Raw genomic sequence first — 140,799 nt, forward strand, 5'->3', positions numbered from 1 at the left:
TTCAGCAGTTAATAACATCATAACACAGTTCATTTTGCATATCATGCTGGCCAGGAAGAACTTGGGCTAAGAAACATTTCACAACAAAATTCTTTTGCCAAATAAAGGAATTATGTTCAATAGGGAAGGTAATCTCTCTTTCACCAGAAACTGTGTGAATGCTTTTTCTTTTACGTGGCAACATTTTTGTGTGACTGAAACTGTTAAAGGCTCAACTGAGGTATGTAACCTAAACAAACAATTTTTTATTTTAGTTATTTATAGTAGGTTCATATTTCTACAAGTTTAGCTTGTGTACACTGTAAAAATGTTTAACCTATTTCAACTTAAAAACGTATGTTTAGTTGCTGCCTTAAATTTTTAAGTTTAAGCGACTTAAAAGTACAAGTAATTTTCAATTTAGATTACATTAAACTAACTTACAATTTTGAGTTGAATCTTGTATAACTTCAGTTAAAAAGTTGAAATTGCTTAACTTGCTTAAATTAGTTTAATTAACTTAAAACATGTTGTCATAACTTATTGATCCTAGTGTAAACTGTAAAAAAAAAAGCGAAAACTTAAAAGTTTAAGGCAACCAGCTGCAGAACATTTTTGAGTTTTCTCAACTTAGGGTCAATTATACAAACTTTTCCATGTTAAATAGTTGAATAAACTTTAAAAGCTGAATTTGTCATATAAAACATAAGTTGGATTTTTTACAGTGTAGTTTTAATTTATACAACATGTATATAAGCGAACTTGACAGTCTACATTTTAGTCCTTTTTTAAATGTTGTGTATACACAGTTCTGAGAGAAATTTTAAGTAATGTTCATGCTGATTGTTCTTATTATTTTGAGAGAAGAAAAAGAGAAGAATGTGTGGATACGTGTTCTTCATTTTCCTTTGGACATCCATCCTCCTCTCTTTACCCTGTGGCTATAATGGCGACAAGATCCTGGTTTTCCCCATTGATGGCAGTCACTGGGTGAACATGGAGGTACTGATTTGAATAAGCAGGAGGTTTAAATGAGTGTCGAGTTCAAGCAACGTTCACTGTTCTTTGGTATGACTTTGTGTAAGTTGCTGTTTTCCTGTGTTCCCCTAAAAAACACAATTTAAAATAAATAAAGTTATTTAAAGAAGTGAAGAAGTGCATTATGAAATATAAGTTGCAAAATGTTGTAACTATTGAGATGTTATATCACAATTACCTTTATTTTTTCAATAAGAAACACACACACACACACACACACACACACACACACACACACACACACACACACACACACACACACACACACACACACACACACACACACACACACACACACACACACACACACACACACACACGTTTGTTTTTGTGAAATGTGAGGACATTCCATAGGCGTAATGGTTTTTATACCGTACAAACCGTATTTTCTATCCCCTTACACTGCCCCTGTCCCTAAACCTAGCCCTCACAGGAGACTGTGCAGTTCACTTTCTGTGAAAAAAAACTTGTTCTGTATGATTTATAAGCATTTTGAAAAGTGAGGACATGGGGAACGTCCTCATATTTTACCCTCTTTTTGTAATACCTGTGTCATACCCATGTCATTATACACATTTGTGTCCTGATATTTCACAAAAACATGCCCACACACACACACACACACACACACACACACACACACACACACACACACACACACACACACACAAATTTAAGGTGGAAACTGGCTTCCATACACTCTAAAAAAAAAGTCTCGTAATCATAAGGGAACCTTTTTTAGTGCTATATAGCACCAATTTTGGTGCTTCAGTGGTTCTTCAGAGGTGCTATATAGCACCTTAGTCAAAGAACCGGTGAAGAACCTCTGAAGAACCGCTGAAGAACCTCTGAAGAACCGCTGAAGAACCACTGAAGCACCAAAAATGGTGCTATATAGCACTAAAAAAGGTTCCCCTATGATTACGAGCCAAGAACTATTTTTGGTGCCATATAGAACCTTTTTTTTTTTAGAGTGTATGCTTGGAAGATATAAAATTATAAATACAAAAAAGAAAATACTTGCACAACAGAAAAGAAAGCAATATAACCTGTTTGCTATGATTAAAACCTGAGTGCACTCTTTTACTGCCCCCTAGGTGCTGGTGAAGAAGCTACAGTCTCGTGGACACCAGCTGAGTGTGATTCGCATGGAGGACAGCTGGTTCATCCAAGAGAATTCACCTTCTTACACCTCCATTACAGTGAAGCTTAAAAAGAAACAAATAGGCCTGGACCTGTTTGAGACTGCAGCACAAAGGATTCTTGAGGCCCGCAGGAAGGGCCCAATGATTGGAGCACTGGTCCAGATGTCTGAATTTATTGGGATCATGAATGTGGCTCACACCGCAACCTGTGCCATGCTGACCACCATGCTGGAGAACAAAGCTCTGATGCAACAAATAAAGATGGCGAACTATGACTTGATGCTCACTGACCCTGCTACGCCAGGTGGGATCATCCTGGCACATTACCTCCACCTTCCGATGGTCTATAACGTCCGCTGGATGAGTTTCGGAGAGGGACACTTCTCCATCGCACCTTCTCCAATCTCCTACGTGCCTGTGCCCGGCTCAGGTCTGACGGACCGAATGGGCCTGTTAGAAAGATCCCTCAACCTTCTACATTATGGGTTGAACCTCGTTCAAGAGCGCTGGCTGGTGATTCCCATGTATACCAGCTTATTGCTCAACTACTTCCCTCCGGACGCTGACCTCCTCGCCATGCAACTTTCAGCAGAGCTGTGGCTGATGCGGGTTGACTTTGTATTCGAGTTCCCACGACCCTCCATGCCAAACCTTGTCTACATCGGTGGCTTCCAGTGTCGTCCAGCCATGCCTCTTCCTGTCGAGCTTGAGGAGTTCATGCAGAGCTCAGGAGACCATGGGGTGGTTGTGATGTCTCTGGGAACGCTGATCGCAGGATTGCCCAGAGAGGTCATGGAGGCCATTGCCTCAGCTTTCGCCCGCATGCCGCAGAAGGTGGTCTGGAGGTTTATTGGCGAGAGACCTTCATCGTTAGGCAATAACACCCTACTCCTTCAATGGATACCTCAGAACGACTTGCTGGGTCATCCGAAGACCCGTGCTTTCGTGGCTCACGGTGGCACCAATGGTCTGTATGAAGCCATCTATCACGGGGTGCCAGTTCTGGGACTTCCTTTGCTATTTGACCAGCTAGATAACATTGTACGTCTTCAGGCAAGGGGTGCGGCACGGATGCTGGACGCAGCTACTTGTACACCAGAAGAATTCCTTGAGGCTTTGAGCGATATCTTAGAGAACCCAACATATCGTCAGAACATGCAGAAGCTCTCCAGTTTACACCGAGACCGACCCCTGCATCCTCTCGACAAAGCAGTGTACTGGATCGAGTTTGTCCTGCGCAATAAAGGTGCACGCCATCTGCATGCTGAGGCCTACAACATGTCCATGTACTCCTACTACTGCCTAGATGTGGCGGCATTGCTTCTCCTCATGCTTGTGGTGACTCTGGGAGGTGTCTATACAATATGGATACGAAGATGGAAAAGAGAGACAAAAAAGGCTGCTAGAGATGGCAACAAAAAAGCTGTAAAGGAAGGCAGTAAGAGGCTGAAAGAGACCATTAATGCTCCAAAGGACAGCAATAATATTTCTATTCCAAAACTAAGAGCAAGCAAAACAAGAATTTAGTGAAAATCCAGAGAGCTACTTCATTTTTCTTCATTATATTTTTTCTCACTTTCATCGTCTCCAGTGGTCTTTCATACTTTTTTTCTTTCTTTTTTCCCCCTTTAATTCCCTCCCCCCATTTCTTTCCTTGCGCTCCTGCAATTCCCTGCCAAGACTAAACTGTATGCTGGTGATTAGGTGCAGATCCCTTCCTGGAATCCTTCACATTTGTTGTAATCCCCCTGTTTGCACACAACGCATTTAAGGCCATTTGCAAAAGAAAAGAGAATGTGAGTCACCAGTGACCAAAAGCTATTGGTCAATATTCTGGCATGATGCAACTCAGATGTGATCGAATGGTAAAGCCAGCTGCTCAGCCTGTTCAGGATATGACAAAGTGTACAAAACATCTAATCATTTGTAGCTCCATGAAACAATTTGATTGTAACCATTCACTTTTTCATTGTGTTAACGACTATGCATAGTAATGCATAACAAATGGTCAAAATAAACGCTCTTATCCGAGTCCAAAACAGCAGGTTTCATTTTAACAAGCGTTTCAATCTTGCAGCAGATCACCAGCAGGTGGCGCTATGGATATATTCAAAGTATTCCTCGAAGCAGAATCATTTCTGCAATCCAAAATCAGATTATATACTATTTTACATGAGCCTAATTCTTTATATATACCATACATCAAAATGCCATGTTTTCATTAAAGCAAAAATGATTTAAAGTTAGATGATCACAAACCTGACCAAAACGGTGCGTGTCACAGCACTTTCTCTTTACCACAGGAGGAGGCCATTCTTTTCTCCAGATATGAGACAGGAGATGGCTGGAAGCACATGCAGGGACAGAATGATAAAAAGAAGACAGGCTAGGATGAGAGAGCTCTAACTGATTGAGGGGACATTAGCCTGGGCTGTACTCGCTAATGTATGCTTCTAATGACTCGTTATCTCATTATCAATCTTATTCTCGCTCATCTTTTCTTTTCCTCACTCTCTCCCCTTCCTCTATCTCTCTATCTCCTCCCAATCGACCAGCAATGATGGGAATAGCAATTAGGACGCTAGGCTGCCAAATGGCTATTTTAATTAGCCTTTCTTAGCGAAAGAGAGAGAGAGAGAGGTGGGACTAGAGAGCGAGTGAAAGAGAGAGAGAGAGAGAGAGAGAGAGAGAGAGAGAGAGAGAGAGAGAGAGAGAGAGAGAGAGAGAGAGAGGGAAAGAGACTAATGTTCTTCATAAGTGCTACAGATTAGAAGGTCATTAGGCTTTTGCTTGAATTAATGATTAGGAATTCCTGCAGGTCATAGAAACTTATTACACAAGCCTACTTAACATTAATAGAACCATCCTATTTGTGTTAAACACAAAGAAATTAAAACTAAAAACCAATTACAGAGTGATGGCATTGTCTTTCGCCCTCCCCCTGGTCACCCATAACGGAGACGCCATGTAAAACTCTCTGGACAGACTCTATAGTCACACAAGGATAAACGCTATCCCGTTTCATTCTTTCCCTTGGCTCCATGGTCATTGCATGGTTTTTCTCTCTGCTTTCAATATCTTCTGCTTTTCCACTATATGTTCCGTCATTCTCAGTAAACCGCGGTGTTGCTCCGCCGCTCCCCTCTCATTGTGGTACGTAATTTTCTTCGAGAACACAATGCAACATTCTTGTGTGTTATTTGTTCATTTGTGGCTTGTTTGGGACACGGGCTGGTCGGACGGAAATCTCTTCAGAGGCACTTTCCATCCCAAAAGAGATAGACTACTTATTTCAGCCCTCTCTTAGATCCATCCCCCTGACGCATAAAAACAAGGCAAAACACACACACATAAGGCCTACTTTTATGTGCACATAGTATACATACAGAACAAATAGGCATGGATCATATAGAAAGATAATGTAGATTATACATACCAAAATCATGATTAAAAATATCTTCTGAGTGATTTGTGCGAAGAACAAACTGAAATTCACTGAAAATCTTCCCCTCCAGTGAGCTGTTAACTGCTGCATTGAATCAGTGAGTCGAGAACCGAATAAATTTGATTCATTAACAGACCATTCAGTCTGTGTTTGTGAAAGGAATCTGAATTGATTCAATGAAAAGATCTGGCTCAAAGGAACAATATTATGAAGAATGGTACAAAGACTTTATAGACAGTGCACTTGTCTATGAATGGGAGAATGTGCAACGCACAATTTGGCGGACAATTTGCTGCATTCCAGACAGATCGAAATTAGAATTTTTCCCACCTCCTTCTAGGAAAAACCATCTGGAACGGCAAAGTCGGACATTCGCCATGTGATCAACCCCGACCTCAGCGAGACGTGTCATTTGACGTCACTTTCAAGATGTCAGCAAGTCCTGTTTCCAGTAGAGTGGTGCAGGTTTGACGTCACTTTGTAAGCCAATCGGCAGTTAGCATCACACTGGTTCCCTCGATTAAAACCCAATAGGATTTTCCCATAGTCTTTTGAATTATCACAAAAAACAAGCTCTGTGATCAACAAAAGTTTATGATACTTACACGTTTTGTCCATCAAGAAAATGATCACAGATGAACACAACTTATATTAATTTTAAAACCTAAATGCAGTCGGCAGAAGTAAAAAGCTAAAGGTAAGATATAAACGAACTACACCATGCATGGCCCCCCGATTTCAACGTCACCATCACTAAGCTTCCAACAACTCTTTCAGTTTTTATCTCGAAACATTTCCCCAAACGTTTGAGACTAGTTTATAGCTAGACTGGGTAAATCCAGCCTGATCTGCCAGCGATTTGATTTCGCCCGGCAACTCAGTCTGGAAACCCGTACAGTCATTTCTACTGCTTCTGTTACACTTTTGCGGGAACCAATCACAGACTAGCTTATCCACCTGGCCCGCTATTGGAGGGATTATCACGATGACGGATAGAGAAGCGATGGGTCGTTGCCCGTTGATCACGCCTCTTGTGGTCTGATTGGTTGAAGGACTATCCAATTGCGTACAGAGTCATTTGAATTATGCTTGTTTATCACGCCTCTTGTGGTCTGATTGGTTGAAGGACTATCCAATTGCGTACAGAGTAATTTAATTTATGCGCGTTTATGCTCGCGTGTGCAGTAGAAAATACAGAGCAGACTCCCCAGACCAATGTTCAATCTTAAATTGAGCTTGGTCTGGTGATAGCCAGACAAGTTTATAGCACAATTATAAGCATAATGCGGCTGTAAAAGCAGACTGAGTTTACCTTTTCGCTGTGATGACGTTTAATCTCCTCGACAGCCTCTGTAGTCCCATTTAGCTACTTGTTAGCAACCGCCTTTTTCAAGACACGTTTTTCAAAAATCGCAAGTGGGGTAAACAGATGTATTTAAAGGACAACTCCGGTGAAAAATGAACCTAGGGGTAATTAACACATGGTTACCGAAAGATCGTTCTCTGGGATGCGTTTTCATGAAAATCGAATGTAAAGAGTTTTATCTCTAAAAACAGATTAGCTTATAATGCTAGTCTATGGGAATTATCGCAGCTTAGCACAGCGTTCGTGGCCCGACTCGTCGAGACTGTTTTCCAAGATGGCTCCTGTCTGTATACGCGTAATGTACTGTCTTTATAAAGTATCTTCTTATTAAACTGCTTATTAAAATGTTTTACTTATTCTATGCCCCATAGATTAGCTTTATAAACTAATCTGTTTTTAGAGATAAAACTCTTTACATTCGATTTTCATGAAAACGCATCTCAGAGAGCGATCTACTCGGTAACCATGTGTTAATTACCCCTAGGTTCATTTTTCACCGGAGTTGTCCTTTAATGTCGTAGAATAAACCGTGAAAGTGTCTTGAGCTTGTGTTCACCACAGACCTTAATTTCAGCCATTTAAATAAAATCCCATTCAAAAAACTCTTCGGGACTTCAGGACTTCGGGACGTTGGAACCAGAAGTGCTAAAATGCTAACTCGTTTCCACGTTTTGGCCTACAAAGTGATGTCATACCTGCACCACTCAATGAGCATAAAAACGTAAAAACAAACTTTAACATTTGACATTAAGTTGTATGTATATGCCTTCGTTTTTGCTGTTTTCAAAGCGATTTTATGTTGTTTTTATTCTATTTTTGCCATAGTTGACACAAAAACACGATACACTCTCGTTGTGATGAAAGGTTGCGATACACAGTGTGGACATCAATCATTTTAGAACAGATTCCAAATGGATATGTAAATAATCGGATTGAGACGGACAGTGTGGAAAGTCTGGAACACATCATAAGTCCCGCCTTCTAAAGAAAAGAGCCAATCGCTGATTGGTAAAGTCACTACAGCTGCCTTTAGGAAGCTCCGGTTCCTATAGAAACAGTCAGTGTTCTGAGACGCTGGTTTAGGACTGCACATGGGCATTAGCTTGGTCAAGCCTGAAAAATGCTGTTTTTTTGTCATGATTTGAGCGTTTAGAAACAAAATTTATGAGACAGTTGTAGAAAGATTTAATTGGTTATATCAAATATGAAATTTAATCGTAAGCTTGGCGAACAGTTTTGGAGAATTTGATGTTTCCACATTCAAAGAGAGCTGAACTTGCATGCCTGAGAGACATTTCAAAGATGGCCGCCGAGTGAAATGACTATAGGGACCGGATTAAAAAAGTAATGTCATGACAGGGAGCATATGTTTATACATAAACTAAATAGTAATTGAAAACTTTAACAATATAGATAATACATATATCTGTCACTTACATGCTTTGTGGAGAATAGGAGAAAAGTATCCTCAACTGAACAGAGCTGGACACGCATGTTCTGTTAAAAAAACAAAAACATTAAAAAGGACAGTATGATTGGTAGGAAACCAATTACTATTTTAAAGTTAAAATGTATAAACATTTTAAGAAGGACATCAAGTACCTGTTGAGAGTGTGTTGACAGTCTGTGTTGTTGGATGTTGATGTTTGAGCTTGCGAAAAACAAAAAGGATGTGGCTTTGAAAGAGTTCTAGATAAAAAATAAAAAATGTAAAAAAGGGCGGGAATAAGATTCAGCATCCTTCAGGATGATATGCTTCTAAATGTGCAAAGAACATTTTAAGAACCATCTTTATGTAGAGTGAATGATTCATTTATGAATTTCTCTCATTAACTCTAATGTGGATGTAAAGATTTTTAGTGAATAATGAATTTTTTTCTCATGGCGTCGTATGATTTCAAAAGATTTATAGCACATAAATCATATGGACTATTTTTTTATATATTTTTTTGTCTTTTGCATCCTTTTTGAAACTTGATTGCTCTAGCCCTGAGTTTTATTTGCATGAAAAAAACAAAAACAAATTATTTAATTACATTTTAATCACATTTGTGCCTCTACAATTCATATGTAATGTAAGCCACCTTCAACAATTAAACATCACAACGATTCCTGTATTTGTATAGTGTCCCTCACTTTTCTTTCTTCCGCTCTCTCTGTCTCTTTCCTTCTCTTCTTTATCATGACGTGCCCTGAGGTTATGATTGTTATGATTTATATCGGACTGTTTTGAGATCTCTCTCTTTCTCTGCCCTCTGTCTTCATCTCTCTTTAGCTTTCTCATTCCTCCTTTCTCCTTTCTAATCAGTTCTCCTTGCATCCCCCCAGGTCGATTTGGGGAGTAATAATGAAAGAGATTTAACCCTTTAATGTTCAACCGCTTTGACCCTAAACACCTTCCCTCCGTTGCGTTTCACACACACACACACACAAATGAAGACCCTATTATAAATAAATACAAACATATTTGGGTGCGGATGACAATAAATGTAGACACGGATTGCAATGGAAAACATACAATTATATATTTGTTCTTCTGTCCAAAAGTGTGACAGACAAATCGGAAAGCTTTAAGAATCCACAAATTTTTCTCCCACACACCGTTCCTCGGATATGGAGTGATTTTCACCTGTTTATAGCATTGCGGTCTGTTTTGTACGACCATCTGCGATTCCGTCTACCTGCCCATCTGTCTGTCAGACTCTCAGCCTGTGCATTTAAACCCCTGATGACGTCACGCATAAACAGGATATCTTCCCACCTAATTATGCGCTGTTAATTACAAATTTGGACTAATGTGCTTAATTAGACGAACATCATTTGCTCTCAGATACAGGACATCTTTTTTTGATTTAGAAAATTATCTCTTTAACAAACAATATGACTTAATTGCAGACATTTGCATAAACAAATGAGCTAATTAATTACAACCAAGCACTTCCTGATGAGTCGAAGGACAATGAGACTCCAAATGTTTTCCTCAGGGATATACGAAAGGAAGGAGGGAGGAAGCGGGAGAGAGAGAGAGAGAGAGAGAGAGAGAGAGAGTTTAAATGAAAGTTTATGAGCTTGTGAGCATGCTAATATGACTCTCTGAGCATGAGGAATTATGTATGTGTGAGAATTTGCTATAAATGTCCAGATAAATAAGTTTAAGTAGCTTACTTATCGGCTGTGGTGGTTCGGCTCTGGCAATATATCTCCGGATGGTATCGGTGTAACACTTAAAATCCCTTATTCCCTCTCTACATTCATCTCTCTCGTTTTCCCCTCTATCTCTTTTTCTGGAGGGTTTGTAGATAGAAGGGCCTCTCCCCTCCTTTTCTGTGTTGGAATTTAATATGCAACTTTTTATTGGAAAACAATCGTGCGTGCCTGCGTGAATCCTGACCGCAATATATCTGTTAGTGCAACTAATCCGATCAGGCCAGAGAGGGCTATTTATCACTGCAAATCCAGGGCATTTCAGCCCACATTTTATTATTTTAATATATTTCTCAGCTATTAAATCACCAAAATGATGAATTAGAACTGTCTGCCACGCTTTCAGCTGCATGACAGAAAATGATGCACTACCCAATTTGAGTGGTCATTTGGACTTTTTAAAGACAAAAAATGATACAGGAAAAAGTCCAATATTTTTGTGTTGTTACGTCTCTGCCACCCCATCCCTCTGCCTCCCCCCTCTCGCTGGCTGTTTTTAATAAAACACTCTAAGTGAGCTTTATTGCTGTGTTAGAGAGGGCAGGATCACAACTATCTTTAATATACAGCCAATTACCAAACACACACAAACATACGCGCTCACACACATTCTTATGCGCACACAAAGACAGGTACGCCGGCACACAACTTTGTCTCTTAATCATAGCGGGCAAACATTAACAAATATTCAATCTGTATACACCCACACTTCAAACGATTGAAGATGAGAATTTATGTTAGGTTGCCGGTTACCTGAGAGAGGTGAAAATATGAATGGAAACATATTTTCACTTTCTTTGGATACAACAATATATATACTTATTCATCTCTTTATATGCGGTTTATATTCCTTTCTTTTCCTTCTTGTTTTTTGTTCTTTGCAAATGATGGGTTTATGCAAAATCGACCAGAATACACCTCATATATTAGACAAAAACATTTTTGATTCAGTGGTTTATCTAATATATTACTCCTGGGTTGAAAATCATAATTAGTGCTGATTAAAGCAGCAGGGTGGAAGAAGAATATACAATTGGGGATCTGAATTCATAGCAACTCTGGTAAGGAGGGGAAAATATGATTAAAATATTTAAGCAGATCTTTATTTATCTTGTAAGTGTGGTACTAATGTAAACTGTTTTTTTTTGTTTTTGCATTTATAAATTAATTCAAAAATTGGATATAAATTGAAGTGTATGTTGGGTTCTTAAATTGCTGAAAGTAAAAAAAAAATGCATAAAAAAAATGCATAAAAAAAAAAAATAATAATATATATATATATACCATGGTCTGTCTGAATAATCCCTTATGATTGGCTGGAAGGTGTGCAATAAAACTGTTTAATGTTCAAAGTCAGTTTAATCACATTCTATATTAAAGCTGCAGTAACTTTTTTTGGATAAAAATTATCCAAAATCAATTTTTGAGCAAGTACATAACCAGCCAGTGTTCAAAACTATCTCTTTACCTTAGCCCGATTCACAACGGTAAACTTGTAATAATGTGTTATAATTTGAATAGTAGTTACTTGTGGATTTTTGTGGGAAATTCAAGCATGATTTACGTCTATAAAGAAGGAGTCCAGCTAGTAGTAGGCCTATCGCATGTGAGGATGCTGCAGGTGGCGGATCATTTATAGCCTTTTCCCGCAGCAGCTGGAATAATTAAACGTATGTGATGGCGGAGTGTAATCCAGAAAGGTCCAAACGACATCATAAGTGACAACTGTAGTCAAAAGCAAAAGATTAGACTGTACAGAAATGGTAATAGAAATGGAAATCTACAGGTAAGTACTCCGCTTCGCGTCGTGACCGCATCACCACCTCGGGTGTGCATTATTATTCTAATAATTGAACGGCCCGTCGTCAATTATTCCGCTTATACTACGGTTACCACACCTCAAGACATCGATCCGAAGATATATTTAAAGGGATTCGTCCGGTTTTTGTACTTAAATCGCTTTTGTGAGTACGACTATTTCTTCCGCGTCTCATCCAACGTCTCTTTTGCTAGTTCCGAAACGTCATTTTAAATGTATTAACGAAGGCTTGAGCCGTTGATAACATTCTACTGCAGTTATTAATAAAGTTATTAGAAAGAGAGCGAGAGAGAGAGAGAGAGCGAGAGCTTGTGTGAATTAGGCTACCTCTGTGCGTCTCTAAACAGCACTGTTATTACCTAGTGAAAAATGTCACGTGTAGCCTTTAAGTTGCTCCACTATATGGGCTAACTGATCAAATCGTCAGGGCAGCGCTGACAGCTTTTTGTGCAAACTGTAGTGCGTGTGCGAGCACGTGTGATTTCAGTAATGAGACAGAAAAGCTTGCCTTTGATGTCCGCTTCCGTTTGTTGGTTTTCATCTGGGCTGTCTAATACTGCTGCTGCCCAGTTGTTGTCGAACGTTTTATATTCACCATAAATATTAAGATTTACTTTAGGAAAATCGTCTGTCATGTTGTTGTTTTTTTAGTCCTGTAATTTCCGTTATTACAGTTAACTATGCAAAGTGATATGGAACTGTAATGCGGTCAAGAGAGCTGCCTGGAAGTACGTTCGCTGTGCGTTTCCCAGAAAATAATTGCACACCTCAGAACGTTCATCAGCCAATCAGATTCAAGCATTCAACGGCCCCGTAGTATAAGTAATGCTAATACACACTAAATACACGTAGTCACGCAATACTGATGTTGTTAACATTAACAATTTGAGAACAAAGTATAACAATATTAATCATTTGCATGGTTTGATGTGATTTAAGCTAAGCGATCGTTAGATTTAATCAAGATAGCCTTCTCCTTCTCTTTAGTGCAGTTTATTGTAATGCTTGCTTTCTCAGTTGGTCAGAACAAAAGTGGCAAACATGTTACTTGCTTGTTCAGATGACATTTTCCGGTGAAAATTCTTATTTTGGCCATATAGGCTACTCCAAGACACAGAATCGCTGAGGAGCTGTGATGATGCACAACCCAAGTAAAAATAATACTTCCGCCATTAACTGCAATTGCAAGTTTCAAACAGAGATGGCGACAAAGAGGCTAAATTAGTGGACTGCAGCTGTAATGCTCTGCTTTCACTGAAGCAACACGTCACTCACAAAGAGAGCAGAGATCGTACAGAGATCAGAAACTTGTTATTAACGCTGCCCCGCCACTTTTAGTAATAAAATAACTAAGTTACTGTATCAATACATTATATTTCTCAGTAACGAGGGGGATATATCGATTTTTTGAAGTAAAATACTCACAAATTTGTTGTTAATTGAGAGACACGCTGCTGAACAGACGCAGGTATGCATCTCTCTCTCTCTCTCTCTCTCTCTCTCTCTCTCTCTCTCTCTCTCTCTCTCTCTCTCTCTCTCGATAATTAATTCAAATAAATGCTATAATTCATTCAAATAAAATTAATCTTAAGCATCTCTAAATCGTTTAATGCAGAGCTAGCCATGGATTAGCTATTCCTTACAATACACACGTTTCAGCAGCGTTTTTTTAGAAACAGTTAGTTTAAGTGCGCTAAAAGGAGTGCCATACAGGGGACAGTACAAGGATGATGTATTTTTGTAGGCCAACCCAGAAGTTAGCATCACTCTGGTTCCCTTGACAAAAATCCAACAGGATTTTCCATTGACTTTTGGTTTATTGTAGAAAATAAGGTCTGTGACTAACAGAAGCTTATGATTATTGCAGATTTAGTTCATTGTTATATATTCTTCACAAGTGAACACAACTTTTATGCATTTTGAAGCGTAAATACAAGGGGCAGAATTCAAAAGCAAAATATAGGTTAGAAACTAACTACACCGCAGTCGCATCACTTCAACGTCACCATCAATAAGCTTCCGACAACCCTTTGATTATTTGTTTAAAAACATTTTCCCTGAAAGTTTGAGTTATAATAGTTTGCAAGAGCGTGACTAGCAAGTAGATGAGTTAACCTGTTCGGCTGATGACGTTTAAAGGGTTACTTCAGCGATTTAGCATTTGCAGCGCTTTGTATCAGTTGAAACCCAGTAGTAGCCTATATTCGAATGATCGTGCCCCCCCCCCCCCCCCCCCCCCCCCCCCCTCATATCGCCCTGAGACGAGATATTTATGTATTTTATGTCTGGAAAAAAGCCACCGATGACCCAATATAATAAACATAAATGACCCAATTTAAAATACACATTCATCTTTCCAGCGCTGAAGTACCCCTTTAATGACAACCTAGTCCCATTTAGCCACTTGTTAGCAACCACTTTTTATAAGACAAGTAAAAGCTTTTTTTAAAAATCACAAGAGGGTATTACTGATGTTTTTCATATTGTAGAAAAAAAAACATGAAAATATCTTGTGCTTGTGTTTACCACAGACCTTAAGCAATTATTCAAAACCCCATTAAAAAAAAAACATTTCGGCGTGTCTGAAATTGCGTACTGTCTGAGTAGGTACTGAACTTTGCAGTATGAATATATAGTATGTTATAGTTATATATTATGAATGTAATCCGGTCGTACTACAAACCATGAATGTACATTTCAGAATCTCACCAGCAGTAGTAGGACATCCGGGTACTTTTCGCCTACTTTTTTTTTTTTTAAATGCTATATATTCGGACCAACTACTCTGATGGCGTACTATTTTTCACATGCTATATAATAGTAGCCTGGATGGCAGCCGAACTTAGCCCCGCCCACAACATTTGAGGTCGGGAAGTTCGGTCTTGACTTGATCCGTTGTGGAGCAACTATGCTCGAACCAGAGCTGTTCGGACCAATCAAATTGTCAGGGCGGGCTTTATACGATGATGGACAGATGATCAGTACCGTAATCATGCACGTCACCAAAGAACTCTTGGGTTGAATTCATTCTAATCCTAAACAGAGAACTTGTTCGTATATGCATTCACCTTTACTATTTCTCTCAAAAATGATGATCGTGTCGGTGAGTACTCCGTGTATCCTTAAATTCTTTTTACAACACCGGCAAAGATCGTTTACACTCATCTTCTTCTACTTCTTCCAGCGTGCGTGCAGTTGAGCTCTGTTGACAACTATGCGTCGTTCAACACGTCATTTACTCCGTTGCTCTGATTGGTTGGTCTGTCCAATAGAATGCAGAGGCATTTTCTTCCCTGGTTCGGTTGAAACGCCCATAATCACAGCCCAATGAAGCAGTATCAGACTCATATTCTGAATAGAATCTAATATAATAGGGAAGTATTCAATTTTGGATGTAGCGTTTGACTTCAGGGCGATTGAACCGGAAGTGCTAAATGCTCATTTCTGGGTTTCGTTATCATCCCATCGTGTTCGGGAGCAAAAATAGGCTGCTTGAGTGCTTTCCATTACAACGGTACATCGACAAAACATTCGTATTGCAATTATTTATCCCTTCACATTTTACAAGTAGGCTATGTCACAGAGATTTGTTTAAGCACTGTTCATCCAAAAGACTGCAAGGCAGAATTATTCGGACAATTCCCTGTTAAATGTCGTTCCCCTTTGAAACCCGGTGACGGAAAACCACACTGTGTTGCTACTGACTACGGTCTGTTCGGCACGGATATCTTTTGACTACAGGATGTGTAGATATGGAGCTTCACCACCGAGACTCATCACATCAGCACATCGCAGCTTCAAGCACTTAATCTGCCAAGTACACAATAATTACTAATTACCTATTAACTAATTACTCTGCATCCAGCATCTGAAGGCAATCAAAATTACATTAAGAGTGTTGTATCGCTTGTCCACTCCCTGCCCGCCTCTCCTCTTTATACTGCGATAGTACACTGCCGCTCCAATAGGGGGCGTCAGTGCCGCAGGTGGGTGGTGGGGTACACACTGCTCTGGGACAGCTGGCTTAAGCCTTCAGACCCCATGAGTCCTCACACTAATCAGCTCAGAGCAGCCAGAATCAATTAGCACCAGGAGGGGGGGTGGGGGGGAGACCCACAGAGGACGACTGGCCCCACACCTGGCCTGTCTCTCTCTCTCTCGTCTAACGCACTGCTCTTGTCCATTCATCCATCTATCCATCCATCCATCCATGCGGATCCTCTTCTTTTTGTCCATCTTCCTGACTCTCTCTTTGGCTCTACGTTTTAAATATGTGTGCTAATAACTTTTAAATAGTCTGGCAGCATAGGGCCGCAGGGCTGGTTACTCACCTTATTGCTCTCCTCTTCTCTCTCCTGCGTTCATAAAGTAGCTCTATCTCTCCCTCCTGTTCTCATTCACCTGTACACTCCTTCCCCCTGCCCACATCCATGTCCTTTTCTCGCTCTCTCCGTACAACAATAATATGTTTTTTAAAAGCATTATGGGATTTGAGAATCTCCCTCTTTCAGCTAAACTATTCCTCAGTGCTGCTCAGAGAGTGTAAATGATATTTTAGCATGTTCATAAAATACCGTGATATATCCACAGTACAGCACGCATTCCGCTTTATGGTTCACGCTGCCATCGTCTCTAACTCAAATAGAAACATCACATTGAAACAAATTATTGCGCTGGAATAACACACGTTCACGCGGCAATGGGAATTTATTTTCCTCTCGCGCAGACTCTACCCATCAAGCGAGGTACAGTGTGATACAGTGTGTATTATAAAAGCACATGTATCATCTCCTGCACTCTTGTTTGAACACACACATACACAAGCAAAGTGCAGTCGGCCCGAGAAGTGCTTTATAAACACATACAGTGTAATGATAAATCAATAACGTCTGTGCCCTCAGAGTCGACAGAGACGCTGACCAGCAGGTGTCAGTCTGCGTTCCAACTACCGACCGCATGGAGCAGATGGACTGAGAGGGCAACTTCTCAACTCCGAACGGCGCGGACCGCGCAACCTCTCGCTCTCTCGGCTATGAGAGGGGGGAATAGCGAAGCGGGAAAAGTTGAAGGAACAGAGGGATGGAGAAAGGGATGAATCGAGGAGAGGGAGTTGAAGATAGCCTTCTCCTACTCTCACACTAATTGCGTTTTCCCTGAGCAGAATTGAGTTCCAGAGAAAGAGAGAAAGGCCAGAGGCTTTTCATAATTGTATCGACAGGAAAATGAATATGATGAATGGCGTTCATTCAGCGCGGCCAGGATTTATTGTCTTATCCTCCGGGCGTTAATCGCTCTGAAAAGTGGGGAGGAGGGAGAGAGAGAGAGAGAGAGACAGGAGGAGAGGGAGAAAGAGAGAGAATAACTAAATTCCAAACCCCTTGTCCTGACAGTCCTCTCCCAAACTTATGTCAACTTGCAGAGCACCTTCATTACAAACTCTGCTGGCCACATGGAGACCCGCCCACAAGCTTTGATTGACACCTGAGGCTCGCCGGTCACCTGTGGGAAAATCTTCTAAATCGAATTAGGGGTTTATGTGCGTGTGTGTGTGTGTGTTTCATTTAAGATTCGCAATAATTCTGAATGAAATTTATATCTGAGATTTCAGACAAAAAAGACTGCAGAATGGGAAGCACCCTATGCCATTTCCCTCCCGCACCTCACTCTGTTTCTCTGTCGCTACCCAATTTTTTTTTTTCTTTCTCACATTCGGTTCACACATGCGCGTGCATACACACACACACTAACACACACATTCATACACGTCCCAGATAAATCTGGTTGTGGATGCTGTGAATCCAGATGAATGCTCAGCTCATAAAGTGTGTGTTTGAAAGCCATCCATCATGGAGATGTCAGAAAGAAAAGAGCAGAAAGAACCCTCTCCGAGTGTATGTGTGTGTGTGTGTATGTGTGTGTCCATTGGTTTGGCTCACGAGTGCTGCTGGTTTGCATGAGCGTTTGTGGACATTGCTAAAACTTAGTATATAGCATACATTTTCAATTTGGTTGAAATATGTTGACGCTATTAAGGTAATGAAAAAATAACGTAATCAATTCCTGTATTATAGCCTACTTCAGCTCACCGTATGTAGCCTTGGCTACATGTTGACTTGTTAATAATAACAAAAATAATAGGCTAATAATCATAAAAAATAAAAAATCTCACTGTTTTTTGTCCACATTAACATCAGAGTGGTCCAATTGTTTTGGACCCCACTGGCTTTTTTGTATGAGTAATATCAGTTTGTGTGTGTGTGTGTGTGTGTGTGTGTGTGTGTGTGTGTGTGTGTGTGTGTGTGTGTGTGTGTGTGTGTGTGTGTGTGTGTATGTGTGTGTGTGTGTCTGTGAAACCCAGGTAAACCCTACATTATGAAGACAAAATGTCACCACAAAGACGGCAATATCCTTAATCCTTGTCCATGTGGGGACATTTGTTGGTCCCCATGAGGAAAACAGCTTATAAATCATACAGAATTATGTTTTTTGGAAAATGTACAAATGCAGAAAGTTTTCTGTGATGGGTAGGTTTAGGGTTAGGGTCAGTGTAAGGGGATAGAATATACAGTTTGTACAGTATAAAAATCATAAATGTCTATGGAAAATCCCCATGTGTGTGTGTGTGTGTTCCACAGAAGAAAGAAAGTCATATACAGTTTTGGAAGGACATGATGGTGAGTAAATGTATTTTTATTTTTGGGTAAACTATTGATATCATGGACTAACAATGAACAATACTTTTATAGCATGTATCAGAATAGATTAATGCAAATTTGTACATATTCTAATGTATTTTGTACCATTTCAAGTTGTGTAGGCTAATGTAGTATGAACAAACATGAATAAACAATGATAAATAACATTAATCTAGATGAATAAATGCTGTAAAACATGTGTTTTCACGGTTAGCCCATGATTGCTAATGCTAATGCTACCTAATCGAGCCTCACTGCAAAATGTTTCCATTGTTTTTCAATGTCCATAACTAGCACTGTTATCTCTTAAATCCCCCAGTAGCCTGTCAGCGTACACTTACTCGAGACGGCAAACAACATTAATAGAAAATCCTATAAACACCCTCAAAGCAGTAGAAGAGTCTATAAACTGCGCTACAAGTATGTCACCACCTAATGTAACTTAAAACTGACAGTTAACTCTGTAAACAGACGAAAACAGCTTGGAGGGAAAAACAACTATTGCTACTAAAAGAAAATAGCACTAAAACGAAACCACCAAAAAAAGTGACTAAACATGAAATGAACGGACTGGAAGTGAGCGGAGATGGATGAGACATAGGAGGAGACAGCGAAGCCTCGGGCAATGCTGAGAGACGGTGTGTGTGTATGTATAAATGTGTGTAGGGCAGGTGGGACAGCAGGGAGACTGGTGGCTCAACAGCTTGCTCCACCCTGAGGGCCCAGCGTGCTGGGAGGAGCAGGGGCTGTAGCGGAGGCCTCTGCCAACGAGAGGGGCAGTAAGACTGGTGGCAGCTGGTCCACGCTCCCTCCCCTCCCGCCGGCAGGCAGCAGGCAGGGTGAGAAGGTCAAAAGCCAGTCGTTAGGAAGACAAAGAGAGGCACAGCGACACACTGCATAATCGCCTTTTATTGAGTGCCTCTGACACGATTCACGGCGAGGCTGACACCGACTCCACACACGCGCAAAACACACACACGCATGAGCATGTACACACAGATACAGACGCATGTAAAGAGGAAAACACAATGCACATGTAGGAAGAAGCAATGTAAACACACTGAAGGGTGAATTCAGAGGCTATAGTGTACCCATCAAGTGTCCCAACAAAAGTTGTTCTCCAGGCCAAAGAAGTCAAACTAACTCTTGCAATGGTTCCTGCAGCTGCCCCCCTCAAACATGCCCCCCCTCCCCTCGTCTGCCCCGTCTCCTTTTCCATTAAAGCAAAACAGAGCCTCGCACTCAACCATCAGAGCAGCGGTTCTGCTCTCCACATGCCACAGATCCAGCATCCCCTCCGGCACACACAATGTTAATCTGCTTTCCATGTAGCGATCACTTCTGCCCCGTTTGGAGGATGACTTTACCTGCAATCCTGTTAGATCAACGCTTTCTGTGTGATTTGCTAATATTTTAGATGACATTCTATGATCCTCAGATGACTGTCATTAATGTTTACTTTATTGATCCAGACGTGAGCATTATGTAATTTAAATGTAGGGTGAATTCAGGTTGATTGGGACACTTTTTCCATAACATCTCAATGGCAAAAGTGTCCCAATCACCCTGAATTCTCCCTAAAATAATTGTATAATAACCAAATATATTAAAATGATATAAAAATATGACATATTATTAAGCATATTAATCTTAAAAATGTGTTATTTTATAAGGTTTACTTTTAAAATAACATGTTATAATAATTACAACAATAATACAATTATAAAAATGTATTTTAATATTAGAATAATATTAAAACATTAAATGTTATGAAATATATAAATTTAAAAGCTGTCAAATTGATTCATTGCGATTAGTCGCATCCAGAATAAAAGTTTGTGTTTACATAATATGTGTATGTACACAGGAAGAACCAAAAAGGGGTTTTCACTGCGATGCCATAGAAGAACCATTTTTGGTTCCCTGAAGAACCGTTTTGTGAAAGGTTTTTCGAACCATTTTATAGTCTAAAGAACCTTTCTGCGCTACAAAGAACCTTTTGTGTAATGGAAAGGTTCTTTGGATATTAAAGGTTCTTCATGGAACCATACACCCCACCAAAGAACCTTTATTTTTAAGAGTGTACTGTGTATAATTATTATGTATATATAAATACACACCCATTTATGTATATATTTAAGAAATATTTGCATGTAAATACATTTGTATAATTTATATAGGAGTAAATACACACTCATTTATCTATATATTTAAGAAATATTTGCATGTATATTTATATAATTAATATATAATATAATAAAAATCTTAAATATATACATGCATGTGTGTGTGTTTATATATACACATTTATGTAAACACAAATCTTTATTTTGGATGTGATTAATTGCGATTAATCGATTTGACAGCACTAATATATATATATATATATATATATATATAAATCAATGTAAATAATAATAACAATAATAATACAGTATTTGATTATAATACTAAAACAAACACATTAAAAAAGGTCAGTTGGATTAGTTTTATTCTATGGATACGTTTGGATTAGATGAGCAGTGCTGTTTTATGTTACCCATAAAGCTCATCAAGACAGACAGAATGTGGAAACACTAAATGGCCATAGTGAAGCATTTACAAAACCACAGTCTTTGCATCACATCAAACAGGGTCCAGTCAAACACACACATCGAGAGGAGCACTTCCGATTGCGGCTCATTTCTACACAGCGTGGCGTGTTAAACTCTCTCCATCTCTTCACTCAATGGAGCGTGGCTCATCTGAACACTGAGCAATAATGAGGCACAGAGATGCACTTGTGTGTCTGTGTGAACCAAAGCGAGTGAGCGAGAGAGCTCTGGAAGAGGAGGGGGAGAGAGAGAGGCTATCCATTTCCTCCCTGGGGCAACTCCTCTTTGGCTCTTTGTTGCTGAAATGCTCCCAGTGAGCAGGTTACACTAAAGCCTGCTCTATTGTCTTAAACAGCTGTGCGTTGCACACTCCCTCTCTCTCTCTTGCTCATTTTTTTTTTTCAGGTTCCTCAATCAGGAGCAGTTTCTGAGATCTCTAAAAGCAAAAGCCTGTGGCAGTGCCCCCCCCCCCCAAACACACACACAGAGATCTGCTTCTGTTTACAGTGTCCCACGGTAGGGGGTCTTTCCTGATTCAGCTGCTTGGTACTCCATATACAGAAAGGTTCATATTACCATACATTGCAGATTAGTAATAAAAGCAACAACAACAACAAGTCGAGAAAGACAAAGAATAATAATTAGCCGATTGAAAGCTGAATAAGAACAATAGAAAAAAGATGAAACTCTGGCATCTTAAATAATCTGTCTTGCATATTTCAACATACAGACAGCCACAATTATTCAGAAGAATTGATGTGTATCACAATAAATGGTCTTAATTGATCAAGCAGTGCATCTTAGTTTGGCAGAATCTGCTTATTTAATTGTGTTGAGAAACTTGGAGAGCTGTAAATCTGTCAGCTGGATATTCATAGGGACAAAATAGAGTAAAAATGTGTGTATCTGCATTCAGTAATAATATGAAGACTCAATGATGTGAATCGATTTGGGGATACAGGAAAGCGTTACAGTCAAACTCTGTCAGTGTTTTTTTTTTGGGCTATGTGTGTCTCAAACTTGTATAATATCCCCATATTTATCTGCTGCATATTGTAGTTTAGAAAATGTTGTGTCTAAACAGTGTAAATTAATGCCAGGTACAACAAGTGCTGTTGTTACCAGTGGATTGTATATTTATTTAGTGTGGATTCATTTATAATTTATTGTGGTGATCATATTCATTTGTTAAAATAATCACAATGCCATTCCCATCATCACAACCCACCACACTCATTTAATTTCAAGCAGTTTATGTCAGAAAAGAAAATTATTTAATTCAGAACAGCAATTAAAATAACACTATACAAATACATCAAATACTGAATAACTCACTCTCAGAATCGTGCTAGACATCATCTTAAGCAGCAGGTTCTCTTGTTTCATTTAATTTAGCTAACCTCCACACAAGCTTACGTTTAATTGTTGTAGAAATATAAGCAGACGAGATGGGTTAAAAAAAACTTTCCAATGTGTTGATACACAATAACTGCAGAAAATGGGTCAGTGTATTCATTCATCAACTTGACTGTAAAAATCCACAATTTTACCACACATTTTACACAGAAACTTACACGTTTTGTTGTCATTTCAGGGGGGTGAGGTACATGAGAAAGAAAGAAAGAAAGAAAGAAAGAAAGAAAGAAAGAAAGAAAGAAAGAAAGAAAGAAAGAAAGAAAGAAAGAAAGAAAGAAAGAAAGAAAGAAAGAAAGAAAGAAAGAAAGGCGCAGATGACGCAGCGTGTAAACTAAATTAAAAGGAGTTCTATTACAGCCCAAGAATAATAAGCAAGAACAACAAGCAGAAAAACAAAGAAAAGCCATAAAGGACATTAGGCGCTGAGCTTTATATAACATTTGAGTGAATATTTCATGGGCAGAGAGATAGAGAGAGACTCTAAACTTTCATTAAGCAGGGTATTTCGCTGGGAGGGAATTTCGGCGCCTTTCACTTTTTCTTGGCTTTTATTGCAATAATACAGATATCTCTCTGGCTCCCAGCCCCTCCTCATTCAGCCCATTTCCTTCCCGCCGTCTCTCTCACTCTATGCTTTTTAAAATATAGTAATAAAAACATACTAGATCCTTTTTAAATGCACTATTACTTATCATGGTCTTTTCATATCGTAGCATCACAGGTGTTTTAAAGCCGCTATAAAAGTGCGTCATTTATTATTCAAAAGCAGCGTCGTCTTTTTGCATATTATCTGAGCGCTTTTATACTGCGGGCTGCCAGACTCCCATTTAAAATGTTCGGCAGAATTGATAACGGCAGACACGCGCAATAAAAACAGCGCCGGGGGCAGGGTGGCACGCGCGCCCGCTCATATATGCAGATCCCGGTAATTACTCCAACAATTCGCCAACCATTCCTTTATTTGCTCTTTGAGCGAGGGATTTCACGCTTTTAATTCAGTTTTCATCAATCTATTGATTCCCGGCTGCTAAATTGTTTGCACGGGTCAAAGATAAGAAGTGGGTCCGAGTTCTCCTCCAGCGCTCTGCCAGGTGAAACCGTTTGTGTCCCTCTTATAGTTATGAATGGATTTTATACCCACACACCCACCAAGAAAAGAACAAGGAAAGGTTATGTTTTTAAAGTTGGATTTAGACCATGCAAAACATTTAAATGCAACTTTTGAAACAAAATAAAGGCCCGTTGTTTTTATTTGCAGACCACATAACAATAATAATAATAATAACAACAATAAGAATAGGCTACCTAATAATAGGAAAGTACAATATCTATTCTATTTATGAGAGTTTTTATGAGCGTTATTTTTATGTGACTGAATTGTGATCTACACTCTAAACAAATGCTGGGTTAAAAACAACCCAAATTGGGTTGAAAATGGACAAACCCAGAGGTTGGGTTAAATGTATGGCTGCCTTAAAATGAACCCTAAATAGATTGGGAATTAAAAATCAGACACATAATTACTAGAGGCAACAATAATAATCAAAAGGTGCACATTTATTAATAAGCAATTTAATACATGTTTATTGTTTAATTATTATTCATTAAACTTATTAATAATGTTCATTTATTAAACATATTCATAAATGTTAATTTCCAACATACTTTGGGTTCATTTTAATCAAGGAATACAGTCATTTTTAAACAATAGTTGACTTAAATAAAACTACCCAGCAGGTTGGGCAAACATTTAAGCCAACCGGGTTAAAAAAAAATCTATCTATCTATCTATCTATCTATCTATCTATCTATCTATCTATCTATCTATCTATCTATCTATCTATCTATCTATCTATCTATCTATCTATCTATCTATCTATCTATCTATCTATCTATCTATCTATCTATCTATCTATCTATCTATCTATCTATCTATCTATCTATCTATCTATCTATCTATCTATCTATCTATCTATCTATCTATCTATCTATCTATCTATCTACACTCTAAAAAATAAAGGTTCTTTGGCGGGGTGTATGGTTCCATGAAGAACCTTTAATATCCAAATAACCTTTCCATTACACAAAAGGTTCTTTGTTGTGCAGAAAGGCTCTTTAGACTATAAAATTGTTATAAAAAAATTGTTCTTTAAAGAACCTTTCACAAAACGGTTCTTCAGGGAACCAAAAATGGTTATTCTAAGGCATCGTCGTGAAAACCCCTTTTTGGTTCTTCCTGGCACCTTTATTTTTAAGAATGTATCTATCTATCTATCCATCTATCCATCCATGCATCCATTCCATAAAAATGCTGGGTTAAAAACAACCCAAATTGGGTTGAAAATGGACAAACCCAGCGATTGGGTTAAATGTTTGCCCACACTCTAAAAAATGCTTGGTTAAAAACAACCCAAGTTGGGTTGAATTTGGACTAACCCAGCAATTGGGTTGTTTTAACCCAGCGAATGGGTTGTTTTAACCCAGCGGTTGGGTTGAATGTTTGCTTAAAACAACCCAATCACTGGGTTAAAACAACCCAATCGCTTGGTTAAAACAACCTAACCGCTAGGTTAAAACAACCCAATTGCTGGGTTAGTCCATATTAAACCCAACTTGGGTTGTTTTTAAACCCAGCATTTTTTAGAGCGCAACTATTGTTTAAAAAGTACTCTATGGCTGCCTTAAAATTAACCCAAAATAGATTGGAAATTAAAAACCAGACACATAATTACTAGAGGCAACAATAATAATCAAAAGGTGCACATTTATTAATCAATAATATAACCCAAATTGGGTTGAAAATGGACAAACCCAGCAATTGGGATGTTTTAACCCAGCGGTTGGGTTAAATGTTTTATTTAACCCAACTATTGTTTAAAAATGATTGTAGAGCTTGCTTAAAATGAACCCAAAGTTGGAAATTAACATTTATAAATATGTTTAATACATTAAATGTATTGATATGTTTAATGAATAATAATTAAACAATAATAAATAACTTATTAAATGTTCACCTTTTGATTATTATTGTTGCCTCTAGTAATTATGTGTGTGATTGTTTAAAAATCTCTGGGTTTGTCCATTTTCAACCCAACTTGGGTTGTTTTTAACCCGGATCTTTTAGAAGCATATCTATCTATCTATCTATCTATCTATCTATCTATCTATCTATCTATCTATCTATCTATCTATCTATCTATCTATCTATCTATCTATCTATCTATCTATCTATCTATCTATCTATCTATCTATCTATCTATCTATCTATCTATCTATCTATCTATCTATCTATCTATCTATCTATCTATCTATCTGAAATGTGACATGATAAAAGCATATAGGCTCAGAGCGAAACAGTGAGCATGGGTCAACGACAAGCATCATGACGTAAGCGTCTTCAGCCACTGGACGAGGGCCGAGCTCCCGGGGGAACGAGGCTTTTTAGCGTCAGCACTCACTAATGGTCTATTAAAATATCAACTACTTCAAAGTAAACGGATTTGCTCCACACCAGCTCCCACCCCCTGAAGCTAATCAAACGCGGCGGCCAGGCCAAAGGAGCATAATCATTTTTACGTGGCGGATTACAAGGAACCACTTAGATCCGCTGTCAGAAGATCGGGTGTCCCAACACTCTCGATTAAATAAGCGCATGGGAGTGCAGCTCTCCAAGCGCCGACACCGGCTCCTTTGGGCGCACAGCTGTGAAACGGGTTCCGGATGCAACAACCGAAGAGCATCTCAAAAGTCATTCGAACGACTTGATACGTGCGAATTATTATGAACTCGGTTTAGTATAACATGTCAGAAAATATCGAACAGAAACAAAATTGGCTTTGCTGCCTGCATTAACAAAAGTTAAAATTGTTTCAACTTGGGGGATGATGTGTAATGTTATATTAGCATTATTGTCAAATGATACTCTGTATTTCGGAACCAATTGATAAATTACAGCCTGGGCTTTCCATAAACACTCAACAAAAGCAAGACGTGCAAGACCATCCAATTAACATGACTAATAAAATAAATCATAATTTTAATAACAGCGACTAAAGTGAACAGCAAAAATGAAAATCATATTATATATTTATTGAATATAGTACATTTATTTATATAGCCTATTATTATTACTATCCTTTATATTGTCCTTTATCTTGATATGATATCATTTTAGATGAACAATACACGACCTATTCCCACTTTCCAACTGCCCCATGGACAAAATAAATAGAGGATATTTAATTTGTTTTCTCTTTATCCAATAAAGCCGAGAACGAGTCTAAAGTTGATTGACATATTAGAAAAAAAAAAAGGTTGAGGGCAGCTTTAAGGTCAAAAGCACTCATCTGATTGCTGGAGGCCATATAAAAATTCGATTTTTTTTTTTATTTAAAAGCGTGAATGATAATAAGTGCCCATTGTTTTTATACACGCCGATCAGAGTTTCTCATTAGAATAGATGGTTAAAAAACTCAAGTAATCAAATTATGCTTTCCTCATCTCATCTGATTAAAATGCATTAACTATAAACGACTTTTCTTACACAGACAGGGCACATAATAGTTGATGAGCACTTTATTTTCCACATGAGGCCACGGTAAATCTCTATTAAAACTCAAATATTCAAAGAGCTAATGATGACATGCTGATGTCAGCATGTCCATAATAAAGAGATACTTGACCAATGCAGAAATTGAGAAGTAAATGATCTGCGTTTTAAAGAATGATGTCACGATATTTTGTGACTTGTAACAAAATGAAAGCCAATAAGGAGAGGGAGATGGAGCACTGTCCAATCAGTGAAGAGAAGAGCTCTACGAGCTTCGCGCAGGGATCCAGTGGAGAGAGAGAGTGCCAGAAATCTGCCAAGTCCTCGTGCCAAAAACTTTTCACCCACAGACGAATGCGTCCAAGCCATCTAAAGTCAAGAATTGAATCTCGTGGAGTTATACATCACAAAGTAGATATTACTAGGGATTCCCTTACTCGTAGAGGCAGAGTTTTCCAATAGCGCAAGTCAGAAATTGTCTGTGGAATAAACCCACTGGAAAGGTTCGGGTGGTGAGGATGGACCGAGCCCCAAGCTCCAGCCCAAGTGGCACTAGTCAAACATCACAACCTACCCAACATGAACCCATCAGCTTCGGCATTGACCAGATTCTCAGCGGCACCGATCAAGAGTCGCAGCAGAACTCGAGCAGGAATAGTTCCGAGAGTAGCAGCAGCGCGAGCGGAGGCAGTTACCATCTCGGGAGCCCTACGGGAGCGAGCGCGACGCCGTACACGACACTTACCGGCACATTTCACGGTATCGCGGCACCATACGAGGATTCCAGTCCATACGGAGTGAACTTGACCCTTGCACATGGAGGAGTGATTAGGGTCCCGGCTCACAGGCCCCTGGCCGCCGCCGTGCCTCCACCCATGGCCAGCGCGGTACCCGGACTTGGGAGCCTCAGTTTTCCCTGGATGGAGAACAGTCAGCGCTTCGCAAAAGACAGGTTTGCAGGTAAATAAATAGCCTACTCCCATTCTTTCGATCTGTTCCTTTCGTTTTTCCAACAAAAAAACTCCACGTGGTTGAAATGTCCGAATCAGGAAATGGGGAATTGACTGAGAAAACAAAATTCACGCAAATTCACCATTTTCGTTGTATGACAATACGACAAAAATAACTGCAAAAAGCCTACTTTTGGCATAGGCCTACTTGTGATGTATTTTGAAATGGCGGTGGTTTGTAGATGTTTTTTGACAGAGGATCAAGTCAAGATATGAAATGTGAAACCATAGGCTAGAGATAATTTCTGCTTTTAGTAGGCTAAACTACAGCAAACTAGGCTACTCTCTGGTGTGTGTGTGTGTGTGTGTGTGTGTGTGTGTGTGTGTGCATTTCTTGTTTTAAATGTATTTATTTTTTATTTAAATTCCATGTAGGCTATAGGACGGCATCATGAAAACTAAAAAAACGAAAATAAAAAGCATATTTTACGTGTCCATTATTGGTGATAATAACATATTAGCATAACATTAAATATTATATTATGCTTCAGCTATCATTAAAGTACATTTAAACTGTTGTGTAATATAGCCTATATCTTTTTTTATTCATATGCATATTTTACGGAATCATTAGTTTATAATGTTAAAATATTGACGAGTTATCGCAATAGAAATGTATTCCCCAAAATAGCATAAACGCACATATTATTAAAAGTCCTTATCGTTTGTTAATTTAGCTGTGTAAACGGCGATGCTGTTGCATGTTTGCTTGTGAAAGAATCATAAGGATGAATTGACGGAGGTTTCAATACAATAAATATTAGACAGTCTGTCTGGGAAACTTGATCCTGGTGTTTCCATAAAGAGGCGGCAGATGAATGGCTGTTGCTGAAGAGCTCGTTTTAGTTTTATTTGACATCGAAGAGCGTGAAACACCTGTACCGGTTATGGATGAAATTAAAAGAAAAAAGGCGAAAGAAAGTCAACACGTTCAGTTTAGGTCAGCGTGTCTGTTTACAGCTTATTATTGGCATAAATACGTTTTATTATTAGTAGCCTAGTCTATGCAATATTAGCTACTTTGCATTATGAATAACAATTTAATCTTCAAGCGCGGTCAAATTGTAACACATATCTGAATAATTATCTAATTGTTAAAACCATACAAATAATTCGAATAAACCGTTTAATTAGCTATAGGTGAAAATATGGGCCTAGGCTTTTTTCTTCTTCTTTCAAATATGTATTAAACATCTACCAAACGTAAATACGGAAGTAGGCTAAATGAGTTATTGTTATATTTAGTCAACCGCTCTTTTGCATATGAATGTCAACTCTTACAGTTCAGAGCTGTCACATATAAATCACCAGCTTTCTTTATTCTGGGGCAAAAGGCGAACGCTGTTTCATTAGAAAGACATATCAATATTTTACCAGCTTTAATTATTGTCACCTAGCCTATAGCCGCGGTAATAGGCGCTCTCTGCTGCTCTGTGTTTTTTTAGGTAATAAATAAATGAACAATATAGGGAATTACTGTCATTAGGAGAACAGCTGCTGTATGTATTTGATGCAACATTAATAGGATGTTTTGTCTGATTTTATTGTACAGCTTATATGTAACCTGTGTAACAGGCCTCTCAACATAATAAGAGCATCAGCATTCAATCTATTTATGAGGGGGTTTTAGTATTTATTAATCAATAACACAATGTCTGATTTGACATCTAAAAGGCATGGAGTAATTTAAAATGATGATGAACGCAGTTTTCCTTTCACTCAGCAAGAGTCAGAAATGTAATGCAGCACATAAGCAAATGCTCTTTACTTCTTAACAGTCCTTCATAAAAATAATAAACGATTAAAAGTGCATTCTTCATGTAATAGAATCAAATTTTTCATCAATGCATCCTATTTTTGGAGGTACTTGGACAGTCTGTCTTTACATTTAAATGTATTTATATATAATCTGAAAACAATGGGAATCTTTTAGAGTATGCATAAAATATGTCTCTTTGTAGCATTATTAAAAGGCATCTTGCAACTTGAAAAGGCAGATTGCAATATGCCTTTTTTTTCTACTAAGAAAAATGATTCAGTGCAAAATGATTCAGTGTGATAGAAAGAGGTCAGGAAGCTGTGTCAGACTCATCACGACTTTCCCCATCTCTCACTCGGTGGCTTTTCTTTCCTTATTGATACCACAGCAGCTCTGACGCCCTTTACTGTGGCTCGGCGTATCGGCCACCCGTACCAGAACCGCACGCCACCTAAGAGAAAGAAGCCCCGTACATCGTTCTCCCGAGTGCAGATCTGTGAGCTGGAGAAGCGCTTCCACAGACAAAAATACCTGGCCAGTGCTGAGCGAGCAGCCTTGGCCAAAACTCTGAAGATGACAGACGCCCAGGTCAAAACCTGGTTTCAAAACCGCAGGACCAAGTGGAGGTGAGACAGAGAACGAAAGTGAGACATATACTAATATAAAACGCTGTGAAAAATGATGTAAAACATTCCGTTTGTGTCCAGAGGAACAAAGGCACATTTCACTACAATGCTACGTCCCATTACATATACATTTGACTGGAGTCTGGACATTAATTACGTCCAGTAACACATGCTGTGAAATAGGTGTCCTGATTTTCAAATACAGTCAAATATACTTGATGAATTTTTCGGACATCAAATCACTGAATGGATTGAATCGATATTTGAACTGCCATATAAATGATTCCCCTATTTATAATGAACAAAGTAAAGAAATTGAGGCATTATTGAACAATAGAAGTAATATATGTGTCATAAGTCGCACGGCTATATTTGTGGCAATAGCCAACAATACATTGTGTGGGTCAAAATTATCCATTTTTCTTTTATTCCAAAATTCATTAGGACATTAAGATCATGTTCCATGAAGATATTTTGTAAATTTCCTACCATAAATATATAAAAAAAAACGTATTATTAGTAGTATTATGTGTTGCTAAGGACTTCATTTGGACAACTTTAAAGGAGATTTTCTCAATATTTCGATTTTTTTTGCACCCCCAGATTCCAGATTTTCACATTTTTCGGCAAAATATTGTCCTATCCTAACATACCATACATCAATGGAAAGCTTATTTATTTAGCTTCTATCTATTATCTATCTATCTATCTATCTATCTATCTATCTATCTATCTATCTATCTATCTATCTATCTATCTATCTATCTATCTATCTATCTATCTATCTATCTATCTATCTATCTATCTATCTATCTATCTATCTATCTATCTATCTATCTGTCCATCTATCTATCTATTTTTCGGCAAAATATTGTCCTATCCTAACATACCATACATCAATGGAAAGCTTATCTATCTATCTATCTATCTATCTATCTATCTATCTATCTATCTATCTATCTATCTATCTATCTATCTATCTATCTATCTATCTATCTATCTATCTATCTATCTATCTATCTATCTATCTATCTATCTATCTATCTATCTATCTATCTATCTATCTATCTATCTATCTATCTATCTATCTATCTATCTATCTATCTATCTATCTATCTATCTATCTATCTATCTAGTGTCTGTAATGACCTGACATCACTTTTTTTTTTTATTTGACCTACTAACGGCCGCAATATCTGCAAGAATTAATGGGAAAATAATGGGGTTGTCAGGAAGATATATGAATAATTAATTAAGGCAAATACACTAACGACATGCCACACTTTGGAGAAGAGGAGGGGCTGTTTGAATATTACTCAAATGTAATATTTAACTAAACTCTACGTTTACCTTTTGGTCCGGTTGATTAATCAAATACATTTCGACAAAATCTTCAGCTGTGCATAACATTTTCCAAAATTAGATTAATTCTATCCACACAATTAGTGATTTGTTCCTTCAAAGACGATCTTGTCGTAGTCTTAAATGCTTGCCGTTTGTGATTCTTTTAAGCCTGTGATTCAGCCTTTGGAAACTGAACACGTGAGCAAGTTTGTGGCGAATGTAAAACTTCTACTCCTCTAATTTCCTCCGCATCTTTTCCTGTCAGACGGCAGACGGCGGAGGAGAGGGAGGCAGAGCGCCAGCAGGCCAACCGGCTGATGATTCAACTCCAGCACGATGCCTTCCAGAAGTCTTTGACTGATTCAGTGCCATCAGACCCGCTCTGCATCCACAACTCCTCGCTGTTCGCCCTGCAGAACCTACAGCCTTGGGCGAGCGAGGAGGGCGGCAAGCTTGGAGGAGTGACCGCGCTTGTATGAGTACCAGGACTCGAGAAGGAAATGACATTCTCATTCTTTTTTTGATGGACTAGGATGTTGGTTGACCTTATCTCCGTCCCGAAAGACTATTTCATTCCACAAAAAAGCGAGGAACTAATTATGGCCATCCGACAGCGAGCAAACCCATATAAATAAAAAGGTTCTGCGTCGAGCGAGCCTCTGCAGAATAAACGATAGCCGTCTTCTGTGGCGTGTCTGTGCGTACAGATCCCCATTAGGGTCAGTTTCATTGACAAAAAGTGACCTGTAGAAAGGAAACAGGCCATCTCTGCTGACCCTTTTACAGATCCACTGATCTTCTCCTCCATCCTTTCATTTGCCCTTCTGCCCCCCTGTGTAATTTCTCAACCACTCAGAACTGTAGAATACAGGATTAATGCAGAAGAGGGAAGTAATGATGATTTAATTATTTATAATGCGAGTTGCTTGACCTAAAATGCCCCCAATCTGGCCATTTGTGGACACACACACGCAAAAATAGACACATCATCCATAGTTTACCTAGTATACTCATCTTTTTAAGGGTTCAAAAGAACCAGCTACTTTTATTTATTCATATTTTTTTTTAATGAAACCACATCCCGACCGTACGAGGAATCGCATGAAACGTCCAGAAGAGAGGGACACGACGTCATACTGGGCGGTTGCAATATACTTTATCGGTTCGATTTATTCAGCAGTAACTCCAAATGCAGCTCAGAAACTCCTCAGAAACACGCTTCGATGGCTGAATGTTTTGTGTCCGAGAGAAAGAACAATTCAGAAGAGACAAGGGTTTGTTAGATGCCCCTATGATGTAGGTGTGCTGTTGCATTCCAAACTCTTTATTATACTTTGTATTTGATAAATATGTAAATAGCAAGCGAAAAGTAATAAACATTCTGTTTTGGCATTAACACAAAAAAGTGTGCTTTGCTTAATTTGTTATCGGACGAGGCATATTCCGAATCCCTAAGCAGCACTCTTCTCTAGAGTAATGTGTTGCTTTCGGGAGGTCCTACCACCGTTCTACACGACTTGATCGACAAATAAACGCAGAGTCCTGGTAGTTGCCTGCAGTCGATTATGCCTGCCACAGCAAAGAAGCACTTATGTCCTCGAGCAGATAAATGCGGGATCCTGTGGGACCATAAAAATGCCTTTATGCCCTCTGCAACCAACTCCCTCCTCCCAAAGTGCTGACTCTCAGGAACTGACCTGTTTTAAAGGCCCGGGTGGGGGGTAAGTGGAGGGGTGTCCATTATAAAGTGATTTAACAGACTCCTTACATTATGATGCTGTCGAAGCCTCCGCAGGGTGAACCTGTGGAGTTCCGCCACAGCTCTTTGTGGACAGATGGTTAGTGGTGACCTGTGTCAGGGCCTCTTTGACTGGGGATGTGTACAGTTGAGTCGGGGTCATCTGAGAAAGCCTTCGGTAAAATAGACTCAATGCTCAGGATCACTTACACAGGATGTATTCCTGGCTCACTTCCACATCACTTCTACAGTTGCTCAACTACAAATTGATTTGTAAAGGGTGGTGTTTTACCGCCCTCTGCTGGCTATTATCTGCAAATGCTCCTATATCAGCAACAGCAGCAACCTTCCAATGAGGACTTAAATTTAATATAGTATATTGAAACAGTGGCGTGCAGTGGTGTTCTGAAATGAAAATTTTAATGTTTTTTTTTTTTTTTAAATAAATCAAATGTCCCAGTTACACTTAACGTTGTCACATTCTCCTGCTACTTTACAAACTTTACTTTAAAAGAAACCAAATACAATTCTATTTTGTATTTTTACATTAACTATGTAATTAATGTTCTATTTATTAAAACCAATTTTTCAATCTCACCAAGTCAGTGTTTTAAGCATTTTTACATTTTCTTTATTTCAAAAATGATAACTAAAGGCAGTATAGTTACATTTTATTTGTGAACTGATGTTCAGCTGGTCTTTTTAAGTCAACATATTTTCGGCTCATCAGTCGACAGCTCAGTAAACACTGGTCACTATCTTTAAATTCACTAAGCTGATCGCTCTCTAAAAATAAAAAATAAACAGTCATCATGTTTTCTGGACATTTCAAGTTTGATTTTGGTGACATAAAGCAGTGATATGTATTTGTCTGAGCTGTACTTTTTTTTACATTTTTAATAATTTTCCCATTAAAGGGATAGTTCACCCAAAATTGGCTGCCTAAATCTGATTGGTTACAATAAAAAACATTCTTCCAAATATCTTTCTTTGTGTTCAGCAGAACAAAGCAATGTATACAGGTTTGGAACAGCTTGAGAGTGACTAAATCCTGACAGAATTTAGAATTTTTGGGGTTTTTTTTTTAATATTTGCAACATTTTTTGTTATAAGGATTATTTTCTCATATTTCTTTTTTTTTTTTTTTTGAGGCGGAGGAACTGCCTCCCTGAATTAAACGTATAATAATAATAAAGCTATATTTAACAAAAATACATTAAAACAACCTAACTTGACAACTGCAAACCATGTCTGCCAAAATGGCAAACCTTAAACTTAACTCGTGACGGTTTTATAACTTTGTGCATATTAAAAATAATAACCAGGTAGAAATGAAAATCTTGAAAACAGGCGAAACGTTTCTGTATGCAAGACATGACACGAACTACAAATTTTATGCGCGAAATCAAAGCGACGTCAATGGCTCGACGCTTCCTGAGGTAACTCTTTACAATTGACGAATCGTTATTCAAACAGAGACTAGTTTAAATGGTGGTAATGGTTTAAACAGGCAAATTGAAAGAAAACCTATATTCGTAAAATAATATGCATATATTTGTTTCAGCGCGGTGAATTAAGACAATACATTACAGACATCACAACCTGCAAAAACTTGTTTCCGGGAGATGGCAAAAATATATTAGGTGAGCGGGGAACAACCTAAACGCGGGGCTAGTTGTAACACACATGGTTTAAAACTTTCCACACATGGCAGGATGACGAAACTTAGTGTAGGCCTATTTTCTAGTTGCCATATCAACAGCATACAGAGAAAAATTGTGCAAAAATGTAAACATCTTTGGAAGACATCACAGAACATTTATTTAACCATAGCAAAAGTACATTTCTTACTTAAGTTATTTCAGGGTTTTTTTGTGTTTATCTAAAATGCATAAAACCTGATATTATTGTAATCTTATATCTGTTTTATTAAGAGTTGAGATAGTTCTTTAATGCTGATCTAACCAGCAAAGAGACACTATCCAGGTTTAAATCCCAGTTGCACAGGTGGGCTGTGTTGTAACCTATGGTTGTAACACTGCGTTACAATTAGCCCCTATTATATTCTATACTTTTATGAATTCTAGTGCGAAACCATGAGAAAAAAAGTGAATAAAGACACAATAAAGAGTCAATGTTCAGAAATTCATATTGTGTTTTGAACTATGCTGTATTTTGAGGTTTTGTTTATTTTTAATTAAAAAATGGCACTATTTTTATGACAAGTTAATAATTGTATTTTATTAACAAAATATTTAATTTTTTCCTTGTATATTTTTTTGATTAAATTACATTTTAAGCTGTCATTTGGTCGTTACAATGTACCCCACTTATGGGGCATGTGGTCACATCTCACTTCCATTCTTTCAGGGTAAATCAAGGAGAAAAAAACAAAAAAAACACGCTGAACCCCAGTGAATTTACACAAACTGAGAAAGTCATATATATTCATTAGCCTAAGCCGCTATCACGGGTTCATTCATTCAATAGTATTGGTGCATCGAAAAGAAAGTGATGAGTGTGACGAGAGAAAAAAAAAAGGCGGACAAGCATAGAACAAATATTCGGAAAAAACCCCCCAGCAAAACAACCATGACTACTAGAGCAATTTCATGAGCCACATTAAATACAATAAAACATTTACTGCACTTCTGTTTATGGTCCAAAAAAAACAACACATGTACAGAAGGTGGGTTTAAACCTGTGAAATATAAACTTTATTTGCATTTAAACAGATTTAAATAAGTCAAAAAAGGTGAACGAGAACCACATCTGAACTGTAGTCAAAGATTCATAGAGAGTCCTGATTCTGTTGAGATTTAGCTGCACAGACTGACATAAACTAAAAAAAACAAAACAAAAAACACATTGTTGACATTTGGATTTCTGACAGTTGACTAATCGATCCCAAACATAATACACTCTTCTAGCATGTTCAGGCTATTGACAATCACAAATAACATGAACTGATGAAATACTAGAATTCATCCATTCTGAAACCCACTAATCATGCATTGCAAACCAGGTCAAGCGTTTCAAGACTTCAATAAACCAACTTCTCAGTCGCATCTCTAATCAGAATGCCATGCACACATTTCCATGTCATTTTAAAGAAATCATGGACGGGGTACAGTCAACAAATCTCCATATAAATTAGAGGGTTGAAATCTTCTGCTCAGAATCGCATTTGAGCAACAAGGCTGCCAAATGAATGCCACACTCTACGGACATGACACCACAGGGGTGAAGAGAGGGCAGATTGCAGAGATGAAAAAGGTCATGTTCTGAGTAAAGTATTTTTAAGGAATGGCACGGATTTGACGTAAAACTGAGGAGTATGGGGGGGGGGACAAACAAACATAAAATTGCAGGTAACAAAGTAAAATCATGGGCAAAAAAAAGCTTAATTTAAGCAAAATAAAAAAGGTTTCAGTTCTTCTACTTGACACTCTGTCTCCACTTCCAGAGCTCCTGAATGACCTTGAAAAAAAGAAAAGAAAACAGAAGAACAGGTAAGACCTTCATTCATGACGGTTTCCAATTAATTGTATCAGTAACATTACACTATTCTTTGTCTGCACCTATGGGGTGTAACGGGTATAACAAGACAAAATGCAACAATATGTGTTGATATAAAAAGTATTATTCACTGTATAGAGTAAAGCCCAAAGTATACTTCGGCCGTATACTTAACAATATGTAATTTTTGGCCGCTTATTCAAAACAAAGGCATAGCTTGATGATGCCTTTCGCAGAGCTTTTATTATGCCACAGTTGACAGCTTCCGCTTTTTCCGGTCATGCGTATGTGGGGTAACGCAGCGCTGTTACTCACGGTAAATCAAGAAAACAAAATCTGATCAAAACACAGGCAAAGAAGAACGACCAATCTCTTATAAGCAGATTTATATGTAAAATAACGCAATCGTCAACATTAAACAACATTTAAATCAAAACTGTTATTGAGTGAAATGTCGACCCAGGATGAGCTATAGGACTGTGAAGCTTTGGGGATGGACTCGATCTACTCCATCAATGTTTTGACATTCATTCTGAATCCCATCTGTATGCAAGTTAGTCAGGATTTTCTTAGCTTTTTTCTCAAAATGTAGCTTTTTTTTCATGAAACTTACCCACATTCAAGTGTTGATAAAAAAAGAATGCATGACGCTAGAATAAAACAGAGGGTCTGTTCTTTCATTTGAAATATTGCATGTTCAGATATTCAAACAACAAGATATTCTGTGGGCCATGAAAGTTGTCAAAATGACCAAAACGCTTGTGGTGACTGGCAAATTTCATGTTTATGTTCACTTAAGACATAACCGATTATGTTTACGATGATACTCGACAAGACTGGCATTTTAACACAATTTTGTGTGAATATTCGTGCAATGTGAGCGTGTTCACATCGGTGGCATATACGGAAATGCCGATATATATCTGTGACAGGCTCATATCAGCCGATAAAATCGGCAGAACGATAAATCGATTGGGCTCTAATTAGAATCTTAACCCTTATGTGATGTTGGGGACGTTTTTGTCCACTATGGGGTGCGCTGTTGAGTCTTAATTTGGCCACAATTTTGTGTTTCAGCAAGTGGAATGATATTTGGTGACAAATTAATAGACACATTTTAGGAAAATGCTTTGAAAATTGTCAAAAACTCAATACACTGAGCAAATTCACAACCCTTTCGTTATGTTTGGGATGAAAACATCCACTAAATTAAACTACTGTAAAAATGTATCAGATACATTTTTTCTTAATTTTTGTTGTTGTTGTTGCATAAATCTGTTAATCAACCTCAGTCCTGATCAAAATTACTTATTTTCAAAATATTACAAAATACGTAATTTTGTGTTTTTTTGATGACACCATTTATGAACTTGGCAATTAAAGAGTAAAAATCTTGGATTTTTTTTTTTACATTTAGTAGTTGATAGATTTACAGATTTATGCAAAAAAAAAACATTATCTGATACATTTTTACAGCAGTTTAATTTAGTGGATATCTTCATCCCGAACATAAAAGGGTAGTGAATTTGAACAATGCACAAGCGTTACAAAGAATTACCATCATCATTATAAAAGCACTAAATTCTAAAAGCAAACAATGAAGCAGTTGTGTTTAATTTTTTACAAATATCTGAAAAACATTTGAATTTTAATGGACTTGAACAACATTTAACAAATATAAATGTATATAAAATTCAGACACCAGATATAATTTTTTACTAGTGGGTGCAGGACACTAGATAATTTATGCAAGCGAGAATGGCTAAATAAAATAAACCGACATATACCCAAAAATTCTTCATACAGTGGACTACCAGTAAAAATAATAAATTTGGGAACAAAATTATTCAGACACTTAGACCCGACCATGTTTTGCTTAAGTGTTTCTTTAATTGCTAATGCAACCTTTTACACCACAGACTGAACAAAATTGAGCATTGCTTGGTAACTGGTTGACCCAAATTGGTATTATCTAATTATGGTCTTAAATTTAACAGCTGATTGGGTGATTGTAATCCATTACCTTTTAGTTATCTGACATTATCAAGATTAATTTGTTCTGGCAGTTTAACAGAGTTCTTGTCAAAATGTTTTACCATTTTCGAAACTATAGCGAATAAACTGTGATAATGTGAGGAAAAAGTTGAACGTGTCAATAAATTTTAGTTTGACTGTATATCTTGGAAAATTCTTATTAGCTTGACCCAAAAATCAAAGAAAACAGCAATACACATACCTTTGTATCTGTGGCTTTGAAGCAGTTCTTCACAAAGTTCTCAAACTTTGGCTGTTGTTTTGGTAGTGATACACCCTACAAACAAATGGAAATAAACATACCATTCATCAACTATACTGTATTTCACCATGGTATGGAATGGCCATGGTTTCTTATCACACACACCAACTCATTGTGACTACTTATTTGGAGAGGATGCAAAGGAAAACACACCTTTTCTACACTTGCCATCATCTTGGCCTTGATCTCTGGGACAGTGAAAATTTGGGGCGTTTTGGGTGACTGGACTTTCTTGTCACCCTTGTTGTTCTTTTCTGGAGTCTTGAGCTGTGAGAGCATATCATCAAATCAGTGAGATCCGAGAGAAACCTAGAGACTTCAACAAATTTCTGGAGGAGAAAGAGGGAGATGCTAACCTGTTTAGCAGGTGTATTGGGCTTGGGTCCTTTTCCATTCTGTGCAGGGGTCTGTGGTTTGGATGGGGTCTTCTTTTCCTGACAGAGCAATGAAGAAAAAAAAATATTAAATAAGCATTCCTGATCACACTTTTTAGTAGGGCTGGGTATTGACACAAATTTCACAATTCGATTCGATTTCGATTCACAAGCTTTCGATTCGAACTTTAGATATATATCAGGTTCAATACATGGCCAATTTTCTCAAGGAAAACAAATCTCTGAACTATGTTGTAAACTATGGGAGTCAGTTGTACTACATTAGCCTACTAATATTGAAGGTAAAAAAAAAAAAATCAACTGATTTGTATACAAACACTTAAATTACATAATCATATTTATACTCCAATTAGTTTTTTTTAAATATAAACATTTGGCTGTCATAAAAACTTGCCAGATTTATACATAGGCTACATACATGGATTAAATTGAAGAACATTAAAAATGACTTAATTAAGAATGTAATGTGGTGCATATAATTATCAAAATGCTCCTCTCTTAAGTTATTTTTTCTAGCTGATTAAAGCTTACTAACAAGTTTATGGACAATCGATATGGTTTTTCTGGGGTAAATGTGACGTTACATGATTGTTTACTTATTAGCCATTTTACTTTCGTCTTTCTGCGGTTGAAACTTGAGCTATTCCATGTGACATGATACGAATTTCAGTAAGTTACCCTGTATCTTTTAACACACTTTCAGATGCTTATTCATTTCGTGCTGTAACTGGTATTAAAGCGGAAGAGAAGATCCTTTCATGTGCATTACACGCTGCCGGTTCTCGAGCTGTATTTATGCTTTTGAATTTCGTAAAAAAAGAGACCTAATTTGAAATCTGAGACTTTGTTTTATATAACTTTATTATATAAACTTTATTTTTTAATAGTAATAAAGCACAAAGATTAACGCGATTTATAGGATGGGAGGTGCGCTACAATGTTTATTTCATTCATTACCGGAAAACAGGATGACTAATCGATTCTTGGGATTTAAGAATCGATATGGTTTTGTAAAAGTGAGAATCGATTAAAATCGAGAAATCGATATTTTTCACCCAGCCCTACTTTTTTAGACATTCTATAAAAGATTTGAGGGGCATGAGTAACTCCTCTAACCTTTACAGGTGACTCTTCTACACTTTCGTCCTCTTCGTCGTCGTCATCATCATCATCTTCTTCATCATCATCATCCCTGGAAGGTAAAATGGAAATGTAATTTTATTAATTAAAAAAATAGCTGCTATTTCTTAAACACTTAAGATGGCAACACTTACTCATCGTCGTCATCATCATCCTCTTCATCCAACTTCATTTTTTTCTATGAAAGTTAATTAAAAATGAGCCACAAAATTAAATATCATAATGAATCCTATAAATTAATTTGAGAACTTACAGAAGGCTTTGGAGTCAATGACGCTGGCCTCTTTTTAGCTGTTGTCAATGTCTCCTCTTCTTCCTCCTCCTCCTCCTCTTCATCAAAGGACTGGTCTCCTCCCATGACTAAAAGAAAGATTCCAAAAAGAAATTTACTGATGATTCCGGAAGCAGTTTTCCTTGCGTTTATCCGAGACAAAAGCAAATAATAAGACCTCCTCAAGTATTATCAAGTACTCACTGACGAGATGCTGTCCACTAATGTGAACTGGACCGGAACCAGAGCGTAGACGGAACACGACAGGTGGAGTGATCTCAAACCCACCCAAACACACCTGAGATACAAACACATCTTTAGTTAAAATCAACCAGAGCAATTCCTAAACCGATGTGTGAAACGACAGCGGCGGTGACTGATTCTGCTTACACTGGGGAGGGTGGAAGGCTTGAGTGTGGCCAGGACTGCTTTGACCTTCTGACCCTCTGAATCGTGCCCTTCAATCTCCACAACGTTCAGTTCATCTTTTGTTGTGGGATCGACGCAGGCCTGCAGGAAGAGGAACAAATGCCTTATGCATGACATTTAAATGTTAACCAAACTTTGAGGACCCTTTAAAACAACCCCGGAGAGGTCTGACAGCAAATGCGACATACCATTCTGACAGATAACTGATGATCAAAATCATCATCCTCTGGGTTAAAACTGACATCCTTGCCTGCCTTGAGTTCACAACCTGTAACAACAAACAAAGTTTATTTAAAATTAAAAAGACAAGACGACATCTTTTGTAGTGTAACCAACTTCAGAGAACCGGTGTAGTGAAAAATTGGGTCCCCACTGAAATCAGTCTCCTTTTGAAACCCAAGCAATCCCATTGGTTCAAATTGCTTTTAATAGGTACTCTCGAGCGCCTGTTATGATCATGTTATGATAAATGCTGTTTCAACTGTGTTATAATGACTATTTGTGTCAGTATTAGTTAGTTTATATACTAGCATAGCATACAGATAAGCCTGAGAGCTTATTTGAACATACCATATATTCTAAATAATCTTTAATGTAATTGTGTTAAATGTCCAAATATTTCCTTTATAAATAAAACAAAATGTTCAATTATTCACTTAATATGCTATTATAATTATTTATTAATTAACTGTTAAAGTGTAATAAATGCTGGTTCTATTATGCACCAGTGTGTTTTTGTACGTATTATATGGTAAGCTATGCACATTTAAAATTAATATCATTCGTATATACTAGGGTAATTATTAACTGACAGTTTGGGGAGACCAGATTTTTCATGACAACTCTCAAAACCCATGCAGTGATTAATTTACGTCGACACGTGGTCCCTTGTTCTTGGTTTAATGAATCAGTCAGAGAAAGAGAATCGCTCGGTCTGATTAAACTCGATTCGTGAACGAATCATTCCGCACGGTTTGTGAATAACGGTATATCAGTTGAAATGGTCCAACTCCAAAGAACGATTCGTATATCGCACTTATTTCTAGCCGCCATTTCACAGCATGGAACGCTACACCGGCTTTATATGATACATGACTAACTTTACGTAGAAGCAAGGAACTCCACGTGGCGATGCTTGTGGGATGCTCTTTCGTGTTGAAACGTTAATATCAAGACCTGACAATGCAGACAAGCTTAAAGCTTCAATCTTAAATTTAAGTAGATAATAGAGACCATTGGTACCAATAATTTCTAATACCGTTAGCACTGGTATAATTTGAGAAAATAGGTCTAACCAGGGTATGTTTGTTAGGAAAACACACGAAAAACAGTACATTAAACTTATTGTATATAACGAAGAATACAATTTTCAGTTGCAAGATAGTAAGCGAAATTAATATGCTTAATGCTAATTGTCTCATCTAACACGTGTAGTACGGTGACGCCATTTTGGAGCGCCATTGCACGACACGTGTTTAAAGAGCGCGTGCAGGGAGAACTGTGAAGGTTTCGTTCTCGTTGTTTTAAATACATTTAATTCAGACGTTTATATCGATTTTGATATTAAAAGTTTGATAATAAAGGTTGTCGGAACTACCCTATGAGATATAATCTTGTGCTAATCGAGTAGCTAAAGCGAATTCATGTTGTACACGTGAGCTAGTTTGTCACTCCACATCGAGGCATTTAAGAAAGACAACGCACCGTAGTTACACCAGTTAAAACATCAACATGTGCTTTTAAGCATTTTGAGTCGGATCAGATAACTTAGGTTAGCTGGCAAGCTTCCACACTACGCCATCCTGTATGCTTAACTTACGTGCACACTGCCACGTTTACGTACTATACGTGTGATATGACACCAAACGAATCAAGTTAAGTATTTAATGTAGTACATACCGTACAGGAAGGTTTGGGGACCCATTTGTTCGAGCTCCATCTCTGTAGACTATGTATGTGTGTGTTCGTAGCTGAACTGTGCTGCGCGCTCGGTGCGGGTCGGGATGGACACACTACCCACGTTGAGTAAATCACGCCCATAATGGGACAGTCCTCCAGTCCAGCCAATGAATGAACTCCGTGGACAGAGAATCATGGTGATGATATGTACTGTTGAGAATTAGATTTTTCCGACTAAGCATGTCTCAGAAAGATTTAAATTTAACACTCCCAAACATTTATTTGACCCTTTTCTATTCAAAATTGTTCTGGGAGGATTTGCTCCTATTACAGCCTATTGTATTATTATTTTTTTTTTTAGGTGTGGTAAAGATTAGAATTGGATGTGATATTACCAATTAACAAACAGATGAATACAAAATTATGTAGTTTGAATAGGACATTAAATGTCCTAATTGATCTAAGGCCTAATCCTGGTTTAATCTAAGACCTGTCTGTGAAAGCCCATGTGAAACTGGGTATTAATGAATTTGAGACCTCATAATCCAGTTTTTTAACTAATAATAATTATAATGAGGAAGAGAACTAGAAAGGGATGCCATTCATGCCCTCCAGGGGGGTATTCCAGAAAGCAGGTTATGTGACATACCCGGGTATGTTTAAGAGTAAGCAGATAACCTCAATTTTCGGTTCCAAAAAAGGAGGCAACTTTCAGGGGATGTAAGTAACCATAGCAACTCACTCTCTGAACATAACCTGCTCCGGAGCAGGGGGGTATTCCAGAAAGCAAGGTTAACTTACCGTTACATATACCTTGAACTCTCGGTTAATTAACCCAAACCTCGCTTACTCAAGGTATGCTGGTTCCAAAAACGAGTCCCGGAGGACAACTCAGAGTATGTTCCCGGTTAAACACACAAGGCATTCTCAACAGAGCAACGAATCGATGATTCACCATGGAAACAGACGCTAAGAAAAAGCGCGCCATTCTACTTCCTCTTCTTCTTTTGTTTAATGGCGATTTACATAACCTACTTAGTGCACATCGCCACCTATTTGGTGGTTGTGCAATCATCTTTTCGTTTAATAAGTAATCTTTAAAAAATGATATTGTTTGTTTGATGCTAATTAATTGAATGCAGATCCATGTGTGAGATGACAATAAAATAAATAATAAATATATTTTAATTGAACTTACATATAAATCAATTAATTCAGCGGTTTGGAGTGCCAAAGTCACGTGATTTCAGCAGTTTGGCGGTTTGACACGCGATCCGAATCATGATTCTACTCGCTGATTCGCTTCGAAGCTTCATGATGCAGTGTTTTGAAATCGGTCATCACTATATATAAGTCGTTATTTAGGGTTTTTTTTGCGCACAAAAACTATTCTCGTCGCTTCATAAAGCTATTGTAGAACCACTGTAGTGAGATGGACTTTGTACCTTTTATGGGTCTTGAGAGTGTACAGTGCATTGTGCCAATGGAGGCCTTTCTGAGCGATCGGATTTCAACTAAAATATCTTCATTTGTGTTCCGAAGATGAACGGAGGTCTTACGGGTGTCGAACGACATGAGGGTAAGTAATTAATGACAGCATTTTTTGGTGAACTAACCCTTTTACTCTTTCGCCGTAAATTGATGAGTACGACCATCTGTCGGAAGCTAGTTATTTTTGTTTATAAAGTTTTAAATATGGAAATCTTTCTTACACAAACGCATTACTTTGCTTCAGAATGCCTTTATTAACCCCTGGAGTCGTATGGATTACTTTTGTGATGGATGGATGCACTTTTTGGGGGCTTCAAAATCTCATCCTCCATTCACTGCCGTTATAAAGTTTGGAAGAGACAGGACATTTTTTTAATATCCACCTGGGACCCAGAAAAAAAAGTTTTTTTTTAGTATTTTTTCATGTCACTATGTTGTTTAGAGCATAAGAAACAAAAACATTTTTAAAAATGATATGTCCTCTGTAGTTGACACCAGGTTGTTTACAAAATAAAATGACATGAAATTGCAAAAAACAATGGGATTTATTTTTAATTCACCAATCAATTTTTAGGTTTCTGGATTTTTTTTAAACAAACTTTGTTTAAAGATGATTCTGAACTATGTTATGAAAGATATAATGAAATGCATTGATATACCATTTTACTTTATGCAATATGTGGGTAAAATGGCCACACTTGGATTTTCCCATTCAATACAATGTATCTATACACTACATCTAATTTGCATATTCATGTGTTCTTGGTGCAACAACGTAATGAAAATAGAAGTGTAATAATGGGAGTAATAATTGGCAACATTTTCATAATAATATCTAATATTTCATAGGAATATTGATATGTAATTTCTTTTCTATTCACTCCAAAATGCCTGATAAACATGATTTAAGTCTTGGCGTCCACTACAGTGGACATATATGAAATCAATGCACTGTTTTGTAACAGAAAGTCATATTTTGATGAGAAACCCCATAACATTTTCCTGAGATGTTGATTATTAATCTGATTTAAATTATAATTACAAAATATTATCATATTTCCATAAGAGTGCTAAACAATAATGTCAGCCATTTTTAAAGACCAAGTAGAAGTTGTTGTCCTAATGAAACATTTGGTATCTCTGCAAATCCTCGAATGTGCTCTTTACAGGACATCCAGCCTGTGACATGTGACATGTATGATGTCAGAGAAATTCCCTAAAATATAATGTCCACTACAGTGGACTAAAGTCTATTCCTGGGTCCCATATAACTCGGTGGTATTCGTCTGATTCGAATGTCATATACACCTATGGCTTGAGGGTGAGTATCATGGGCTAATTTTCATTTTTGGGTGAACTATCCCTTCAAGTTAAAAAATAACCCAACATTTTTTATAGTAGTATGATAATAAACACAGATGAATGTTATTCCACAAACATTTTTAATCAGTTTTGACTGAGATTTGAATTGCACAGCTTATTTCTGATATTTCGTTTTCACAGTTTGTATTTGCATCACTGGACATTCCTTCATACTTGCGATTATATACATAGCTTATATTTCTTATGACTCAACCTGACCACTTGACTTCTATATAAATATTTTTTCCTTTTATTTTATGTCATTTATCTGGATTTTTGTTCTCTACTCTTAGAAATACTGTTTTGTCCTTACTGAAGGTATTGGGGAACAGAAGGGTATCCGGAGACTAGATTGTCAGTTGTGATTTTGTAGTCTCTTAAGTACACCTCACACACTCCTATACATAGACACAAACACTTTTAACTTCCGTCCCACCTTATTCACTATGATCTGGTGGACAAATGGGCTTGGAAAGTACTGAGACAGATAGACATAAGTGGGTGGACTGGAAATAGCAATTACTAACATACAGACAGCGCTGACAACACAAGACACAAAATCAACATCCTATTAAGTATTCCCCAAACCCTATATCATAGATAAATCATAAAGATTACTTTCAAGCAACTCAAAAGGAACATACCTACTGGTTTTTATCATGCAAGCTCTTTTGGCAAGAAAGCAAGCAAAGGAGGCTGTATTTGCAGTTCCAGTACACCAAGAGTCCTGAGCTCTAGGGTCAAGCAAACGAAAAAGGTTCGTTTTTCACAGGGAAGAAGGGTGTTGATCACCACCATCCACTAGCCAGGCATCACACAATGCCTTTCAAACATATTTAGTCTTCTGTGGCTGGATCAAGATTGATTCTGGGCTGATAGTTTCCCGAAACACCAGCAAAAGACAACATTAAATATGTTACAAGGTTTGAATAGAGAGAGAAAAACGAACCCTACAGACTCTCTTCCCTCAGGCCATAATATCCCCCCAGAACGCAGTCCAGTGAAACATAACACATTTAAACATAAAATCCCTCTTGCTTTATTTTTCCCGCTCTCTGTTTTGTTCTGTTCTTCTTTTGGTTGATATTCTCTACATCACATTTTCAAAGAGCTGCATGGATCTCATCATATTTTCGTCCTGGTGAGAAAAAGAGAAGCTTTTAGATGTAGTTCATCTGTTTGACCACACTGAGGCAGCATCATCTTTTCAGTGAAACTGGATCGCATTCTGTCACGTGGCTTTTTCACGTGATAAAACAATATATTTTTCAATACTATGCATACAAATACCTTTCTATCTGACAGAAATTACTGAAACAAACAATCAGCCTCTGTAAACATAAGACTATGTGAGTAACGCTATTTTAAGTCATAAACAATTCTTATGGTTCTTAATTCACCATAAGACTAAGGCAGATGTAAGTAATGTGAACATACCTCCTGACAGGCAAGCACAAACTCCTCCAATGTTACAACTCCATCTTTGTTTTTGTCCATTTTCTGTAGGAGAGAGAAAATGTATTTGAATCTGTCATTTTTTTCTCTCCCACGCACAGGGAATTGCTATGGGTAAATTTCACTATTAATGTAATACACTAATATCATACTGTACATGTTTCACCCAAAATTGAAAAGAAGAAATATATAAATTAATGAGGAAATGTGTGTGTGTGTGTGTGTGTATATATATATATATATATATATATATATATATATATATATATATATATATATATATATATATATATATATATATATATATATATATATATATATATATATATATATATATATATATATATATATACACTGCTGAAAAGTACAGTGCTCAAAAGTTTTTGATCTGTAAGATTTTGTTTTTGTTTTTAAGAAGTCTCTTCTGCTCACCAAGGCTGCATTTATTTGATTAAAAAAAACAACAATATTAATATTAAAATAACTGTTTTCTATTTGATTATGCAATTTATTTATGTGATGCAAAGCTGAACTTTCAGCATCCCTTCTCCAGTGTTTACTTTCAGAGTCACATGATCCTTCAGAAATCATTCTAATATGATGTTCAAGAAACATTTATGATTATTATCTCAGGATATCATTATTATTTCAGGATTATTTGATGAATAGAAAGTTAAAAATAATCTTTTTTAACATTATAAATATCTTTACTGTCACTTTTGATCAATTTAAAGGAACACTCTACTTTTTTTTGAAAAAGGCTCATTTTCCAACTCCCCTAGAGTTAAACAATTGAGTTTTACCGTTTTCGAATCCATTTAGCCGATCTCCGGATCTGGCGGTAAAACTTTTAGCATAGCTTAGCATAGATAATTGAATCTGATTAGACCGTTAGCATCTCGCTCAAAAATGACCAAAGAGTTTCGATATTTTTCCCATTTAAAACTTGACTTTTCTCTAGTTACATCGTGTACTAAAACAGATGGGAAATGAAAAGTTTTCCAGGCTGATATGACTAGGAACTATACTCTCATTCCTACATAATAATCAAGGAACTTTGCTGCCGTATGGGTTCAGCAAGCGCAATGATATTATGCAGCGCCTGAAAATAGGCTAACTTTCGTCAACATAACCAACGTGACAACCTGCTTGCACAGGGAGCGCGCTTGGGACTATTTTCAGGCGCTTTGTAATATTATTGCGCCGCTGCACCCATGCCACAGCACAAAGTTCCTTGATTATTACGCAGGAATGAGAGTATAGTTCTTAGCCATATCGGAATTTTTCATTTTCCGTCAGTCTTAGTACACGTTGTAACTACAGAAGAGTCAAGTTTTAAATAGGAAAAATATCGAAACTCTTTGGTCATTTTTGAGCGAGATGCTAACGGTCTAATCAGATTCAATGATCTATGCTAAGCTATGCTAAAAGTTCTACCGCCAGACCCGGAGATCAGCTGAATGGATTTGAAAACGGTAAAACTCAACTGTTTAACTCTAGGGGAGTTGGAAAATGAGCCTATTTTCCAAAAAAGTGGAGTGTTCCTTTAATGCATCCTTGCTGAATATGTATTAATTTCGTTAAGTTCTTTCCCCAAAAAATTTATAAAGTATTCTTATTGACCCCAAACTTTTGAACGGCAGTACAATGTTGCAAAAGCTTTCTTTTTCAGATAAATACTGTTCTTTTGAACTTTCTATTCATCAAAGATGTTTTACACAACTGTTTTCAACATTGATAATAATCATAAATATTTCTTGAGCAGTAAATCATCATATTAGAATGATTTCTGAGGGAACATGTGACACTGAACACTGGAGTAATGATGCTGAAAATTCAGCTTTGCATCACAGAAATAATGCTTACACAATATGCTTTAACAAATTTAATATTATTTGAATGCCAATTTTCCTAGGCTGGACATCACTTTTGGCCACTATACACATATACCGTATATGCATATTATATACATAGTTTTTATTGATTTATTTCCCACTTTGTTGCAAAATATGACCTGGATGTTTTTGAAAGATTCACAGAATAATGACTTATTACTGACCTCAAAGAAGGTATCCACATGCTGCTTTGGTACGTCCCCTTTTAAAGCTGGATACGTGTACTTCCCCATCATGTCATAGATGGCCCTCACTATCTCTGTCATTTCCTGTGAGGAACATGGAATTGAGTTAGTTACTGAATTATGATAATTATGGCTGCCTTTTAAATTAAGACATACCTCCTTATTAATAAATCCATCTCTGTTAATGTCATAGAGATAAAATGTCCATTCTAGTTTATCTCTCACTGTCCCCCGCAGTAGAGTAGATAGTCCCATCACAAAGTCCTAAGAGAGGGAGAGCGAGTGAGAAAATAAATCCTGTGTAAAATGTCACTAAAACATAGCTACTGTATATTTTCATGCTGTGCCAAGACTGCGCACAGGCTCATAGTCGTCATACCTCAAACTTTATGGATCCATTATTTCTGGTGTCAAACGCATTGAAGAGATAATGTGCATACGTGCTGGCATCTGGTACAGTAGTGACAACAGATGAAAACATTAGACACTTAATATTCCCTGAAATGTACCCATCATATGAAGCATGTAAGGATTTTACATAAAGTACCTCCATGTGGAAAAAACTGTGCATAAATGTGTTTAAATGTCTCTTCATTCACCACTCCACTCGGACACTCCTGAGGGGAAAAAAAAAAGACTTCTTATTATTGGCTTGAGACTGATTCCTGCATATGCAAATATATGATAACTGGATATGATCATATATTATAATAATATAATATAATATAACTTAACATAATACAATATAATATTTTTTTTACAAATTGGTTACCCTTCATTTTAAGGTGTCCATGTTACAGTGTAATTATATTTTAAAGTACTGAGTAATAATCCGTTAAAAAATAATACAAAAATAATATAATATAATTTTATTAATATAATATATAATATAACATAATAAAATATAATTATTTTACAAATTGGTTACCCTTCATTTTAAGGTGTCCATGTAACAGTGTAATTATACATTTAAGTACTGAGTAATAATCCATTAAATAATAAGAAATATGTAATATAATATAAATAACAACATAACATAACATAATATCATATTTTTTTGACAAATTGGTAACACTTCATTTTAAGGTGTCCATGTTATAATCCGTTAAATAATAATAAAAATAATATAATATAATCAATATAATATAATATATAATATAACATAATATAATAATTATTTAACAAATTGGTTACACTTCATTTTAAGGTGTCCATGTTACAGTGTAATTATACATTTAAGTACTGATTAATAATCTATTCAATAATAAAAAATATATAATGTTATATAATATAATATAACTTAACATAACATAACATAACATAATATAATATAATATAATATAATATAATATAATATAATATAATATAGATAACATAACATAACATAACACAATATAATATAATATAATATAATATAATATAATAATTGTTACAAATTGGTTACACTTCATTTTAAGGTGTCCATGTTAAACTGTAATTATACATTTAAGTCCTGAGTAATAATCCGTTAAATAATACAAAATATATATAATATAATATATGATAATTAATATAATATAATAATAATAAAAAAAATTGGTTGCACTTCATTTTAAGGTGTCCATGTTACATATACATTTAAATTATACATTTACTAAGTATACTTAGGATTGTGGTTAGTTTCATGTAATTATGTGTAATCATTTATAGTAATTACTATAGTAATAACTACAAGTAACGTGTAACAAGAACACTCAAATAAAGTGTTACTAAAAATGTATAGCCTATTATATAAATAAATGTGATTTTTATACATTATTCATAATTATTCTACAAACCACATGTAGTTATGTAACATATTAATGGACAACAAAAAGGTTGAGAAGCACTGCCATAGAGTACACAGTAGTTTTATAAAGCTTTTTTTAACACAACAAATATGAGCTGCTGTGTGGGTGTGTTGCTGACTCTCTAATACATTGTGTGAATGTTGCTATTGTGAAATATGACTAGCTGACTGTTGCTTGAGGCTAGTGCTGTGATTAGTGACACGTTGGATAACGCGAAGATGAACAATAAGAGTTTACAGAGATTTAAAGACAGATGAGACATGGCAAAAAGAACCAGAGGGACAGTATGCAGATGAGATGCGGTGATTCATAAGAGAAGATATTGAGGCATAAGGATGTATTACATAAACACTATAAGCTTGTGAAAACATGTCAAAAGAAATTAGTGAAAAGTAAATGTGCGGATGTGGGAGTGAAGGGAATGGTACATGAGAAATACCAGGCAACTTACATTTTTGAAGCCTCTGTAAAGGACTTGTAGCTCTTGCTTGGTGAAGTTTGTCTGTGCCTCGAGCTGTTCAAGACCCTCCGGCCGATGGCTGACCATTGTCATCTCTAATTCATCATCTAACTTATCTAGAGAGAGAAAGAGAGCGACATATCAGTTTCAGGCTGATAAATGGCCTCTGCTTTCTCAGAGGTTGCTCTTTCATAGTGCAAGAAGTATCAATTTTCTCTCTGATGTTCCTTAAAGATAAATAAAAGTGAGACAAATGAGACAGTTGTTGACATACAGCAGGGCTTGACATTAAGCCGGTTCACATGCTTGTCCTTCGGAATCTAAATCTCACTCACTTGTCAGAGTAAAAAATGTGCTTGTCCGGAATTTATTTTTATTTTTTTGTGTTGTAAATATAATTCTAAAGCAATATTCTCACCAGTGTTCAATCAGCCTTGACATATTTAAATCTACATATTTGTGATATTTTACCTTTTATAAAGGGCATTTTTTACATAATCTTAGATGCTTCAGCTTTCATTTTATTTTATTTTTATTTGATCTACAACCCCAAATCAGAAAAAGATGGGACAGTATGGAAAATGCAAAAAAAAGAAAAAAGAAGTGATTTCTAAATTTACTTTACTTAGACTCTTAGAATTTACTTACTTTACTTAGACTCCTTGAATCTTTTAATTATGTTATGCACTGTTGAATGTGAAATATCCAAATCTCTTCCTATCTTTCTTTGAGGAACATTGTTTTTAAACATTTCAATAATTTTCTCACGTATTTGTTGGCAAACTGGCGACCCTCTGCCCATCTTTGCTCCTAAAGTATTAGACCTTTCTTGGATGCTGCTTTTGTACCAAATCATAATTACAATCACCTGTTGACATCACCTGTTTCAAATCACATCATTATTTAACCATTTTACCTCATTACTAGCCCTAAATTGCTCCTGTCCCAACTTTTTTTTAAATGTGTTGCAGGTCTGAATGACAGGAAAGGATGCATATTTACAAATGACATGAAGTTGACCAGACAAAACATGAAACATTTTGTGTTCATATTGTCTGCAATGAAATACAAGTCAAAGTAAATTTAGAAATCACTTCTTTTTTTTTATTTGCGTTTTCCATACTGTCCCAACTTTTTCTGATTTGGGGTTGTAGAAATTAAATTAGAATAAGACACTATAGGGCTGTTACCAATCAAATTAAACAATTTACACACAAAAAATTACAACTGCATTAAATAATGTTATGAGATTGTTTTAAATATGTTTGAATATACAAATAAGAAATGTTGGAAAGATGAAAGTAAACCACCAGTAGGTGGCAGCTGGTGACCGTCTTAATTAGTGAGTCATTGAGTCATTCATTCAAACGATTCATTCAAACGGATGATTCATTCAGGAATGAGGCAGGCCCTGTCCCAAATGGCACACTTCATGTGCACTTTTGGTCTTGTGGACTTACAACGCACTGGTGCGAGCTACGCAGCGGACTTCTTCCCGGCAGTCAAAGCGGCATTACGTTGTGAAAGTGCGGACTCAGAGGAAGACCGTGAGGGTTTAGGGTGCCATTTGGGACAGGGCCGCAGTCGTTTATAAACAGGTCATTGAATCTTTGATTCAATCAATTCATTCAAAACGCTGAATCATTCAGTAACACACTGTTGCTGTGAGATGCGTTATGGTTCTGCTGTGATCTTTGTTTGGAACTATTTTCGCTGCTGAAATCGAACAAAAACAGTCAATATTGCATCTATAATGTAAGTGACTTAATGTTAATTAATTGTTTATGGAACTGTCATATGAAATCAGTGTCATTTTTAGTCGTGATGGTATTCAGGAAAGCAGCACTCTTGGTTCTGTGATGTTGCTTAACTGTAGGCTATCATATGTGAGCCCGATCTCACGAAAATGCGTATAAATAAGTATAAAGAGTGTACAATTCTCATAGAATGTATACGCCAAAATGAGTTTTTGCGTGCATATGGTACGCCGTTTTTCGCGTGCATATGATACGCACTTTATGCGTCATAAAGTGCGTATCATATGCACGCGAAAAACTGCATAGCATATGCATGCCAAAACTCATTTTGGCGTATACATTCCACGAGATTGCACACTTGTACTATTGATACGCATTGTCATGAGCTCGTGTTGCATATGTTATAAATATAAAAACTCCACGATTTGTCATTTTAACCGTGTATGTTAACACAGTTTATTTGTATGAGCGGCGCTCATTTGTTGTGATTTCTCCTCGAGAGGCTGCGCGAGCGTCAACAGCACAACATTGTTATGTCAGTTTATTATACATTTTTATTGTTATCCTCTATCGATCGCCATGAATCATTCTTGCATTTTGGTGGTTCCCTAGTTATTTTTTGTTAATTACGTTTTAATCAGGATACTTGTCCGGTCGGGCAAGTTAAATTCTCTTTCACTTGCCCCTTCAAAAAATCCACTTGTCCCGGACAAGGGTTAATGTCGAGCCCTGTACAGTAAGATTCAAGTGTGCCGCATAAGTCCTGAAAAGTGAAGCCAAAGTGGTTTGATCACCCACAGGTGGCTGGATGCAGTATAGCTCATAAACCCCGCCTTCTCCATGTACTCGAATGAGACGTGAGACAAACTCAGGCTTTTGACTTAATTTTTCTACAATCTGAGAATGAAGAATCTTTTTTTACAGCCTATGGTAAGTCTATAGAAAATCCTGAGCAGTGATGCCACACTTGCTGTGAATATAATCCAAAAGACGAAAGAAAATGAAAGCAAAAGGCATTTTAATGAACATGGGAATAGAGTAACACACAGCATACAATATCAACATCAATGCAAGACAAATGACTGAAGAAACTGAGGGCTTAAATACACAGAGATGGCAATAAACAGAACAAAGGACAGGTGAGGACTACTCCGGAACAGTGCTCGAAGTGGGGCGGTACTCATCATATATTCTACGCTTTTATAACGGATCAGTTGTCTGTGCAATATGACTGTGATTGAAACCCAAATGTTTAATTAAGTGGCGTGCGAATCACTACAGGTGCGTTAACCAACGCGCTCCAAAAGTGTTACGATTTGCACAAGCCGTTCTAATGCAACGCTGATGATAAAATATGCGACCCATTTGAATTCTATTGAGAATGTAGTAAAACGAGAAAGTCGAACATGATCTAAAACAGCCACTAGAATGACTGATGAAAAGAGGGGAAAACATCAGCTCATGATGACCACATTTACTTGAATTTATCACGTTCTATTGCGTTTATTGTGGTAAATTTTAACTAGCTGTAGAATGTATGCAAGACGTATATTACACCTGTGGGATGTTGTAGCTAGTTTCTAACTGTGTTGCTATTTTTCATAAAAAATGCTATAGATAAAAAAAGACAGAAATAAGTTAACATTGGCCTGTAATGAGGAGCCGTCAATGGTCTTGCTTTGTAAATAAACCCTTATTGTAACAAATGCTATAGTTAAACAATTACAATTACTAAATGTTAGTTTTAAGGCTGAGTACAAGTTAGAAAGAGCTTTAAAATATGGACCTTCTTGAATTATTGACTAAACAATCCCCCCATAACCACGCCCCCCCCCCCCCCCCCCCAACAAAGCCCTGCCCCCTTTTGTGAGTACCAGTACTTTAATTTTTCCACTTCAAGCACTGATCAGGAACCATCGTAACAAACAAGTGGCGGGAAAACTGATAGCAAAGAAAACTAGGTCAAAACACAGGGAAAAGAACTCGAGCAAAATTGAACATTAGGGTTGCAACAACTAATCTGTACAATCTATAATAATCGATAATGAAAATCATCGACCATTCTCATGATCGATTAGTCAGGTCTGCCCTCTGTGCACGGAAAACTTCCACCAGTCGTGCCAAATTACAGCACTGAATGACGCATTTCTATGGACAAAATGCATCTAAAAATAGTGGAGTGGAAACCGAGTGAGCTGATGCTGGAAAGGTACGTGATCTAAGCACCCAAAACATGAGAATTCTTTATTTTAAGTTTCAAGCTAATGCTTTACCATTTAACATACCGTCATGACGCTTTGACAGAAACTTTCATTTTACAGGTTATATCCTTATCTGTAAATGTTACTAATTCACGCGAGTATTTCCATTTTGCATGAAAGCGCGTCCTGACAGCTTCAAACTTCACTGTGCGTGTCAAATAGACAGAACCAAATGGAAGCGGAAGACAATTAATATTCAGCGCAAAAACATTCATTTAGCAGAAATGTCTGCTGTAAGACGCTAAATTTAGGTTTAAAAGCCAACATGTAATTAAAGTATTTTATGAGAGTAGTAACTGTAAAAGGGATGCAGCGTGTAATCGAATATAAATGTAAGTTTCTTATAGCCTATTTACAGGATAAAGAAATGACAGGTTTTATTAATAAACCTAGGTTGTTTGGCGGTTGTTTTTTTACTATTTGTATAACCACACAAATACCACCGTTAAACTATGCATTTGGAGCCAATCCACGGTTCATTTGTGGTTACGATGGAATAACTATAATTGTAAAACCATGGTTAATTTTTGTAAGGGTAGATATATTCACTATGTATGTTTTCATAGCACACAGCAGACACGTTTGTTTTGAAACTTCAAAGTATGTGTCATTTATATAAAACTCAAGGTGATGATGTACGGGGCAAATTTTTTAACAATGTTGCTGTCAACGGGCAACCAGGTGAGACACAGGGCCCACAACCGATGTAAAGTATCCAGATGGAAATTTGTTGCCCATTCTCAATGGGAAAGTGCCCAAGCAACATCGCTCAAAAAAGTTCCCCCGTGTATCATCACCTCCAGAGATGTGCCAATAGATTGCAGCATCTAAAATTATGAACACAATAGTGAAATTTTGCAGGCAACAAAGCTCTGTTGTTTGTTGTCAATAGAATAATGATGTATCAAAAGGAAATATTCTTTAGCTTGTATTTTAGTTACACTTTACACTTTAGTCTGGATAACATTGTTTCATCTCAATGCAGTTGGTAAGATTATGAAAGCATCATTAGATTGTCGTGATTAGGAACATGCTCACTGCGTCCAAAATCGCATACTGTGTAATATAGCCTACCAGTACTATATTTGGTTTGAAACTTACTTCACAGTCATTAAAAAAGTATGTTCTATATAGTATGTGTATGTATTATGAATGAAATTCAGACGTACTACATCCGCCGTGTTGTCATTGTCATGTGACCTATGGTGTCAGTTGCATCGCTTCACAGTCATTCACAACTCCTCTCCCGTGGCCTCATGGGATAGTAAAGCGTCCATCGAATCTCGGCAGAAGTTGGTCATCGGGGACTGGGTACTTTTCGAATACTATGTATTCGGACATAATACTCTGTTGCGTACTGTTTTTCACATACTATAAAAAGAAGTATTCAATTTCAGATGGAGCGGCCTTCCCAAAAACAGATGTGCTCAGGGCAAACCCTCAATGTACACCTCCACTTCAAAGACTTTCTTTGAAAGAAACTCAGATGACTCATATGTTTCAAGATACTCACATAAACACACACACACACACACACACACACACACACACACACACACACACACACACACACACACACACACACACACACACACACACACACACACACACACACACACACACACACACACACACACACACACACACACACACACACACACACACACACACGCACGCACAGCCCCCTGTAGGCACTGCTGCTGTGTCAGCTCTGGAGAAGTGATTGGTTGTGGGTAGAGAGGCAGATGGGGTGATGGGGGAAATCAGTAGAAGGAATGAAAATGGCCATGGGTAGCTTGGGGGAAGACCTTCATCTTTCACAGAACACTGGAGAGTCATTGCATCTCTTTATAAATGCCCCAACCCTTTATAAATCCTCTCTCTGGTTTTCGTACACACACGCACACACGCACGCAACCACACACACACAGACTTTAACCTCCAAAATGTCCTCAAACACACAAAGCATGTATATTTACAAGTGGTGGTGCTAACATAACAGAGGTAAAGGCCATAAAATTTGAGATGTTAAATTACTTTCTAAGTTTGTTAAATGGATCGTTAGATGTGCAGAGGGATCAATAAGGAAGCCATTCGTAGATTGATTTCCCTGAAGAGTCTGAACATTGTGCTTCACACAGGATTGGATCATATTGTACCGTTGGTCAAAATCTAAAGTTTTCTGTTTGAGAGGGCTCCGAACTATTTTGAATTAAAGGGGTCATATGATGCTTTTTCATGTTTTGCTTTTTCTTTAGTGTGTTATGTAGCTGTTTGTGTATGTATAAGATCTGCAAAGTTACAAAGAGTCTCCCACAAAAGGATTTATTCTATCTAAAAGAGAAGGCAGATCCAGACCTATAAAACACCTCGATCGAATTCTCCCTCACCGACCTATGTCAAAGAAAGAAACGCGCGAAGAAAGAAGGTGTGGCTTCAGTTATCGTAGTAGTGTTGGCGTGCCATGTCGTGGAGACGCTGTGTGTTTTTTATTAGGGATGGGTATCGAGAACCGGTTCCATTTTAGAACCAGTTCCAAATTTCTCATAACCGGTGATTCGATAAGAAACGCGCACTTTGATTCTGCTTATCGGTTCCTGTGTGAGCATTTTAATGTGCGTTTAAACCATTCGAACACAAAGAAGGCTCGCACACTGTTTTCTGTGCTGCAGACACACACACATGCTGCACACACATACACACACACATGTGCGCACCGAACGGCTTCTCATAGTGAATAGTGCGGGATAATGAACTCTCTGAGTTCTCTTCCTCGCTTTTTACACAGCACATGAACGGGCAAATAAACACAAAAATCTGTCGAAATATTCTCGTAAACACAGTCGGTTATGTCTTAAGACAGTTGAAAAGAAAATATGAAAACGCATATAACAGTATGGGATCCGTGCAGCTCTTAAAGGGATTGTTTACGGTTATAGTTAATAAAGACCTTCTGAAGCGAATTGATGGGTTTTTGTAAATATCCATATTAACCCTTTAAGACCTAAGGGTATTTTTACAATAAATTTTCCGCCTGGTGTTATTTACTAAAAAAGCTTGTAAAACATCAACCCTGTTGTGCACAGACAATTGACACACCTCTTTTTTTTCAAGACAAGTTGCTCTGTCAGTATATTTGTGTTGCATTGATGTCACCTGAATGTAAAATAAGTTATGGGACCATAAAGACAAATGAAAACATAAAACGGAAATTGAATCCCTCAAATATTTATTGAAAACACACACAAATAAATAAAAGCTAAGCATATTTCCTCTGGAAAACAGTTTGTTCAAGTCTTTGGAGTCCTGGAACTCAGGAATAAACATGATAACTTATACAGAACCAAAACTATTTACATTTTTCCAAAAAAAGTCCAGGCGTTTTTGGCCTCTTTGGATTTTGGATATTTACTGGTGCCAAGCCTCAAAACAGTTCCTATCAGGAACTTCTCCTCAAACTTTCTCCTCAAACTTTTTCCTCAAACTTTCTCCACAAAACTACTAAAAACTGCAGCGCGTCTCTCTCTCTCTCTCTCCTCAACACTAGCCGTGCGTCTCTCTATCAACAATAGGCTTGTTTGAGATGCGCCTCGCCTCGCCTGAAATTCAGCCGAGACTAGGCGGCTGCAGTGAGGGGAGGAGTGAAAAAAGTGCAGGCAAGCCGGACAGTTCTCTCTTCTCGTAGTGGATCAGACACCTGCGAGATCAAAGGCGGATATCGCGGGATTCACACTCGTGCGCTTTGTTGCTGATAAACTGGATGTAATTTACATTCTGTTACTTTTATATGAAAATAAATATTATGAACAAGACACCCAAAGTTTTTGTTATTTATTTCCATTCGAAAGACGTGTTTATCAATAATTTTTACTTTAATTAGGCCTACATACATGTTTATATATATATATATTTTGTTATAAATATGACAACAATCACATAACCCACAGAGAGATCGCCTTTGTTAGAGAGTTTGGGAATATTCACACATAAAAACATGATATCAGAGTTTTAAAATCAAACATTTAAAAAAAGAACCATACATCACGGTTGTTTAAACCAATAAGCATTAAGCTGTGTCGTCAGCAAGTCGTTTCCCATCATGCTTTTGCTCCGCGCAGTCGGTGGAGAGCAACAGCGCTCGACTGCAAAATCCGACACATCCGCCTTTCGCTCGCGAGAGTTTTTTGACATACGTCAGCATGACATCAGAGCAAGGCGGACCGCCCTCGGACACTTTTCTAACCGGAATGCATCTCGCGCTGATCACCGGTGATCGGTTCTGCGCAGATTTCGCTCATCTCAAACAAGCCTATTAACAGATGTGGTTCATGCGTAATGACGCACACCAACGTGGATGACGGATCAGCCTGTCATTGGTCAAACCCTCATCCAAAATGGCAGCTAGCATCGCGCTAGCGGCAAAAATGACGGAATATTTATAAATTATGGACATCAAGTGGATATATCTTGGATGTAAGCGTTTTGATTTATTGCTGAACAACTCCAAAAAGATGCACATGTTCCAGGCTGGATAGAAAACCTTCTGTAAAGGCTACAAAGACACCCCGTGATGGCTAGCTCGTTAGCTTTCTGCTGGAAAAAACGGTAAGAAAATCGATAAAAGTTTCATGAAATAATATATATATTTATCGGAGGTGCCGTGTGACGTCGTGGGCGATGCCGTCGGGCTCTGAGGGTTAAACACGTTATAAAATAAAATATCGCCTTCCGTATTCAACTTACGGAATTTTGCTATGGTATATTTAACGCCTGTTGATTTTTGTCCATGGTATTCAGCTACAATCAATTAAATGTTTTGCAATAAGAATAAATGTGAATATTATTTTTTTTTTGTACCTTATTGTAATCGAAATTAGGAATCAATAAGAATCGGAATCGATTAACAAAATCAGAATCGGAACTGGAATCGTTAAAATTGCCCATAATCGGAGTGTCTATTTACACCAAGTGCAAATAGCGTGCCTTGTTGCCTTGTTGGCAAGTGCTATTTGCACTAACTCTGCCTAACAATGCCTGGTTCGGCCAAACAAGATAAAAAAAATGCGGATATTATAACATCTTGGTGCAGTCAGTAAAGCATAGGGCCTAAATATCTAGGTTTTGACGCAATCGACCCGGGTTCGAATCCGCCTTTTGCAGAGCTCGCTCTTCTCCATTTTCCCATCACATATCACATCGGAAAGGCATTTACTTTCAATACAAATTAAGAAAATGTTCTAAAAGTGGAAATAAAGTGCCTTGCGAAATGTTTAATAATAATAAAAGCATTTATTGGGTAGCCTGGGTAAGGGTTAGGTGTAGGGAGAGCTTTCAGTTCACTTGCGCCGTGCGCGTTAGACCATGTGCTTAGATTGTTAAAATAGAGTAGAATAACCCTTAAAGAATAACAGACTGTAGCATTATTTTTCAGAGAAACAAATATGAACTTAGCATGTTTCCTATTTGCAAATATATGATGGTATTTTTATACTTAAGTACAGTAAAAAAAAACAAAAAAACATATACAGCATCTTTAAACTGACGATCTATTACCTCAATTTTCCCATTTACTCAACATATGGCCACATCAGCCCTGTGATTTATAGCACAGCCAGTAACAGCTCTCAGTCACTAATGAGTTTTATTCATTCTTTATTCCCTGCATACAGCTCTCAACATCATCCCTCTTTCCTGAACACAAAATGTAAATGTACCAACACAGTCAAACAAGAAGATAAAGAATGATCCCATTAGTCATTTGAGACTAGCTTGGACAATTTATGGAAAACAAATGAACCGGTTTCATGTTATCACAGCTAGAGACCTGCACATAGCAGTATGAATTTCCAAGTTATTACAGTTTATGCTGGTTGCTAATTTGGGACTGGGGACATTAGCATCCAAAATAAAACATACTCTATCCTGCAAAAGTTTGGAAACAGTAACTTTTATTCAGCGAGGATGCATTAAATTGATCAAAAGTGATAGTAAAGACAATTATAATGTTACAACATGTTTCTATTTCAAATAAATGCTGTTTTGAATTTTTTTCCTCAAAGAATCCTGAAAGAAATTCCTGCAAAATTCCACAATTTCTGCAAAAACAGATTTCAACATTGATAATAATAAAATAAATTCTTCAGCACAAAATCAGAGAATGATTTCTATGTGACACTGAAGACTGGAGCAATGATGCTGAAAATTCACAGGAATAAATTACATTTTAAAATATATTAAAATAGAAAACAGTTATTTTAATTTGTAATAATATTACACAATATAACTGTTTTTACTCTATTTTTGATCAAACACTAAAAAAAATTTCTTAGTTAAAATTAGCTAAAGCAACACTTTTGCGATAAATTTTGTCCTAACTTAATTTGATTGTGTTCAATCCACTTAAATATAAGTCAAATTGTAGTTTACTTCATCCGTTAATGTTGAGATTACATGAATGATTTGTGGTGCATTAACTGAAACTGGGCGGGGCTTGTTAGTTCCCAGCATGCTTTGCATATGGCTAAATAAAGAGAGCGTACATGTTATTTTATATGTAAAAGTGTTATTTTATGTATTTGTGAGCAAGATGAGAAAGGGGGAGAGTTGATTGTGTTTAATAGTGTTTAATATTCAATTATGTTGGAAATATTAAAACAATTTAAATTACAGTGGGTTACCATTGTGGAGAAAAGTGGAGCATTTGCTTAGTCTGTGGATTGATAAGGGTAAAGTCATGACTGCTTTACTGAAAGCTTAGCATTTATATAATGTTTGTTCTTGCTAGCTAAAAGATTGTCAACTAGCTAATGCAGTATTATAATTCAGTTGTGTGACATTAAAATATATGAAATTGAAGTGGATGAATGAATATATGAAATTGAATGCCTGAATCAAGCCAGGGAGCCATTTAAATGCACTTTGAGATTACTTAATTGGGTCACTTAAAATGTATTCTCAAGATGTTGAAGTTACATGAACAAATTATGTTTGTTTAACTTAATTGATTCATGTGGGACCGATTCACAATTAAATCATGTAAATCCAACACGCTTTTTTTTTCATTGAATAAATGTAACCTTGGTGAGCAAAAAGATCTTTTTGACCCTAAACTTTTGAAAAGTAGTATATATGATATGCTGGCATTGTCAGAGTTTGTCTCCCTTTTTCTATTTTGTTCCTTGGAAAGTTCAGTCAGCATGGACATATGATGCTGGTTATATGTGAGGTAAATTCATCATTTGCTCTATTGCTTTTTTCGATCATGATTATCTTGGAGAAATAAATTAGTAAACAGTTATGTGAAAGCAATTATGACATCTAAAGGCTTTTATGAATTGTGTGGACCGCTTTTATGATGCTTTCTATCATATTGTTCACCATTTACTTTTACTGAGGAGCAGCATCAGCATTCTTATAAAGATCTTCTTTTGTGTTCCACAGATAAAGAAACTGATAAGAATTTGGAACAACATGAAGGTGAGTTAAAGATGACAGAATTCATATTTTAAAGTGAACTAGCCCTTTAAAACATCATTGTAGTATTATCTTAAAACACAACACACTCAAATCTCATTTTTTTTCTTTGCACCAGCTATTTTCAGATCAGCTTGCTCTTAATTTCTTTGCCAGGCTTAATTGCTTCAGTCTTAATCTCTCTAACAGATCTCTAACATTTTAAGACGAATTCAAATTCTGCCTGTTTGGAAAGACTGCAAGCTGGTTTGACAAGATACATTTGCGATGGAGAATATAAACTTGAATCTGGACTGAATGTGTCTTGAAAAAAGAAAACTTAAAAAAATTTTTCGATAAGAATGTAGGCTAATGCATATATCTCACGGGAATGATGTGAAGCTTCTACATGTGCAAGAACTCAACAGGGAAGCCCCTCATTTCATCAGTCTCAATTATCACCTTTTTAACACATGCAAATTGACGTGACAGTGAGAATGAAAAGGGAAGATGAGAAAAAGGGGAACATACCTATAAGAAATATCAAAGGCAGAAGCATTATCTAATGATTCAATAATTCATGTCTATTAAAGGGGTACTTCAGCGCTGGGAAGATGAATGTGTATTTAAACTGGGTCATTTATGTAGTAGAAATGTGAAATTATTTTTGAATTTGTTGCCTTCTAGACTGAGAAAAGACAGAGAATGTATATTTGTCTCATGTGGATGAAAGACAACAACTCCCAGAATGCACTTGCTTTGCTGCCCTACGAGGTCACCCCCAAAGCCATGGCTATCGGTTATCACTTGCCCACCATGACACCGCCCCGCCGTCATTTTGATTTTCATACTAATACAATCATTTCGTTCAGTTAGAGAACAGACACTACAATTAAAAACTGAACGTGTCTTTTCAGTAAAGTGTGAGTGAGCTGAATGAAAGCCACGGCACAGACGCAGCAGGAGTCAGATTTCATTCATCATGAGAGCGAAGAGCTGAGCAGAGCTGAGGTAAGCATGGCAGTCATTCACAACGCGTGTCCAGTCTGGCGCATTTTCAGATCATGCCTATGGAAGCTTAACTTTCATAGGAATTCAGTGAAAAGTTGAAACACTCGCTTTGCTCCGCACCGCTCCGTTATTAATGCCCAAGTCGAGCGGCCGTGCGCATTTACATTCTGTGAGTGAGATCCCTCCCCTGTGGGCGGGTTGAAAACAAGCGGAACTAGTTCCTGTAATGACGATATTTGCCTCATCGGAGGATTTTTTCCAGAAATAAAATGCTTAAATCTCTCGTCTCAGGGGGATATGAGGGGGGAAAGTACCATAATTTGAATATACTTCCTGGTTTCTACTGATACAAAGCTTAAAGAGTTAGTTCACCCAAAAATGAAAATTCTGTCATTAATTACTTACCCTCATGTCGTTCGACGCCCGTAAGACCTCCGTTCATCTTCGGAACACAAATGAAGATATTTTAGTTGAAATCCGATGGCTCAGAAAGACCTCCATTGGCACAATGCACTGTACACTCTCAAGACCCTTAAAAGGTACTAAAGACGTCGTGACAAAGTCCATTTCACTACAGTGGTTCTACAATAACTTTATAAAGCGACGAGAATAGTTTTTGTTCGCAAAAAAACCCCTAAATAACGACTTATATAGTGATGACCGATTTCAAAACACTGCATCATGAAGCTTCGAAGCGTTATAAATCAGCAAGTCGAATCATGATTCGGATCGCGTGTCAAACCGCCAAACTGCTGAAATCACGTGACTTTGGCGATTCAAAACGCTGAATCGACTCACTGATTCATAACGCTTCGAAGCTTCATGATGTATTGTTTTGAAATCGGTCATCACTATATAAGTCGTTATTTAGGGTTTTTTTGCAAACAAAAACTATTCTCGTCGCTTTATAAAGTTATTGTAGAACCACTGTAGTGAGATGGACTTTGTAACGACGTCTTTAGTACCTTTTAGGGGTCTTGAGAGTGTAAAGTGCATTGTGCCAATGGAGTGCTTTCTCTGAGCCATCGGATTTCAACTAAAATATCTTCATTTGTGTTCCGAAGATGAACTTACGGGTGTCGAACGACATGAGGGTAAGTAATTATTGACAGAATTTTCATTTTTGGGTGAACTAACCCTTTATTGCTAATCGCTGAAGTAACCCTTTAAGAACGTCAAAGTATATATATATATTTTTTTTGTGTGTGTAGTGTGCAAAACAATCATGGCAATAAATTACTTATAGAATGGGTTGAAGATTTATTTTATGCAAAACAATCCTGGCACTAATCTATTTGGAAAATGAAAAAAAGGGTTATTACACATAAGATAGAATGGGTTAAATATTTATTTGATTTGATTTTTTTATTTGATTATTTTTATCCTGTCACTGTTTTGTGTGTGTGTGTGTGTATATTGCATGCAAAACAATCATGGCAATAAATTACTTGGAAATTGAAAATGAAAAAGACGGCTATTACACAAAAGATAGAATGGGTTGAAGATATGTGTTTAGTATGGGTAAACAGAGATCAGTAGAAAGATGGAGAAGGAGAGAGACGTCAGCACATAAAAAATTGGCTGGAAGAGAGGAAGAGAACACAGCGTGTGTCTGAAACTCTCTCTCTTTTCATCCACCATCTCCATTCCTCTTTAATGCTTAAAACAGCAACAAAGACATTGAAAACAGCAGCAGTAGGAACACACTAAAATAAACTTAAAAGACACATCCTTCATTCAATCTGCTATTAGTGCCATTAGAGTGCTTCCTCTAGCACGGAGATAGAAGAAAGTTTAAAACAACACCAACAGCACAAGCCTTCTTGTCTTTTTTTAAAAATTGATTTTATAACTGAGATCATCTCTAAAATGAATTGTCTGAAACGTGTTAACTCTAAGCAAATTGTAATGAAAATGATGACATAAATTAAAATGAGATGTTGTTACCAGCGCAGAGATCATCGTTTTACATGTAACTAGATATGACACACTGAACCACTGGCAATTAATTATGACTGCAGAGTGTTTTATTTGATTCAATTAGCTAGTTTGGTTAATTATAAGCATTTTAATAAGCCAATTCTAATCAAGTTTCCTGACATGCTTCTCATTACAGGCCAAGTGCAGAAAAAAGCTCTATGGGGCTACATATAAGAAGACTGTCATTAGAAGCCAGCCATTGACGTCAAACTCGACTATATCCCACTAAGAGGTAATTAACCAGAGCAAGCCGCCCACATTCTACCACAAGGGAGCACACAGTGATCTAAATCTAAGGGTAAGATGTCAGAGAAAAGTGACAAATAGCAAGCAAATAGTTAAACAGAATGATGAATATTCATGAGCAGCTGCTGTAAAGGCAGCGCAAATCACTTGTTACTGCAGATCTAAACTCCCCTGTTATTAGGACTGGGGCAGAGTCACACCCCTCAGATAGAGCTGAGAAGCCAAGCAAAGGCATCTCAGACCGGCCAAACGTCTTGGATCACTGATCTTTGAATGGAGAGAGAGTTTGCTTAGAGCCTAATATCCCAAAGCATTTGTCATATGGAAAAATGTTTGGCTGGAGCAAAGGGAACTGAATACCATCTGCCAGATGGCAGCAGTTTCATTTAATTTTGCATTAGGCCACTGAGGTTAAGAGGTTGTTGAGGAATAAATCATCCAAAGATGACAATTATGTTCATTCAGATCAGATTCAAACCACCAGTCTTATTCAAACCACCTTGGGTTGTGCGGAATGTAGAATTGAGAAATCGAAGTGTGAATTTGAAATGAATGAATTCTCTCTGAATTATTATTCAGAGAGAATCAACACAGGTAATGCATTTTAGGAAAAAAAACTGTTAAAAGTTTATTTTAAAGGGGTGAAGAGTTGTAGGGTGTTTCTCAAACGGAAAGCGGCATCCTACAAAGGCAACAAATCTCAGCTGCCACGTCATTGAATGTCGCTGAAGGCCATCTCGATTTGAAGGATCCTTGGAAGGCAGCCTTCGTTTCGCGTCCTTCATTCGGCCTGTTTTGTAGGACGCATCGGATGTATGCTTCGCGGCCTTAAATCACCCACAATCCTTTGCGCACATTACAATTTTTGAGTTTATTATGAAATGTAAGACAAAAATAATGTTCTCAGACATGAAAGCATAGATTTTTTCTTTTGTTTTGCTGTAAATTAAACACTGAACTGACAATAATGTATGCCACTGGGAAATGGCTGTCATTCACTGTATTGCATTAATAGAAAGCAAGTTAATATAAGGATTTGTAATACAAAGTATTTTTTCAAAATTAAAGGGTTAGTTCACCCAAAAATGAAAATTAGACCATGATTTACTTACACTCAAGCCATCATAGGTGTATATGACATTCTTCTATCAGTGAATTTCTTCAGTGAATTGTTGGGTAAAGTCCATAAAAGTGCATCTATCCATCATATAACTGCTCCACACGGCTCAGGGGAGTTAAAGGGATAGTTCACCCAAAAATAAAAATTCTGTTATCATTTACTCACCCTCAAGTTGTTCCAAACCTGTATGAGTTTCTTTGTTCTGCTGAACACAAAAGAAGATATTTTGAAGAATGTTTGTAACAAGCAGATAGAGCAACTATTGACTACCATAGTATTTTTTTTTCCTACTATGGTAGTCAATAGTTGCTCTATCTGCTTTGTTACAAACATTCTTCAAAATATCTTCTTTTGTGTTCAGCAGAACAAAGAAACTCATACAGGTTTGGAACAACTTGAGGGTGAGTAAATGATTGGGTGAACTATCCCTTTAAAGGGTTAGTTCACCCAAAAATGAAAATTCTGTCATTAATTACTCACCCTCATGTCGTTGGACACCCGTCAGACCTCCGTTCATATTCGGAACACAAATGAAGATATTTTAGTTGAAAGCTGATGGCTGAGAAAGGCTTCAGATAGGCCTCCATTGGCATTCAGTACATTGACACTTCCAAGATCCATAAAAGGCACTTAAAACGTTGTTACAAAGTCTATCTCACCACAGTGACTCTACAATAATTTTACGATGCGACGACAATAGTTTTTGTGCGAAAAAAAAAATCAAAATAACACCTTAATCCAACTTGTTCTCGACTTCCGTGTGTGCCTCCACGACGCATGCGCGAGAATATGACGTAGCGCCGGCGTTCGGGAATCCATGAAATACACACTTAAGCCCCATTTTGAGCACTACGCCGAGACCTAAAGCACGATCAATGTAGAATCCAACAGCTTAGATACGCGCGTCTTCCTCTGCTCGTAAACAAATCGCTTCTGGGTCATATGTCCGAACGCCGGATCTGCGTCAAATTCTCACGCATGCGTCGTGGAGGCACACACGGAAGTCGAGAACAAGTTGGATAAAGGTGTTATTTTGATTTTTTTTTGCGCACAAAAACTATTGTCGTCGCATCGTAAAATTATTGTAGAGCCACTGTGGTGAGATGGACTTTGTAACGACATTTTAAGTGCCTTTCATGGATCTTGGAAGTGTCAATGTACTGAATGCCAATGGAGGCCTGTCTGAAGCCTTTCTCAGCCATCAGCTTTCAACTAAAATATCTTCATTTGTGTTCCGAATATGAACGTAGGTCTTACGGGTGTCCAACGACATGAGGGTGAGTAATTAATGACAGAATTTTCATTTCTGGGTGAACTAACCCTTTAATAAAAGCCTTCTGAAGCGAAGTGGCGCGATTGTGTAAGAATAATATCCATATTTAAAACTTTATAGACTAAAATAACTAGCTTCCAGCGGTCAGCGCTACACAAGTCGACTTGTGTTAAAAGAGTAACGCGATGTATAGGAGCATCGCAAGCTTTGACGCCTCTCGCGGATAGTGCTGGGGAACAAACTCAAGCCCCTCTTCTCTTATATCGAAATCCCCTGCATTTTCCCTTTAAAAATTCTTGTTTTAGACTTCTAATTCATGACCGGTGTTTTGTTTTGCTCTATTATCTGCGCTTCTGCATTCGTCAATACGCATGTGTTAAGGGTTCAAGGGTCAAGGGTTACTCTTTCATCGTAACTTTTTACTCTTTCACTTGACCCCCCGGAGCCGTGTGGAGCAGTTATATGATGGATAGATGCACTTTTATGGACTTCAAAAATGACCCAACAATTCACTGCCATTATAAAGCTTGGAAGAGCCAGGACGTTTTTAATATAACTCCGATATTCGTCTGAAAGAAGAATGTCATATACACTTAGGATGACTTGAGGGTGAGTAAATCATGGGCTAATTTTCATTTTTGGGTGAAATAACCCTTTACGTTTTAATGGTATTTTCACTTTTTGACCGCGGGGGCGGGAACTGTGTGTGACATATCCATGCACACTTACTAGACCGTCTCATTCTAGCGTTTAATTGCTGAGGAGGACACTTCCTACAATCCTCAGAAGGACTGGACTAGGAAGGATGCAATCTTGGTAGGATGCAGCCTTCCTTTTGAGAAGCACCCAATGTAGTAGAGCACATTTGGGAGTCTGCTCAAGCTGTCATATCCGTCTGTTCACACATGTATTGCAATACATTACGTAACACAAATGCAATAGCATGTCATAAAAGCAAGATGACAACATATATACGCTATAACCGTAATTAAACTAAACTATACATGTTCTATCTTCATGCGGCATGTATTCTCTGGCTCTGTGCATCTTACAGATTTATAGATTATCATGACAGAACATGCTAATCAATGTCTTGAAGATAGTTAACTCCACTTTATGTTGTCACTTCTTCTTGAGTCTCTCCATCATTGTCGGACTCCGGTTTGAACATAAAAGGCTGAACAGTTTCTGACATTTTCAGTGCGTGTCTGCGTAATCGGTGATGCAAACACAAGCTCTTGAAGCCCCTCCCTCTTTTTGAAAGGGGGGCGGGAACAGCAGCTCATTTGCATTTAAAGGGACACACAAAAACAGCACGTTTTTGCTCATCCTCAAAAAGAGACAATTTTAACATGCATGCTATAAAAAATTATCTGTGGGATATTTTGCGCTATAACTTCACATACACACTCTGGGGACATATATTAGACTTATTTTACATTTTGTAAGAAGGGGCATTATAGAACCCCTTTAATGATATATTGAAATAAATTATATTTATTGTTCTGCCGTTCTCTCCGTCCATAAGGCCTTTTAAAATGTCAAGGCTTTTTAATACTTTCCCCCAAAAACCTTCACACAAGGTTTTGTTTTGGCAAACTTGGTTTTCTAGTTAAATATGACAGCTAAACATTTGTGTTTCTACTTCAATTAATTTTAATTCTATATTATAACATTCCAATTCAACATAAAGTGTCCCACTTATTTTTATTTTATTTGTGGAGCTCAACAGAATTGTATGGAACAGAGCAGCTTGGACATTCTACAAAATATCGATTTTTGTGTTTCACTGAAGCAGAAAAATCACATAGACCTCATTGTGACCTCATCCAATAGGGTCCTCACACCATCAGTACTCGGACCCTCAATATTTTTTGGGGAGAATTATTCCTTTTAAGTTCTTAATAAATGAGATTTAAAAAAATATATAGAATATTAAAATGTTTATTTAAATGTATAAGCACAGAGGTCATGTGTTTTAATAGATTCCTGCTTTTGCTGTGCAGTTGACCTCTAATTTAGTGTATAATTTATAGTGATTGAATGAATAAATGACTGAGGCATATCATTACTCGAGTTTAACCGTGATTAAACGTGTGACCCATGTGAATTGATCAAGAGCAGTTGCGGTGCTGTATAGTATATTCTTGTGTATAATGCTGTTAATTCGATCATAACATCCCATCATCTGCTGTACCAAGCATTAGAAAGCTGTCTCCATGACAACAACACCAGTGTGAACAGGAAGAGGGTTGATATGTGAGCAGAGTGTTAAAACAACCGCTCATGTACCAAGATGCCACACACACACACACACACACACACACTGTCGATGATGTTTATCAGTGAGGGACGAGGTTAAACCATCGTTTGTAAACAGCAGACTCCGATGTGTTGCTTGTCTACTGCACGTCTTCTCTGTTTCAACCTTACATCCATCCTCTTTCAGCTCTCTAAGAGGAGGGAAAGATCATGTCTTTTTATAAGTGTTCTTCATCGCAAAAAAGGTACTCTTTCATCCCTTTGAGGGTCTGAGTTAGCCATTGATTTAGTGCTGTTGATGATACTTCGAAACTCCTTGTGCTTCAGTCTTTCTCCATTACAGAACCATTTTAAAACAATAATGCATCATTATTTATGTGAGTACAAGTCAGATAATCTCTCATTTGTCAACATACCTCTGGATGGTCGTCTTTGTCTTGTCTGCATAGTCAATGTGCCCACTACTGCTCCCATGTTGTCACCGCAGAGACACGCGCGTTCAAACTAATAAGCGTTGAGTCTGCCAGTCTGTCGTTCTTTGTTGAAGCCCTTGCTCTTGTTTCCCTCTACACTCTTCTCTCACTTGTCAATGAATGAAGACAAGCTGGAATGTTCTTGCTAAAAGCATATGGTTGCTTCCTTGATGCCCCTCCCACCAATTTCTCTCTCTCTCTCTCTCCCCCCTTCATTTATCTTTCTTTGCCCTCCCTCTTGCTGTTTCTGCTGGGTCCCGTTTGTTATTCGGTGTCAGTAACTGTTGCTCTGCATGATGGGAAGCAATAGGAAGAGTGTGTGAGGATGAAATGCTTCTCCCTATTGCTTACACACACACACACACACACACACACACACACACACACACACACACACACACACACACACACACACACACACACACACACACACACACACACACACACACACACACACACACACACACACACACACACACACACACACACACACACACACACACACACACACACACACACCAAGCAGATTTCTTCCTTATGGAATTGCAATTTTTCACACTGAATGTGGGTAATGACTTTCGTTTACACTCTGCTGCTCTTATGAGCACATACATTTGTTGTTCTTTCTTAGTGGGGACGTTATATTGATTTTTTCGTATTCTATTGTTTTTATACTGAGCTAATTATTTTTATCCTCTAACAATATAGCTAAAACTCCCAGAAAAATTTTAAATGCATAATTCACCCAATAATTACAATTCTGTCACTCACTCTTACAGTTGAGGTCAGGGGGATTTTTCTTGAAACCCTCACAACAATTTCTGCAATTCCCCATCTGTGATCCTTGGAGAGTCTTTTGTCCACTCAAACTCTCCTCATCACATTAGGACGATATAGACACATGTCCTCTCCAAGTCATATTTGAGACATCTTTAGTTGATTGGAACTTCTTAACTAATGCCCTGATGGGGATTTTCAATGCTTTAGCTATTTTCTTACAGCCACTTTCTATTTTTGTGAAGCTCAACAGTCTTTTGGTGCACATCAGAACTATTTTCTTTGGTTTGGATGGCCTTTGTGTTTCCTCATAGTTATACTCCTGTGTGACAAGTGGTCATAGCTAGAGAATTTCATGTTCCTAGTCACCCTGGTGTGCTAAAATTTTAAATTTTGCTCTTTGAGCATAAACAACATCTGTAAGTTACGACGCTCAAAGTTCAAAGCAAAGGGAGATATTTTCTTTTAAAGAAATTGCTTTTTAAGGACTACAACAAGCTTCCTCCTGGGTTAGTGACATCACTAACCACGAAATTTACATAAACCCCGCCCCCGGGAACACACAACTAAAGGGGTGAGATTATCATGACAGAATATGCTAATCAATGACTTGAAGATAGTTAACTTCACATCAGCTACATAAATTCATCAATTAACCATTCAGGAACATCATTCTATTTTGTCACTTCTTCTTGAGTCTCTCCATCATTGTCCGACTCCAGTTTGAACATAAAAGGCTGAACAGTTTCATTGCTCGTCTGCATGAGGTTATCAGGCTAACTGGAGATCTTGAAGCTCCGTCCCATGAGCAGCAGTTCATTTGCATTTAAAGGGACACACAAAAATGGCATGTTTTTGCTCACCCTCCAGAAGTGACAATTTTAACATGCTATAAAAAATTATTTGTGGGATATTTTGAGCTAAAACTACACATACACACTCTGGGGACATCAGAGACTTATTTTACATCTTGTTAAAAGGGGCAATCAACCACCCGTTTAAAAATGAATGGGAATATACTTCAGAGATATTTTTCTCATGAAAAAATCCAGGGATGCCAATAATTGTGTACAACGTGTTTTGGAGAAAAACATTTGTTTCATAATGAGATTTCCCCCCCACTTTCAATTGTTTTACTTCAATGAAAGGTTCGATTTTTGTGATTTTTTTTTAAATGAAAGAGCAAAAGGATAAACAATGCAGATCAATTTTTACAGCCATCTTTGATCATAATTACCAAGGGGGCTAATACTTCTGACCTCAACTGTATGTAGTTTCAAGCCTCAAAACACAGTCATACAAAGTCATACAGATATTTTGAAGAATGTTTCAACTGTTTATGTTCATACAATAAAAGTCCAAAACAACACTCCAAAAAATAATTTGTTGAATTCACTTAAAAAAGCGGCGTCAATTGGTTCCACACAACTATATTGAGTCATTTTTACAAATAACAATTTAGTTATATGAACAAAAGAAAGTCAAGTAAAGCTGACAAAATGTCTTTAAGTAAATACAAACCATTTGAATTTGTCACTGTTACATAATATTTATATGTGCAGTTCACTTAATAATGTTATGTTAAATTTATAAAAGTTTATTATGTTAGGTGAACACATTTATTGATTTAATATACCTTATTAAATTAACTACTTGCTCTACAAGTGTTAGTGGAAAACTATTAAATATAACAAAAAGCATATTTTTAGAAACAAAATTCAAAAATAACTTAATTGAGAACAGGAAGTCCATCCAATAAATGAATATATGAGTGGCCACAGCCTAAACACAGGCACCACTCTTCTGCATAATGGTAACCACAAAATTACAGAAACTCCTCTAAATGTCCAACATAACTACACATAATAACACTAACATAAACTAACAACATCTTTCCCTGAACTGAAAAAGATAAAATAACACTTTAATCCCTAAATTGACTCTCCTAATGCAGTCCCTTGCAAAGCATGCTGGTAACTTTTTGTTCATTTCACTCAGCAATATTAAGTTGACCGAACAAACACTTATTAAGTAAAGCTGACAATACTCATTTTTAGTAGAAACAACTCAGTAAATCTAAGTAAATTTAGTTACATGAGTTTTTTAAGTAATGTGAACAAGGATGATTTGAGTGCAACTAACAACAGTGAAAGTTCTACTATTACTATTGTACTATTACTATTGAAAGTTACTATTAATTGCAATGCGTAAATCTTAAAAAAAGGCATAATTGTTTTTGAGTGTACATGCAAAAATACATTTGACAGTTTTGTATAGATTAAATAACAAATAGTCAATACATTATTATAAAAGTTGATGCATACGAAATGTCCAATTGACAGGTTTTTACTGTAGCATTTTTAGTCTTGTTTTTACAAACATTTTTCACAGTGTATATCACTGGCTGGTCATTATAAGATATTCCAGATTTTACTGCATTTGTGGAGTCATTTAGTCCCCATAATGTTGACCAAACCTGATCCACATACATCAAATGAGCTGCGGTACGACTGTGAGTAGTTTGTTTCATCATCCATTGTTTATTTCCAGTTATGAGCCATTGTGCGTGACTTGGATAAGAATGTTTCATGGATCAAGGACTCTAATTTCCAGTGTGTACCATGCCCAAATGTGCGTTTTTGTTTGTGTACTGTACATATACAATTTTAAATGCATTGTAAAACAACCTATATACTCTTGTTTGCTTCATGCTGGCCCTCATTAGTAGGGAACCGATCCAACAAACTTTTGTGATTAAAAAGGCGGAAACGGATAAAGAAAGATAGAAATACTGGGGAAAAGAAATTGCCGATGGGGGATGTCTGAGTTTCAGAACAGCAGGTCTGTAACCTTATTAATAATACAAAAAAGAAGAGACTTCAGACGGACATGCTTTGGGCTGGGAGTGTGGAGAGAAGTTGAAGGTAATAAGTAATTACATGATATCCCTCACCGCTCCGTATTACGCAAATCCAGCAGGAATGACCTGCAAATAAGGCCAAGATATCCAGAGACATCCTCATTTTACCACATAGATATCTGCACTTCACCACCACAACCCTGTCTACACAAAACACACTCCCGTTCTCTTTATCTCAACACTCTGAGGTCATAACACCTGCCTTACATAGATCAAATTTCATCTTAACACATTTCTTGTCGATGTATGACGTTTCTAATGTTGTTCTTCTCGCTTTGGCACTCATCAATGGAAGAGAAACCATAATATCCAGCTAACGACTGGCATGTGTGAAATCCACACAGGCAGGTGTAAGCCTATTTTTCTCGCTCAGAAGTGTCTATGTTGGACTTTCCCTATTCGGACGCCTTGTTCAATCTGCTAATGCACTTGGGAGATGGTTACAGTTTATTTGCTTACCCTTGGAAACATATGCAATGGTGCGAATAACAGCCTGAAACTCTGTTTACTGAGAACCTGTGACCATACAGAGTTTTGCAACAGCGGTAAATGGCACTAATAGAATTTTACCTGCAGTCCAGTTAAAATAAAAAAAAAACACAACAAAAAAACTTTGTATTATGTATGTTTGGATTAATTCATATCTCTTATAAATCATAATTATATAGTGTTGTAGTTTAAGATGCTAATGTTTAGGTTGCATAAAAATTCTTTAACTTTCTACACTAAGTTAGCTCAAGCATGAGATATTAACAATATTCAATAAATATTAACATTATTTATTTATTTATGTTTATTATTTAGCCATCTAAAACACTATTTAGGTGAATTTAAACAATGGCTAAGTGGCTAAACGCATCTCGTTGTCATGTAAGGGCCCTGTTCATGTTGGACAGACATTTTTTTGCATTTTGTGTCTGTTAAGAGGCACAAAGACACTCTTTATGTATATGCCCCCATAACTGCCGTTTTAGCTGAGTGGGAGCTCTGGGCATTAACTGTAACAGCTCCATGTTGCAAGCACCAATCCGTTTAGTTTTTTGTCTATAGACAATACTCACAAAGGTATAACAATCAATATTAACTTAAAAATTCCCCAGAGTTCTCCTTTAAATACGTTTTTAGTACATTCATGGATCTTTAGAGAGGAAATTTCATTGCTGGCTATGCATGTCTCACTGAGCCATCAGATTTCAACAAAAGTATCTTAATTTGTGTTCCCTAGATGAACGGAGGTCTTACGGGTGTGGAATGGCATGAGGGTGAGTAATAAATAACATTATTTAAATTTTTGGGTGAACTAACCCTTTTAGTGTTATATTCCACAAGTATCGATCACAAAATATAAAAAAAAAAAACTTGTTTGATTGATTATTTGAAAGTTTTTCAAGGTACACAATTAGATGCTGCATCCGATTATGCCTAAACTTCCATACTATATAGCACAAAAGAAGTATGTCCGAATTTAGTATTTGTAAAACAGTAGGCGAAAAGTACACAAATGGCCAACTACTTCCGGCGAGATTCTGAAGTGCGACACTTTACAATCTCATGAGGCCACGGGAGAGGATTTGTGAATGAAAGTGAAGTGACGTAACTGACACTGTAGGTCACATGACCATGACAATATTACGGATATAGTACTTCCGAATTCCATTCATACTACACACATTCATACTATATAGAGCATACTTTTTTAATGGTTGTGAAGTAAGTTTCAAACCAATTTTAGTAGGTGCTCTACTATATATTTGTACGCAGCAAGGGAATAAAGCTTCTTAACGCTACGATTCTGGTGTACCCAGCATGCACCGGAGCATGAATAATTAATAAGGCTGCATGTTTTCACTGTTTATTAGCTTTATTTACTCTGTTGTTATTGATTTTGTTTAGTAACTTGTTTTGTGATGTCTGGAATTCATTTTCTAGATAGCTAAAAACTAAAATGACATGTTAAAGGTAGGGCTGCGTATCGATTCAGATTCGCAAGCTCTCAAATCGATTCGATTTCGATTCTCGATTCAATTTCGATTCAACTCAATGAATATAGATTTAATTCAAATAGCCTACTATATTTATAAAAAAAAGTATAAAACAAGTTTACAAGTGGGTGATTAAAAAGAAATTAAGAGCCACAAACCTGTATATTAAACTTTTTATTTTAGGTACACTTGGGTAGGCCTACATTAAAACAGAACCCATCTCTATATTTCAAATGCATACAATTATGTTAAATACAATACAATTTTGTTTTTATGGATATTTTGATACACTTATTCGAAAACATAAAAAGGATATTGGATGATTTTCAGCAATTTTCAGTAAAGGACAAGCATTTCTTGCGATTTAGCCGACCGTCATTCAGACTCTGTCCGTTTTTATGGAGGCTTTTTCCTCCAGGGGCATCTGAGCTTTGATTCATGCCCCGGATGATGCATTATATTTCGTATTTGCGTGCCTTCCTTAGATGCGATTGCCATTCGATTTTATCTTAACGACAAGCATATATGTGATACCGGGCAGGATCGACTGGAAACCCCCGAAAAAAACAAAAAACAAAAATCGATTCTTGGCCTTGAGAATCGATTTTGAATCAACCACATTTTATAAAACGATTAATCGAAAAATCTATTTTTTTGCCCAGCCCTAGTTAAAGGTGCAGTTTAGCGGCATCTAGTGGTGAGGTTGAGAATTGCAACCGCCCTCCGCTCATCCCTCCCTTTCGAATCACATAGAGAAGCTACAGTGGCCGACACAGGACAAAGATGTTGTCTGAGACAGCAGAGAGTAGCTAGCGCTCTGTAGAGCAGTTTGTCCGTTTAGGGCTACTGTAGAAACATGGCGGCGCAAAATGGCTACTTCACTGTAAGGGGACCCGCGGTGTATGTAGATTGAAATGGCTCATTCTAAGGTAATAAAAACATAACGGTTCATTAAGTAAGGTCTTTATACACCACTGAAACATAGTTATGTATATTAAATTGCATTTCTGTCAATAGATCCTCCTGAATATTACACACTGGACTTTTAACTGTTACCATTACCAGTGTTGGGGAAAGTTACTTTAAAAAGTAATGCATTACATTTACATTTATGCATTTGGCAGATGCTTTTATCCAAAGCGACTTACAGTGCCCTTATTACAGGGACAATCCCCCTGGAGAAACATGGAGTAAAGTGCCTTGCTCAAGGACGCACTGGTGGTGACCACTGGGATTGAACCAGCAACCTTCTGCATATCAGTTCCATGGTTTAACCCACTGGACCATCTCACTGGACCATCTCACTGGACCATCTCTGGACCATCTCACCATCTCACCATCTCAATATTGCGTTACTCCCTAAAAAAGTAACTAATCGCGTTACTTTTAATGGAAAGTAGTGTTACATTACTTTTGCGTTACATTTCCTCATCTAAGCTGGGCATGCTTGTTTGTTTTTTGGCAAATTTAAAGGCCCTTTCACACCAAAAGTGAAACGAATAAGCCTCAGGATGCTGGAAATGTATAGTACAGTAGAGGGCGCAGCTCAAACAAACCTTTCAGCTCTGCTACTGAAGAAAGTTCAACACTCTTCAGCAATAAAACAAAACATTTAAACACAAATGCGATGTTTATCTAAAATCATTTTTGCCTATTGTTTAATGAGAGGTGTCAGTTAATACCTGGGAAAACAAAATAACTTGCGTTACATATTTGAACAAGTAACTCAGATATGTTGTTGTAAATTTAAAAGTAATGCATAACTTTACTAGTTACTTGAAAAAAGTAATCTGATTACATAATTCAATATGTTTTGTATGTTAAATGGGGTCTCTGTGTGCCCTCCTTTTTTGACTATAATAAAGTTTCCAACCATGGATTAGACATATGTTATCATTCCCTCACATCATTGAGCTGTTTGAAATGTATATTAATGGAAAGTCTGCCATGTGCAACTATTCCTAAGCGAGTTAAACCTACGGGTGTAACACAAATATTTAAAACATAGGACAGGTGCAGTGCTTTAGGCTATTCCTACAAACTACAAAACTAGAGTAACACTATTTAAAGTTGAATCTGGAATCTCCTAGTTATCATCCTCACAGTTTAAATCCTCAACACATGAACCTGAAGCAGCGCCTTTCAGAGATCCAGCAGAAGTTATAGTCCGTCAGGGCTGAGCGCCAAAGCTGACACACAGTTTGTGTCTCTAGTTATAAACTCACAGGCAGCTCCTGTAACTCCTGGGGATTTTAGTGAAGACTTCAAACAAGCTTTCTGTCTTTCTTCCCAGAAATCGCAATCCTCTTGGCACCATAATCTTTCTTCAGGTCTCCGGTGTGTGTATAAGTGTGTGTTTGTGTATATGTGGCTTTCTCTATTGCTCTTATGAGTGACTATAAACACATGCTCGCACATGTGAGTGCAGTGGTGTTGATGTTGTGCTGATTTGCTTCAGTATTGTTTTCGCATATTCTGTAGCGCATTAAGGCTGTGGAGGATCAGAAATGGTAATTTTTCATATGTGTTGGTTAATTAACCTTCAAGGCATAAATAATCACTAACAAACTGCCTTCTCTTTTTCCTCTTTTAATGCATTTTCTTATCACATTCTTGCAGCCTGATCGCTACGCTTAAACCCCTCAAATCGCCTCCTCCATCCTCTCAGCTCTGAGTGCTATAAAGGTAATAATTTTGGAATAAATTACCATGTAATACTTTCATAACCCATAATGCCTTGTATGGAGCCCATGCCAACATATGTCAACACATTAATTTAATCCTTGCGGACACATATAGACTTTTCATTGACTTTATAAAAACTAAATGTAGTTAATTAAAACTGTTATTTAATAGCCCTTTGAGATATAAATTCTGGCATTTAGTCTCTTTATGAACCATTTTTCCTTTTTAACACGGCCCCAAGAGGAGTTTTTCTGTTTTAGACAACTTCAAGGGGCATTCTGCTGTAATTTTGTTGTCCAAAAATGATCTAGGTTAGAAACACATTCAAGTTACACACTAAGTAGATAAGTAAAAAAAAAAAAATAACACATCAAAATGACACTGAAACGAATCTTCTAATTTTCATCTATCTATCCTTCTTTCTCACAAACCAATAACTCCTTAATGAACTAGCTGGTTAATGTGTAAATTGGATCCTACCTGTCCTGTAGGTGACCTGTTTGGTGTGCATAGAGAAGGTCCCCAACACCACACCCATCTTCAACAGAGTCCTGCACTTTTTTCACTTTCCTCACTTTAGATCTTGGTTTGAAAAAAATCACTATTCCCTGTTTTTGTATTTTATCTCCCGATCTTTCAACCCTCTTTTGCTCTCAGGGTTGTTGGTTACTTAGCTTTCGCTGTCTCTGACTTTCCTCCGCGTTTTGTCTGTCTATCATGCAGACTCTGAAGGCTGCTCATCATTTCCTGAGCTTTTATTGGGGGCTGAGAGAGGCATGGAAAGAGAGAGAGAGGGAGAGGGTGAGAGATGGTGAGTGGTTCATATAGGAATAGTGGAGAATGGGGGAGTGATAAAACTGAGTAGTTAATAGGTCCTTTCAGCTGTGTGTAAGAACAGGCTCGTGGGTGCAGATATCTTGAATATCAGGTATCTTTGTCCAGCAGGCATGAAAAGATAATTCTCTTCAGTCAGAGATTTTAAAAGTGAAGTGTGCAATTTCTGTGGCACCGGCATCATCAACCAAAATTGTAAAAATAAGGACTGTTTTCCAAACAGGTTTCCTAAACACTCCTTGTCTCTATTGGTCAGTCAAACAGATTGCCACAGCCCAAATTCACACCATTGGTTGAGCCAGTGCTGCTGTGGTCAGACTGGTCCGGATGCTCAAACAAAGCTTGTTTTGATAGTGCCACAAAGCCATAGTGTTCACACTTTTTGGGAAGATCAGCCAAATAGTTAGTTGACTTGTATATTAAAGGTGCAATAGGTGATTTTCTACAGACATTTTTTTTGTTATGCTGGTTGAAATTCTCCTCATATCCTGATAGCAATCATGGTCTAAATGTTTTTGTATAAATATATATTGTCTGTGGAAATACACTGTAAACCCTAATGCTGCGTTCACACCGAACGCGAATAGAGCGTCTGGCGTGAGAGGTTTCCATGTTAAGTCAATGGAAAGGTGCGATGACGCGAGTCTGGAGGTCCTGCGGCGCGATAGACGCGTTTGGCGATGACGCAAATTGGACGCAAATTGAGCGTCTTGCGCGATATGCGCGTTATACGCGAGTGGTGCTTTTTGTGCATTCATGCGTTTGAAGCGAATTTGCGTCTGACGCCCGAGTTGAAAAATCTGAACTTTGGTGTCAATTCACGCCGCGTTAACCAATCAGGAGCCAGTTTGCTTGGTAAAGTGACGTGATGAGAAACCCTGCATAATTTAAAAATACTACTATTGTGTCACAAAATGTAGTTTCAGACTTTTTCAGGTGAGAATGTAGTTGTTTAAAGCTCAAATCTGTGGTTTATTTATAAAGAGAGTGCCTATTTAAAAAAAAATCATCTTGTGTTTTTGGAGTTGTGAGATCCAGGCGATCACCGGGCACTCAGCGCTCATTAACCCCGGCGAGAGCAGCCTTTCCTCGGCTAGTCCTTCTGACGTTTGCCGCTGGCTCTGATGTCCTGTAGTGGTTCGTCTTGTGTGGATCTAACGGGCGATCTTTGGTGTCATGAATCTATAATTTCGTTTTGACTGAGGGCAAAGAGAAGTTTCATAACTTTATTTTTTAAGTATATCTACATGCAGTGAAGATAATGTAGGAGTTGCCTGGACCACATTTGTGTGGCTATTAATGTTAATATATATTTTTAATGAAAATGAAAAGAGGCAGAGTGGTGTTTTATGACATATTTCTCCTGAAGCGCATTGAACACATGTCTATTTCGCTTCAAATGCACAATTTGTACGCGCGTCCAATTCACTGTGGGCGCGCGAATGGATTCAAAATGTTCAAGCATCCAACTAGATGCAGTAGACGCGATTTTGACGCTCTATTCGCGTTCGGTGTGAATGCAGCATAACGCTCAAAATAATTAATTGGTTTGAGTTGGGCAAACTTAATGTAGTTCAATTGAATTAACTTTTATGAATTTTCAGAACTTTCTTTTTCTTTTAAGTTCACAAAACTGACACATTTTAAGTAATCTGAATCGTTTCATTGTTTTGAGTTTTATGAACTTGTTTCCCAGCATGCTTTGCCATGGCACTCGAATGGGAGAAATGGTAACGGTTCATTTTGTAAGGTTTTTATACACCACTGAAAACATAGTTACGTATATTACATTGCATTTCTGTCAATAGATCCTCGTAAATACTACAGACTTTAAACTTTGAATTTCTTAACTTAAAATTTTTGATGTTTAACTGTTTACCTCAAAAGTTCAACTTATTCAGTTTTGCAGTGTAGGACCATAAAATGTTTGTTTAAACATTGCATTCAGTCCGAAAAAAATGATAACGTGTTCCCTGTCAGTCAATGGGTGTTTGCATACCACTGTGCAGCCTGTTCATGCAGACATCATGCATCATCAGCGTGTTCACGCACTCTGTGCAGGCAGAGCGAGAATGGCAGGCAAACAGTTGTTTCGTTATTTTAGTATCGTACTCACTGTACTGTAAAGTCTTGTGAATGACACATGATAGAATCCAATAATGTTGTCTCTGGTTCATGTGTTTTGGAGGAGGCGTGGCTTTGGACAGCGATTTGCAGGGAGGACGGGATCATATGCTGTCAATGCTAGAAGGCTAAAGTTAGCATTTTCCAGATAAAAGTATTTTACCATTGAAAAAATAACTTTTTTCCCTTCATGGCATTTATAATAGGTTAAAAATAGAAATTGTAATATTATTCATACATGATAAAATGTCTGTGGTTTGGTAGGTAAGACTATACAGCTCTTTAAGACACATACAGTGAAACATACAATTATCTCTTGAAAAGAGAATGCTTTAAATCTCTAATGGAGATTTTAACATTAGACCATTCTTATTATTTGCTTTATTACTCGTTAGGGTGACTTAATGTTTTTGTTACTTGGTGTTACTTTTTTAATTATGCATTTATTATGACTTATAGTACAGCAGTCCTATTAAGATAATGTAATGGTTGGATATACAGTACAATACCAATCAAAAGTTTGGATTTTTAATGTTTTTCAAAGATGCTGATTTGGTGCTCAGGAAACATTTATCATCATTTGTATCAATGTTAAACAGTTGTGCTGCTTATTATTTTTGTGGAAACCATGACTCCCTTGCTTAAAAGGATTAATTTCTTTCAAAAAACTAAGAAATTACTGACCCCAAATCTTTAAGCGCTAGCATTGTTTGTTGAATAAAATATCTAATATTATTTATTATTGCATTGTTTTGCATTTTTTCACTTCCATACTGGATTTTGAAAATATAAATTTGATTTGCACCATTGGATTTCTTACTCGGATACACGGTTTATTCAGTGGTCAGAGTATCACAGTGTGAGGATTAAAATAATCACTTTAACTGAAGCGCTCTCTCGCTCGCTCTCTAGAACATGCTGGACTCTTATCTATCTGGGCCACTTAAAAATTGACATCTTTTAGTTCAGCACTCCATATTGACTCGTTCACACGTAGAGGGAAAAGACCAGAGATTCAATTACACTCCGCAATAGAAATACACGCATTCAGGCTATTAAAAAGAGAGATTTAAGAGCATCAAATCCTTGATCTGGAAAAACCACGGGATAAAGAGCAAGCAGGACTAAAGCATGTGTTCAAGAGGGGGAACGAAAACAGAAAAAGAGCTTAGATGAGGATAGAAAGAACAGGGATGATGTGAGGATGACGAGGAATTGTGAGGACGAGGCTTTGCACCCATGGTCTTTTCACAAATCTCTCTTCTCTGTCATTCCTCTTTACATGCAGAGGAAAATGGGTGACAGCTGGATAGAAGCAGAAAGGAAATAGGAAATAAAAGACAAAGGAAATAGAGGGAGATGTTGATGGGAACGTGAAGGTGAACTATTTCTTTTAAGTCAAAAGCTGAAACATTTTTCAGCATTGTGCTTGCACATGATTCTGTGTCCTTTCATCTGCCCATCCCTTTCTTCTCCACCTCCTTAATCTTCTACCCCATCATCCCCATTTCCACCCGGCCTGCTTGTCTGCTTCTGATGTCAGGGGAAACTGCTGGTGCAGTGGAGGATCTGGGGCAGGTGAGGTTAGGACACGGGATTGATCTTTGTGTTCTCAATATCAGTTCAATATCAGATACTGTTTTGAAAGAGAAATCACAAAGGAGATCCCTTTCATTTTTCTCAACCGTTTCTCTTAGACAGCTGGGAGATTAAATGGCAAACAAATTGAGACCTTTTCTTTAAGTCAGAATGAAACTGCGCTAACAACTCATTTTACTTCTGCAATGACAGCAGCTGAAAAGAAGAAGAAGGAAAAAAAAGGAAAACATTTCAGAGACGGAGCCAGTCATTACATTTGATGAAAAAGAAATTATGATGAAAAACGGTTCGAGATTAAGAGGAAACTGTGGATTTACCAAACAGAAAGGCTGTAGTCAAACTGTGGTATAAACGAAACGCTATTGGCTGTTTCAAAAAAGGGGAGGAGCTGCTTACAGCTGGAGGCGTTTCAACATATTGAATAATGCTGTGCATTTCAAGGCACTTCAGTGGGCCTTTAATATTAATATCGACATTAATGATATCTGCAAATACATTATGTTGGTTCTGTTCTGTTTAGCCTAAGGGGGGTTAATGCTGTTCTCCCTGCTCTTATCCATGCTAGGCTGTGTGGATGCGCAGAGAGTTCTTGCCCAGAACAGAACCATACCGCCAATCCAAACTGTATGCTAATAGTCAATCAATCATCTTTGACAATAGTGGTTCTGACAGAACAACAAATTGCATGTGAAAATCGTATTTTTATGCCAAACATGTTATGCCTTCATTCAGTTTTGACACTCATTGTTGTCTTCTGAATCATGAAACACATTTATTCAGGTGTATACAAACTTTTCATTGGTATATGAAAGTGTGATTAAAAATATATTTTTGGTAACGATGGAACGATAGAACAACAACAAAAATATTTAGTAAAATGAAACCAGTGCTGTTCGCGTTACTTTTATAGCACTATACTCTTTCTGTTTGTGAATTGTCTCATTTGTTTCTATGTGTATTCCTCCTAAGGATTAGATTAAACATCTGAGCCAAAATCGATAATTAAACAAAACAAGCTTTGAAAGAGCAACCATTTAGGCTACTTGCAGTCGAATTTTCCTCTGGGTATATATATATATATATATATATATATATATATATATATATATATAACAGATACTCTACTCTGTATTGTAATACTAACAAGAAAGAAAGAAATGGAAAAAGGACCATACCAGCTTAATACTATTGTCTGAGGTTATTTGCCTCATTATATGATATTTTCAAAGCCAATGTATCAGTTGCTCGACAGCGGCAGCTGCAGCTCACAGTATGCGAGTTACTGCCTGGGGTAGATCATCAGCCCATGCCCCCTCATATACCCACAGTTCACAGTCAGCTTCTGCTCCAGGCCTGCTGTCGACTGTGTGTAAACACAGTCCCTCGTGAACACGTGAAGACTGCAGTATGATTAGTGAGGGTGCTACGATTAAGATTACAAATGCTACAAATAGCCTACATGGCAGGTTTATGCCATGGAAAAAGAACTGGCTTGAATATTCAGTTGTATAGTGCCTAAACTGTGTATTTCAGTTTTCTAACGTGTAGTCATTTTCTTTATGAATAGCTGTTACACATGTTTTTGCCTTAGGCAATTTGTTTAGCCTGTTGGCTGCAGATGTATTTTCCTTTTGTCATATCTAATTTTATCAGCCACCCTCAGAATGCTTACAGAGGCATTAAATCATCTTAGTATAGTTTTTTCCTCTTACTCTTCCTCCTTTATTGTTGGATATATGCTGCCCTCTTGTGGTTTCTGATGGGACCAAACAAAAGCTGTCAGACATTAATGAGTAAAGCTACACTTTGTAACCTTTGGCCCACTATCGTTTGAAGCATAAAACTAAAAATGACCTACATTGGAGGAACATTGCTTTTGTTATTAGGTAAGTTGTGTTCCTGCTCTTCTATTTTGCACTGGTGAATCTGTTGTCTTTATGCATAAACACTGTTTTGGTGGTAGGGTACAATGGGGCTAAAGGGACACCTTAAGACAGGGGTTTTCAAACTGGTCCTCCAGAAGGTTCTAAGGGGTCCCCAGAAAATTTCAGAGAATAAAAAGACAAAGCAAAAATGGATAAAGTCTACTGAACATCCTAACGGTTTCATTTCTAAATGTTTCTCTCCTTTCTTGCCGTATACATTCCAGAATTGTATATGTTTGCTTTGTATCTTTCTAGTTTGTTTCTCACTATAGTCCCCTTTATCTTGCTCACTGGGGTTGTAAGGCCGTATTCTTAACGCAGTACGTAAACTGCTTACATACATTTATTGAGAAAGTTTCATATACAAATAATTTTTAATTGAAAATATTCTTCTTCAGGTTTATACATCCAACATTAAGTATAACTAAGTTAAGTTTGGAAACAATATGTTGTATTTATAATGTCACACTTACTATTTATCTAAGTTTAAATGTTTTTTCATACATAAAAATATATAGATGGACTTTAGGAAGGGGGTCCCTCATAAAAGGTTCATCATATTTGGGGGTCCTTGGCATCATAAAGTTTGAAAACCCCTGCCTTAAGAAACAGGTGCTTTTCATTACTCCAACAGTGTATGATAAATCATAAAAGTAATATAAATCATAAAAGTGGTTTATTTTGTTTAAAAATCTTATAAATGTATGGGGTGGCACACACACACACACACACACACACACACACACACACACACACACACACACACACACACACACACACACACACACACACACACACACACACACACACACATTACGCTCATCCGGATTTGAACAACAATATTGATACAAATTTAGCTAAAATAATGTTTTTAATAATGTCTGTTAATATTTGTTATAAAAAAATCACTTTAGCAAAGTTATAACTATTTCCTCTTTATTTTAATAAATAAAATAATTCATTTTTGTTCAATAAAAATGCTTTCATTAAAACGTTTTAATTAAAAAAAAAACAAAAAAAACAAAAAACAAAATCATTTTAAAAAGTAAAGATTCTGAAAGCATTGAAGGAGATCCCATAATAATTTAATATAGATTTACAGTAGTAACAATAAATGCCATTTTAATTAATATCATATTTTAAAATATGATTGTTTCATTAATATGATGATTATGTCTAAAGTGAACACCCAACTTAATTATATGATTTATAATCTGAATCTAACCATGTCATGTCAACAAAAGGAAAAGTCAGCTAACTATTTATTATCATGTTAAATATTGTGTTTTTAACCCCAAAAGCACCAAATACCATACTTTTACATATTTGTCCGTTATTGAAAAACTGTTGCTTTAATTACCTTGAACAAAACTGAAATGAAAATGAAAATCATTAAGAAGAACGATTTTGTTTTCAATAGTTATAGCGGTTCTTATTTGCTATTTAAACTACAACATCAAATTTTAGATCAAATTAGTGCAGAATGAACACATTTCCATCTTGAAAAGCGGATGTTTTGGAAAGTGCTGAGGTAAGTTTTTGTGCCATCTAGTGGTTTAGAGGAAAATAAAATCAAAGGGGTATTTTACCCCGTGGAGCCTTTAGCCCTGTTGTACCCTATGCAAACCAAACTTATTTCTGAAAATCCAAGGCCTGGGGCCAGTTGCATAAACTAAGCCATTATGTTAAGACAGTGTCTTAAGATCTAGTATGTGCCACAAGCAGTTAGGCAAGTGGCATACAGTCTTACTTTTCGTATCAAATTAGGCCAGTCTATGTTTTTATGTAACTGATTTAAAAAAGTTATGAACAGTCTTAAAGAAAAAAATGTATGTCTAACTTGTAAGACTAGTCTTAACGGTTTATGCAACCGGCCCCTGGTTTCACAGACAAGGGTTTATATAGCTTAAGCCAGGATTAGGCCTTAGTTCAATTAGGACATTTAAGCAACATTCATAAACATTCCTTAGAAAAAAACATTACTGGTGTGTATCTTGAGACAAAACAGTGGCACTGACTTAATTTAAGATATGTCAGTACAACTTGCTTTCAGTTAAACAGTTCAAACATGCATTTTAGTCTTGGACTAGGCTTAAGCCTTCTCTGTGAAACCATGGGCAAGTGTTTTACTATGGGCACTATTCAACGCTATCTCACGACCAATTCATACTTATTTGTACGAAGTGGCTGATTCGATTATTTGCTTAATAATGATTTGTCTATACTGCAGTGATGGGTGGGTTTAGGGGCGGGGTTTGAGGTTAATGTTCCAGGCAAGCCGTGACAAGTGTTTTTCCAACCTTCTACCCTTGAAAGTGCACTGGAATGGCAGTCAAACCCGTGACTTCCCACCTGTGCACATGTACTAGATCGGCGATGTACTCCCAGTTACGCATTCTAATGTCACATAGCCCGCGAAACAACAAAGGCAGCCCCTACGGATGCGATGTTTATGAAAGTCGTACATGAATAACGTAAAATAAAAGGTATAACAGCTTCTCTTGCTTTATGAGCCGTTTTTTTCTCCTCCGTTTCCCTCAAATAAGCAAGGCGTAAGCACCTTTGGCGATAGAAATGATTGTAAATGAGCATAAGCCCCGTGCGGTCCGCCATGGTTTGTTTACATCTAGCTACCACAATTCCTTGCGCTCAGGCAGATTTGGCGTGACTTTGCCTGGAACGCTATAAAGTCGTGAGTCATGGTTTGAAGTCGTAACTTACAGGCTCAAAAAACCTGCCTGGAACGCAGCATTAGTCATTCGTACAAAATTAAACGAATTGACCAACTCGTCAAATTCGTACGAATTGCCGTGAGATCGGGTTGGCACTTTTATGTTCTTTTTTGGCCAGAAAACTCGTTTTAGTTTGAGGTTCATTTGTTAGGACACCTTCCACTGCAAATTAGTAGCCTTTATTTATGGATATGACGATGGATGAATTGATGTAACTATGCATTTTCCAGCAAAAACCGCCATTTGTTAGCCTGGTCTTACCAGACTCTCATACATTTCATTTGTATAGAGAGTCTGGCCACTCTCCATTGACAAGCGTTTAATTCCTTGAAGGCGGGTACGCTGTTGAAGTTTAAAGGGGTCATAGAATGGTACATGTACTTTTACAAGTTGATTATACGGAAATGTGTGTTGGCAGTGCCTGTACACAACCATCCTATATTGATAAAAATACATCCAGTGTTTTTTTTTAATCTCCTTATATATTTTCCCCTGTCTCAAATCGAGCCGTCCGACCGTGTGACGTTACACGGTGTACGCCCCTCCTAAGATTGTTGATTGACAGCAGCGTTTCAACACAGACCCACCCTGAGCGAGCTGTCATCAGTCCGCCATTGTTGATACTCTGGAGCAGAATGGCGTCTAAGCGATTGTGGTGTTGTGTTGTTGGGTGTAATAACAAACACAGCAGTCATTTTGATGTTCCTAAATCCGAACTGCTGAAGACCCAGTGGCTGCAGTGCTGAGTTTTGTTTTAGAAGGGAATATTCCCCCCGATCAACGTCAATGTTTGCGCAATCATTTCTCATCAGACTGCTTTATATACGAGCGTCAGTATAAAGCAGGTTTTGCTAATAAGCTGCTCTTGAAAAAAGGATCGTGTTCCTGCTGCACCTCAGGAAGATCGAAGATGTGAGTGTAACGTTTTATTAACCTTTATATTAATCTTTGCAAATCGCTTGCACGCTTCACGATGAATGAGGCTAAAGTTTACAGGGTAAGTTACATTACAGCATGCTTTCTGTTTATGACGTTCTCATAATCCCACGTTTATAATGAACAACGCGTTATGTTTGTTATTACAAACTGTGTACTCGGGTGATAAAGTTAACGTGGTAACACTACACTAAGCTTACTTTTGTACATGGTTTATAACGGTGTCTGTTACTGATTAAGAAGTAATGTAAAAAAAAAAAATCTTATAACATAACATCAATCTGTCAATGAACTAACACATCAGTAAACACATAGCAACTACGCTACTCTGCCAGTACAAAGATAGATCAAAGTGACATGACGTTAACCAACCATTCAGAAATGTCCTGTTCGAACTTCGATGGGTTCGTCATCTGTTCCTGGTCCGACTCCGGTTCAAAATGATAAGGTTGCTTAGATGTGTCCTCAGAGACTCCCGTTGCCATTATTTCTCGAAAATATACCCTCAAATGTTGTCAAGGCAACACTCCACGTGTGTTGTGGTGTTGTGTCGGGTCGAACCGAACGCCCCACAGAGCAGAGGGGGCGGGGTGAGCAAAGCTCATTATCATTTAAAGTCACATACACTAAAATGACTTGCTAAAAACTGAGCTGGTTTTGACCAGGTAAATTGAGTGTTTTCTTACAATACTAATGAGAATTTTTAATTAAAGTATATTACAAACTTTTCATTTAGACACTAAAGAATCATATTAACTTGCACAAAAATGTCATTCTATGACCCCTTTAAAACTATTGGATCTGCCATAACCAATCGCTAACGCTTGGTCGTGATGCCGTATGTCATGCGCCGTTCGCCTCTGTTTCTCACATGGAAGTCCGTAAAAGTAAATGTGCACCCACCTCATTGATAAAACCAAAAACTTGTGCATTCGGATTGTGATTTATTCACAGTGGAGGGGAGAGTTTTGTGATCGGGAACACGCTGCTCACGTGGTCCGTAACATGATTGTAAGCTGTAAATAAAATGTCATATGCTTGGTATGATGTGAATAAATGCTGCCGTAAATAACGGCCCAATTCAAATGTTTATGTGCTTTTCTTCTTTTTATTTTTTGAGCAGTGATGAAATATATCTCTTGTAAATACTTGCCAGCATTTAAAGAAATGCAAGTCTAGAAATGTATTCAAATTACAGCGAAGCGCAACCGCACGGTGCTCTGCCGTGGTCAAAAAGGAAATAAACAGTGAATTTTGAAGTGATATATTCCTGAAAACTCAGATGTGGATTCGGACAGCAATTAAATTACCACACAACCTTGGTGTTTGTCAAAAGCAGTAGGTAATTCGGCCGGGGATTTTTACGCGGGTGGTGGGAGACGGACGGCAATAAAATGACTGACTAGCCCCTGTAAATGATGACAATACCTTCTGACCGCACGAGAAACAATTACCGCCCGAATAGGGCTTCAGCCAACTCCTTCACCACTAACGGAGCGAGCTGGAAAATCTAACTTTTCCCGGGACACAACATCATGGCCACCAACAAAACTCAGCAATGATTGTTCTTGCTCCGGCTTTAACTTATGGATATTCGGCAGCGTTGCCACAACGGAATGAATGGCTTCGCCTGCATCTTTCTCCGCCGCCATTACTAAGCTACAACTCAAACTAGCGCACGACATCAACATCATCGTTCTCAGCCACTCCCTCTGTTCGCGGATTGGACTGGTAAAAATTTGTTCGTAGAAAACCTAAAAATATACCGCAGTCCCAGAAGGTGGACTGAAGGAAAATGAAAATTGAGTGGAAGTACGTAGGAGGCCGGAGCCAGGCTAGCCCTTTGTCCTGACAGCTCTAAAATATAAATAATAATTAAAGGCTTGCTTTTTATGGGGGGAGGGGGCAAAAAATATTGCATGGTTTAGCTCAATGTGCAACTCAAAAAGTGCCTGATTTGTTGTTCTTTTCACAATGCGTTTTCATCCAATCAATGACACTGACAGCGCAAATATGTATGAATACCCAGGTTTAATTGTTAACACCTGGTAAATTCTGAGCAGTAGAAACATGAAGGAAGATAACACAGCATTCTGTTTACCGGTATTTAGAATGACATCGTTATAGGCTACTTCAAGCGTGAAAATCCCTTCTGAGTGCAAGTAAACAAAAGTGCATTTCACACTTGAAAAACTTAACTCAGGGTTATTCTAAACAGTCATGAATAATACAAAAAAATGATGTGCACTGATAAATCATTTATGATAAATACTGCAATGGATGGTCAATCTTTGGTTACCATCGTTTTCCACGAACCAGAAGGGGGCAGCATTTTACACATAATCTCCCATCAAACCTCTGTGATGTCAGGCTGTGATGCTGTGCGGCTGTAAGCAACTTTTATTCACAACTGTGCATAGTGATATAAAATAAATCAACTAATCTCGATAACTAAATTCCTCTCTGTCCAGTACAATGATCAATCCTAATAATCCAAGAGCTTGATGTCAGATGTCTCTATTGTCTACCGTATTTATTTAGGTATTTTTGGAAATTTATGTGAACATAACTAAATAACTATATTGTTAGAAAAGATGAGTTTATAAAATATACTTAGAGATTAAATTAAATTGCATATATAGAGGAAGAACATCAATGTCTTTCAGTGCCTGCCTAAAAATACCACACGCCACGTTTATCTCCTTGGAAACCATCTGCGCAACCTTAACAGATGATATATGAAATCTCAAATGAGCTTTGCTTAAAATAAATATGTGCTTATAATCAAAATGATGCACAGAATTGTTTTGATGCAGTATAGGCGCCATATTCATTAAATGCGCCGGTTTAGTTTGGTCCAGCATGTTCTGTCTCCATTTAACGACCTCCTCCAAAAACCCTTTAAAGTTCATTATACTAAGCATAATGCTTCCCTCTAGTCGGTGGCAGGCTCTGTTAGAAGTCGCATATCCACCTAGAGCATCGCCCACTCTTCTCTCGTGCACGCTTCACCTCAGTTTCAGGAAAATCATAAAATAAAATGTAAAAAAATTACCCAGTTTCTGATGTACATACATCAAGAAAAGTCCACATACAAAGTCCTAGGACATTCACATTGACAATGATGAGGTGACAAAGCTACCAGAACAAAGTCATTAATTTTCAATACAACTTGGCATAATGATAATAATAATGCAGTCTATTGGTTTAAAGTTATTTACACTGATTGTAAGCTACTCGTTGCAAACAAACTGCAAATTGGGGACACTCTTTTACCAGAAGCACATGCTCTGTCATTCCCGAGGTTTTGCTAGAAAGCTTACTAGTGGTAGTAAAGTGCCAAGCAGGGACACTTATTCTGCATCCGCTCTGATAAAATGCACTGATCTTATATCTAAATGATTCGTAATGTTTGTTTCAGGGGCTCGTAAACTCTCAGTGAGCAAATCTGAGCCAACAACGATCGCCTCAGTAAGAGCCGTGCAACATCGACCCGACGCAAGGCCTCGTGCTGTGGGGGTCAGTGCGCATATGACAAGAGAGAAGGAAATGATGGATAGATGTAGAAACAGTAGAGAAAGAGGGAAAGAGAGAATGGGGGAAGTGTCATGAAAATGGAGGAATGATGGGTGAAGGAGGAGAGAGATGGAGAGCAAGAGTGCAAGAGATGGATAGGGATGCTGGGGATAAAAATAAACTGCGGGAGGAAGTAGATTACGTAAAACGGGACGAGTGATTTAAAAATTAAAGGTGGAGATGTGCACTGTCAGCTTCGATCTGCTGTTAGAGAGAGGGAGAGAGTGAGGGCCAGACAGAGAGAGATAACGTGAGATACCCTAAGTTAGAGTACCGTAGTAGACGTTTATGTTCACTCTGCAGGGGAGAGAAAGAACTGCTGCCAACCAGACAGAGTCTCTGTCTTCACTCCAGTGAGTTTAACATCTGGCCTCTGCAGACATCTGGAAAGGCAGCATTTTAACAGCTGTTTTTTAGTCTTTAGTCTCGGTGGAAACACAGTGAGACTACGGAGTCTCATATGAACATTCTTACTTTAGTAAAGGATGGATGTATGTGTGTTTGTAATGTGTGTTTGAACAAATTTTATGAAAAACTGAATGGTAGCTAACTTGTCCTTTTGGTGATGTCCTCAGCTGCCATTATTTTAAATTAAAGGGGTCATGAACCAGATTGTTTTTAAAAATTATTATTTTGCACTTACACAGGTATAACATTATGTCCCAATATTGTGTTGGTCCCCCTTTTGCTGCCAAAACAGCCCTAACCCATCGAGGCATGTTCTCCACTAGACCCCTGAAGGTGTGCTGTGGTATCTGGCACCAAGATGTTAGCAGCAGATCCTTTAAGTCCTGTAAGTTGCGAGGTGGGGCCTCCATGGATTGGACTTGTTTGTTCAGCACATCCCACCGATGCTCGATTGGATTGAGATCTGGGGAATTTGGAGGCCAAGTCAACACCTCAAACTCGTGCTCCTCAAACCATTACTGAACCATTTTTGCTTTGTGGAAGGGCACATTATCCTGTGAAAGAGGCCACCAGGCAATACTGTTTCCATGAAAGAGTGTACAGTACATGGTCTGCAACAAGGGGTGGTTCTAGGATTTTCATTTTAGGGGGGCTTAGCCCCCAGTGAGGGTATTTTAGGGTCCAAATTGCGCTATTAACTAGTAGCTTACATGCATATCCACAGTTTGGCTGTTTAGTAATAGGCCCTACTTATAAAGTAGCTAATACTTATAAAGCTCCCCCGAGAAAATGTTTATTTCTCTGATCTACATATGTGCATTTTAAGATGTTCTGAAGGCCAACAAATTAGATACAGTAGCTTGAAAACCATGTCAGTGGGCAGTAGATTATTTGTCTTTCTTATCTCCACATCTCTCTTTTTTTCTCTGTTTTTCTCTTGCCCTGTCTCTTCCCCTCCTAACACTGAGCTTTAACTGATATAGTTTTTCCATTTTCGTCAGAGAAGAAAGTAAATATGGTTTACATATTAACATACTGATATTTTTATGAATACTTTTCTTAGACGCATTAATTTACTGTTTATTAAAGTTTTAAGTTTATTAAATTAATTCACAAAATAAACACATTCATTACTAATCTTATGCCCAATACAGGCTGAAATAGCTGAGCTTTTTTATTTATTTACTGAAGGCTACAAATGGAATAATATTATTTTACAATATGTACACATTCATGATTAATCTTATGCCTAATCTGAAGAAAACGGTTTTGTTAATATTTCTTGTTTGTTAATTACATTATGAATCACATTGGCCTAATTTCAATTCAAATTGGCGAAATTAGACAAAAGTGTAGGCTATTCATTTGCCTGAATATTTTTGTCTTTGTTTAACATTTCTGACTTAAAGAAGCAGAGTCTTAGCTTACATTTCTCTCACTTGACGTCGAGTCGTGCTGCTAAAATTCGCGTTTAGCCTCAGCAGATTCTGTGTGAACATAAAGCCCGCCTACTCTGATTTGATTGGTTTTCTCAAATATTTTGACATTGACGAGCGATGACAGACCAATGAGGCTCAGATGAGGCTCAGATGAACGCAAACACCTCTGCTTCTGATGGGCGCTCTGCTCGACGCCGCTGCGGATTGAAGAACACGCTGATTAAAAGACGGGACGAAGCTGAAGCCTCCCGCCAGTTTCATATGCTTTAAAGGTTAATCACACATTTTTTAGGGGGCTGAAGCCCCCCTAAAAAGGGTCTAGAACCGCCCCTGTCTGCAACAATGCTTAGGTAGGTGGTACGTGTCAAAGTAACATCCACATGGATGGCAGGACCCAAGGTTTCCCAGCAGAACATTGCCCAAAGCATCACACTTCCTCTGCCGGTTTGCCTTCCCATAGTGCATCTTGGTGCCATGTGTTCCCCAGGTAAGCGACGCACACGCACCCGGCCATCCACGTGATGTAAAATAAAATGTGATGTAAAAGAAAACAAGTTTTGGAGATGCTCTGACCCAGTCTTCTATAGCCATCAAAATTTGGCCCTTGTCAAACTCACTCAAATCCTTACGCTTGCCCATTTTTCCTGCTTCTAACAAACTCTAAGGACAAATTGTTCACTTGCTGCCTAATATATCCCACCCACTATCCAAGCCAATCTCACGCCAATTTTTACATATTTTACAAGGTGGCTAAATCGTACGTATTTGACGAGTTGCCAAATTCGTATGAATTCGTACGAATGACCTACCTCAAACCCCGCCACTAAACCTACCCGTCACTGGGGTTGAGACAAAACGTACAAATTCGTATGAGTGAGGTCGTACAAATTCGTACGAATTAGCCACCTCGTAAAATACGTACGAATTGGCCGTGAGATCAGGTGCCATGATGAAGAGATAATCCGTGTCATTCACGTCCCCTGTCAGGGGTCATAATGTTATGCCTGATCGGTGTATAATGTTATTATGATTTTTGCATCAAAATGTTTTCATAATTTAGTTATAAATGGCTATTTTCCATCCAGATTTTGATTCCAGCGTCCAAGCGTCCAGATAAACTCATGTTGTGTGATTGACAGATTCAGCCATTATAAAGTAAACGTTCTTTGAAGTAAAAAACAAGGATTTAACTGTCATTACCGGTTTACAAATGAAATGTGTTACTCACAGTTTGCGGACAGTTGGCACAGCCTGATCTTTAAGCAAAAGTTTTTGGGCAAAGCCAGTTTCGTATTGCGACTTTGTCTCAAAACAGTCGCTGGTAAAATGTATGGTACAAACACGCAAGTCAGCACTGACGTGAAAAGAAAAAAAAAAGAAAATAATACTTTAATAATAGAATAATACTCTTCATCTGCCTGATCATGTATATATAAATCAGTCATGAAAATAAATGGTGCAGACTGACTGGTCCTTTACATGCAGTCTGTAAGCAATCACATCATTATCGCATGGCGCAAGCTGATTGGCCTCTGCTGATCCTGCAGCCAATGAGATTGCTTGTTCAACATTTTAATAGCCTGGTTCAGTGTTTACTGTAGGTTAATCAGAGATCCTCTGAAACCCTCCACCTCCCCCAGCTCCACCTGCCTAGAAATGCTATGGGATTTCTGAATGTCTGTTTGTGCAGCAACAGCCTATCCTCACAGCAGTGTGTCTATGTATCTATTGGCAGTAGAAAGTCCATATAGATTTGGTGAGGCAGAGCAAATAGAAATCTGACCCAACCAGGCCAGCAGCAAGTAATGTTTAGCCCTTGAAAGAAATTGAAAAAGGTGTGTTTGTAGCTAAATTTTTCTATTTGTGTGTTTGTTCCTGTGTGCAAAGGACAGAAAGGACGTCAAAAGAGAGAGGACGTACAGTAGGAAGAGAGCTGACTGCTATCTCTAGAGAGAGTTCAGTCCAGGTGTTTCTGAAACAAGTGCGTCCAAGTGTGTGCCAATGTGCGTGTGTGACCCTTGAAAAGCGCTGAATGCCTCTACCTCTGTGTCTCTGTGTGTGTTGTGTGTCTGCGCGGCTACCTCTGCCTGTTCAAGCTCACATTGACTCAAACACACCTCTGGGACGCTGCAGTCAGGTGGACACTGCTCTCCTACACATGCAGTGCTGTTCTGCTCTGGTCTCTCTTAGTTCCAGCTTATCTCTCCATTAAAAGTCAATTAAAGCGCCTCTGTTAAACAGCCTGGGTAACCATGGTTACATATGCATGCAAACCTGCATTTTGCCTGTGCAAAGCCTGCTGTCAGAAGCGTGAAACCAGGTTTTTAGTTATGTTTTATGAAACATGCTGCACCGAACGTTGAATGAACGTTGCTTGAGCAGCCTAAATAACAGAAACCTATATAAACTCTCTGGCACACTGCAGTTCTTCATTGTGAGAGAATTTGCATTAAAATGTACAATTATCCTGCTGAGATCAAACTATATATATATTTTTTTTTACATCAGTGTATTTTAGGTGCATACAAATGTCAAAGCTGCAATGTGTAATTTTCCTATGAAATATCACATTGTGTATTTATATTTGTGGTGCTTTTTCTTGGGCCTTTTGCAGTTGTAAAATTCTTATTTCTTTATTTAAAGGGGTCATGAATTGAAAAATCAACTTTCCCTTGAGCTTTTGATATATAAAATGTCAGCGTAATATAAGAATATCCTGTAAGTTTCAGAGCTGAAAACTTCCTTGTTAGTCAAAGAAAAGCTTTTATTGACAGCTTGCTCAGCAAACGATCGATCTGCGAATATGCTTACCTGTGACGTCAGAGTTCAGTGAAACGCCACCTTAACTGAAGAAGACGAATGCCTAATTCTGTAGCCCCGCCCACCGACTCGTGCATGTCATGACATGTTGTAGATAAATAACACAGGCCTATGTGGAGCTAAACCGGATCGAACTTCCAAGCAATAACGCTTATGGCATTTTTCAAACATGCCATCACGTTCCTTTGGATTCTAATATTAGCAATGCATGTTTGAACTTAATGTTTTCTGAAGATCCAGCTCATGTGGGGAAGAAATTGCATTTGTTCGCTTCATTTCACTGTGGATTCGTTTGTAAACAAGATACTGGATTTGCAGACAGGATGGGATTAAAAAACTGTGCTGTGCCTTCTGGTTCTGACAGGAATGATGCAACACAATTATGTGAGTAAAAAATTTGATAGTATTGCATTGTTACGTTTGATATCTACTGATTATGTAACATAACTTACCACGCTGTCACAGGCTGGAGTATCCTTTGTATTTGAGGTGTTGTTGGTTCATTGTGCAGCAATTTAAAAAAATACAGTCGCTGAAGTTTTGCTGATGCACGTAGTACTTGGCTTGTGGGTGCGCGCATAGTTATGTACGATTTGCGGTGATATCCACCGATCGGGGCGGCCAAGTAATAAAAAATAACATTCCAATTAATTGCGGGTGGATGAGAGATAAATCATTGTGTTTGTTTGACAAAGACATTTTGCGAGTCCTGTGGGCGAATCATTCCGGTTGCCGTTTCTCCACTTTGGAAGATTTCAAAACAATTCCTCAAGTGTAAGGGAGCCGAAGCTCATTATAATATGGAAAACTGTTATCCAATCATAGCAGTGGGCGCTTACTTCCAAGTCTTCAATGCGGCACGCCCATAAAAACAGCATTCCAGGAGCTAGGCTCAAAACCAGGGTAGAAGTAATAGCCTATTACTTATTCATTATGATGTTTTTAATGTAAAAACCACACAAACGTCATAAGTTGACCTCAGACAACAGTATAAAAATATAAAAAAGCCAGTCCATGACCCCTTTAATAGATTATTTTGATTCTGGGGTGGAATATTGGGGGTATAGCCAATATGCTGATGACAATATTAACATATGTTTTAATAATATCTGCATATTGGCTTGTCCACCCTAAAATGAAAATAATTCAGTCATAATGTACTCAACGCTGTCGTTTTCAAACCTGTAAGACTTTCTTTTGTTCTGGAGAACACCACAAATTTTGATACGCACAAAAAAGCACCATAAATATATATCCACATTGTGATTTATTCATATTTCACAGGGCATGTTTGAATGTGTGTGCAAGTGATTTGAGAGTGACGGATGTGGTGATGAAACGCTAAACTTCAGAAAGATTTTGAAAATAGCACAATTTGTGTGGGCTACTGGTCACTGTCTTACATTGCATGGAAAAAAGCAGCTGCATTATTTAAAACATCTACTTTCATGTTCCACAGTAGAAAATATCTGATACAGGGTTCAAAAGACACAACAGTGAATGGCCATCCTGATATATTCAGGTTAATTGGGACACTTTTTTCCACTGAGATGACTGGGAAAAAGTGACATTTAACCTGAATTCACCCTATAACTGGTTTAGACCGCACTGTATTTTTCCAGTGCACTGTTAAAGCCTATAAAGATCACACCAAGAATGATAACAATGAAAAGATAATGACAGCTAACTATATTAGCGTCCACACCAATGGACAATATCATTCTGTTTACTAAAAGAAAGCGCTGCAGTTTTGCCTTCTGCCGCTTTAAATGGTCTAGCTCTTTGAAGCAAGATGGATTCTGATTGGCTGTTAATGTTTTTATCATACATCAGCTTGAAAAAAAATCATTCTGAAAATGATTCCAACGATATAGTTTTTCTGTGACATTATCGTTACAGTTGAGGTGTGGACTCTTCTTTTAGAACAATTTTAGAACTGTATATTTATCATTTTCGTTATAGTTATTATGCTAAATACACAGATCAATGCAAGCACACAAGACCTGAGTTCAGTGTCCCACACACATACAGTATAAACACATGCTAATCCCGGCATATTCTTTTAAAGGTCATGAAAAGGCCTTTAGGATGTCAGAATATGTTTTAATAATTTCCCTCTCCCTCTCTCTGTTTCTGTTTCTTTATCTCTTTTTAATTACTTTTCTCTTCCTTTAGATAAAAGGAAATATGTTAGAGGTTGGGTCCTGCTGGCATTTCCTGTATTATTGCCGCAAGTTATTATGAACCTCAGACACACACGCACACACACATGAATTATCAACAGCTCAGCAGGAGCAGGAGGCCGAGGTGGAGGAGGAGGACGTGAACAGGCCTGAATACATTTTGAGATGTGAATGTTTCACATCTAATGTTACATTTACATAAGATGATGCCGAGGAACATTTGGCACCTCCACAGCTGCTTGAGCCAAAACGCAACAGAACAGTGGAGAAAATGCCGGAGCCCGAAAAGAGATTGAAATTCAGCGAGTGACAGAGAAGGAGATAGAAGAGACGGAGAAAATGTGCGAGGGAGGGAAAGAAAGAGTGTGGGGGAGAGTTAAATTGCATTGGCATTGTAGCTGTCAGACAGATGGTAACAAACTAGTCTCAAGTAAAGAGTTAGAAACCAGATGGAGAATGAAAAAAACTTTTTGGGCAAAATAGGAAATGTATCATATTAGTTCAATGGATAAAAAGCACCTTGACTCATGTACATTTTTTATCCAATTTCATAGACATTATCATTTACATGCGCTCATTATAAACCTCTCTTAACATCTCTAGCTTTAATACCTAGTTCTTGCATGAAACTCTAGATGATAAGTCCTTTACTAATTTGGCTGCACTCACATCATTATCTACATAGCGCAGCTGATTGGTTGATGTTGCATCAGTGGCCAATGAGCTGCGGTTCACCATTCAAATACTAGTTAGCTGTTAGCAGTCTGTAGCGCACTTTCAGAAACCCTCCACCTTCCCCAGCTCCACCTGTATAGATCTGCTATGGGGTTCATTCATGTATGTTACATGTGCAGCAGCAGCATGTCTTACATGCTCACAGCAATGCATGTGAATGTATTGGCAGTAGAAAATACTTGCTCTGTTTCAGCAGCGAATCAGATCAATTCTGCCAAGCCCAAATACATTAACATTGCCATAACCATTACCATGCCAATCTCTTCAAGAGTTGTCATGACAGAACTATTGTAAATCAGAAGCATGACCTGACATTTGGAATATTCTTATTGATTGTATCTTAAAGAGGTAATCTCTTTTGAGGTTATATCTTGAAAATGTAAACTAGTTCCCCGCCAGCGTTTAAAAAAAAAAGTTGCCAGGCTGTGCAAGCATTTTTCTTGATCATTTTCACAAAAAATGTCATGGCCACCAGTAGGGATGCCAAAAGTACTTTGGTACCAAGTTGGTACTGAAATTTTTGTATGAAAAATGTGATGATACCAGCATTTCCTACAGACTACCGGGTATATTCGGTATGTAATAATAGGCAGCTGCTTTCAGTCACTTCCGTGTTTAAGCACAGCACCAACACCCCCAAATCTTAACAGTCCTGTCCCGGTCAAAATTTCATTCAGTAACATTAGACAGTTTTGATTTATATACTGTAACTGTATATGGGGTTATCATAACCCCGGTGCAATGTAACACCAGGCATGACGTAAGTGGTTTTTGTTTGTTTCAGCCCGACGCAGTTGTCATTTTCACATCCAGCACCACGTTGTTTGAATAGCAAATGCACTCGCGCCCATCTGTTCACCCATGGGCGTGCTGGTCTGAAAATGAGGTGTGTTCAGGCGCATTGTTGTCGCGTTGTTATTTTGAGGCAACTGAAAACGACTGCGCCATTGACCAACAAAAACCTGGTCTAAAGTAGCACAGTATTTTTTGTGTTATTTAAAGGGCGTGTTAGTAAAATGCACCTATAGGTGGGTGCACAACGCATGTAAACTCTGCTTATTATTACACACATGCGCAGCAGCACACAAACATTTTTAAATATTAAAAATAAAAGGATTCTTCCATGTAAATAGCGAATCCGCCATGGTGCAAGCACAACTGGCTTTTAAAGGGAATCGGAGATGAGACTCTGATTGGTTTATTGCACGTTACGGCCCAAACATACTACCCATGACTCATTAAGAGACTAGGTACAACCCTTTTGGACCAAAACCGTTTTTCGCCAACCGTGCTTTTTTTTTCGTCGTTAAACTAGCAAAAGTGGATTCGGACACGCCCTAAGTGCACCTGCACCATGCGCTTTAGACCATACACTCAAATCGCTAAAATAGGGCCCTTAATGTTGATGATTGCATATGATATCTCTTGTTTCTGTAACTTATTCACATGTGCTTTGATCAGGAGATTCAGTACTCTTTCAGAAGATGGCATAGTGCCCCCTACCGTATACCAGTTAAAACACTGAAATCCAGAACATTACGTATTTGTCGAAACGCTTTCTCACAAATAACGGAAAATTCCGTGTTTGGCGGGGAAAGATTAATGATCTTTTGAAATAATAGTTCAATATTTTGAATTGAAACTAAGCTGCAAACACGATTCATGTTGTAAGTGTAAGTTCTAGATGTGTGTAGCACCTTCCACTCTGCATATAAAATGGAATGATAATATTTTGGGCTGCGTTGTCTCTCAGCGCGCTACGAAGACTCTAAAGGTATAACTTAACTAAAGGTATACCATTTCTAGGCATGTTCCCGAATCCCCGGAAGGCATACCTTCTTAAGTGCGACGTTAGCAGGTGCTGTCCGTGGCGGCAGTGCTGAATTTGTTTATCAGTGGCTCAAAAAAACATTATTAACTCTGTTATGTGAGAAAGCAGTGTTCTTTATAAAATACTTCAGAAATAGTTGAAATTGCATTTATCAGGACTTGTGAGATCTTATAAATATAATCCAAATTGCAAACTAAATCTAACCATGGATATTTTAGATAATTTTGAAACGTATCATGCATCAACCCATTACATTATCATAATATATTTTGCCCTAGTCTTCATTTACTCCACAAGCAGAGATAATTGGCCGCATCACATTATTGGTGTAAATCACTCGTTTCTGTTATTGGATGACCTACTCAATAAAGGCGCAACACGCGAAACACTATCAACAACATAGCGGAGAAAAAAGAAAGAAAGAGGAGAGCGGCAACAGCTGAATTTCGGGGCACTCAATCGGGTTTGTCTTGACAAAGTCGGACGAACCAGATTTAAAAGCTGCTGAATTTGCTGCTGTGGCAGACAAAATTTATTATGAATTGCAGCTTCAGGGGATAAAAGTTTTCACGGATGAAATAGTGCACATAGAAATGGCTCCACGGATGGCGCCGTCTTTGATTTAGCACAACTATTCACTGTATCGCTGCCATAGTTTGACCAAACTCCCCTCCACAATCATTCCCTTTAAATAGACTCCATAATGGTTTGCCAACTGATGTCCCTTTGGATAATATAATTAAAAAGCTAACAACCATCAGTGTAATGACAATTGTATTCTTTGCATGAAAACACCTCAATTAGCAGAATTATATTCGTATTGACTGAGATGGTAAAGAAACAGTGGTGTCCTCTATCGGAATGAACTGTCAATAAGTGATAAGGTATAGCTAAGAGTGGTCCAGACCAGCCTTACGAACGAATGTCTTACAGAAGGCATACTTAACTAAGATCGTTTCGGGAAACACGTATTAACGTTAAGGTACACCATAAGAACGATGTAGTGTTAAAAAGGTCAGTTTCTCACACAAAGCTTCTGTATGGACTTGAAGACTTGGAATATAGACTGTGAGTCATATTAGGATACTTTTGATATGATGGCCTACTTTTATGTGGCTTTTTTTCATTTTGGAGCTTGACAGGTCTAGTTCCTTTCACTTTCATTATAATGAAAAGAGGCGAGGATATCCTTCAAAAATTCACCTTTTGTGTTTAACAGAAGAAAGCAAGTCATACAGGTTTGGAACTACGGTTACCAAAAAACTAGCCCAATGCGATTTTCTGGGTGAACTATCCCTTTACTGCAACGAGACACTAATTCACTGAGTCAGCCTTCACATCTCTTTCTCTGTTTCTCTCTTTCAGTGTGTGTGTGTGTGTGTGTGTGTGTGTGTGTGTGTGTGTGTGTTACAACTCAGTCTGCACTGTTCTAAAATATTCTAGTTTGGAGTTCTCAGGCAACTGGACTGTGAACATGCATCAGCACTTCAGACGTGATAGCCCATAATTCATAAAAATCTATTTTCAAAGGCAAATGAAATAGGAGAGTTTGAGCTTTAGATGCAGTGGAATGGTGTCTATAATCAGAGCCCAAATGTCATTATTTATTCACCCTCATCCAAACCTGTATGCCTTTATGTGGAACCCCCCACAAAAGAAAACATGATAGAATTTTCCATTTTTAATTCTAGGGATTAAAAAGATGTATGTGGTAAACTGTGTATATTATGTTGCCTCTCAGAAACATTCAACCTAGTGCAAAACTCTGCATAAGTATTGATTCCGCAAATCAGAAGGGTCACAGTAACAGTTGTACGGATGTAGGCTACCATACACTCGCATGTGCGCTATAGTTCCTCTACAGAGAACAGGAAAAAAATTGTAGCATGTCAAGGGAAGTTGGCAGGATTGATCGACCCTGTCTTTTAAAATGTCAAATGCTCTTTCTCTTTCCCCCAGAGGCTCATTCTATTGGAGCTGTAAAACTGCAGTAACACCAGCATAGCCATGTTGTCACCCATAATCTCACACACACACACACACACACACACACACACACACACACACACACGCACACGTACACGCACACGCACACACACATACATTCTTGAATATGTGGTTTACAGGGACTCTCCATAGGCTCACAAAGCTTTCTGCATTTTTTGAATTTCAGATATTTTTTAAGCCATTTGGTTTACGAGGACACAGGACATGTCCTCATATGTCCAACCATGTTTATGTGATACCCATGTCATTGTACACACACACACACACACACACACACACACACACACACACACACACACACACACACACACACACACACACACACACACACACACACACACACACACACACACACACACACACACACACACACACACACACACACACACACACACACACACACACACAGACCTTGCACTGTGTCATGTGCTTGACTGACCTTGTCACTGACTCATACTCAAGGTTGCTATACTGTAAAACGAAACAGCTTCTGACAGGGTTTTTTACAGTTATAGGTTTTTTAAAAAAAGATTATGATGGAAGATCTGGATACTGAATGTGCCACACAGCTTACATTTACAATTTTGCAGCATGGATTGATGAGTGTTAAATATAAGGGTGTAGAAATAGAGCAATAGGAAAGGCTCAGAAATTGACCATTAAGTGTCACCATTAACCCATTAATGGCTTGACCGAGGTAAATGGCAGTCAACTATAACCATGATGGACATATACAGACTCTCTCTCGCACTGAGCTTTTATTACAAATTCATACTAATTATCATCTCTAAAAGAAGGCTGTTTAGCCAGAGGGCTTTTTTGAACATCACCCCCTTTAAAATATCATAACAGGACTGTAAACTATGGGATAATTTGAGGGAAAAAACGTTTACACACCTTTCCATTCTGTCTATTGAATAGACAGAATATTTATAGAATATTATAGGTTCAGAATATTATAGGTTCTTTAAATAATCTGTCATGCTCTGCTTTGATTCTATTCAATATTCTATACTATTTTAAATTGCCATTTTAAGTTAAAGACCATCTATTCCTATTAATTTTTTCTAGTCTGTTCTGCAAAATATTTTATTCCATTTAATTTTTCCCCTATAGAGAAGTGCAGAATATAATCTATACAAACTATTCTTTTCTGTTCTATAGAAATGCTATTCTACTCTATTGTGCTAAAATATTCTATTCTGTTCAAGTTTCCAATTGATTCTATTATATTCTGCTAAATATTTTATTCATTTCTACTTAAAATTCTGGTTACACTTTACATTAAGGTTCCCTTTGTAAAGGGTTCATAAAGGTGTTATTAAATGACTAATAACTCATTTACAAATGTATTATAACTGCATGAATAAAAAGCGTGACTTTAACGCAATACCTGCCAAATAGTGAGCCATTTTAACTCATGTTATAAATGCTTAATCACACTTATTTAACTCAACCATTTAATAATGAGTTACATTAATAACCCGTGAAAGTGAACCTTAATGTAAAGTGAACCATTTATTAATGAGTTATGTGATTCACAGGTGTTCACTTTACATTAAGGTTCACTTTCACAGGTTATTAATGTTTGTAACTCATTAATAAATGGTTCACATGTTTACACTAAGGTTCACAAGTTACTAATATTGGAATTCAAATATTCATTATTTATATCTCATCAAGTTATTGTGCTCAGTTTTTTTCCCTCCAAAATAACGTTTGCTAATTTCATTCTGATAAACAAGAAGTTGATAGGCATAATGCGCTTTTTGTGGAATATCATGAGAGTAACTTTTGGTCATTGATATTAATGAGAAAACCACAAATAAAAGACCCTTCAGTCTCACAACGATAGTCTATTTTTGCTGCATCATGAAATAAATCAGGAATCTGGTTTTGAGTCAAATAAGTGTGAATAAATACATTTATTAAGCATTTATAACATGTGAGTTAAAATGGCTCACTATTTGGCAGGTATTGCGTTAAAGTCACCCTTTTTATTCATGCAGTTATAACTGCTTATCAACGATTTATAATGCATTTGTAATTGAGTTAAAAAACACCTTTATGAACCCTTTACAAAGGGAACCTTAATGTAAAGTGTTACCAAAATTCTATATATTATACAAAAAATGATATTCTACTTTGATGTACCCTATTAAATAGTCTATTCTACTAAAATCTCTATTTTTATTGGGTTTCCAAACTACTCTAATCTGTTGTAAGGAAGATTCAAATCTGTTCTTCTGTTCTAGAGTGTTCTGCTCTATTTTGCCAAAGTGTATTGTTTTTCATTGTATTGCATTGTCTCTAAACGAACTTTAAGCAGTTTCTAAGGGATTATCTAGTTATCTCCTTCTATGTTTTATTCTCACAGCCTAAGATAACACTATGATAAAGTCAGCACACACAAGTAAAAAGGAGTCACGGGTTCATTTCACAGCTTTAGTGCTATCTGGGTTTATTTCCTTACTGAGTTGCTATAGTGGTCTAGAGAGAGTGGTTTAGATTCTATATGGTCTCTCCAAATCTTCAATACCCTCTTTAAATTAACTTCCTACTCCCCTGTGTATAGGAAGAGTATCTATCAGCGAGGAAGATCTAATGAAGGAGTTGAGAGGTAGCGGTGCGCAGCCAGGTTCCGGCTCTCCGCACTCAGTGACAGCAGATAAACAGCCACTGCTTGGTTCCAGCATCTCCACGGGCACCGTCGGCATGGAGACGAACCATGCAGTGCTTTTTCTGCTGACACAGTGCCATGATACTCGAAAAAAAGAAGAGATAAGAGAGATGAAAAAGAGAGAAAAGAATATCACCGGCAAACAAAGCGTCCAGAACTGTTCTTTAAAGGAAAAACGTGATAAAAAGGGTGATTTTATATAAATAAAGTGGAAATGTGTGTTGATGAAAGAACCCAGGTGAAGCATGAAAGAGTGGTAGTGGAACTCCATCTTAAAACTGCTGCATTTTTCTTTTTGGTACTATTATACAAGCTTGAAATCTGACAAATACATTATAAATGAATATAGGTAAATTGGGACACTTAGCAAAATTCTGTAGTTGGTGTTGTTTCAAAATATGATAGAAAATTGCTCATGCCTCATAAACAATACCATTTTCAATAGCTATATTTTTCTTTACACTACAGAGGAAAAAGGAAAAAAAAAAACATTTTTTTTTGTTGTTGCTTTAAATATAATAGTAATATTAAGAACAAGTACTTTCTAATACATACAATATAAAAACAACTTGACACTGAATAACATAAAATATTAAATTATATTAAAAATAAAATCTTGATATTGAAAATAATATAACAACTTTATTAAATATAATATTTAAAACAAATACTTTAATATAATGTAAAAAAAACTTTTAAAAAACTAATGTAAAAAAAATAAAAAAGGAAGAAATCTTAAAAAAAAACCTTTGCATTAAATATAATATTAAAACAAATATTTTACAATAAATATAATATTAAAACTTTATATATAAAAATAAAATATTTAGGTAAATATGCTAAAAACAAAAAACTTTAAATATAATATTAAAATAATTGTTATGGTAAATATAATAGTAATATTAATAACAAATGCTTTCTAATAACTATAATATAAAAAAAGTAATACTGAATATCATATTACAAATAAAAATCTTTATAATATAAAAACTTTATTAAATATAATATTTAAAACAAATACTTTAATATAATGTAAAAAAAATTCATATAGAATATATTAAAAATAAAAAAGGTAAAAAAAACTTTGCATTAAATATAATATTAAAACAAATATTTTACAATAAATATAATATTAAAACGTTATATTGAAAAATATATTCAAATAAAATCTACTAAAAACAAAAAAATGTAAATATAATATTTGAATAATTTCTATGGTAAATATAATAATAATATTAATAACAAATACTTTCTAAGAAATATAATATATAAAACATGTTATACTGAATATCATAAAATGATATTAAAAATAAAATCTTGATATAATATAAAAACTTTATTAAATATAATATTAAAAACAAATACTTTAATATAATGTGAAAAAAACTTTATCTATAATATATAAAAAAACATTAAATTATAGTACAATAATTACATAATAAAATAAAAAAATATATTACAGTAAAATCTTTATATTAAATATAATTTTAAAAACCTTTTTCTTTGAACTTCATGTTAATGCAGGTGTCTTACCTTTACTGAGGGTTCCCGAGACAAGCCTCTGAAGGGATTGAATGAGCTTCATCACCCCCTGTCTGCAGCGGCTGGTACAGCCAGCCATGATGAGAGAGAATCCAAGGGTACACAGACAGCCCCAACAACAGCCTAAAGACAGCACAGAGCTGCTTTCACCAGCGGTGCTCACAGACGAGGCGTACGTCCCATATGAGCCTCTCTGTGGACTCCAGAGTGCTTCTCACGGCACAGTCTCGCACGTTTAGTCCCACAAGAGCTGCGGTTTAACAAATGGGTACCAAGTCCAAGAATGAGATGACCAGGATGCCCTCCGTCCCTATGACACACACACACAGACACACACCTTTCACCCACTCTTCCCACACACTCACACAAACACACACGAGATGCTCACAAAGTGCCTGAACCGGTTTTCCTTTGCCTCTGTGCCAACCGCTTGAAATATAAAAGGAGAGTTGCTGAAACAGCCGACTGCTGCTGTGCGAAAGTTAGAGGAGGAAAAGTTGGTGAGCGCTGCAGGCTCAAAGCTCAGACACCGACCTGATGAATTATTAAGCGGATGGCAAGAGCCCGCTGCTGTGCTACACGGACTAAGAAGTGCTCGGAGGAAGTTGAGTGTCCATGGAGACAAAAGAGTGGCTTTCCTTTTCCTTCACGATGCTTCTGGTTACGCCTCTGTCTCTCTTCATCTAGTTGTTATGTGTGTGTGTGGTGTGGCAAGAAGTCGGAGGTCTGCTGCGGTGTTTCCGACTGCTCTGTGCTGCTGGACAGATCCCTGCAGCATAAAATAGGAGACTACTTCTCTCTCTCTCTCTCTCTCTCTCTCTCTCTCTCTCTCTCTCTCTCTCTCTCTCTCTCTCTCTCTCTCTCTCTCTCTCTCAAAGCATTTCTTGCACACCTCTCACACTCTTGCTTTGTCATAACTGAGCTACAATATACACGATTCTAGATTCTATTGTACTCTATTCTGTTCTGATCTATTCTACTAGATTCTATTAAATATTCTATTTCTATTATTTTTATTGTATAACATTCTAAAATAGTCTACTCTATTAAAGATTCTATTAAAAACTCAATATTTTTTGCTATATTCTACCAGATTCTATTCTATTCTATTCTATTCTATTCTATTCTATTCTATTCTATTCTATTCTATTCTATTCTATTCTATTCTATTCTGTTATAATCTATTCTATTCAAGATTGTATTTACTCTTGCTTTGTCATAACTGAGCTACAATATAAAATATTGTACTCTTTTCTGATCTATTCTACTAGATTCTATGAAAGTTTCTATTTATTGTATAACATTCTAAAATATTCTACTCTATTAATGATAATATTTGATTAAAAACTCCATTCTTTTTCTATATTCTACCAGAATCTATTCTATTAAAGATTATTTACTCTTTCTTACTTTGTCATAACTGAGCTACAATATAAAATATTCTATTCCAATCTAATCTAGTCTGTTCTGATCTTTTCTAGATTCTGGTCGTTTCTATTCTATTTATTGTATAACATTCTAAAATATTCTACTCTATTAAAAATGCCATTCTTTTCTATTTTCTACCAGATTCTATTCTATTCTATTCTATTAAAGATTATTTCATTAAAAACTATTTTTTCCGTTCTATTCTGCTAGTCTCAGTTTTATTAGTTTCTGTTCTATTTTACTAATTAGTTTGTTTACCTCCTTTTAATGTTGTTCTACTATATTCTGTTGAATTTTACTTTATAACTTTATATTATTTCATACTATATACGGTCAAAGACTATATTCTATTAAATATTCTATTCTGCACTATTCTTTTAGATTGTATTTGTATTAATGTTTCTATTATGCTAAAGAATGTTATTTTGCTGTATTCTAACATATTATTTTAAAGTTTCTGTTCCATTCTATTATATAACTTGCCACTATATTCTACTCTATTCTGTTAAATATTATGTTTCATTAAAAAAAAATTCCATTCTATTCTTATATATTCTCTATTATATTCTGTATAATACTATATTCTTTATCATATTCTCCATATGTTTCTATTATATTCTATTTTACTCATTTGTTTGATTATATATTGGCAAAAGTTTTGGGACTCCTGCCTTATATGCACATGAACTTTAATGGCATCTCATTCTTAATCTGTAGGGTTTAATATGGAGTTGGCTCACCCTTTGCAGCTCTAACAGCTTCAAATCTTCTGGGAAGTCTTTCCACAAGGTTTTGGAGTGTGTTTACGGGAATGGATGTTGGACTAGAAGGCCTGGCTCGCAGTCTCTGCTCTAATTCATCCCAAAGGTGTTCAATCGGGTTGAGGCCAGGACTCTGTGCAGGCCAGTCAAGTTCCTCCACACCTAATTCGCTCAAAAATGTCTTTATGGACCTTGCTTTGTGCACTGGTGCTCAGTCATGTTAGAACAGGAAGGGGTCATCCCCAAACTGTTCCCACAAAGTTGTAAGCATGAAATTGTCCAAAATGTCTTGGTATGCTGAAAAAAGTTCCTTTCACTGGAACTAAGGGGCCAAGCCCAATCCCTGAAAAAACAAACAAACAAAAAAAAAACACCATAATCCCCCCTCCACCAAACTTTACACTTGGCACAATGCAGTCAGGCAAGTACACCACTGCATCCGAAGTTTTGCATTGCACTTGGTAATGTAAAGCTTGGATGCAGCTGCTCGTCCATGGAATCCCATTCCATGAAGCTCTTTACGCACGGTTCTTGAGCTAATCTGAAGGCCACACAAAGTATGGACGTTTGTAGCTATTGACTCAGAAAGTCGCCGACTTCTGCGCACTGTTCGCCTCAGCATGCGCTGACCCCTCTTTGTGATTTTACGTGGCCCACCACAGTTGCTGTTGTTCCCAATTGCTGCCATTTTGTTATAATACCACTAAAAGAAATTTCACAAATGGACTTATTGCACAGGTGGCAACTTATCACAGTACTACGCTTGAATTCACTGAGCTCCTGAGAGCGACCCATTCTTTCACAAATATTTTGTAGAAGTGTCTGCATGCCTAGGTAATTGATTTTACACACCTGTGGTGGTGGTGGGGGAATGGCAAAGTCCCAGTAAATGGTGAAAGTATACACACGAAAGTGTGTCTATGACTACAAGAATCAATTGAAATAATATGATAACAAATACCAGTTTGGAATATCAAGCAGTATGCCAGACCGTTTCTGTTCTGCTCTATTTGACTATATTTCTATTATATATAACTTTTTTTAACCAAAACAGCCTCATAAGAGAAAGTCTTCTTAGAGACTTGTAATAGTGGTCAGTTTTAACAAAAAAATATGAATGTGACAAATGTAAATAAGCATCTTCTGTAGATTCTTAATGTAAGAATATCAATACCATATTGCTTGGTAAAGTATTGCTTGTTTGAAATGAAATCCTTGTTCCCAGACTTAAGGCCCATTTATACTTCTGCGTCGAGTCTACGCCGTAGTGTACGCCGTAGGCTACGCGCGTAGCCGACGCCGTCGTGAGCATTTATACTTCTGCGCTGTTGACTGCGTCAATGTGCAATTCCACATGCAGACACTAGAAGGCAGTGTCCTCGGGCATGTTGGTGTAATCAAGACAACAGCCGAAGAAGAAGCAGCTTGATGTGTAGAATCTGTACATTCATGTCGGAATATCAGCAGCAGTGAGAGAGCGGCTTTTCTTGCAGCTTGAGTTGTTGTATCTAATACAAATTAAGCATCTCTAGTTGATTAGTAAAGTTAAATAAGGCGATCTGGCGCTGGAATGCATTTGTGAAACCATGCGGAGCTCGTGGCCGCTGTTTTCAGCAGCGGTGGCTCAGCAAGCGATTGTTGTTGCGGAGACTTCATTCACGAAATATACCCTAACGTGTCCCTGTTCTTGATATACAATTACTGATTAACATCTTTGGTTTTAATGAGAAAAAAATAAACTATATTCAGCGGATCTATGTATTTATTTACTACCATAAAGAATCGCTGGACTGCAAAATAGTGTGTTATAGCAGACGTAAGGAACTATCATCCAATTTCTGGACACACACACACACACACACACTCCTATCGCAGATTTTTTATTTATTTATTGACCTGAGGGAAGGGATCTGGCAGACCAATCACAGCGCTTGCGGTCCGCGTAGAATTGACGCGTTGTTACATTTTTGGAGAGGTGCGCGTCAGGCTACGGCGTAGGGTACGGCGTATCCAACGCGTCTATGCGTAGGGTACGCCGTACCCTCTGCGTGCACTCGACGCAGAAGTATAAATTGGCCTTTAAACTCCCACTCCAACCTCTCACCCTCATTTATCATTCTTGCCCTGGCTGAGGGGAACCCAAAATAGTCAAACAGAACACGAGGAAAGTGACAGAGAAAGAGGGAAGAGGTAATGAGAAGTGACAGCTCTGATAGATGCTGGAGGAATGAGACAGATAAAGTTAAAAGGAAATATGAGGGAAAGATGCAAAGAGATTTGGGAAGATCTGGATGATCCACTCTCTCTTTATCCTCCTGAGAAAATGTCTCCACAAGAGTTTTAGAAGAGATTTCAACAATGTCTCAAACTGTGCTCAGATGTGCCAAGATCCGTGTGAGATCTCCATATGAACTTTTCTCATGTCTAAACTGTGTGCAATGAAATCCACATTATTTGTATCTTTCTGCGCAGTATGTCAACAACAGTTTAATTTTGATTTCGCCTAAGGACACATCTGAAACAAAGCTGATTCCTGAGAGCTCCTTGGAAACAATAACCTCTAAAATGTACCTTTAGGCGTAAAGCGACATGTTTTAATGTCCCTCTAAATACAACAGTAACATGATAATTGGCTGTTTGTTTCTTTGTTTGAAATATTTCTTTCAGTAGGTTTGTAAAGGCTAGGTTTAGCATGTCCCCAGAGCAGATGCTTCTTATTCTATTAGACATGCTCAGAAAAGCCCTTTTATGTCCTGTGTTGCATATTGAAATATTTTTGGACTATGTGGGTGGAGGTGCAAAGTGGATAGAGAGCAAGCAAGACAGAGTGAGAGTTTTGTATTTATTGATTAGGAGATTTACATAACCGAAGTAATAGAATTCAGACTTCAGTCTCCAGTTTTCCTTTTATATTTCAGTTCTGCTTCTGCAAGATTCTGAATCTTTTGTGCACAGATGAAGCTAGAAGATATTCTTGTACCTAAAACAATAAATACAATATTTTCTCACATAATTATGCAGTCAAATTCAGTGCTCACATAAGCAACAGTCATAAAGTATTTCAGGTTGCTTGTGTTTGTGCGGTTATAATAGAGCAGCAGGATTCGCTCAAAGCAGGAGTATCAGCTCACAACAGCTGCAGTGAGGTTCAGTCCTACTGTGATGTGCTTCAGTTCTGCAGGTCTAACACCCCGATTTCTGCAAGCTGCTGGACGCATGTCAAATGTGATTGTATTTTGTTGAACGGCATTTGAAGAAGCACAAAATGATATATTCAGAAAAAAGCATATATTTCACATAAGTATATGTGTTCTTGGATAAGTGCTTTATAATGTATTCTTATGTTATGAGTAGCGTGTTCTTAAAGGGATAGGATAGTTCACCCAAAAATGTAAATTTGCTGTTAATTTAATCACCCTCAGGCCATCCAAGATGATTATGTATGATTATGTAAATTTTCAAGTCTTTATATGAATGCATGTTAAATTACAAGACCTAAAAAAGGCAATTTATATATATACATACTTTTTTACATAATTTTATTAAATAATTTTAGTATTAATTGCCTTTTTTAGGTCTTTTTTTAGTAAATATAAACAGCGTAAAAAATTTTTTGCAGTCTTGAGTCAACTGGTTAATCTCATGTTTGCATTATAAATAATAACAACAATAATAACAACAATTATTATTACATTCATATATATTAATGCATATTATTACAGATAAAAGATAAAAATTAACTCATCAATCACATTTTTTCTGCAAATATGAAACAACATTTTTTTATATTTTTATATTATAATAATTTCACAGTTACACTCAAAATTAATGTAGACATGTTTTACATTTTAAATATTTTTTTTTTTGTACTGGCATCTGTCATAATAGACATTCAACATTACAGTATAATTGAAAGCTATCAATTTCAACATTTATTAGGCTTTACAAAATAACAACTTTTACTTTAAGTAAACTTAAAACAATCTTCACATAAACCCATTATAATAAATGTCATATTTACCTGTGGCCTTCAAATATAATCAATATACAGAAATTGAGTAAAGTTATGTAACACTTTAAAGTTATGTATCAAACACTTTAAAGTCTTATATAATAAATTAAATTCTTAATTCTTATTAAAGCTAAAATTTTCTGTTACCTTTGTTCTTTGATTAACATTAATGACACATCACAGCAACTGGTTTATTAGGCTGCTGTCACTTTAAGATCTGCTGCTGCCGCTGCCGCTCATGACACAGATCTGACGCGCTGTCACACGCATCTAATTTTCTCACGAACCTTTAAGTTAATTTAATATGTCATTTAACTCATTTAAGGCTGCTCTTTTGAGAATACTTGACAAAACGGGCATTTTGGGATATGTTATTGTTTGTTCAAACGCGAAAGAGAACTCAATACTGGCATGCGTCTTTCTGTGCATCGTGTCAGATAGGCAGGACATTCACAGATGTTCTCTTTGTCTTGTCGTGCTTGATTGGTTTTAAAGCATTTACATGAATAAGTGCGTGATCATATAATGTAACGCTAGCCAAAGGATGACAGAAAAAAAGGGAGCTGTGTTAATTGCGTTAAATATTTTTAACGCGTTAAACTGAAAAAAACTATCGCATGCATTAACACACTACTTTTGACAGCACTAGTTTAAATACTTTAGAAAGTGCATGGCTCCTAAAATTAAGCAGCAAAACATCTCCTTCCATATTTCCTGATCTGTTCCAAATACAGAGATCTCAAAATAATGGTTTGCATACAGCTTACAATCCTCCACTGTGCCCATTAAAAAAATGCCATCCCTTCCCAATCTATCCCACAAAATCTGTGCACCTCAAAAATGTCTAAATGTTCTTTGACACACAGACTCACACCAGAGACTAAGTTGCCGTTGCATCACACTGTCTGAGAGCACCCATCTCAGTCTATTTTTACTGCTAACCATTTAATGAAGCTGCTCACATTTACACACAAACACACAGTGATAAACGCACATACGCTTGGGGCAAGCGACTGCACTCAGCACTGTTGAATTAACCTTCAGACTTCTCTTTAGCGCCATTGCACCTGTCCTATCCCACTGCACTAAACGACACAGTCTTCTAGACTGCTTAGAGCACACTTTAGTGTGAAATTATAATGAATTGAATCTATTATAAAATGACTTAAAATGACTAAAATACTTAAAGTTTATGCAGAAATCTAGTAATAATTATGACACAGTCACAGACTACCAACTAAAAGCGTATCATATATGACCACAGCTGTATTTTGTAATAATATATTATATACATTCACCTAAAGGATTATTTGGAACACCTGTTCAATTTCTCATTAATGCAATTATCTAATCAACCAATCACATGGCAGTTGCTTCAATGCATTTAGGGGTGTGGTCCTGGTCAAGACAATATCCTGAACTCCAAACTGAATGTCAGAATGGGAAAGAAAGGTGATTTAAGCAATTTTGAGTGTGGCATGGTTATTGGTGCCAGACGGGCCGGTCTGAGTATTTCACAATCTGCTCAGTTACTGGGATTTTCACGCACAACCATTTCTAGGGTTTACAAAGAATGGAGTGAAAAGGGAAAAACATCCAGTATGCGGCAGCCCTGTGGGCGAAAATGCCTTGTTGATGCTAGCGGTCAGAGGAGAATGGGCCGACTGATTCAAAAACAGGAAATTAAACATTAACATTAATCAATTAAACAGGAAAACAGGAATTAATCATTTAGTTGCGGCTCGTGGCTATCACACACAAGTGTAGTACTCCTATCAGAAATTGAAGCTTTCGCGCCTCGATCGCCCCCCGGTGGCCGGTCCCAGTATAGCTCCTAAACCCCGCCTCTCCATGTATTTGAATGGAGAGCGAGACACACTAAACAATTAAATTACACTTCCGCTTCCGAAAAATGGTTTCTGTCATTTTAGGCAGTTTTTTTCATGATGATTTAATTTCAAGTGTTCGTTTTTTAAATAAGTTTAGTTTTAGTGAGTTATTTGATGCTATAAAAACGGGGGGTGTGACGTCATGATTGACAGCTGAGATTGACGGCTTCTCTGAGTGAAGTTGTCACTGAGGCACTAACGGACTTTTTTCGGGATTTTTGGGAGGATATTGGAGCTTTAGCTTTAATTTCTATATTCCCATAACTGTTTATTTCACACCAACACAATTAATTGTTCTGCATCTGTGAGAGTGTGGGCAGGCTTTTGATAATCGCGCCTCTACTTCCTGCTCTCTACTGCGCAACTCCGGTCCCGAGATCGCCACTGCGCAGACTCAGTCCCAAGATGTCAGCGCAGTGAGCGGGCCTATGAAAGCTTCAACTATGGTCAACGGAAGTCAATGAAGTCGCGTCGTCCATATTTTTTTACGGTCTATGATCTCAACCCAATAGAGCATCTTTGGGATGTGGTGGAACGGGAGCTTCGTGCCCTGGCCCACCAGAGTGCCCTTCGTGCCCTGTGCATCCCACAAATCTCCATCAACTGCAAGATGCTATCCTATCAATATGGGCCAACATTTCTAAAGAATGCTTTCAGCACCTTGTTGAATCAATGCCACGTAGAATTAAGGCAGTTTTGAAGGCGAAAGGGGGTCAAACACAGTATTAATATGGTGTTCCTAATAATCCTTTAGATGAGTGTAATTAACATTTCATATACACAGTTAGCCCTTTTCTAACTATCTGACCTGCCAACCTGAAGAGTGTTTGCTTGCTTGCCCTCAATGGACAGATTTTCAGTTACTGTCAGACTGTACTGTCTGACGGACAGATTTTCAGTTACTGTCAGACTGTACTGTCTGACTGACTCATTCACATTCAGTTGCAGCTTGAACACACAACTCTTCAAATGCTCTTGCCATTTACTACCAGCACTCTTTTTACTCACCTAATATTTGAACTGTACTTATCGTCAAAATACTTTCATAATCCAAAGCCTATTTAGAGTACTTGACTCACGCATGAGTATCTGCTATTTGTATTTTGATTTTAGCACTGTGATCTTTCTGCCTACTGATTTAGTTTTGTGGTGAAGGACACTAGCACCCAAAACACACCATATAGTGGTCACTAGCAATGCTGCTTCTGGTAACTGGACTGCAATGCCATAGAAACCACCCAGACCACTATATGTGTTGTGCTGTGCTGTGACCCTAGCAATGCCCCAGCAATCTGTCGGATTGCTTGACTTATTGTAAATTCTACAGTACAAACTATCTGACAAGGCTTTTTTTAAAGGGGTCATGAACTGAGAAATCAAATTTCCATTGAGCCTTTGGCATATAAGAGGTCATCATACTATAAGAATATCCTGTTATTTTTCAGAGTACTGAAAACTTCTTGTAACTTTTATTGTAACCAAGCCCAGCGAACAACTCATTGTGGAATGTGCTTATCTATAGGTGAAAGACTTCGAAGAAGTCGAAGAAGAAAATCACTGCCTATTTCATCATCGCACCTTTGGCTCCACCCACTGGCGTGTTAGTGAGATGACGAGGAGAGAAGAGCAATACAGGTTGGACTACAAATGACATTACCTTCCAAAGGATCCTAATGCTTGGAACGTGGTTATTTATTTTCAACAATCTAAATGTCTCAGTTGAGCATTATTTATTTGTATGCGGTACATTTAACTGTGGATTCTTTGGTAAATCCGTCGCAATTTCAGTGCAGGCTTTGAAAACAGACTTTTGCGATATGGACTCGACAGTATTGCCACAACAACATGTAAGTAACTGTGTTAATTCTAGTGTTAATGCCTGATCTGTGACCAGTGATTTCTGATATGTAATGATTCATGTACAGTCAGATGTTATTTATCTATGTGTCAGTAAATCAAACCAGTGACTAAACAGTCAACTTCACATTGTTTCTCTTAGTAGGATGAAAATAATCTGTTACATTTTTAACTGTGATTAAATTATATAGAAAGCGATCAAAAACGCTCCCTTTGAAATCGCTGGAGCTGTCAATCAAACAGCGCAAGTTGGACTTGCGCCAAAAAATGTACTTGCATTGTGTTTGCATAGTTAGTTATGATGAAATCCTTAGTTATGATGAAACAAAGTGTGCAGAAATCGAGTTGCAATGCCGAGATTGCTGAATTCATGTTCATGACCCCAAGTCAACATCAAAAACTTTAAATAATTTTTTTCTAATTTTAAGCATTACTACATTTTGTTAAAGGGGTGGTAAACCACGATTTCACTATTCTAACTTTAGCTAACGTGTAATGTTGCTGCTTGAGCATAAACAACATCTGCAAAGTTACAACGTTCAAAGTTTAAAGCAAAGGGAGATATTTGCTTTTAAAGAAATCAGTTTCTAAGAACTACAGCAAACGGCCGCTAGGGACTACTACACATTCACCCAGGTTTTGCTGACATCACCAGGCCCAATATTTACATAAACCCCTCCTCCGGGGAATATGAAATAAGGGAGGGTGAGGCCATTTTGTATCGCGGCGCTGTTGTGGTATAGTAGGCTGGAGTGTTGTTGCCGCGATGCCAAGGAAACGCTGTTATTTTCATCCGGATTGCAGGTCTGGGGCACTTGCTCTGTTCAGCCTTCATAGGGACGGGGGTGCGTTGCAGAGTGTTTAACATACAGCATGTTATATGCACGTGTGTTCGAGTCAGCGGGGAATCAGGCGCGCGCGCGGGGCTCCCTGCAGCACATCCACGGAGGAGAACATCCACCGTCTTCGCGATTTCAATGCCAGATTTGCACAACGTCAGCTGCGTGAAAAAAACACTGCCGGTGCGTGGATGCACGACGCGCGCGCTGCACATTTCACGGAGGACAACACAAACTTCCACAAACTTTGCGAGTTCAATACAGGATATGCACAACGGCTTGTCCTGAAAGCTGGATTTACAAACAGAAGCTGTTCACGGGCCACAACCTGTAAGTCTGATTTATTTTTCATCGATGTGTTTTCCTGTAATAGGTTGTAGCAAGGAAGTAAACAGATGACAACGCTGTTCTGCAAACCAGTCTGTTAAATGCTCATTATACTTAACGTTATCCGGACGAACACCTAACATTACAAACACTAACGTTAAAATCTCAACAGCGAACCTGACATTAGTGTAAATGATTCTTTGATTAGAGCTTTTATGTATTGTTTATCTACAGGCATGCTAAACATGGTTCTGTGTGTGATTTGGCTAACTTACTAGTTTAAGCCAGTGCTTAGTGTTTGTTTTGGGTTAGTTCTTGTGACAGATATTTGGCTATAATCGTTCTAAAAATACAAAAGTTAAAGTGCCATTCAGTAGCGATCATTATAGATCCGCAGTCTTTACTCTTGAGGACTGAACAGGTTCTGCTCGATCATCTTCACTCAAATGTTCTGGGTCTGATTCGGGCTCAGATTGGTATGGTTTTATTGACGCCGTTGTTTCTAACACTGACCAAAGCACAGCCTCCGATAAAGGTAAGGGGCGTGACGTTTCCGACATACGTGCACTAGGCGGTTAGCGAATCACAACACACTGGGCCAGCTGACCAATCTGAGCCAATCGCGTATTTTTGAGGGACTGGCTTCATACAACCCGGAAAGCATCAGACCGTTTTACAAGGAGGGACAGAGCAGTGTAGAATAAAGGTCAAATATATGAAAAATAAGGCAATTTTTTTTTAAACGAAGCATGAACACATGTTACAGTGCACCACACAAACACAGTCAAGCCTTCAAAAGAATGTGTTTTACCACCCCTTTAAATATTGTTAAAAATGAGAAGAAAAAAATTATTATAATGATATAAATAAATTAATTAATAAAAATGTTAACACTTTGCATTGATGGTTCACTTTAGGCATTCTACTAACTATAATTAACTTTGCAACTACATGTCAACTACTCGTATTAGTATACTCGTATGAGCATTAGTAGACTGTCTGTTTAATATCTACTAACTGTTTATTGTAATGCTTCCCCAACAGACATTCTACTGACTATAAGTAACTTTGTAAGTATATGTCAACGTATTCTACTAACTCTAACCCTAACCTAACAGTGTTACTAACAGTCTACTACAATCTATTAATACTCTTGCAAAGTTACTTACAGAAGTTACTTGTGGTTAGTATGTCTAAAATGGACTATATCGAAATAAAGTGTAACCAAAAATATTTTCTAAAAGTTATAGGGCCAGATATCTTTTGGCATTAAAAAACTACTGTCAGGATTTACTGAAGACACGCAGTGAACAATTAGTGCCGAAAAGTCGTGGACGGGGTTATTTTTGCGGCTGACCTTATTGCATATGCATTTGTAGGAGTTTCCCTTTCAGATGCAAAATTAATGGGAGGAGAGTATTTAAATTAATCATGCAAGGTGGTTTACTAAGGCTTGCGTTTGTCAATTACTGGTATTTTCACCATTATTTATCACCCCAAAAAAAGCATGTCTTAAACCAGATGCTAATTTCAGCTGCTTTTGGTAGATTGCGTTGGTATGGAAATGATCCAGCTGCGTTTGTGTTCTTTAATTTGCACGTCGTCAGTAAATCTGCGCTTTTTTGGAATTGCGCCCTTGCGCGCTAATTTGAGATGTTTAGTAAATCTGGCCCTTAATATACAAATATCTTCTTTTAATATCTTAAGATCTTCTTTTTGCAGCGCTGACATCTTCTGAAAACCAATGGCTTCTAACTTCGGTTTGTTTATGGGAGAGAGAACGAGAGAGAACGTTAATGATCTAGAGAGAGTTAATGTGATAAAACGAGGTAGTGGTATGACACAAATGTAAAGTAATTTATGAAGAGAGATAATAATACATTGGGATATAATGATATAAAGCCAGACTAATTTGCACTCACAAGCCAAAATGATAAAGCTATAGGACATCTAATGGATTAAACCCTACCACCCCTTCACTATCCTTCTATACCTGAAAATGCAGTCGCTGTAAAGTAAGATACCGCAGCCTCTATTTAGTGCAGCGCTATATGCGATAATGGACAGAGCATGTGTGATTTTAAGTGCGTTTGAGAAGTGACAAATAGCAGGTGTCAGACAATTATGGCACCACGTCTCAAAAGTGAGCTTGAGGCAGGTTTCAAACTGACAGAAAGATACGCACATGCGAAAGCTTACAGAGCAAAGAATCCATACTGTCAGTTGAGAATGCTATAGTAATGGTTGAAATTAGTTAGTTTAGAACCACTGGTACAATATACTTCTTTTTACATCTGGTTCTAGCATGCGTTTCAAACAGTGGCGGCTCTAGCTCATATAGCGCCCTGAGCAAACCACAAAGTCAATATGCCGCCCTGGGCGTTTCCCCATGTCGCACATGCCTAAATCCAAAATAGAATACTTCCCTACTATATAGTAGGCCAAAAGAGTAGTATGTCAGAATAAATAGTATTGGGAAAAAAGTACGCGAAAAGTCCCCGGATGACCTACTACTTACACTGAGAATTTGAAAAGCACATTCAATGGACACTTTACAATCCCATTAGGCCATTAGGGGATTTGTGAATGGCAGTGTTATTTATTAAATAACATTCACATGTTAGTGACTGGCCGGTGAGTAGGTGGGGCTTCTGAGCGTTTACAGTACAACTGCTATGTGGTCACACATGTTTCTTCTTTCATACTTGGTTTCAGCGATGCAATCACAAAATGATTGAGGGTGTGTTCACACTTGTCATGTTTGGTTCGATTAAAATGAACCCTGGTGCGATTGCTCGGTTAGTGCGGTTCATTTGAACATATGTGAACGCTGCCATCCGAACCCTGGTGCGCACCAAACAAGCGGACCAAGACCGCTAAAAAGATGGGTCTCGGTCCGCTTCCAAAACGAACTCTGGTGCGGTTCGATTGATATATGAACGCAACACGGACCAAAGACATGTAAACGAACCAAAAACCGGACGTGATGCCACAAGATGTGACGCTACAAGTCAGCTGATTTGACGACGCGGAAAGATCGGTGTATCCAAAATGAGTAGAGGGCAAACGTGGAGCAACGAGGAGGTAAAGTGCCTCATCAATATTGCTGTTTTGGTGCTATAATGGTGCTGTTTTGAACATTTTATGAGCTCTTTGTGAGTTTTCAGCTGGTAAAAATAAAACCATATGTGCATGCATAAAAAAATCACGTTTAATCCAGCACACAGCATTCTTTTGAATGTTTGGTAAGCAAGCTCCGTCACGAAATATACGTCATAAAAGCCGACCAATCAGGTTGTGACTGTATCCCTATGCCTTTGGTTCGGTAACTTTAGGTTTGCTGTTAAAAATGTCAGTGTGAACGCTAAGTGGACCAGGACTATATGTTTTATTTTAGTTTTTTGGTCCGGACCAAACGAGCCGAACTACAAGTGTGAACGCACCCTTAGGCTCCGTTTATGATGGGCCTGTTCACAGAATCGAACTGATTCGAACTTAAACACACTATGTACGATTTTTGGATTAAAATATCCACTAGGTTATGTATTTTGTTGACTTGTGTACGTACATTATCCCAAATGTTTCCAAGAATGTTTAAATCCAGAGAAATAAGTCATTTTATTCAGGACACAGACCATGTCTGTGCATCACTTATCAATGATATCATACCTTGATTTACCCTCGATTTCCGAAACACCAAAGACGTTTTTTTTTATAAATATTATGTGTTTGGCAACTGTTTGGATACATTAATCGACAGAAAAAGAATCATTGTTATATAGCTCAACACAGTAAGTGTTTTGTAGCAACCAATGTGGATCGGGTTAAATGAATCACTGTGGTACGTCTGGTCAGGACGCAATGAAGATGCTTATCGGGTTTGTTGAGGATTTATTGGGTGCATGTATGTGTGGTTCTATAACACAAATAGAAACCAATATATCAATACTTAACATTAATAAAATATAATAGCATAACAAACAATACTCAATAACAATACAATTACAATAAACAATTTAAATACTTAGGAAGACATTAGAGCATATCCAGAAGTAATATTATTCACTTTGTCATCTTATCTTAACCTTGGTCAGACCCGGGATCGAACCCGCGGCCGTAGCGTCAATGACGTCACATAGACAGCGCGTGCATAACAGAATGACTAAGCATTTTCTAGCGTATGCGATAATTACAACAAATTATATAAATATACACAATGAAGAGGCAATTACACTTACGCTTGATATAAACAAAGAAGAAATGTAGAAATGTCGTTATATGCATGCAGTATGATAATATAGGCAGGTTGATCGGCCGTATGCGACATTAATTAGGCCTATTGAATGTAACAAACAGGATTATGGTGATATTCCATAAAGAACAAGAGAAATAAACTCAGTAAACATAGAAACTTACTTTTAGATGCACTCACACGATTAATAGCACCACTTTTATGACATGAGGCAACTCTCGTGCGTTTTGGAGTCCTCACTCTACGGATTCATAACAACTGAATGACGCACTTCCAACACAGTCGAATTACACTGTTATTCCACAAGGGGGCATAAACGGTCCATAGTCATTGAATAACTCACTGTAATAGAACCTTCTAATATAAATGTATTACTTCCAGTGCTTAATAAAGGGTCCTTTGTAACAGCCGCCCCCAAATTTGCACAGTCAAATTTGCTTATTAAGAAGGGCCTGAGACTACACCAATGTCTGGGAGCGCTGGTAGTTTTATGAGGCGCGCTACGGGTCTGATATATGTTCTGTCCTTAATTTTCACCTCAGCTGTCCTGATGCGGCCATCATTCCCGGGGAAAACATCTGTGATCCTCCCTACTGGCCAGAGGGCTCTAGGTAACTGTGGATCCACAATCATAACAATCATGTCTGGCTGCAACTGCTCAGTGTCTCTCTGCCATTTAGCACGGGTTTGTAGGTTGGGTAGGTAGTACTTTGTGAAGTGTGTCCAGAACTGATCGGCAAGCACCTGAGAGTGTCTCCATCGACGCCGACTTAAAAGTTCTGTTTCATGATACACTGTCTGGGGAAGTGATGGATCGAGCCGCCCCATAAGAAGAAGGTTTGGAGTCACTGGGTTGGGGTCAGCAATGTCAGTGGAGACGTAACCCAGAGGTTTAGAATTCAGAATTCCTTCTATTTCAGTGAGAACCGTGCTCAGGACCTCCTCAGTTGTACTTTGCCCTTGTAAAATGGCATACAGGGCAGACTTGATGGATCTGATCTCACGTTCCCAAACCCCTCCAAAATGGGGACTACTGGGAGGATTAAATCGGAATTGTATTTGCTGTTTGGCCAGCTCCATCTGCAAAGTGGGACACAATGATTTGAATGACTCTTGGAGCTCTCTTTCGCCACCTTTAAAGTTTGTGCCTTGATCTGATCGTAATTCTGAAGGTTTGCCCCGGCGTGCTGTAAAGCGTCTTAGAGCCATCAGGAACGAGTCAGTATCAAGGCTGCCTAAAAGGTCAATGTGGACAGCACGGGTAGTCAGGCATTTAAACAAGATGCCCCAACGTTTCTCACATCGTCTACCTATCTTAACTGTAAAGGGTCCAAAACAGTCCATTCCAGTAGAGAAGAATGGGGGTTTGAATATTTGCAGTCTGGCCTGAGGGAGGTCTGCCATCCGAGGCACTGTCGGTTTGGCTCGCCATCTTTGACAGTCAGGGCATGAATATTGCTGCCGTTTAATGGCTTCTCTGCCACGCAAAATCCAATATTTACGGCGGATCTCTGCAAAGACCCGTTCAGAACCAGGGTGATGAAGCTCTTTATCTATGTTCTGAATGAGTAGTTGGGTTATTTTGTGAGAGGGATCTAGGACAACTGGGTGGATGATATCTGCGTCCAGTTGTTGACTGTGGCGAAGTCTCCCACCAACTCGAATGAGCCCTACTGTTTGGTCATACTCGGGTGCCAAGGTTAGAAGACGGCTAGAGTACGGTACTGGTTTTCCTGCCACTAGACAGTGGAAGTCCTCAGGGAAGCTATCATATTGAGATTTTCTTAGAATGTCTCTTTCTGCTAATTGATGATCCTCAGCTGAGGGGTCACCTTCTTTACCAGCCGCCCCATGGCGTAGAAGTGCTGCAGCTTCAACCAAGGCTTTAAAACTGCTGAACTGTTGTGGGTCAGGCAAGGACTGAACGTCAGCAACTGTTAAGTGACTACAGAAAGTAGACTTCCTCAGCTCGGCAGGATTTTCAGATGTACTTATTTTGGGGATAATGGGCCAGCAGCTGGGTGAGAGCAAGAGATATTCTGGTCCTTGTCTCCATTTTTTGTCTATGGCTAGCTCTTCTAGAGTCTTCCCACGGGTAATGTAGTCAGCTGGATTATTGGTGGATTCCACATACCGCCAGTTGTGCGCACTTGTGAGTTCTTGTATTTCGGCAATTCTGGTTCCCACAAATACTTTGTAGCGACAGGATTCTGACTGAAGCCATGTCAGGACTGTAGTGGAGTCAGTCCAGAGGACAAAGGATTCAATGTTCAGGGTGAGCTCTTTAGCCAATAATGAAGCTAACTGTGCACCAGTGAGAGCTGCGCACAATTCCAATCTAGGCACAGATAACTGCCGTTTAGGGGCTACTCTTGACCTGGCTGTGAGAAAGGCCACCTCTACACCTCCTTTCGGATCCTCTGTGCGCAAGTATGCTACAGACCCATAGGCCTGTTCAGAGGCGTCACTGAAAATATGTACTTGCCGACTACAATTCACGGAGTCCATCTGGGAACTCACATAGCAGCGGGGTAGTGTGATTTGAGTTAGATGTGGCAGTTCTCTTTGCCAATCATGCCACGTTTGAAGAATCTCATTTGGCAGTAGTGGGTCATCCCACTCTCTTTGTTTCGCCCACAGACTCTGTATAAGTATCTTGGCCCGAGTGATATATGGAACGAGAAACCCAAGGGGGTCATACTGGCTTGCCACTACCTTGTATATGTTTCTCATTGTGGGGGTTGAACAGTCAGCAAGACGGCTTTGGTATCCAAGAGTGTCAGATTGACACATCCAACGCAACCCTAATGCCAGTTCTTGAGGGTCTGATGCGGTTTGGTTAAGCCAAAGCTCACTGCTTTCAGATCTGGCATCCTTTGGTAGATGATTGATGACATTAGGAGAATTGCATGCCCATTGACGTAGTTCAAATCCTCCTTCCGCTAACAGATTCCTCAGTGTATTCACCAGCCCTTTAGCCTCCTCAGGTGTAGCAACGCTCTGTAGACAGTTATCTACATAGAAACATCTTTCGATGGAGTGTCTGACATGATCTCCGGGTTCACTTTGGTCAACTACGTGCTTCTGTAATGCGTATGTGGCACAGCACGGACTGCAAGTCGTTCCAAACGGGAGTACTTGCCACTCGTAGATGCTAGGGGGTTCCTCTCTGTTCAGATCACGCCATAGAAATCGGAGGAGGGGCTTGTCCTCAGGCAGTAGTCTTACTTGATGGAACATGCCCTTTATATCACTACTAAAGGCTACTGCATGCTCCCGGAATCGTAGCAGTACCCCGAGCAAGGAGGACCCCAGAGTTGGTCCAGGCAGAAGCAAGTCATTCAGATTTTCTCCTCTGTATGAGAAAGAACAATTGAAAACAACTCTGTTTTTTCCATTATGACTCACCATGTGGTGGGGGATGAACCATGATTCTTCTTCCCCAGTCAGTTTGTCCTCCGGTATTGCAACCACATAGCCTGCCTGTACCAGTCTTTGAATTTCTACTCTGTAAGCCTCTGACTTCACAGGATCCTTAGCCAGGCGATTCTCTGTGCTACGAAGATTAGGCATCACTGCTTGCTTGGTGGCATGTAATTTCGGCATATTCTTAATTCTTAAGAGGGGTGTAGCATAGCGTTGGACTCCTTTGATATCAATTCGAGTTGTCTTTGCCTCTAGCAGGTCGATGGCTTCTTGATCTTGTTTGGATCTGGTGGCAAGTTTCTCACTCCTGTAGGGCAGTACATCGAGTTGCCACAGTTTCTCAATATGTCTGAACAGCTCACTGGAAGGGGAATGAATTGATATGTTGAGACATTGTTGGGTAAGAAGTGGATGTCTCACAAGCTTAGCGGGCCCTTGGACTGTCCAGCCTAGTCGTGTCTTCACTGCTGCCGGTCCACCGGGAGGACCCAAGCGTACAGGCTCAATCGGGGTAACTAAGTGGGGATAGTCAGAGCCGATTAATAGAAGAGGCCGGACGCTGTCAAAGGAAGGGATTGGCAGCCCTCTGAGGTGTCTGTATTTATTCTGTAGGGTTGCAGCTGGACATGTGTGCTCGGCCAGGCCTAATTGGTCTGCAGTAAAGGCCCTGTGTATCTTAAAGACTCTTTGAGGCTGACAGGCTGGAGAGATGGTGAAGGAAACAGAAGTACCATGTATGACTCTCATGTCCTGCCTAACAGTTCTCAGAGCAAGGTCTTCTGGTTGGCCTTGTAGCTTCAGTTTCTGAGCTGCTGCTTGCAAAAGGATGGTGCGTTCTGAGCCATCATCCAAAATGGCAAATGTCTCGATGGCCTGTTCTCCATTCCGAAGAATTACTTTTGTGACCTTTAACAGGACCTGACTACAGCCCAACGGTCGGTCTAGGTACAGGACATCACTGGTGTTGTTGACAAGACAAGTGTTCTCTTTGACTGGTCTTTCATTCAACTCATGAAGTGCATCGAGATGTTTGCCCTTACATACCTTACAGCTGATTTTCAAACGGCACTGCGCTGCCTGATGAGATCGACCACAACGCCAGCATCTCTTATTGGTTTTCACCCAGTCCGTTTTCTGATCTTTTGTGAGCTGGCTGAAATTCTGGCACTGATTCAAATAATGCTGGGTATTTGTGCAGTAAGGGCAGAACATTTTCGGTTTGTCCTGGGGTTTAGCCACACTCGAACTGGACTCTTCTGTAGATGTTGTATCGAGAGCAGGGTCCGCACTGTGGAATATAGCCATTGTCTTGGCGGATTTAAAGTCTAGGCGCCTATCTCTCTTCTGGGCAGTATGCTCCCTTCGGTCACCTCCAAGAAACTCGAAACCACTCTCCTGTATTTTTAGCTCGTATTCAAGCCAGGCTGCAAGGTGTAAAAGAGTGGGGATATGAACGTTTAAGGGGTACATATACCTTTTGAACTCAGCTCGCAAGTCGTGGGGCAGCTTCGACAACAGTCTTGTTACATGGGAACCGCACTGGAGCTCAACCCTGCCGCTAGCCCCCAGTTGGTCCAGCATGCCAACCAATGCTCTGACTTTCAATGCAAACCTTTTGAATCCACTGGCATCATGGCTACGGATAGTAGGTTCATCCATTAAATCAGCAATCCGCCGCAAGGCTAACTGGTGAGGTTGCCCATATTGCTCAGCCAGAGAAGCCATGGTATCTGAATAGGGCCTACTGGAATTGATGTAAGAGTCTGCAATGAGAAGAGCGTCCTCAAACTTCAAGTGCTCCAAGAGGATTTGATATCTAAATCTCTCAGTAGTATCCTCAGGTAGAAGATTGTCTAATGAGACCTTCAGTCGTGCGAATTCCCGTGGGTCTCCCTTACAGAAGTCAGGGATTGTGGGTGTAGGGCCTCTGTATATCTTCTCTTGTTGAGGGTAGTAAGGATGCTGTACTGTGTCTCTATAAAATGGCATGCTGGCAGTAAGGGCTGTTTGCGGAGGCCTGGACTGTGAATAGTTACGCGCCCTCTGCTGTGGAGTTGTTGCCATAGGATACCTCTCGGGTTCACAGTACTCAGGTGTCGACACGCAGGAGGTAGATGGTTGTTTATTCCCTAATTTCCGCAGGTTAGTGGTTAGTTCCTCCACCATATCTGATATATTGTGTCTAAGAGGTGGTGGTGGTATATCCCTTGCGGGGGGAAGGATGTCATCATCCACTACCGGAGGAGGTGGCAGTGGCCAGTCGTCATATTCTGGTAAAGGGGCTCGGCTTGTTGGCACTGCTCTTTGGGGGATTGAGGATGCTCTCTTACTGTCCATTTGCTGTTGCATATCTAGCACTGTAGACTGTAGTTGTTGATTTTCTCGCTTAAGTTGCTGCATCATCTTCATAATCTCCGATACATCCTCCGTTGCAACTGGGTGAGATACAGGTGTGCTTTCATATCTTGGTCCAGTGGTTGGTGAACTGCTTATGGCTCTCCGGTCTGCCCACATGGCCTCGTCGCTTGATGATGGATACATGAGAGGGGTCATCTCGGCTACCCTTTCAGTGTGACTTGCCTGTAACTCTCTGTGATGAAGGAATGTATGAGCAGCTTGGGTCTGTTGACCATAGTGAGGGAGAGCAACCTCATAATCCTCAAACCACGCTGGAGGCTGTATTCGCCGCTTAGGACGCACGTCAGCAGGCCGTCCTTCTCTGGCCATCTTGTCTGGAAACATCTTCAACACATCCACAGCAATTTACTGGATCCGGCTCGAAGGACCATATGTTTTGTAGCAACCAATGTGGATCGGGTTAAATGAATCACTGTGGTACGTCTGGTCAGGACGCAATGAAGATGCTTATCGGGTTTGTTGAGGATTTATTGGGTGCATGTATGTGTGGTTCTATAACACAAATAGAAACCAATATATCAATACTTAACATTAATAAAATATAATAGCATAACAAACAATACTCAATAACAATACAATTACAATAAACAATTTAAATACTTAGGAAGACATTAGAGCATATCCAGAAGTAATATTATTCACTTTGTCATCTTATCTTAACCTTGGTCAGACCCGGGATCGAACCCGCGGCCGTAGCGTCAATGACGTCACATAGACAGCGCGTGCATAACAGAATGACTAAGCATTTTCTAGCGTATGCGATAATTACAACAAATTATATAAATATACACAATGAAGAGGCAATTACACTTACGCTTGATATAAACAAAGAAGAAATGTAGAAATGTCGTTATATGCATGCAGTATGATAATATAGGCAGGTTGATCGGCCGTATGCGACATTAATTAGGCCTATTGAATGTAACAAACAGGATTATGGTGATATTCCATAAAGAACAAGAGAAATAAACTCAGTAAACATAGAAACTTACTTTTAGATGCACTCACACGATTAATAGCACCACTTTTATGACATGAGGCAACTCTCGTGCGTTTTGGAGTCCTCACTCTACGGATTCATAACAACTGAATGACGCACTTCCAACACAGTCGAATTACACTGTTATTCCACAAGGGGGCATAAACGGTCCATAGTCATTGAATAACTCACTGTAATAGAACCTTCTAATATAAATGTATTACTTCCAGTGCTTAATAAAGGGTCCTTTGTAACAGTAAGTCTTATTGTTTAAATCTAGTTTTCTTGATTTACCATGAGTACCATGTTTTACCATTCCTAATATCGATCTAGCTTACTGCAGTGTGTAACAAGTGTCTAGTAGCTGCCAAGCAAATGCACTGAGTAGGATTATAACATAACTTTCAACACACTCAAATGTATCTTGTATGATAAAACAGCGCTGAGTTATAGCCTACCCCAAATACGCATGACCGGAAGAAGTGGAAGCGGTCATCTGCATAATAAAAGCTCCACTGCTCTCTCGTGTGTCGCACTTGTCTCTCATTAGAAATCACTCTAGCAGCCTCGTTCCGCTCAAACGGCTTTTAGCCCCACCCTGCTTCATGCCACAATAAAGTTAATAAATCTTTAATACATTACCTCATTGTGGTGAGCAGCAAGGCTGAGGGACCGTGAGAGCGGGACGAGGCCGCGGTCATTAGTGATGATGAGCGCCAGCTGGGTGCCGTCGGCCTCGTGTCTCATGGAGGAGTGACGGGAGTATAAAGGAGGAGCGACGACAGTGAAGGACGAGAGAGGACCAGGCCTGGATTTTTTTAGTTGTTTTATTTATGTTTTGTTATGTGTGTGCACAGCAGTCGTCCGTGAGGGGCTGCCGCTTTTACTTTCACTTTGTTTATTTATTTGATTAAAGTTGTTGTTGATTGTTCGCCGGTTCCCACCTCCTTCTTCCCTGAACGTCCGAACCCCGTTACACTCATACATGAATATGATTTCTCCCCGAGTCCCGTAAGATTCTTTTCCACCGACTGTAGAGGTGAAGACAACAACTCCCATGATTCCATGAAATCAAGGTGTCATCAAGCTACGCCTTTGTTTTAAATAAGCAGTGAAAACTGCATATTGTGCCTTTAAGTTCCAGGTTGATGATGCAAGACGCACATCCGAAGTATGTTCGAAGTCCTTTCGTAATGAACTAATGAAAAAGAAAAAGTGTTGAAGTTTCAACCTCATCATGAACAAAAAGCTGACTTGCAACTCTGCCTATAGGTTTGACTTGTTCATTTCAAACCGGTTCTTTGGTAAACAAGGTTGTTCCAACGTGCTCCATGATGACACATGTTCAGAAACCTATTTTAATCCCTTTACTCCAATAATCAACCTTTCTTAGACTTATTCATCATATTCTATCCTTGAGTGGAGGATAGCCCCCTCCAGTCACGTACCAACACACTTTTATTCGTATGCAATGAATATTTAAAATAACGACAAAACAATGTTCCATAAGCATATTAATAAAGCATAACATTTGAATACAAATTTCTTCCACAAGGGTATAGTTATTTTGAGCTATGATTACCTCATCAAAAACAGTGTGGGATTGTGATCCAGGATGTATATATGTGAAGAAGAAGACAAACAATATGTGAATAAGCTTCCAGCTTTTCATGGATTCAATGGGTCGCAAAATACCAGGATTTGGGAGGGTAATGGATGTATGTATCCACTTTCTCCTTGTGTGCTGGCAGGAAACGGTGTTAAACCTAATGTCACCTGAAGTAAAAATAGACACTGTCTTCTAGATTTTGACTCGCATGTATGCCCCTGAATGAAACCATGTGATGCTGCTCTTATCCCCCCTCCCCCCTTTTCTCTACTCCCTTTTATTTTTTTCTATTCACTATATAAACAATTGTAAGAAATGTACAATCCACTGTGCAGGCTTTTTCTACTTCCCAGCTGAGAAATATCCCAGGCTCTTCTTACGCTAAGAGCGACAGACATAACGTTGTGCTCGTTTTGCTCACGTTCACATGTTTAGGTAATTGTTTTCTTGGTGTTCCCCTGGGGAAAGAATGTGTGCTTTAATCATGCTGCTTCTCTTCAGCGCTCTGACCATCCATGTCCAGGAGAAATCCCTCCAGGCTCTTTCTGTCATCATAATCTTGCTTAATCTATTTCTCGCTGCAGTGGTGAATGTTTTTTTCCCCCTGGTCTCATGTGATTGGCCATGTTCAGGTGTTTTGCACATTGGGGGTTCTTTGGAGACATATGAAGGTCTGTTTTGCATTATACTCTTTTAAAAATAAAGGTTCCAAAAAGAGGTTTCTTCAGCAATGCTATAGAAGATGCGTTTTGGGTTCCTCAAAGAACGTTTCAGAGAACAATTTTTCTTCTTTGTGTAAAGAACATTTTAATAATCTGAAGAACCTTTTCCACTATAAAAAACCTTTTCTGCAGTGGAAAGGTTCCATGGATGTTAAAGGTTCCTAACTTTTTAAGAGTGTGCTGAATGAATGAGTAAAGGATACCTTCAGTCTAGCTTTCTGAACCTTTTGCAATGAAATCAGCTAAATAAGAATTTTTATACTGTTTATAATGCTTCATTTTTAGTGTATAGTATTGTACAATGTTTTGAGAGCATTTGTACGGTTTGTGTTACTTGAATATTGCAGTAGAAGTGCCTCTTGAGACTCCTTGATGATTGGACCATAGTGTCATGTGACCCCTTACATCAGCACATTTCATTTGCCCTGAACAGAAACTGTGAATTAATCAAAGTTTCGCTTTTGTGAGCAAAATGGAGCACAGTTTTACGATCATTAATTATGAAAGACTAAGAGTAAGCAAGGAAGACGCTGACGTAACAAAATTTACGTGGAAATCAATGCTGTGAGGTTCAATGCTGTGTGAAGGGCAGGGGATCTAGGAGAAAGATTTCTAAGTGTTTGGGTTAAAGTTACGTAGTGCACAAACACACTCAAATGCACATCATAGTTATGTAACCAAAGGAGACAGACCACTTTTAGAATACAGTGTTTCATACCTCACTGGGCTGAGGACATTTTCAGTAACTCGCTCTTTTTCTCTGTCACATAGTGCTTCTTGTTGTGATATTTGGTTATGACTGTCATCTTCTGAACGAGAAAAAGATCCACACAATACTATTATTAGTCCATGAACCATGCACTCACATACACTCACACCAGGGCCGTGCAGAGAGTTCTTCAGGGGCAGGGGCTCAAATGTAAAAAAGGGGCAATATATATATATATATATATATATATATATATATATATATATATATATATATATATATATATATATATATATATATATATATATATATATATATATATATATATATATATACATATGCTCATCAAGCCTGCATTTATTTAATAAAAAATACAGAAAAAACAGTAGCCTACTATTGTGAAATATTATTACATTTTGTTCTTTTTAACTTTGTATTAATCCAACAATCTTGAAAAGAGTATCACAGTTTCCAGCATTGACATTAAGATCCTCATATCAGAATGATTTCTGAAAGATCATGTGACACTGAAGAGTGGAGTAATGATGCTGAAAATACAGCTGTGATCACAGGAATAAATTATATTTTAAATTATTTTAAAATAGAAAACCATTATTTTAATAATATTTCACAATATTGCTGTTTTTTTATCAAATAAATGCAGGCTTGATGAACATAAGAGACTTCTTTCATAATGCTGCATAATATTCAAAAATGGTAACGTTAAATAAAGTCCTTTCACGTAACCATTTCGCCAGCCTACACTTCACATAATAGGCCTGTGGCACTTGGGTTTTGATAGTTTCATTAAATTGTAAAACGTGTATCAATATACATAAATACAAGTGAATTTAACACTACTTACCATTAATGCGACTTCTGCTGCTGTGGTTTTGTGCATGGATTTGTTTGTTGTCAGTTAAAATCCATTTTGTCAGTGATGCAATTTTTAAAATGAGACAAACCGCAGGAAATCGTTCCACAAACGTTAGTTCGTCAGTCCATGTCATTTTTTACCGATTTATGAATAAGAACAGAAAATTACCGCTTCACATCGCCCAATGGAATTTGAACTTGCTTTGACAGATCACGATTGGTTGGTGTATACGCAACCCGTTCTCACTCCCAAGGCGTCAAATTCCGACGCATGGTCAAGTGCTTTCCGCGTCACAATAAAGACGCTAAAGGCACCCCTAGGCGTCACTATATTGACGCGCCGAGTGCTCCATTCATTTCAATGAGAAACCTTTGGCGTCAGAAACAGACGCGTTGGGCATGGGAAAGTTATCGTCATGATGATCATATATTGGGTTATGATTTTGCCATTATGACATGTTGGACTGTGATTCTCAATTTAATCAGCCAGCATCATTTTATTTACGCTATCTAGACACGTTTTAACATGTAACCCAACCCCATTCCATCCCTAAACCTACCCATTTGTGTGGTATAAAACGCAGATATAACAGGCAGAGTCGACTGCATGCACAATTTATTCAAAAAATACAAATATTCCGAGGCCAAGCGATTGATTTGTGTGAAGGAAATCCCCAAAAGCGACCAGCGTCTCCATCCGCAGAAGATCACGAACACATAAAATTTCAAATATTGCCGCCCGTTACGTCAGTTTTCATAGTGAAATTGCATTGGCTGTAGTATGTCTCGTGACCAATTGCGTCATTACGTCAGCTTTGATTGTAAAATGTCATTGGTTCTCGTGTGTCTTGTGACCGAATGCGTCATACTAAAGAGGCGTGTGTATTATTTGAATGAGATATGAATGAGTGCGTTAACGGAGCTGCGGGATCATCATCTCAGCGATTAAAACATTAAGATCAACTCTGTTCTTTACATGAAGACATCGTGTGACTTCAGAAGACTTGGAATGCAACATGAGTTAATACTTTTATACTGTTTTTAGTCAGTTTTTGCAATAAATAGATGTGACTGTACTTCTATTTGCCTGTTATGTGTTTCTATATTGTTTAGGAGTGGGTAGGTTTAGGGTAGGAGTTGGGTTAGCTGCTCCAAAATATAAAAGTAACCTTTAAATATGAATAAACTATTAATAAAATCATGTATACTTTTACAAATGCAAAGAATAAAATGCGTCTTGATCTGACGCATTGGGTAAACAACTGAAATCAATGGAGCACTCAGCGCGTCAATATAGTGACGCCTAGGGGTGACTTTGGCGTCTTTATTGTGACGCTGAAAGCACTTGACCATGCTTCGGATTTTGACGCCTTGGGAGTGAGAATGGGTTGGTATACAGGGGTGTAGCCGTCTTTTCATAAGTGAGGGGGACAGAAATGTCAGGTATAATACCTGTTTTTTTCTGACCTCTGTCTAATTGACAGATTTAATTGATCTATTACTTTTAATTCAGTAAGATATCAAATACACTGCTGAACAATAACCACTAATATGTATAATATTTTCCCCTATATTTTATGCCAATTTTATGATTGGTTTATGCACTACAAACACTTGTGCATTAAAGGGTTAGTTCACCCAAAAATGAAAATTCTGTCATTAATTACTCACCCTCATGTCGTTCGACACCCGTAAGACCTCCGTTCATCTTCGGAACACAAATAAAGATATTTTTGTTGAAATCTGAGAAATTAATGACAGAATTTTCATTTTTTGGGTGAACTAACCCTTTAAGTACCCATGGATTTTATGCAATGTTAAAAAAAATATCACTGAACAAGGCAGTGTAGTTAAAAAATTACAATTGTTCAATGTTTTTGAAAGAAGACTTCTGCTCACCAAGGCTGCATTTATTTAATAAAAAATGTAGTAAAAAAAATAATACAGTGAAATATTATGCCAATTTAAAGCAGCTGTTATCTATGTGAATATATAAAGAAATTAAGTAATTTATTCCTGTGATCAAAGCTGAATTTCCAGCATCATTACTCCAGTCTTCAATGTCACATGATCCTTCAGAAATCATTCTAATATGCTGATTTGCTGCTCAAGAAACATTTATGATTATTATCAATGATGAAAACAGTTGCTTACTTAATTCACTGCTGAAAACACTGCTGCTTATTTTTTGTGGAAACCATGATAGTATTCAAACTTTTGTGGTAAGATTAAAAAAGAGAGAAATTCATACTTTTATTAATTAAACATGCATTAAATTGATAAAGTGATATTTATAATATAAATAAAGATTTATATTTAATAAGTGCTTTATTTAATACAAATAAATGCAGTTAATTTAACTTTCTATTCATTAAAGAATCCTGAAAAAGAAAATGCATCATGGTTTCCACAACATTTTTAAGCAGCACAACTGTTTTCATCATTGATAATAATCATAAATGTTTCTTGAGCAGCAAATCCTCATATTAGAATGATTTCTGAAGGATCATATGACACTGAAGATTGGTGTAATGATGCTGAAAATTCAGCTTTGATCACAGGAATAAATTACACGTTTACTAGCTCAGTTACATAGTAAACAGCTGTTTATATAATAAATGCAGCCTTGGTGAGCAGAAGGTACTAAACATTAAAAAGGATGTCAGTTAGCACTGCATTATTCATATACTTTATTGTCAATAAATACCTTGAGATGGCTTGAAAAACACACATGAACCATATAATGTCGAAATCATGTGTTTGTCGTCGCGTTTCATCAGTCATAATTCTCTTTATTTAGCTGCTGGTTCAGCGCTGTGAATGCCTTTGGAACGTGATTACTTCTACGAATCCGTTTTGGACTTTCTGTGAGAGGACGCCCTCCGGCTTCGAGTATGAATTGGAGTGTTGCACGAGAGTGTTAGCACTCCATGGTTTTCAGAGCGCCTTGTTTTTGGATACGAATAGAATGACAGGTCATGTAGATTTATTTACATTGGCTTCTACGTAATCAAACTTGCCCGTGTAACAGACGTAGGCCAGTAAGAGCGGTACGACTAGACGCCGGTTCGAATCCCCCACGGAGCGGGTCGACTTGGACCGGTGAGACTCGGTAAAGTGCGGGGGACGAATTTACGTTTTATTAAAGGTGCGGGGGACACGTCCCCCCCGTCCCCCGCATAATCTACGCCCATGGGTGTATATACATGACAAACGGGCATTGGTGAATTGTGTAATACTTTAAAATATATAATATATAGATTTGTAATTAAATCAACACATTAGCTCTGATTATGGATGAAAAAAAAAAATATTGGTTTACTTTTTTCCCGCGAGGCCACACTCTCTCTGAAAGGACCATATTTGGCTCGAGAGCCGTTTCCGAACGTTGGAAAATCAGCTGTCAATCAAAACGCACGCAACCCATAGCAACGCGTTACGGCAAGGCCTCAACAGAAATTGTCCGACTTTTGAGCCGTCCGTTACTATTGTATACATTGTCATGTTATAATAATCACATTTATTTAGTTTTATTGACCACGATATTATCCTTGATATTTGTCTGAGAGGGGCACTTTTGATTCATTTTGAAAAAGGGCAGGGGCTCGAGCACCCAAGTAAGTATCATATCATATATATGAGTATCATTGACAGAAAAATAACCAACTAAATTCTGAACAAAATTATTCTTTTGTACCGAAACTTTTCAATGAATTGTTTGATCCAGTTCACAAAATCGATCTGAATGATTTTTAAATCTTGAGCTGAATCTGGAATCTTTCAACAAACTGGCTCATTTAAAGGTACAAGCCATATGGACTATTTTTATGACACTTGTAGTAGCCTACTTTTGAGGGGGGTTTTTTTAAGCTTAAAAGTTCCGGTCCACATTCATTACAATTGCATTAAAAAGAGCAACCAGTATAACCATAACTTATTCGGTTACAATTCATTTGAAGGTGTTCACGCTAAGGTATAATTACTGAGTAATACAAATTAATTAATGTACTTACTATAGGATGAGGGTTGGGATTAGGGTGTGGTTTAGGTTAGTTACATGTAGTAATTAAGCACAACTTATAGCAATTACCGTACTAGTAACTTGTAACGTGTAAGAAAGACACTGTAAAATAAAGTGTTACCCTACTTATTTTGTGTTCTTAGGTTTGATAGAAACTTGACCAGGGTTTGGAATGACATTAGGTTGAGTAAATGCAGATTTCTTTTAAAGTCCTCCTGTAATCATTCTATCCCTTAAAACTCCTCTTTAATCAGCAAAATGGCATATTTAAATGTTCTTTCCTGTGAAAATATTTTCTATTCATGCCTCAAAATAGCGTGAATGTAACTCTACACCCTTGCTTCATTTAGTATACGCAGATTCATGAATATGCTAATTAGCCCCGCCTCCCCTCAATCGCACCACCTCAGAGATCCACTCTGTCAACTTTACTGTTGTAAACGCTACTGGCAAGTGGAAATACTGGTTTAATTCAGCCATAGATGTTTGAACCAGAAACTGATTCAGAAGAAGTGGAAGAGTGAATAATCCTGGCTCATCTACAAGTCGATGTATCAGAATGGTAATACATTTTATGTATCGCTCTCTACAACGTCAGACACATAACGGTAATTACTATGATTAGCCTTTTGCTTGACTACGCTACCTAACAGCTAATAATGTGTTGCTAATGTTACACAAACCATGTTCCTATTCGCCATCTCATAGTCAGACAACTGCCTTCTGAAAATCAGTATCCTTAGAAACACTT

General features: G+C 37.9%; 4 protein-coding genes and 1 long non-coding RNA gene across 9 annotated transcripts in view; 3 read left to right on the forward strand and 2 right to left on the reverse strand.

Annotated features, from left to right (window-relative positions):
* The window catches only part of ugt5g2 (UDP glucuronosyltransferase 5 family, polypeptide G2), a 5,744-nt gene extending 1 nt beyond the window's left edge, over positions 1 to 5,743 (forward strand). Inside the window, exons 1-4 of one of the 3 annotated variants that reach the window (XR_013815627.1) lie at positions 1 to 220; positions 847 to 981; positions 2,115 to 4,819; positions 4,861 to 5,741. The exon at positions 1 to 220 is cut by the window's left edge and continues 1 nt beyond it. Coding sequence is in view for 2 of the 3 variants with exons in the window: in XM_079805446.1 (XP_079661572.1) it covers positions 113 to 220; positions 847 to 981; positions 2,115 to 3,689 (1,818 nt within the window). In the remaining variant the exon portion in view is untranslated. Of the gene's footprint in view, positions 221 to 846; positions 1,060 to 2,114 lie in introns of all 3 variants that reach the window. The other 2 variants (XM_079805446.1, XM_079805447.1) reach the window with 2 other exon arrangements.
* A 21,853-nt stretch (positions 5,744 to 27,596) lies between these two features.
* Positions 27,597 to 34,323, forward strand: tlx3b (T cell leukemia homeobox 3b). The gene is made up of 3 exons (XM_079804216.1): positions 27,597 to 28,210; positions 30,408 to 30,645; positions 32,255 to 34,323. Exons 1-3 carry the CDS (start codon positions 27,769 to 27,771, stop codon positions 32,466 to 32,468), a joined length of 894 nt encoding a protein of 297 aa, XP_079660342.1. The 5' UTR covers positions 27,597 to 27,768; the 3' UTR covers positions 32,469 to 34,323.
* A 2,031-nt stretch (positions 34,324 to 36,354) lies between these two features.
* Positions 36,355 to 43,823, reverse strand: npm1a (nucleophosmin 1a). Its single transcript, XM_079805294.1, has 11 exons — positions 43,677 to 43,823; positions 41,966 to 42,045; positions 41,739 to 41,858; positions 41,553 to 41,646; positions 41,331 to 41,437; positions 41,212 to 41,255; positions 41,054 to 41,129; positions 39,899 to 39,976; positions 39,696 to 39,809; positions 39,483 to 39,557; positions 36,355 to 37,207 (listed from the first exon to the last, which is right to left on the reverse strand). Exons 1-11 carry the CDS (start codon positions 43,714 to 43,716, stop codon positions 37,166 to 37,168), a joined length of 870 nt encoding a protein of 289 aa, XP_079661420.1. The 5' UTR covers positions 43,717 to 43,823; the 3' UTR covers positions 36,355 to 37,165.
* A 2,765-nt stretch (positions 43,824 to 46,588) lies between these two features.
* On the reverse strand, positions 46,589 to 110,701 carry kcnip1b (Kv channel interacting protein 1 b). Of its 3 annotated transcripts, none has more exons than XM_079803791.1 (8): positions 109,915 to 110,701; positions 52,345 to 52,469; positions 50,612 to 50,681; positions 50,444 to 50,514; positions 50,221 to 50,328; positions 50,044 to 50,148; positions 47,967 to 48,029; positions 46,589 to 47,667 (listed from the first exon to the last, which is right to left on the reverse strand). In XM_079803791.1, the coding sequence occupies exons 1-8, from the start codon at positions 110,000 to 110,002 to the stop codon at positions 47,620 to 47,622; spliced, it is 678 nt and encodes a 225-aa protein (XP_079659917.1). In that variant the 5' UTR covers positions 110,003 to 110,701; the 3' UTR covers positions 46,589 to 47,619. The 3 variants fall into 3 exon arrangements, with proteins under 3 accessions (XP_079659917.1, XP_079659919.1, XP_079659918.1); XM_079803793.1 differs by lacking the exon at positions 109,915 to 110,701 and adding an exon at positions 81,033 to 81,280; XM_079803792.1 differs by lacking the exon at positions 109,915 to 110,701 and adding an exon at positions 72,132 to 72,493.
* Positions 62,769 to 110,043, forward strand: LOC307118243. Its single transcript, XR_013815511.1, has 5 exons — positions 62,769 to 64,834; positions 66,951 to 67,046; positions 77,111 to 77,147; positions 80,487 to 80,552; positions 109,906 to 110,043. It is a non-coding gene; the product is annotated as an uncharacterized lncRNA (long non-coding RNA).
* Positions 110,702 to 140,799: the final 30,098 nt, after the last annotated feature.

Source organism: Gobio gobio (assembly GCF_949357685.1).
Source record: "Gobio gobio genome assembly, chromosome: 22".
Taxonomy (NCBI): Eukaryota; Metazoa; Chordata; class Actinopteri; order Cypriniformes; family Gobionidae; genus Gobio; species Gobio gobio.

What these genes read in the sequence shown, in the direction of transcription:
- kcnip1b (XM_079803791.1), bottom strand. Translation starts at nt 110,002, where the DNA reads ATGGCTGGCTGTACCAGCCGCTGCAGACAGGGGGTGATGAAGCTCATT. An exon ending in ATGGATCCATAAAGTTTGAG is followed by an intron (nt 50,329 to 50,443) that starts GTATGACGACTA and finishes TCCCTCTCTTAG; the next exon opens with GACTTTGTGATGGGACTATC. An exon ending in ATGTGGATACCTTCTTTGAG is followed by an intron (nt 48,030 to 50,043) that starts GTCAGTAATAAG and finishes TCTCTCCTACAG; the next exon opens with AAAATGGACAAAAACAAAGA.
- npm1a (XM_079805294.1), bottom strand. Translation starts at nt 43,716, where the DNA reads ATGGAGCTCGAACAAATGGGTCCCCAAACCTTCCTGTACG. An exon ending in TCCCCAAACCTTCCTGTACG is followed by an intron (nt 42,046 to 43,676) that starts GTATGTACTACA and finishes TTGTTGTTACAG; the next exon opens with GTTGTGAACTCAAGGCAGGC. An exon ending in CATTGACTCCAAAGCCTTCT is followed by an intron (nt 41,256 to 41,330) that starts GTAAGTTCTCAA and finishes TAACTTTCATAG; the next exon opens with AAAAAAATGAAGTTGGATGA.
- tlx3b (XM_079804216.1), top strand. Translation starts at nt 27,769, where the DNA reads ATGGACCGAGCCCCAAGCTCCAGCCCAAGTGGCACTAGTCAAACATCA. An exon ending in CGCAAAAGACAGGTTTGCAG is followed by an intron (nt 28,211 to 30,407) that starts GTAAATAAATAG and finishes TTGATACCACAG; the next exon opens with CAGCTCTGACGCCCTTTACT. An exon ending in AACCGCAGGACCAAGTGGAG is followed by an intron (nt 30,646 to 32,254) that starts GTGAGACAGAGA and finishes TTTTCCTGTCAG; the next exon opens with ACGGCAGACGGCGGAGGAGA.